This window comes from Dermacentor silvarum, chromosome 9 (genome assembly GCF_013339745.2).
Source record: "Dermacentor silvarum isolate Dsil-2018 chromosome 9, BIME_Dsil_1.4, whole genome shotgun sequence".
NCBI lineage: Eukaryota > Metazoa > Arthropoda > Arachnida > Ixodida > Ixodidae > Dermacentor > Dermacentor silvarum.
The window spans coordinates 121,826,506-121,963,441 of record NC_051162.1 but is presented as its reverse complement, the minus strand read 5'-3'; the positions used below and the strand labels follow the sequence as shown (position 1 = coordinate 121,963,441).

The window sequence follows — 136,936 nt, the reverse complement described above, 5'->3', positions numbered from 1 at the left end:
TGATGATTGTGTTCATATTATTCTCGCGTTGTGAAGTAGGCACCAACTAGGACATCTACACATCCTATGAGCAGAGAGTAACACATTTGTCTAGAGCATGCAAGCTTCATAATCGGGGACTGGGCGGCTACATCAAACAATAACAGCTGATTCGAGGCCGGCTCAATATATGAACTTGCGTGGATACATTTTCGAAATGCCTCGTCTCCCGTCCCGCTGCCGGTCTGCCGCATGCTTCGTCGGATGCTTTCGCAGCCGGAAACGCTGTCAGTGATGCCGCGCCACGAAACAAAAGGGGCGATTACACTATTCGGCACGCGTTATGAATGTTTCATGTACATTAGGTGTGCAATTACGGCTAAGGTATCTTGATCGCTCTGTCAACGACTACATGGCATTTATCCCGTGCCCTTAACCTCGGATTCCTGTGCAACATATGCGGCGCCAACGGAGCCATCAGCAAAACTGCATTTATTGTCAAGAAATTACGAAATAAAATTAGTGAACATGCAGTAAATATGCCTGGGCGGTATAGTGCTGTCTTTATTTTAGTTTTGAAGCATTTAAAATATCACCTTCATTGACACGTTCAGTTAAGAGAGGGAAATAGTGAAGCAAGTGAAACGCATGGAGGCCAGGCAGAGAAAAAAAAATCCATACATCTCCACGAAGTGAATCATGACGAGTGGGCGAAGCACTGGGGATCGTTCTTACCGTAAATCACCCGTGACATTGCCCACTCGCGCATTTAAATGAGTGACAACGCGTGTGTACAGTATATACAATGTTTTATACGTCATAACTCGTATGTCGTGTTGAGTTCTGGATTCCGTTTTCCCCTTCATTATCACTGCTTTGTGGTCCGTGAAATGTAGAGTCAATGGTTCTTCGATGGTATCTAGCCTGAAGTTGGCAAAGACAAGGTCTATGCACATTCTCCTGGTGCATATATATATTGTAAGGAAGATGACGAACGTCGGCGCAGAGTCAGCAGCATCGGCAGCATCAAGCGCGCAGCAGAAAGGACTGTGCTCGGTGCATCCTACGACCGGCTGTCGCTACGAGCCTTAACAAACTTTTTCTGCTGCGCGCTTGATGCTGCCAATGCTGCTGACTCTGCGCCGACGTTCGTCATCTTCCTTACAATTATATATATATATATATATATATATATATATATATATATATATATATATTATACATGAGGCACTTCTTTGGCGCGGCTGTGCACCGCCTCCGGGATCGGCCCACGCAAGGGCACGACAACGTGGACGGACGGACAAGCCTCGACCCTAAGATGCTTCGCCCCTAAAAAGTAAGGTCGCAGTTTTAAGTTGAAGTTTCAAGTTGTAAACATTCGCTTACTGACTAAATTAACAAGCCTGGTGTCACGCGCGCACAGGTAAACATGAACACGTCTCGCTCGATGACCGCGGAAACTCGCTGTCAAAACGCTGCAGTGAGGGAGCGCAGCACCAACAGCGAGTGAATTGAGCTTTGTGCTGTCTCTCGCTTCAACGCGAACTAAACGACGAATGCACAGCGCATACGAAGCGACCGCCACTCGGCGCATGCACTTTGTCTGCATCGCAGATCGCTTTACTTTCAAGATACGGCGCCCGCGTGGCCGCGCCGTAAGCATCAGATGCCAGAGTAGAACGCCAACCCCCACCCCCGTGTCTCACGCGGGAAAGAAGACAGCGCTCTTCCGCCCCCTCCCCCTTTCTCCCTCGCGCGCGAGAGATCGAGCCGCGATCATCGGCTGACCCTCGCAAGTTTGCACTCGCACATACAGTGTACGGCGTGCGGCAGCAATGTTATCGTGCTTGGTCATCACGGCGACGGCGATGGCAGAAATATGCCTGGAGTGTTCATATAATTGCTGGCGCAATAAATTACGGCTTACTGTTCTGCGAGCGGTGAAACGGAAAATGAATTTAAAGATATAAGGAAGCGAGTATGATGTGCGGCGAAAAAGAAATTTGAGGTTTTATGTGACAGAACCACGATGAGATTGAGTCACACCGTATGTAGTGGGGGACTCCGGGTATTATTTTGACCACCTGGGGTTCCTTAGCCCACACCCAATGCGCGGTACACTGGTGTTTTGCATTTCGCCCTTATCGAAATGCGACCGCCACTGCCGGGATTTGATCCCGCGCCCTGGGACTCAGCAGCGCGATGCCAAAGCCACTGCGCCAGCACGGTGGGTGCGGCGAAACACAAATGAGCTGGAAGAAATTCGACTTAGCAGGACTCTGGTGCGAATTGGTTCATGATCATGATCAGCGCTCGTCTGTTTCTTCGTCTTCCTCGTTTTCCCTTTCATTTTCTTCGCGCTGGTCAAAGTTTGCTTCAAGAAATTCGAGCCTGCACATGTCGCTATCACAGCCTATCCAGCTTCCTGGTTGTCTAGATTGTCAAGGATTAGCTTGATTGTCATGCTTACTGCTGCTCCAATGACACACACGCGGTATACGTATTATGCACATGTATTCATTCCTCCTACGCTCAACCGCTAATTGTCAGGCAACTACTTCGGGATCCGAGGAGTCAAGCTTCTCCGTTCTTCTGCGCTGTTGAGCAGCATTTGCGCTCTCCTTCTCCATGGCTATACCACACTGGCAAACGCCAGTCAGAAGCGCAGCGGCTCCAGCGCAGTGTCAGACGGCGACTGCACAGCGAGCGCGCGCCGGCGCCAGTGCGTCTACCACGGCTACGACGTCACTCCTCTGGAATGCGCAGACCGGCGGCGGTGAGTCGCGCGCGACGGCGGCGGAGTGCGCGAGAGGTGCCGGCTCCGGTGGCTCCGGTGCGCAAGCCGTGTGACATCACTGATCCTTGCGCATGCGCAGCACGGCTCTTGATGTGCCGCGCGAAACGGGCTTGGCTAGGCCAGTGTAGCTAACGCTACAAAAATGTGTGCTCTATCTGCCTTCAGCCACATGTCTGCTGTGACCAATGCTCCAACATTTGTTGTTCTGACTGTGACCAAATTTTCAGTGTGTCTAACATGGTGCACAACACCTGCTTCCCCGTACTGTAACCTGAACAAAAACACACAAGATATGATATTGTTTCCTCACGGCCTCAAGTTTCACAGGTATATATGCTTGAGTAGAATTTCGTTCCCAATTGCCTTAATTATGTGCGCGAAATATTTAAGCACGTACCCCCCCCCCCCCGGATCATACAATAACGATTTTGCTTCATATCGCAAATTCAAAGACGTTCCTTACGGAGAAAGCAGCCGACAGAGTACGCAGTAATCTGCAGTGGCGAGAGGAGACCAAGCATTTCGCAGATGTAGCCACGCAGGCTACATCAGGCCTCAACATTGTAGAATTAGTAATCTTGTTAGTTTTGACTGGGTCACAGCACTGCTACGGTTTCTCTGATTGGCTAAGAACGCCATTATGGCAAGATCTGCTAACGTGGCAGACTTTGACATTGTCTGAAAAGGAACCCGCGGTCTCGAACTAGCTGTAATTGTTAGCTGTTACTCGGGCAGTCCCGAAAACGCAGCTTGCGTGTTCCAGGAAGCATCGCGTCCTCTGTAAACAAATTTGAGCTTGATAAACGGCACATACTAGCGTGTGACACGCAGTGTAATACGGTGTCCATAACGACACGCTGTGGTAGATAATGAAAGCAATTGGACACATGCATGCAAAAGCGCGCTATCAACAGCACATAAACCAGGAAATAAGTATAACAAATGTACATTAGCTTAGTCGGTGCTGTCCTGCTTTTTAGTAATGCTGTTAGACAGGTTATATTTTGGTTTCAAGATTCTTGACTCACATAACCGGAGAAATTGAAACAGGATACACAGAGCCGACGCTGACACCAAGAACGCCGGTGGCATCCACGTCTTCCAGCGTGTGGTGTACCTGCGTCTTCTCTCGTCGCTCCGTTTCTGTTAAGCAGGTGACATGAGCCGTGAATGTACGAGCGATCATATTTATGAAAGGGATCACTGAGCGCGTGGCAAACAGCCTCGTCATGAACATGTCGTGCTGCGCGCCGGCTGAAATTTAAAATTAAAAATTAGAATGGGGCCGCTCCTTCTGCTGCTTGCCCTCTTCCTGCACGATTCTTCTCTTTCAGTGCTCATAATGCGTGCGACTGGTGAATAAGGGAAGAATGTGATAGCCCAATCCATGCTAGCTGTCGTGCTAACTTTCCGAAGCTGCGATAGATACAATCAGTCAATATCACATTCCAATAAAATAGTTCGTGGTTCAGGGTGTGCCGCTAGAAGGATTAATACGAAAGAAGCATTCGGTACGGGACGTGCAATACGGCGTAGTACATATTTCTCTGATTTTGTTTTCGCATCTGTTGCCGGGCGACATGTGGCCGACGGGGCTGCTTAGCTATGCGCTCGCGTGTTCCTTTTCATCAAGATGATTGTGCGGTTAGTAGTGCCGTTCTGCAAGTTTACTGTGAATTACCAACTCGCTCAAGTTCGCATCCTGTAAAGGGAGAGAGCGCAGTAGTTCTCTCGTCTGCTGCCAACCTCTTATCGACAGCTCTTTCTTTCGATCAGTTTTTTTTAATGCTACATTCCCTTCGCACAGAGCCGGCTGCACTGATATCTAAATCGCTGCACGTTGTCAAGTGCGAGCCTATGAGAAGACGATAGAACCTTTTACCTTCATCCTACAGCAAACATCGGAATGTAAGCTTTTGATCTGAACGATTGGTTCGCGCCTCTTGGATTTCACGCAAACCATGAACAAGCAGGGATGCCGTGGCATAGCAGTGGCGGGCGCTTCATTTTTGGAGGGCAAGTTAGAACAACTCGCCCACAGTGAATATCGGCAGCCGTCAGGACAGCACCGTTTTCTGTAAACCTTTCGTGCGTCGTCACCGGTATAGAACGAGATTATGCTGTCTGGCGCCCTCTTCACCATAGCCCACGGAAGTTGTTTTCATACTAGCGGAATATGGTCACCATGATTTATCGTGACTGACACCATGACTCGTGGTGACCATAACGTTGTGGTCACCACGACTACAACGTTGTGCACTTGACGACATAACGATACAACCACGGAGCGGCCAGTCAGTGTACGGCAGAATTTGGAAAAGGAAGAGAGTCGCACGTTTGGCACCAGAATGTCAGTTGGCTTTAACCGGCACCAGAATAATGGAAAATGAGAGCAAGCCGTGTGTCACATCATCGCCCATCAAAAAAAAAAAAAAAAAAAAACAAGTCATACCAGCTGTTCGCCGAAGACCTATTATTCTTTTTCTTTTACGATGGCACTGCTGAAAAAGCTAAATTATTGTTTGCTTTAACGTCACGAAACTGCACACCGAATTATGACGGGACGCAGTAGGAGAGGGCTTCGATTTATTTTGGACCACCAGGATTTGTTTCTAAACTTGCAGCCAAAGCACGAAACATGAGCGTGTTCAGATTCTGCCCCCATCGGAATGCTGCCGCCGTGGCTGGGAATCGATCCCGCCACCTGGTGCTCCGCAGTGCAACGCCAAAGCCGATGAGTCACCCCGACGAGTCGCACCCTTGGAATCAAATCTTGTCATATTGCGTCACAAATTCACATGATACAGCATTCCACGCAAAGTCATTTCGCTATTCCCAGCTTCGTATTTCGTTCTTAGTGTGCATCACTAAAAACTAAAAAAAGGAGCTCTAAATTTGGCAGCAATTAAAACAAAGTTTGATACTTGCAGAAACGGTGCACAAGGAGCAATGTAAAGAAGCAACGCCTGTGCACACTTTTTTAAGCATGTTCGTCGACACCGAGACGAAACTCTTTAGAACGTGAACATCGCTTTATAGCAGTATACAGAAAAACTTCTTGGGCGAGTTGGTTGACACGCGTTGACACCACAGTGACGCAAAGTAAAACGTACAAAGAAGAGGACAAGACACCACGAGCGCTTTTAGAAGCAGTTTACAGTTGAGATTAGACGCACTGTTCTAGAAGTGCAAATAGCAGTATCTGGTGTATGCTGCTGTCCGTCAACAAACGGTCGTCATCGCGCGACTCACCCCAAGGAAACGACTTTCTCGGACGGAGACGCTGATGTCTTAGCTTGATTTCGCGGTATGCAAAGCACAAGCATACGTAAGAATAGTCGACAGCTGGGCGAGTTGGTACGAATTCATCTTTTTTAACAAACTGCGCGATGGGACAGGACGCAGGATGGTGGGTCTGTCTCACTTCTTTCCTCGTGTCCTGTCCCACCGCGCACTTTGCTAAAAAAGATAACTTGAACGTGTCTCGATGCTAGCCTAATTGTATGCCCTGTTTCAAATGCTTGTCTATATGTTTGTTTTTCCAAGAAATGCGCCTGCTTTCGATAAGAAATTTAGCCTCCAGTAAGCCCCTGTCGTATGTAGCGTCGAGTCTGGTGGCCGTCGATACTTGGGTTTTCTTTTTGTGTAACCGTCTTTTCGAGCCAAAAAAAACATTTGTGAAGCGTCCGCCGCGCAGTTCCTGAGATATCCTTGTTACATTAGGACTACGACATTCATTTCTGATGCAAACAATGCGTACAATGCAAGACTGCTTCAAGACTGTTGAACGGTCCACACGCTAGTCTAGCAAACGTAACTCACGTTCAGGTTGCCCTTCGTCGAAAGGCTTCATTGCGGCGTCGCAGTGGCGTAACCCCTTGGCACCTCAAAGCTCAGACGCACCGTCCGAACGGCAAAGTTCTCGCAGTCAAAGAAAGCCGCAATAAATTGGCTGCGAATGGGCCAGCTGTGGGTCCTGCTATTGTCACACCTGCGGGAGGGTCACAAGAGCGTGTCGTTATACCGCGGCGTCGGCTTTTGCGCATCGTCGGCGACGTGAAGCCAGTCAGTCTGTCATCGAAGCTGCGCGCTCGTCACAGCGAACTGAGGCCCCGACTGAGCGCACGTGTGGCCAGTGGGCGAGGGTTTGTGGCGGAGCATGCTCTGCTTGATCCGGCATACTAAGCGGGGCTTTGGACAGCTGGTGTAGCGCTAGCCGCGGCCCATGCATCGCTCCCGAAAATAACATGCATGATTGCTTATCGCGGTAGTGTTTTTTTTTTTCTTTCGTGTCTTTCCGTTCTTTGTTTTCGTATGCTGGGCATCGTTTGTCCCTCTAAGCATGCTTTATTGTCGAAAACTGAGGTACGACTGTATTGGAACGGCGGTCTGTAAGTGGGGCGCAGTGAAAAGAATGAATGCTTGTGTAATGGCTGAAGTATACCTCCTCGTCTTGATTTAGTGCTCAATTTTGTCATGACTGACTGACTGACTGATACTTACTTACTGCACGTATCTGGAATGGACTAGACTGACTGGGCTTAATGACCGACCGGGCTTGTTGGCTGACCGACCGACCCACCGACCCGTCGCTCTTGTCGAAACGTTGGCTCCAGTCTGAGGCTTATCTTGTTCGTCTTCTGTTGATTACTCTAAGTCCCCATCTTTCCGTAAGCCGCTTGTCTTGTTTAGATTTTACATCCCTAAGACATATAAAGGAGGCCGGAAATGAGCTCGCCGAGTCTCAGAGCATCTGATTCCTCTTTATTTGACCATATTATAAGATGACCATGGAGGAAAGGAAACGATCCCACGACGTCGTTTCTAGTAAACCAAGGCCGCTCAGCCGTTCAGCCACAGTAAGAAAGAGCTGGATTAGTGTAATTCCTGCCTAACGTACACTGTTAAATGCGCACGCCTAATATCTTAGGCAGTCGTAATTAAATATATTCTTCCTGAATCTTCCTTGGGAAACATGTGTTCTGTGGATACTTCATTAATTAAGAAAGCATCCACTACCAATAAAGCTCATAAAGCTTCAGTTACCACCTAAACTACTTTGCTTGAATATTTCCCACACACGGATGAAGATTTTGCCAGAGGTGGGTCATTTCTGCCAATTTTGGCTTCTCTAAGTTTCCTACACTACTACCATTAGCTGTTAAATAAAGGTTCCTGGACTGGCTTGTACTACTTACGCACATTTCGTCAAACATTTGTCATTCACATAAGTGGCTTCCTCTGCTGCAGGCGCGAACGTCTGTTTTTATAATGAGATTTTCATTCCTATTGCATCAATTCAAGCACAACTTTACATGGGCCAGTGCATTGCTTTCAGTAAATGGCGCTCTTCCCCATTTTAGGTTGATTATCTTTAGAGGGTGAACATCAGCTGCATAGAAAACGAATTAAATACAAATAGTAAGTGTCGTATATCAAATCTAATATGAAATAGTTCAGCGCAGACGCATACGTTTACACAAGGAATATTTATTTTGGTATAATTGCACACCATGCCTGGTGCTGACTAGCGCAAACAATATCAGTTTTAAACACAAGATCGCTATTGTCATTAGAAGAACCATATGAATAGCTTTACATCTTTAGAATCTGGTTGCAAACAAGCTTTCCAAAAATTAATGACTGCTGCACTCATATGCGAAGCTTCCCAACAACGCTGTGTAAATGGTTGCCGAAAAAAGATCGGATGTTCTAGAAGAAGAAGAAAAATGGTAAACTCGGCGGTAATGCAGTTCCACTCAACGTGAAAGCTGGGGAAGCGCGGAACAGTGATTCGCCGGTGTTTCCCTTGTGTTTATCTTGTTTTACCCTGTTTTTATCTTGTGTATAGCTATTCTTTTCACAATGCTGGGATTAGCTTGCCTTCCTGGCGAGCTACTTCAGATTCTCGGGCACGCAACGCTTGTTCAGGCCTGCGTCGGCGCTGTCTTTCACGGGCGAGCGTCCGCTGTCGCTCCAAGCGTGCTTGCTGCTGGGCGTCCATGGCGGGAAAGAGCGTCCCGGAGCGCGAGAACGGCTCTCTTTCAGCGCGCCCTAGCGGAATCTTTCCACTTATGAGGCTGTGGCGCCCTCTCTTGACTAGTTTCGGTATCAGCTTGACATTTTCGATCAAGTTTTTTTAATAATTTGGGCTAATGAATGCGTTAATTCATGATGTTTTCCTCATTTTATATCATTTTATACTTATTTGGTTTATTTTGATTCATTTTGAGGCGTATTTTATGGGAGTTTTATGTCTTACGTAGACCTTGTGTAGTGCGTGACACCCGCCGACGAGGGACGACATCCCGGGCCCCTAAAGTGCTCCGCACTTTATAAATTAGTATCCCTTCCCCTGTCGAGGAAATGGGAGTAAGCGAAGCTTGTATGTTTCCTCGGTGTTCTTCCGAACGAATTGCAATGACGAGTACCACATTCTGCTCGAACCACAACCGGTCACACGCACTGCAGCTGGCTCCGAAGTTCCGGTTGAGAAGCTCGCGTTGAAACCTGCAGCCGTCACACCGGGGAAGTTGGCGCTAGCTTGCCGGTGCGTGCAACACCTTTGTCGGGTTCCTGGAGGACTAGACGACGCTGACGTTCGGCCTCTGCATCGCGTTCCCACAACTCACGGTCGGCGGCTCTTCCCTGACGTTTGGCCTCAACATCGCGCTCCCTCAACTCGGGTCCGCGGGACCTTCGATGACGTTTCGCCTGGGCTTCAAAAGCCCTCACGCTAGAATCGGCAAGTCGATGACGAGGCCTTTCCCGAACGCGTTCATTCTGGATGAATTTCTATGAAATTTCTTCAAATTATATCTGTCCGTTACATAAGGCATTGAATGGCTCATACCCCCGCAATGGCTCATACCTCCGTAAACGCGGTCTCTCCGTTACGACGACAGAAGAGAAGTGAAATTCTACGCTGGAATGATTAGCGGCAACGCAGCCAGCTGTGGAAGACGACGACGAACGCGGGAGCAGTGGCATGAGCGCGTGCCGAGCCCGAGTGCGTGCCGACCACCTGTGCATATAAAACACCGCTTTTAAGGGAGCGTCTGATGAACCGACAGTGGCTGAATCGGTTAGCGTAGTGGTGGTCTCACAACCCGACGAGCAATATTCATTTTCGGGTGGCTTGACAGTGAGAGTTCTTGGCGGTCACACCTTCTGGTGTGCGTGACACCCACCGACGAGGGACGACATCCCGCGCCCCTAAAGTGATCCGCACTTAAAAGCCGGCAGATCCCACGTTCTGTGGGAATCGATGTTATGCGAAGCAGTGAGCGGGGAGCCTACCAATTTAACGAAACGTTCATGAGAGCACAAAGACCTACATGTCCTCATATCCTACATGAAGTCCATGGCATGCCATGAATCCTCAGGAGTCCCTTTAGTTATACGCCTAAGCTACCTTAAGGCGAAAGCCTTGGTCATGCTCATGACTATGATTTCGACCATCAACCTTTAGCCCTTCCTTCTCTTAGTACTACATCCGAACCCATTGCGTTGGTTTTTGAGGGTTAATATTTTTTCGCTGGGTCATTGTCATTTTATGCGGCTGTTTCATTACCTATATGACACGCATGTCACGACATTCATGTCATGACCTATCATTTATGTCCAAACCCTTTCTAGTGGTTTTTGAGTGTTAATCTGTTTTTGCTGAGTCATTGTCGCTGAGTCATGCTCATGACTATGACTTCCACCATCATCCTTTAAACTTTCCTTCACTTAGTGCCCACGTCTGAACACATTCCAGGGGTTTTTGCGTGTTAATCATTTTATTGCGATAGCAATTATATGGACACTCCAAAGCAGATTTCTGCCGTCGGCGTCGCCGTCGCCGTGAGGTTCCGTATGACGTCAATGGAGATGAAATCGTCGCCGCGCGCCGCCGAACGCTGTATGTGCGAGTGAAAGGGCGCGAGGGACGCGCGCTTTCACGGGGAGTGAACGCACGGCGGAGAACAAACGCGCATTCTGTGCCGTGCTCCCTTAAGGGCTGCAGAAGTAGGCGTCTCTTTCCTCCTTTACAATCACCATATATGTAGAGCAAACGCGCCTTCTTCTGACGCACGAAAGGCCGCGGGGGGGGGGGGGGGGGGGGGGCAGGGAAGGGAGGCGACGTTTAGCTGCGGCACCAAGTGCCTATTATTGCGATAGCAATTATATGGACACTCCAAAGCAGATTTCTGCCGTCGGCGTCGCCGTCGCCGTCGCCGTTGCCGTCGCCGTCGCCGTCGCCGTCGCCGTGAGGTTCCCTATGACGTCACTGGAGATGAAATCGTCGCCGCGCGCCGCCGAACGCTGTATGTGCGAGTGAAAGGGCGCGAGGGACGCGCGCTTTCACGGGGAGTGAACGCACGGCGGAGAACAAACGCGCGTTCTGTGCCGTGCTGCAGAAGTAGGCGTCTCTTTCCTCCTTTACAATCACCATATATGTAGAGCAAACGCGCCTTCTTCTGACGCACGAAAGGCCGTGGGGGGGGGGGGGGGGGGAGGGAAGGGAGGGGACGTCTAGCTGCGGCACCAAGTACCTATTTATATCAGAGGCTCTGGCAACTGTCACCAACGCCGCACGCATTTTGTGCGAACGTGGGCAAAACGCCGACGGCGTCGACAACAGTTCTGCGTGTTGCCGGTGCTGCTGCATGTCCAAGTTTATACAGCTGATAAAGCTACTATCATTACTCCGTATAGCTCTCTACAAATTTGCTATCGCAATTGATGCTTCGCCTTTCAGGTGAAACTGCGACAACTTTTTTATATCAGAGGCTCCGGCAACAGTCACCAACGCCGCACGCATTTTGTGCGAAGGCGGGCAAAACGCCGACGGCGTCGACAACAGTGCTTTGTGTTGCCGGTGCTGCTGCATGTCCAAGTTTGTACAGCGGATAAAACTACTATCCTTACTCCGTATAGCTCTCTACTAAGTTGCTATCGCAATTGATGCTTCGCCTTTCGGGTGAAACTGCGACAACTTTTTCGCTGAGTCATTGTAATTTTTGCTCAGTCATGCTCATGACATGATTCCTACCATCTTCGTTGAGTGTTTCCTTCACTTAGTGCCCACGTCCGAACCCATTTCGGTGGTTTTTGAGCGTGAATCTTTTTTCGCTGAGGCATTGTCATTTTTGCTGAGTCATGCTAATGACTATGAATTCTACTATTATCCTTTAGTGTTTCCTTCACTTAGTACCCATGTCCGAACCCATTCTAGTTACATATCAAGTTAACGAAACGATCATGAGAGCACCAAGACGAAGGCAGATTTTTCATGTCCTACATGACATACTATGACATTAATGTCATGGCCTATCATTTATGTTCGTCATACACTCGTCATACTATGCCAATTTTGGTACATACCAAGTTAACGAAACGACCTTGAGAGCACCAAGACGAAGGCGGCTAGATAGATAGATAGATAGATAGATAGATAGATAGATAGATAGATAGATAGATAGATAGATAGATAGATAGATAGATAGATAGATAGATAGATAGATAGATAGATAGATAGATAGATAGATAGATAGATAGATAGATAGATAGATAGATAGATAGATAGATAGATAGATAGATAGATACTTACTGTCAAAGTGGCAAATGTTCGCCAAGAAATGCTTCGCATTTAAAACGTCACTGGTTGCAGCCTGAAAGATGAAACGGTTACTTGACTAGAGTACCAAAAACACTAAACGGCAGACTACAAGCAAATAAATGGCTGCGGCTTAGCTCAGCTAACCCTGGATATGCAAAGCGAAAGCTTGGGTTAGCCTGGTTAAGTCTTCTTTTCACTTGGTTAGCCTTTGATTTAGCTGTAATTATTGTACTTAGGTATACACTCATCGTTAAGCCAGGTATAAATTATAAGCCGACGTCTAAGTCCAACCGTCTCGCGAGCCGAACGGCTCGCTCTTCCTCAGTCTCCGACTTTACCAGACTTTACCAGTCGCTTTTGGCGAATTGTTAGGTTATAGTTTCGAGATTCGAAGACACCGAATAGTTCCTTTGTGGATGCAAATACGAAAACTGAATGTTTATCTTCCTAATAACCGCCCCGCATTTTCCTAATAACCGCCCCGCATAACCGCCCCGCAGGCGGCAGCCACGGTCCCCAACAGAGGCACAGGGGGGTTCGCAAACAAAGTTTCGCTTGAGTATTTATGCACTTATATGAATCTATACGCTGACAACGGATTAGGCATTAACTAGCGTTACGCCGGTCATATTTGTGCACAGCTGTTCGTAATGCTATTCGCCGTTACTTAAGTAAGAAGCGGTGACCGTTATGATGTTTTTATTGTGTTTGTTGCTGTCTAAAGCTAACATCGGCCTCAGTGAAAGTTCCAAGAATTAGCATTAAATAGAAGCTGCAACAGACCTTACATTATTATTTGCTATTACACGAGGTCTAACGCAGCAATTACATCGAAATTGCTCCGGAAATTTTCGGTTCACCGATTTTAGCTTTATGCCTAACAAAATGTGATTATAATCACAAGATCAAAACCTGCGCATCGATTGACTTTATTTACGGTAACAGCACGGCTATAGCTGTTATTTCTACATATAAAAAGGCTGCCATTTATGGATGTAAAGGCGATAAGAGCGCAGCATGGTTACAGCGTAAAAGGCCGAAACATCCGAGCAATATGTCCGCACTGTCAGTGGTGTGCTATTTCTCTGTGACTGTTTGTTTATCACATTACGTGAGCAAATTTCTCTCTCTCCGGATGTTTTTCATCCGTGTTTTTGTTGGCACAAAGTGTTTAACCCGCATTCAACGTATTTCTCTACTAACGGAACCTCGTCCTTCATAAGGCCCATAAAAACAGCGTTAAGCATAACATATTTCATTCTACAATTGTTATTTTTCAGAATGAATCTCCCCGTTATTCCATTGCATACCCCCGCAACACCTTGACACCATTATATCTCAAGGAAACATAAAGCAACTTCGGAAACTTTAATATTGAATATGAAGAGTACCCTCGCACAAAAAACACTGAAATGTTTCGACTTTCGCTATTCGACTTTCTGGGGTTAAACAACCTAATTTCCTTGACTTTTTTTACAACACATACTTGAAAAACAGCATGGTGTTCGAAGTGTTATACGTGTGCTGTAAAGCCTTGGCTGTGTATGAGTCCAGGAAGGGAGTTTGTGGTATCTGTTGTCATGTGCCCATCGATAACAACTATATAGACATGGAACTGTAAGGAGGCCGGTTTGCAGAAGCCGGTGCGACTGAGTGGGCGGCAAGCGAGGGAACAATGCTCAGCGTTCGCAGGCACCGAAGCACCACGCCTCTCGTCTCAGAGGCCACGCTCTGACTTCTCAGTAGTGCCACCAGATGGAGCAGCGTCTCCAAAAAGGTGGGCGAGAGAGGAGTCCGGTTGCCGCATTGCGAGTTTTTCAGCGTTCGCACGCACCGGCGGGCTATGGATTTCGGAGGCCACACGCAGGCTTCACTGCGGTTGCGCCAGATGGCGTCGAGTGTTCTTAGGGAAACACGAAAGAGGAATCCCACTGCAGTACACGCCTCGCACATAACTCGTTTCAACGGTGGCAATACATTGTGTCACTATATTGGTTTAATCATAAACGCTGTACCGACGATAGTCATCGTGAGACGGGTTCCGCCGAATCTTCTTTTTAGCCAAGCAATGTAAAGGGCTAGGATATTAAGGTATTATTATTGTTAAGGTCTATTCGATTCAATCATATTTCTTTGCACTTTCTGCGCCTATTTACGGTGCGCTGCACTTAGGCCCTCGATTGTCTGAGGCACAGCGCATTACCCTGCCCCTTTGCAGCTTTTGGGTGCTGCCCGGCACACTACTATACTGGCACCGCCTGTACCTTTTCGTTTGCGGTACGGTCCATCTCTTCTTAATCGAACAAACTTATTACAATGCTCGTAACGAACTATGGCACGGCTATTCAAGGGCATTTTGCATCTCACAGGGAGACCACAGCATTCGAGGTGCTGCACTCGGGGTGCATCACTCGCGCGCGTATACAGAAGTACTTATGTGCAGCGCCATGCAATGGCGGACGTCATGGCCCTGCCACTCCATTCGTTGCCGCGTAGGCAGTGCTGCTCGCTAGCGTGAATATGTTTGACTTCCCAACACGCCTATAATAAAGCGCTACCAATATAACAATATAAATATTGCTATTTAAAACAATCAGTATGCGGCACTCGAAAGCGGAGGTTGTAGAAAACGATTGATGTCTCTAATTTATAAGCACTCCGGGCGTACTCCCTAAAACATTCTTGTGCTGTATCAAAATCTCATTTCTAGGTAGGATCTTTGTTACCCATTTGAAGCAGGATTCCAGAGCATCAGGGAGTAGCCTAGCTCCTTGTACACTAGCAGAGACCATCGGCAGCAGCAGGAGCCTTTTTTCTATGTCATATTGCAGGATGGTCTCTCCCAGCTATCTCGAATTACCCCCGCCTCGGTCTAGCTGACGCCAAGTCATGCCTGCAAATTTCCTAACCTCATCACGCGGGCAGGCGGGCGGGGGGGCAGGCGGGAAGGCAGGTCGGAAGGCAGGCAGGCGGGCGGGCAGGCGGGAAGGCAGGCCGGAAGGCAGGCAGGCAGGCAGCCCGCAAACTGATTGCAGTTCCCATGGAATGTCAATCGCGTGAAAAAAATGTTAGCGTAACTTGCACTAGTGGCGCAAGGCTAAAGAAACCGCGGAGCTGATCCGCATCTATAGCTGGTCCTGACCTTACGGGTTATGCTTTTCCAGAATGTATTAATTATTGATCGATTATCGATTACTTATTGATTGGCTATTGCAAGATATTGACCACCTATTTGGGCTAGACACTACCAAGTCATCCCCAGAATTTCTTCCGGAATTTATTGATTATTGATGGATTATCGATTAACTATTGATTGGCTGTCGATTGTTTATCACAAGATATTGGCCACGTATTTGTCCTAAGCTAAGCACTACATGTAACGAAAAATGTTAAGCCTAACGTTAACAGACAGGAAGAGTGCGGTTTGGATCAGAGAGCTAACGGGGATAGCCGATATTCCAGTTGACATTAAGAGGGGAAAATGAAGCTGGGCAGGCCATGTAATGCGTTGGACGGATAGCCGGTGGACCATTACAGTTACAGAATGGATACCAAGAGAAGGGAAGCTCAGTCGAAGACGGAAGAAAACTAGGTGGGGTGATGAAGTTAGGAAATTTGCAGGCGGAAGTTGGAATCAGATAGCGCAAGACAGGAGTAATTGGAGATCACAGTGTTCATCCTGCAGTGGACCTAAATATAGGCTGATGATGATGATGATTATGATTATAATTATGATGATGATGAAACACTACCAAGTCATCCCCAGCATTTTCCCGAATTTATTTATTATTGAATCGATTATTGATTAGCGATTGATTGGCTATTCATTGGCTATCGCAAGGTGAAGCGAGCCGCAGCTGTGCGCAGTGACGTCATCGCTAGGCGAGTTTTTGCGAACGCGACGCGGGGAAACGAAAAAGCTTAAACAGCTCCGCTGTTAAAAAAATGCAGCACATCCAACGAGTTGGAATCTACTCATATATACAGCGAAGTTGTGTGTGAGCACATAAAGAGCCGAAACACGAGTACACGCGCACGCGCACACATGTAGACACGCGCACAAGCACACACACACAATCGCGGGCGCACGCAAACTACACCGAGCCTTTTGTTAAGCGGAGTTGCTGACTACTAGCAAGTACGACGGAAGCCTTGAATGCATCATAGTTTCAGAGGCAGCATCCGCGTACGTACGTAGCGAAATGCAAATTCATTCTATCCGCAAGAAGCATCTACTTCCTCATTACTGTGCAGCCACCGGCGCGCGAAGGCGAGCTTTCTGGTTCTTCATTTTTCTTTCCCTTGCACGTCCTGCGCCGCGGCTGCCGCGGAGGCGCGGAGGCGAGCGCCATCTGGTGGTGGTGCAAGGAAAGCAGCGTCGCGCACGGCGCACGTACTCCGCTGTGGTTGGTTGCCCCACGGTCACGGAACCAGGCGATGTTGGCAAAGAAAATTTAAAACGAGACGCCGTCGCCGACATTACTGGCCCTAAATCGGTAACTACACAGTGGAGGCTGGTTGCAAAAGTATCGGAAACGACGCACACATATTTATAATTATTTCTCAGCGACATTCATATCCTGTTCGTTTTGTCGTACCTGGTACGGAACAGGGCATCCACAGAGATGGTTCAGCGAATACATCATCCTGCTGCCCAGCACAAATGCATCGGTTTGATTTCTTGCGGCGGCTGCCCTACTTTGATGGAGGTGGAATTCAAGAACGCTTATGTACTTAGGTTTAGGTGCACGTTAACGTGGTCTCCGAAGTAATCTTCAATTATCATTGTCCTCTTTAAGCGGACTCCATCTTTTTCCGGCAAACTTTCTAATAGTATCCCACCAACCAATCCTCAGCCGTCATCGACAGCGTTTACTATCCCTCGACATCCAGCGCATTGATTAGCGATGTTTGACTCTCTGAATGGACACTAAAGAGAAACACTAGAACAGCTTATTTACTTAAAAATTATTTGAAAACGCTAACGTCGCTATGTCGCGATGAGAGGTTGAATATTAGAACAGAACTTGAAGGTGAAATTTTCGATTGTTTGTTTGTTTGTTTGTTTGTTTGTTTGTTTGTTTGTTTGTTTGTTTGTTTGTTTGTTTGTTTGTTTGTTTGTTTGTTTGTTTGTTTGTTTGTTTGTTTGTTTCATCGTGCTGAAACTCAGGTACCGGTACGGCTGTCTGTGGGACATCCCGGAGTTCAAAGTATTTTCACGTATCTGGGCCTCGCTGGCTCAGTAAAGTGCACGAAACTTGCCAAGTTCGACTTTTGTCTGCTTTAGAATGCATTGTAATCTATTTTTATCGATAAACAATTAGCTAGGCCCTAACATACGCCATCAAAATTTATGACCTCACGGCGGGCTCGTGCGGGAACTTCAAGGCAACATCGCCACTCACCTTTCGTATTTGCGGCTTTCCTTGCCTTACCAATTCTGCTCTCACGGTGAGAGTGGCTTTTTTTTCGGCATTGTAGAAGGGTAATCTACTAATACAGGTGAAAGAAATCATTTCGTTGTTTATTGTCCTTTTAATGAGCCTGAGCCGATATGTGTACGGCGGGGTTGAAAACCGCCGCTACTGTCGGCCGGAAACGCTGGCGGGCACCGGAAAATACAGCATAATACAACAAACCACGTATCCACAGTGTGTTGCTTTGTCTGCTTTGCGTCAAAGCACAGGTGCGCACATTTCCTCTCGTTCACCGCCCTATATATTGCTCTGTTCTGAGTCACCCAGGCATCGCGTGTTTGTTTTGCTTTCCACAATTAGAAGGAGCGCGTCTGGCAAATGTATGTCATGAACACGCCCGAGAAGGTAGCGAGCCGCGAAAACTTTCGCCTTGAAAGTATTTCACCTTTGCTTTTCAGCACTGCCTGAGATGACGAGCGGTATTTCTGTAATTTCACTTCATGTCATTGCCTCCGAGATCAGGCGGCGCACTCCCGATCTTGGAGGCCCTCTCCGTGCCTTAGAGGTTCCTACAATTATATCTAGAGGGAGCCCTGGCGCTGCGATGGCTCAGATACAATTCATTGAAATAGAAAAATTCTTTTTGATGCACGCACCCGGTTAGTGCGTGGATTGGTCTGACCTTTTTGCTAGTGGCTGCTGACGTTCTTATGGCTTCGTTTACTTCGCCTCACCTGCCTTTGTTCACTTTAATTTCGAAGAACTTCTGTTTTACTAAACGTACAAGGCAGCAACACTCTGCATACATGCATACTTATTGCAAATTGTTCGATTTACAAAAGAGTATTTCGATGAAAGCGATCGTTTTTAAATGTCACAACGACGTTTGAAGCGTGAAAGCACGAAATTTTTTAGGCGAATCCATCTACTAATCGTCATTCTGATTGCTGGCTGAACCGCCACTCTTGCAGTTCCCAGTGGCACTAGCGCCACCTATCGCAATTTTTTAGGAATGTCCACGCTCCGCGCCACCTCTACTTGATCGGCTTTCTTTTCGTTCGAACACCCTCGTTGAGTTCTTCAGTTTCCCTTTCCTAAGCCTCGTCTGTCACCGGTGGGGCCGGTGGGGCGTTGCGTTTTTGCCGGGCGCAGTTGGCAGCCCGTCTCTGAACCTTTTGTTATGTTTGCAGTTGATGATGATGACCCTGTTTATTACAGTGCCGCGGAAAAACTTTGACGTTCTCGATGTTGCCATACTCGGCACACCTCACGAAACAAACTACAGCAATGATAACATCATGAAACACGCGTATGCGCACACATACGAGCACATACGCGCGCATAAAAGACACAAATGTATAAGACCTCATCGCAATACATAGCTCATATACAGAATATGAAATCATGAATACTACAACATGACCAGGAAGAGGAAAGACGAGACATATCACAGGGGGGTGTTTCTTAATAAAGAAGTTATGGGCGTAGCGCACATCATGTTTTTGCGGAGAAGTTGTAAGGCGAGGAGAACGTACGTATTTACCGCTTTTGACAAGAATAATTAACAAAAGTTTGTTTCTTCAATTTCAGTTGCCTTTTGGGCAGCTGTCTATGTGGAAAATTTTGTGGCAGTAACACTTTAAGACAACCCCATTTCTTGTATCGTGAAAATTGATCCTAATTAGAAAAACTCATAATCAAATTCCAACGCGTAAGACAGGCCGCACTGAAAGCAAATGCGTCAGGATCGCCAACCCCCGCTATTGCGCCAGTCTCAAGCTCCCCGTGATGAAGCCGGTGACGAAGATTGAGCGACGGCACGCCACGGCATATACCGAGAGTCTGAGAGGCGTTGCTCCACCGGCCAGGCGAGATGGCAGCTCATCTCACGGACACGATGAAACCACTTAGCCTTGTGGCACACGCCATGTCTGGGACTTTATCCCTCCGACTCTTAGCTAAAACGAGTTTCGAAAGACACAGGACACTCTTCTGCACTTTACTGCTCTGCCTATGCAGGACAGACCAGGACGTTGGGCCAATATACGATTCAGGGAGAACGAGTCTTCTACACGTGGCGATGGTCAGTCGCATATTGCCCCGCACTGTGACAATGGCGACTGCGCGCCTGAGTTCAGTCAGGCTCATGTTGTCGCCAGGCATCGTAATCAGACAACTCGGGAGATTATCGAGGCATGGCCACACACATGATAAAAAAATAATTGTGGAACAGTTTTCTGTCTGTTGCGCTGCATCAAAAAGAAGTTTTGTATTTCAATGAATAACTTTTCCTTGTTTGTTTAGCCATGTGTGTATGTACTGCCATATATTTTGCGAATAAACTTGAGAGTCGGCGCTTTTGTTCGTAGTGCAATTCCGTGTTCGCGGCTTCCTGGGGCGCCGTTTCGAAGAAATGAAAATCTGTACTGTGGGCCAGACAAAGTGCAGTGATGGCTGCCCCAATGATTTCATGGTACACATTGATGAAAGAAGTGGAAATGGTTGCAGCGTCCATGCAAATGAACGGCAGCTCCAGGCTTGGCCGCCTGGCTTTCCGTGTCCCTTCACCCGGGCCTACCCATCCTCGCCGATGGCACGTTCTTAGCTGTCTACGAACATTTCTACAAATCTGGGTCTATTAGGGCAGATGTCAAAGAACGTTGTAACGAGTGTGAATTTTGAGTTTTGGTTCTGGCATACATGAGAGCCAGCCCTCAAGCCAGAACCCGGCAGATTGCCAGATGCAGAGGCATATAGCGTCAGGGTATGCAGCCACTGTGTTGAGGATTTAAAAAAATACACGACGTTCATTTGTAGCAAATGCGCCTGCAACAAGAACTCGAGGATTTGAACTGCAAAAGACTGAGTGGGATTTTGCATAGACTCGGACCGATAGAAGCAGCTGGCCAGGCGAGACCGCAGTGACGCATCCGCGTATACAGCAGAAACTCATGCTAATTAACGTCGTATCGACGCCACGTTACACACAGCGTCTGTTTCTTCGCTAACCGCTCGGAACATTTCACCATTTGTGAATACGGGTACAGAGCGCGAACTAAACAGCTCCTAGTCGACTTGCGTCAGCGGCTTAGCAACTGACGCGCAGTTTTTGGCACGAGTTACGGAAGAACAAACGCCGCCACCGTCACGCACCAACGCCATTTCTTATCAACAAAGCATATTTTGGCCAAAGGGCTATCTTAAGCGCGCCTCGAAAGAAATCGCGTGCTCAGACTACACTATGCTCGAACCGATCTCGGCCGCTGAAGGAAGTGGAAAGCGTCACCTTTAGCGTCTCATGGAAGGAAACCAGGAAAAAACAAATGCGTACGGGCAATATCAAAAGCTTGAGCAGATTGAACGTCTAAATATGCATAGAAGACGCGCAGCAACTGCATGCGGACATTAATTCTAGTAAGCCAGTCCTGAAACCGCATACGTGTGGCCTTGGCATATAATTTCAACGTATCACTACTTCGTGTTTCCTGGACACAGCAGGGAAACAAGCTCACGCGTGCACCCTTCGAATAAGGAGGGCATTGAATGGAAATGAGAAGCTTGTCGGAATCGTATATCCTCGTGGCGCTCGGGTACACGCTGCGTGTTCGAAGCCATGGACCGACACGCCAACCATTGTTCCCGTTGAATGCCGTGGGCTTGTTGTCATGGTATGTTCTAACTCGCGTGTACAAACGAGAAACACAACACATGCGGTGGTCTGTGCCATTCAGTCTTATGATTTTTTTTTGTGTGTTCTAGCTTCTTTCTGAAATTTAAGGAGTCAATTGATTGAACGAACGAACGAACACGCTAGTATGGTTTTTCGTCCGAAACCCACAATGTGGTTGTAAAAAAATTTGCAGATACAACGCACTTATTGGAACTTATTTGAAGTGATGGACGTTTAGTTAATGCGGTCAATTAAATGATTTGCAACTAACGGCGACGCGTACAATTTTGCTTATGTTCATCCTATGCAATGAGTAATCTCTTGAAATGATTTTTGTTTAGCCGCCACAAAGGACACAGCTTCACCGCCGTGCAATTTTTATGTTTATGCACTGCATCGTTTACAGGCTATGCTTAACGGCAAACAGCAAATCAGGTGAATGCACAGTGTGAGACGCATGCGCAGTGATGTCACAAGAACGAAGGCGATGTGCGATGCGTGTCGAGGGAGGAATAGTGACGACAGGTCTGTGCACAAGAAAAGCACGACACGTATGAAGCAACATTTAGGTATTCTGTACCTCTTGTGTCGCCGTGGGGTATGCCCATCCTGGAGGAATTGCCAAAAACAGGCATACCCCCACCGACACATACCGAATGTGTAAACCAAAAGAAAGTAAACTAAATCAAAGGACCTGTGAAATACAATTCACTATTATATATTAACAGAACTGTGTGCTTTAGATGTGTCTGTGAGCCGACCTTGTACGTACAAGATTTATCCAGGAAGTTCTTTTTTTTTTTCGTTACGTAGAACAGAGGAGCGCATTCTTGGTCTGCATACAAGGGTTGTATAAGCAACTTCGAGGCTACTTTCATACAACCTTTTTATATATACCCACAATTATATCCACCGAGATAGCGACTGACCCAACAGCCAGCAGCCACGCTGCCACACCAAACACGGGACGGTAGGCAAAGGAAGCTTCGCTTTAATACTTGGCAAGGAAAGTGTTCGAGATGGGGGAGGGGGCTTCGAGCAAATTTTTACATCCCGGGGCGCCTTAACGAATACTCGTCTCACTATACGAGCCAGCATCGGGACACTGTCGTGGCGGCCTTTACTCGAACCCGCGACCTCACGCCTAGCCATACGACATGGACATTCAGCCACCCTGAATGGACCATCCACCGTGGGCTCCACCCCTCTTCTCTCAATCAACCCTTCCATCCTCCGCACTTGCCATCGTGTGATTATAGGTTACAGCAGTCGCGGCTTCCATCATTCCGCACAGTATTCGCAGGCGCGAACGCGGAGCTCAGTTGCCCAGTCGACACGTGTACCCGCCTTTAGCCGCAACTCGGCACGTTTCCTACTTACGAACGTGACGATTTTCATATTGTTTTTCTTTTTTTCCTGCGTCCTTAAAAGCGACGCTTCAAGGCGCGTAAACAACGTCGGCAACTCGTTCCGGGCTATCGCAGCCTCGCTCACGCCAGCAGCTGTGATGTCATCATTTTCGAGGTCGGTGAGACAGCTCTGTAAAACAGCTGTGCGCACAGTCTGCGGGTTTGAAATTGGCGCGGCCAACTTTCCGAACGCAGATTTTTTTGGGGACAACATGCAAAATGTGACGTCAGCGCCAGGCCTTCGTAGACCTTGCTTCGATCGTCCGCGAGTTGTTCGCTTTACGCTCCTTGGCCTCAACTTGGTCATGGTCAGCACGCTTGCGTCTGGGCAAACCCCCGATAAAAAGTCACGGGTATTGCCCCAGTGAGAAATGCATGCATTCGCCGATAAAACCAGCACCAATTGAACTCTCATAATGAACGTTTTTCCCTTTCCTTTGTTTCCTTTTTTCCCATGTCTTATATTTTTTGAAGTTAAGGGTGACTGAATAGGGCACGATATATTTAGGATTCGCAGTGGGAGGTAAATTTTGTTTATATGTGGAGAACGTGACGCAATTATGTTTTCGGGTAATGATAAGTTGGAATCAGCTAGCGCAAGACAGGGGTAATTGGAGATCACAGGGAGAGGCCTTCGTCCTGCAGTGGACATAAATATCGGCTGATTATGATGATGATTTCTCACCCAGAACAAGAAAACTAAACTTTGGCAAATGTATCGATTAGGAAACAACTTGCTTGCCCAGCCTTGATGCAAGAGCCATTGATGCACGAGTAGAATTGATGAATGCCCCCTTTTATGCGGGAACCTGGTGCCTTCTCAAAGTATAATACAGTGCAAATTCAGGTAATGTGCTTCAGATAGTTCATTCTTTGACGAGCCTGTTGCCTAAGCCCCGTTTCTGCATGATTCTGTGTGATGCTCTGACTAGAACATTTTGTTGACTGCATGGTACTACGGAAAGATAGAGAACAAGTTGCTATGCGTTTAGTGGCTATAAACGTATACGAGAGTTGCCTCTAAACATTACGAGAGTTTACTAATGCTCTAACGGGATTCCCGTCGCTCTTATTTGTGGATGAACAATAGGCCTCATAGTTAAGTCTTCTAAACTTCTGCATATTGGTATCACAAGGTACTGAAAATATTTCCATAAGCTTCGAAGCACTGGCTCCATAGTCACGTTACCGTAACCCGTCAAACGAGTTCACATTGACAAATTGTGGGGTCAGACGTCATTGAACAGGCACAAACACTTTCTAGAGCATATATTTGATTGTAACTTTACTGAGCTTGAATTTCTACTACCGCTGTTTCAGAAACTTACACGCCTCCCACGAGAAGCAAGGCCAACCGACAATGGTTGTTATTAACATAAAATACAGTCCCTCGGTTCCCCTTCTAAGCCTCGCACATCGTAATTTAGCTTTATTTAAGATATTATCGAGGAATACGAGACGATCTCGAGCGCTGAAACATATTTATTGTGTTATCTCATTCTCGCAATCGATGCCGTTTTCTTTAATCATGTCCCAACATACCATCTCCCAAACCTTCAACTTTGAACCTCACAAGCTTTGCTACCCCGAAATTGCGTGCAGTCAGGTGAACCCATACGTTACGCACCTGTGGCGCTGAGATTTCAGATTCCAAGAATTTCCTCTATTAAGTGCTTCTAATGACGTCCATGCATGGCGTTTCCGCGATCTCGACTGTGACACACCTTCAGGTTGCACCCCAACCTCGCCACTTTTACATATAATAAAGCAACAGACGCCATAACACTTAGCGTCAGTACACTCTGTCATTTGCCTCAACAATAGTGCCCAACACGTTCACAGCAATGGCAGACCTCTTCGTCGCTTCCATTTTTTTGTGCACTCCGCTCTCTTTTCCCGTCACTTACATAGGCACCGATCATCTCCTGTTTCTCGTACCTTGAGAGGATGAGACGAGACACCATGCATGGATGACTGCACACCTCCTCTTCGAAACGTCGCTTGCTCGGTCCGTAAAATAACAACGCTTGCCCGAAGCTGTTCCGCTGCTCTTTTCGAATGCGCCTAATCAAGAAAAGGTGTCATTCACGCTAACTAATACTCATACTTCCTCCCCATTACGTTTCGCGCCGTGTGGATCATGCTAATAAAGTTGGTATTCCGTTGTGCAAAACAGAATCATTGCTACATCATTCCGCACATCAAATGATTGGAATTGCCTTCCAAACTGGTAGTAACAATACCAGATCATGAAAATGTTGTGACTTCATTAACCAGTGCTTTGTAACATATTGTTGTATTGTGCCTCTTTATAGCTATTATTATATAATTTGAAACATTGCACTGCTTCTTTGTATTTATAGTATTTTTGTAACATGTATTCTGCCTCTTCATAACTATTATCTCATGATTAGAAACATTGTACTGCTTCTTGTATTCAAAATTTAGTTTTTCTGTATTTTATACCACTCCTCTCTGTAATGTCTGTTGACCCTGAGGGTACCATAAATAAATAAATAAATACACTGCGCTCGACTGAGATAGTTCTCACTCATGGAGTGATGAAATTTAGGCAAGATCGCTACTGATGCGTCTTCACTCCCGAAACCTTATTATCGAACCTCCGCTCCGAAAGAAATGGAAACGAGAAACAAAGAAGCAAGAAAAATAAGATGGTAATCACTGCCCGAATTCACAAAGGTGTATGTTCGTGTAAGTGTTCTTTTATATTAGCCGGCCACCTTCAGTAATGATATGCCCAGCATCATGACTGGCCTAAACTTTCTTTCTTGCGCAAGAGCTTTTTGTGAATCGGAGTGCAGAAACAAACAGATAAAATAAGCTGCAAATCTGACAATAATAGGGACGCAGGGGGCATGACGAACGTGACCTGCACTATGTGGACTATCTTATTGAAGCGTTGACGTGCCTCCATCACGCTATGTTGACGCGAGCATTTTTTATGCGAAGCTTTATAGGCTCACAAGTTTCGGTGGTGGTGGTGAAAATGGGGTAAGCGAAGGTCCTGTGTGTAGTTGATTTACTACTTCACCTTCCCTTTCCTACTACTTTTCGTTCCCTGTCGTGGTACTTTTTGTTCCCTTTCCCTCTACTTTTGCTTCCCTTTCGTGCAACTTTTCCTTCTGTTGCGTTGTACGTTTCCTTAACTCGATGCATACATTTATTTACGTTTATGTTTTATTACCGTGACATGTCGTGAACTTTACGTTACCCTGACGAAGGTCAGATACACACACGAAAAGCTTCGGTTACCCCCATTTTCTCGACAGCGGAAGGGCTGGTGATTTTTTTTTATAACAACCAATGGGTCATACTACGGCGAATTTGTTTGCACAAAAATGCTTATACCTTCTCAATGTTCAATGCTTCACGACGATGTCAAATGCATGGAGTCTCCTAAATTGTTCTAAGAACTGCAGTGATTAGGGCCACATCACTTACCATAAAACTTAGCCGTGGTTCATGCAACATTCCAAGATGGCGGCGCAGTGAACTAGCTGTTAATACATTTCCCTTCAAAATGAAGAACAAAAAATTATGCCCCGCGTAATAGCGATTGCGCCTCATAGCCGCAACCCGCGTCGCAACATTCTGTGCGCCAAGTGTCGGCACCCCCAAACGCGTCACCGAGCGTGACATCGTCGGGAGTGTTGCAAAGCGCGTACACCTATTCAAAGCACTGTAATTTCACCAGAGCTAATGCTTCCTGTAGGCGGGAAGAGCATTAGCAAGCATCGGCAGATGCTCGCTAACGCTTGCATTAGATGCTTGCACTACAGGGTGATCAAGTGCGCGAGGCGCGCATAAGAAAACTTCAAAAACGTAAAGCGTAGGTTCCCTCGGCAAGCCGGCGACGGGAAATCAAGTCGCTCGAGTGCCACGGCCACTCCAGCGACCACGTCCGAGAAGTGGTTTTTTGCCGGCGTGCGCCGCTATGAGTCAGCGGACCTCCATACGTCACGCCGCTTAGTGTGACTGCCTTGCGTTACGCCATCGGTAAATACGGGAGAAGAAAAGCCGGTGTCTTGTATAACGATTCGCGTTCGGTTTATCCGGGTTCGTTCGCTTTATCCGGGTTCTTGTCGTGTCCGTGACCTTGGCGAGTCGTCGTCTGCGCGCCTATTAGAATGACTGAGGAGGAAGAAAGAAAGAAAAGAGGGAGCTGGGAGAACGCACACCTATAGCGTGCGTATTTATATCTTAATTTTCTCGCCGTCTTTATGGCTGGGACTTCTTGGGAGTGTAAGCGCGTGCATGTGTTTGTGTGTGTGTGCGTGCGTTGGTGAGTGGACCTAGGGGCATGGCGACAGGGGGAAAGTTTTTTCGCGCTAATCCTCTCACCGTCGGCGAATAGCGACGCGCTACCGGCGCTCGCGTCGCTGGCATTGTTGACGTCACCTGGCAGTGTGCTGCTTCTCTTAACCGGCGTGCCGATGTCTCAGACTTACTTCGGGGAGTAAACAGTTCGCAACATTGATCTTCACAAAAGTACTTGGATACTTACATCGTTCTGAATAATCAGGTCTGTACACTTCTTGTGGTTTCGTCTACAGGTTGCGGAGGAAACCTTGAAGTTGAATGGCGATAGCGCTCTGTCTTTAATTGAGCCTGTAGTATATAGCGGGAAAGTTGGTTGCATTAAACTAAATTTTGATAACGAAAACGTCGCTCTTTTTCAAGCGCTGAGTGACCAGGTAGAGAAATGCTGAAGTCGCGATATATATGCATGCTGCTCGCTATGCTGATTCATGAACGCCGGATTTAACCTTCTCAGAGTTCAACACATAGCATTTACGAGAAAAGTCAGCTCAAAGAACGCTTAGCTTTACCAGTGTATGCATATTCTTGGCGCTTGCTGGGGCCACTTGCGAACATAATTTTTCTTACGTGCGTCCTTTGCACGTAGTCGACGTCCCAGAATATTTTGCATGAAGCAACATAAGTTATTTTTACAGAAAACATGTATTAAAAACTGTGAAATGTGTTATCATCAAGTGGTGATCTGCTAAACGATCCACATTGAAAAGTGTGAAAAAAATTGATCCTATAATTATTGAATGACGAAGAGTGTAAATCCTGGGCCACGTATGACGCCGCATCATTTTAGGTGCCTTGCTACTACAAAATATGCTCCTGTAGTACTTCAGTTTAACTTGAGCAAACATGTGTGCCACATGTGGTAAATTGAGACGTAGAAAAACAGCAGAGTAAAAATCTGTTACAAGGAGAGGATGAGGCAATAAGAAAAACAAGTTCGCAACTATGGAGCTTCGTGTCTGACTCCGTACTCGAGGAACTTCCAGGTCGGCTGTTCTCGTCGTCGTCGTATTTTTGCGCTTCAACTTTCCTGGAGTGATTACACCTACCTGCGACTTGTGCACTTGCCAGGTAAACGGCGCGTTCTGTTCTGAAACGCATTTAACAGAAGTCCTTTCAGGAAAACCACTTTAATTAACCACCCTGGAACCAACACGCCGTGAGTCATTAGCGTAATTCACTGAAGAACAATGGTACACCGGGGCATAATTTCTCTAAACAAAATAAGGTCATGCAAAAACGTTGAACATTTTTTCGGAAAGATCTAGTTACAATTTAATGGTCGCTCAAGTGCCTTAGAAGATACCGAGATAGCAGTATGAAACGCTGCGCTTTACGATGTTTTGTAATCGTCTGAACAACGCCGCCATCCTTTCCAGTGAAAGATTTTTTTTTTGTATAGGCTTAGCATTGCAACTACAAAAACAAACGGCCTCTTTGAAAAGTGTCGCACAGTTTGCGCTTCCTCATCTAGCAGGGCCCACACGTGCAACTGCTGAAGGTAATGTGTTTCGTTTTGTTGCAGGTTTATAAACATCGATCATGGCAAACAGAGCGATGAAAATGCTTCTGCTTATAGCAGTTGCTGCAATGGCCGTGCCATTCCTACAAGGTGAGCAACGGCGTTAGCAATAAATGACGTAAATCAGAGAGATAGCAGTGTTGCATGCAAGTCCATGGAAGAGGGTAACAATCATGGAGAGATGTAATAAACTGAGCCCCTTTGAAGCAGTTTTTGACAGGTGTGATAGAAACCGTGAGCGTGAATTGGGCGGAATGAACGAGCGACACACTAGAGATCAGCCGTACACTGCACAATTTATCGTATTCAATTTTTCTAGATAACTGGCCACGCCTTCTAGTTTTGTGGCTTGAAATGCTCAGGTAGCTTTTAAGGAACTCGTGGCGTTAGAAAGATGTCATTGTTAAACTGTACCAGGGTTCTGGTAATACTACAAGTTGCCTTCTGACACCGTTATCAGCTTTGTGTGTGTGGCGTAAATAATGTTTTACATCCTTATCGAGCAATATATGGCAGGCAAGTATCTCTATTCGGGGAAATGCAAGAACGGATTATCTACATATGTACAAACCTGGCTCTACTGCAAGACTGCAGAAAATGCTGTTGTTCTTGTCGAAATAAGGCAGTAATTTTCTTCGTTATGCAACGCAGCTTTTAGGCTAATCTTTTTCTTTACGTAATTTAAGGGGACGAGAGGAGGAGGAGAAGGTGGGGCTTATATTCCGGTTAAATTAAACGACCTGGAGGTACATGAACTGAGAGCGTTATTTTGATATCTAAGGAGGATCCAAGGGTGATATTTGCAATACCTGTTTTTTTAACGTTTAGGCTTGCATCCCCTTAATCACATGCTATTAGGAATGAACTTGCAAGTATTAAGGCGGAAAGTAATTTTCGTCTGCTTTTTTTCGTCAGGAGCACCCGCTGCCGTCAAATTTGTTGACAACATACCCATCAGCATCAAGCTTCCAGACAGCGACGAGCTTGTAAAAACGGACGTCCCCAGCCAGTCCGCCATACCCGAAGTGAGTCCTGCTACAATCTATTAGAATCTTCCACCAGCATGTTTGTTCATTAAGATATTTATTTATTATTCTTATAATAGTTATTTCTCACTTTCATGCTTGTATTGTCATGGTTCTACAAACTTGCAACTTGCAATCATAGTTCATTACAGAACGAGATTTCATAACGCGATATCGAAACGTGGTTTGCCAGCATTTTGCACAAATCAGAAGTACAGAAACAATATACAGACAAACGTTTGCTTTTTAATCACCATTTTCTTTCTGTTTATCTGAACAAGCCATATAAAAAAAAGTAAGGAAAAAGTCGATCCCCCTTTTCGCCTGTTACTTTTTTTTTCGCGACATACTGGAGCTTTCTGCAACGACTGCGGGAAGCCTATTGCACTTTGAACATTTAGATAGGCAATCTAAAGTGAGCGAAGAAGGACTACGAATTTCACAAATGTCATTCACGTACCACCTGGGCCGTTTAGTGTACTTGAAGCAGCAGACATAAAGCATGTGGTACACAGGCTTAATATGAACGTGCTTCAACGTGCGAACATTTGACAAAGTCAGAAAATCACGTTAATTTGTCTCGTCTTTTTTTTCCGTCAATTATTCCTCCTAGTGCAGAAGGTGCCTTCAGAAATCCTCAAACAACTCTTATCAAAATAAAGCTACACTGTCTATAGAGGTTTTGCTGCGAGCTGTTCGTGCAAGTGAAAGCGGATGACGTTATTAATCATATTGGCGTTTGCGTCCATTGCTGGCCTCGTGTGAGGCTGAAATGTGGGCTGAGTGGAGTCCATGCCCTCGGCATTTATACTGACAGATCACAGCAAAGAAACGTACGTTTATTAAAACATGGCCAATTGAAGAAAATGAACTTGTACCGTCCCGAGTTCGAGAAGCATTCAAAAGCGTTTGGGGGAGCGGAGCTTGTGTTCGAAGTACAAAAGCGTGGACTACATCAAGACTGGTAATTCGCTGTCTGGTCCAGCTAATCCCGCAGTGCGGCTTGGCCAGCAATCAGGAAAAGGAATTTAATCACGGCCTACGGGTCGCGTCGTACCGTGAGACGTTATTTCTAGGTTACTACACGTATATGGAGGCGAAGCATAGAACCCTTATGGCGTTACTTCTCGCCACTTTTGTTTGAACCCTCAATACACCCTAATGATGCCGATGAATGAAATGGAAAATGCATGTTACTGCGTATACGTCCTTGGCTGCAGATATTAGTTAATATATAGTACCGAGCTCGCCTTTAGACTTCTGCGCAAGTACATTTTGTAAGTTGGCATATGTCCTAGCTGCCTGTTATCAGTCGCTGAGGGCAGTTAACTGCAAAGTACAATGTTTTTCCCGTTACAAGAGAAAAAGCGCCTGGAGATAAAGACAGTACACTGGAACTCATCACCATAGGTTTACCATTGAAGCCTTGTTGGATAATCCAAACTTCACAAATCCTCCATGTAGTATACTCATATTGTAGCCTATGAAAATTCCTAAGTATTCGAGATTAAAACGAATATTCCTTATTGGAGCAAAAGGGCACAGGTATGCTAGGCCAACTCAAGCAGAGAGAAAGAAAGAGAAGCAAAGGGAAAGGCCGGGAGGTTTACCAGAAAAAGTCCGGTTTGCTACCCGGCACGGGGGGAAAAGGAAAGCGGATTTAAAGAGATAGAAAGGGAGAAAGGTGAGTATACAGAAACGGGAATCGTCGCAAAACATTGAAGCGGCACAAGGCACTATCACAGCTCTATCTTGCCACCCCGTAGACCGCAGGAAGCGAACTAACGCTCTGGCTGCCTCTAGAGCGCACGTCAGTGCCGACCACTGTCCTAGTATCTTTTGCTCTGACAGTGGTCAGCTGTGCAGTGTCCCTAACGTGGTGCACAGAACCTGCCTCTCCGTGCTACAGCACGCGCAGATGCACCGACGGTGTGAGGTACTTTCCCCATAGTCACAAGTGTCACGGGTAGGGCTGTTGGCCCATCCAAACACGAACGAATACGACTTGGCAAACGCGACATCAAGCCACAGCCGGTACAACAAAGTTTCTTCACAGCTGGGTAGCCCAAGCGCTACGTAGATCTACACGTCAGAAGCCAGATAATGGAGGCGATTGTTCGTGGAACTCGTTGATTTTCACAAGGCCAGTGTACTATCGCGTGGCATGAAGTGAAGTGTAGCTGCTGCTCCGTATCCGTCGTGTAGCTGCGCGAGCAGCCCTAGAAAGAGCTGATGTTAAAGAACACACAGAACAACAGAAAACTGTATTGACCAAATGTGAAGACGTCCACACAATACGCTTGCTAAATAACAGAGAGAGGAAGAGAGAGAAATAACTTTTATTTTAACGCCTATGTCCAGTGCTTATAGAAGGAAAAACTAACGTCCCGGATGCAGCAGTTGCCGCGCCCTCTACTCAACCAGCTCGACGGTAAGCTGGGAAGCGTATACTAACGACGACATAGCGCTAGCGCAATGAGAGAGCATTTTATCCTTAAAATTACGAATGTCGGAATAAGCGCATATGCCATCTACGCAGCCGTCTACGCAGCAGACGTTCATTCCTCGCCCCATCTAAAACTTGCTGCTGAGCTTGCAGCCGCCAGCATTAGCGGTCCTTCCTTGCACAAGGCTGCTCATGCCGGCACGGCTATGTGATCCAGTACGGACGCTCACATGCCGCAGCGCCAGCGTCTATAGACAGCCTGCTAGTCCTAGTAGACAGTTCTGCCTCCTTTAATATTTGTGCTTTCGTCTACACAATGGGAAAAACACTGCTTTAAAAATTGTAAATTTTTTAACAATATCGCTTCTTCTAGTTGTGACCTATAGACTTTTAGGGCGTTGTTTATAGTCTGTAAAAAGTCAAAACAAAGCGCGAGGTCCAGAATTTCCAGGTTGCTCTATCGATAATCTACAGACTTAGTGGAAAGGGAACTCTATACTTTCTGTAGGTCTAAGTCATTCTCTTTATATTCCCCACCCCAAGAGTAGGGTCCTTGGTTTGTAGGGTCCTTGGTTAAGCGGTCCTTGGTTAACCTTCCTACCTTTCCTTCTTCGTTTCTCTTACTCTCTCTGTAAGTCGTTCATATAGTGAAGGCTAAATGGGCAAAGCACTTGTGCTCGAGCCGACTTAATGTATGCTCAAGGAAGCCTCAAATATTTACAAGCACATTACGCGAGATTTTAAAGGCAACTAACATCCAATACAAATCCAGTAAACTGTCCTCGGCTGCGCGAATTCTGCTTGAGATAAGTTTAGTATTGTCATACCTTATTATCATTTTCTCTCTTTTGTACAGTGCCTAAAGTCAATGGAGGGAGTTACCGAGAACGTAAGTATTACCAAATAAACTCGGGCCAAGCTGTAGTTGGCTGCCCGTGTATTGCACCTAACGCTAGTGCATTCCAACAGCGGCGCATAGAAACAGCTCGGGAGCTTAGAGTTCTATCGTAAGAATCGTAAAAGTCTTGCAATCAACAAGTTTGAAAAGTTGGTAATCGTACGAAATCTTTATGCAATGTTCCACGGAAGTTCACTTAACCTGGTTTTATTCCGGTGATGCCCATTATATAGATTTTGATACGCCATTAATTCAGTCTGAAATCTGTAGACTTGTGCGTGACAAATGACTATTTACGCAAACAGTGCTGGTGCGTCTCAATATTATGCAGAAAATAACTCATTTAGGCTTTGGGAGAAGCACTCCTCAAAAAAAAACGAAACCCTGCAGAGTAAAACAATGACTGAACCGAAAATAAATAACGCGTTTTGTAGATTTTTCAGCCCCTATACACCTGAGAAATAAATTTTCGTTCAGAAGCAGTTGTATTTTGAGGTGTACAACAAATAAAGCTGCAGTATTTAAAGCAGAAATATGTATTTGGTTGTTAACGTAAGGAAGAAAGAAATAAATAAATTATCTTCTTACTTACTGATTGAACAAAGGTGTACGTTGGTAACTAAATAATATCCACTTAAATGTTTAATTAACAAATTAAATATTTTTAAAGACAACTGGCACACACATTGTGCGTATTGTGCGTAATCGTAACCCATCGTAATCGTGTCTATTCCGAATATTCAGGAACATGGCCTGGTTGCCCCAGCCGAAGCCTTTACGCAGGTAAGCCATTCGTGACGAGCAGTTGTCTTAATACTTCTTTTGGCAATGACTCCTACGTAATATTTGGAATCAAACTCAGATCAAACACCTTTCTCTGATCTAACTGTAGCAATGCGTTGCCTAGTGCAAATTAGTAGATTAATGAGACAAGCTTGTATACAATGCAGCTTCTTATCAATTATATGTAGCTCTTCCAAGACCATGAGGACTTGGCAGAAATGCCACATCTCATGGTGCACAGAACGCTTGTGCCTCGATTTGTTCGTTGCCACTCTACTGGTTACGTACTCTGCGTCACCATGCCGTCCGCATAATCCAATACTAAGAATCCTGTCCACAAACACAATTTGCTTACGTTCACATAATACATGAGTTCGTAAGAGCAGGCTTCGACCAAGAATGCAACAAAAACACATTAGTGAAAGTGGTTCCTCAGTGAAAAGCAGTGCCAACACGTGAGAACCTCGGTAAGTTGTCTTCCAGAAAGTCAGCAAATGGCACAGCGAGAGTTATTAGCTAATTACAATGTTGGGCTAGTTGATGCATGGCTGCCGAAGTTAATGGCACAAAAGGTTAGAATTTGCGTTTCCTGCCTGTTTCATCTTTCCTTCCCTAAAATTTTGCGCTACTAACTTCGACAGCTATAAGCTGAATGTTCAATCTTAAAACCTGAGGTTGGATGGGAACTTTTTCTATCAATGATTGTTGTTGTGCCAACTGGATCTTTCTTTCGCTTTCAGTGTGCCAGAATGGAGCTGGGAAGGCTTGAGTCTGAACTGAAGCCCAGCGCTCCAGAACCGGAGGACTCTTCCGAAGAAGAACCTGTAGAAGACGACGTGCCGCCTCCCCCTAAACCAGCGGCCGCAGAACCTGCACAACCTGCAGAACCTGAGACCAAGAAGGAAACGCCGCCTCCGGCCGAATCCAAGCCTCACGTCCCTGAGGCCCCGCAGATTCCGGACCTGACGAGTATCACCGACGCTTTTACCAAGGTCAAGCCCATTGACAAACACCCCACTATCCTTGCTGAAGTGGTGAAGATCTTTCAGGTGAGAAGACGGTTCATCACGGTTATTTAATGAAAGTCGAGATGTTTTTCACTCATGCAAATGAAATCCTAGCAGCGTAAGTTTTCTGTTTAGTACTTTGAAGCCACATGAGTCCTTGCATGCTTATGGTACATCCAAAAGGTCGCTTTCGGGCGTTCTACAGAACTCTCGTGTAGAACCGGATAGGTTACATTCGCCTAGTTCATTCAGTGCACCGCACTCCATCTCAGAGCGATCGGAGGCGATTTCAGCTTTGAGTTAAGCGGACAACTGAGATTGATCACGTGTCTCCGCCGATTGCTCTGGGAGCAGCTGAACGTTCGGCTTGCGCATGCGTTCTCTAATTACAATGCTGAGAGGCCTCTGCATTGCTGCAAACAGTCAGACCGCGGTGGGAATAAGTCTAATGTACTATAAAGCTTATGAAGACACGAGCAATTATAATGGCAATCAGTGTCTCCGGGGCAGTACCTGTCACGGGTGACCGCGCCTTGCCCCGTCAGCTAAGCCGTCTGGCCACGCAGCGTACCGAAGCGCACCGCCAGTAGTGGACAGTGGTATGTTGACTAGTCTTTTTGGAGTCTGTCTAGAGTCCGTCTCTGAGAGCCGCAGCTGCCTACCTAACTTGACAGCCACGGCACTGAACCCACAAGTTTCAAGAAGAACCTGCGTTGTGCACAGCCTGTATTCGCAGGGACCCGTTCGGAGTAATACCCCGACTATTTCCAATGTGTGAATATTTATCCACTACATGCGTGCACAGATCTTGATTATTTAGATCAAGCTGGTCTTCATAATGCAGTTTCTTGTTGCTGTATCTTTTGACCGCACGGTAGCCTTGAACACGCTTTACACTTGTTTTCTCATTGGCTGCCGCAGGTGATATTTGACTTCAGGCGCGTGATGAGCGACATGCAGCGAATCCTGCACGGCGACCTGCACGGCGTCCTGCGGGAGTACCCGGATAGAGCCCGGGGCCTCTTCCACATGGTCAGCACCCTGCCTAGAAGGTTCGCGCATGCACGCGGCAAGGTCGAAGAGGTCAAGGAGGAGAGGTCAGTGGCAACTATCGGCCCCCACCGTACTTCTCAAGACAGTGTTCACGGTGGTCGCTCTCGATTGCGCTAGATCCCGTGCACCACAGAGCATCGCCTAAACCAGCCCTTTTAGAATGCCAACCAAAATGCTATCGCAGCTGAGGACGATCAAGGCACTACGGCAATTCGTTAAGGACAAGAAACCTCCACAAAAGCACTAGTTGTGTCATTGTGATCCTGCGCTGTCATGCTGTGTACGTGCTCTTTATCTTTCACTGCTTTCACTCGCTGTTTCCTTATCTCTGACCTCCCCTTCCTGCAGGCTAAAAAATCGAATCTATTGTTCTAGCTATCCTTCCTGTCTCTCTCATTTTCTTTCGTCTCTCTCTCCATCGGGGCAGTCTTGTTTGATAAATCGTTATTTGTACTGATATCGTTATTGATTGACTATCGATGATCTTATTGACTCTAACGTTTCAAGACAACTGAAGTCACTTACATGAAGCATTGTATCCCTCCATGAAGTTGCTTATTGTAAAAAGTGCTCCCACGAGTGAGAGGGAGTTGTGCCACATGTTTTCAAGTTCCAAAGCACCAATATACGTGAAAAGCTTTTCCTTTTTCATTTGGCCTACACTGACGTTACGCGAAGCCTTTGTCTCCTTCACCCCCCCCCCCCCACCTCTCCGCTATTGAATTCTCACGGCTAAGTTGTACGCGTGTGACGTGTCTTTCCTGTCGTTTACGCCGCTACTCCCCCGTCGCGTCTGACGTCTGCGCAGCCAGGAGCCTGAGTACATGCAGACACTGAACGAGCTGCACAACTACCTGACATCTGCGGGCGCCTCGTCGGAAGAGCTGCCCAATGCCCTATCCCTTGTGAGCACACTGGATGCACTCAAAAGCATCGCGGGACGCCTGCAGAACCACCTGGAGGAGGGATTCATAGGCCGCAAGAGAGCCGCCGCATCTCTCTCGGGTGAGATAGATAGATAGATAGATAGATAGATAGATAGATAGATAGATAGATAGATAGATAGATAGATAGATAGATAGATAGATAGATAGATAGATAGATAGATAGATAGATAGATAGATAGATAGATAGATAGATAGATAGATAGATAGATAGATAGATAGATAGATAGATAGATAGATAGATAGATAGATAGATAGATAGATAGATAGATAGATAGATAGATATGAATTTTACTTAACTTTTTGGCAACTATGCTTTCAGTCTTTCCACAGCGTTGAATTGTTGCGCAATTGCGAAAAAATGGCCTCTCATCGGAGGGAACTACCAAACGGAACATGTTACACTGTAAATGACGTCTTGTTCTTTCACTTTTGTCTTCATGTTTTGGCGTTTGGCCAAACCGTTCGATTACTAAAATAGATCCACCTAGGTACAGCTGCATGCAGAAATGTGGTTAGTGAATTTATTTTTTATGCTTATCTTTTTGATAAGATCAGGGCGGTGGGGCCAATAAAAAGGATACCCTATGAAGTGAAGGTCAAACGCCTTTCTCCTCAGCAGACTCACATGCAGCATCGCCATGACATCCGGCGAGCATGGGCCGTTGCACCACCTACGCCTGCCAACGTCCCTACTGACAGCTTTACAAATATATATATATATATATATATATATATATATATTCTCTATCCTCTTACTGGCATTTTTCAACGTTGCTAAAGATTCCGGCAGAAAATTAGGTCGGGTGATGAAGTTAGGAAATTTGCAGGCGCACGTTCAAATCAGCTGGCGCAAGACAGGGCTAATTGGAGATCGCGGGGAGAGGCCCTCGTCCTGCAGTGGACATAAAAATAGGGCTGATGATGATGATAATGATGATGAAAGAGTCCGTATCGATTCCTTGTAACACCTCTAAGAGAACGGAAAGCGTGCGAGTGCAATGACTGCATGTGATACGTTCGAGTAAGGTGTACGGGACAGACGACGTGCAGATGTTGAGGCTGACCACTCAACCTAGTCTCAAGGTCACGCTGGGGCTTTATGGCAATACGTGGTCTTTCTACATTAAGACGCAACACCAAATCTGAGCTTTGTGCCGACTCTTCTTCTCCGTGCAGAACCCCCCAAGTCATCGTCCAAGGTCCTCGATGAAATCAAGGACATCTTCACGATTATCCCTGACACGTTCCGCGCCTACGGCCGACGGAGTAAGCTCAACGGTGGCCCGGGCATCTTCAGTCCGTCGCCCGTGAGTCCCCTGAGCCCGTGGAATCCACTGAACCCGTTGTCACCCATCAGCCCCGTGTCGGCCGTGGCCCGCCTGTCCCCAGTGAACCCGTGGGCTCCCATATCCAGGGCCCAAGTGAAGGCTGTGGACGCCGTGTCCAAGCGACTTGTCGACCTCTTCAACGCCCGGACCGGCAGCAACAAATCTTCCTGCCTCTCGGGTATTTGCAACCTGAAGCCGTGAACACAAAGACGTCATGTTTTATTCCTGTGGTCATGGCGTTATACTGCTGAACAAGAGGTTGCGACCATAACTCCCCGCCGCGGTTGTGGCGCACTGCTGTTAGTGGCAGAATGCAAAAAATAAGCAAGAAAAAAAAGAGATTTCGGTGCCCTTTTATTAGCGCCAGTTGGCCAAGTGTTTCCAGAGCACGCTGTTTCGGCGACCCTTATCAGCCTTGACATTTTCAACGTCATAACACGGTAGTACAAGTTTAAACCTAAAACATTAGTTGCAAAAATGTGCAATGAAACGATGAAAAGTTTATACAGGACTGCTTCCTTTTTGCCACTAAGAAAGCAAGTATTCAGTAGCTACATGGAGCGTCAGTAAAAGACTTGTTCAGCAAAGAGCAAACGTCATGTCCATTCGTTCACTATTGTATGTACAAGCAATTTCGCCGTGCATCCTGTCATGTCATTATAACATTGGTCTGTGATTGCCAGAGTGGCTAATAAACGTTGCCGTGTTGATTTGTGTAAATAAATGCCATCGTCCACCACAGATTCCAGGAAAGTGCTTGCGAGAATCTATTACCGGCGTATATCATCGGTGGCGACGACATGCTGAGTCTATGAACAATGTCGTCGACACGAAACCACCAACTTGTTGACTGTGGTCCTAATTACACACTGACGGTTACAGTCGATATCACGGCGTAACGCTGCATGAAATAGCACCGAAGGGCCCAAAAGTGTGCTTGCTGCACGCAACAAGTATACAGGAAAGTTACACAACCCCTATCGAAATGGCTCCCCACGCATCGCCACACACCTGTTTTTCGTGTCATCAACTGCACATTTGTACCGCATGTCTCATGAGAATAACTCGGAAATGTAAGGGGAATGTAATATATATATATATATATATATATATATATATATATATATATATGCTTGTCTTTCATTTGGTTATTACAAATATTTCACTAATTTCTCTGTATTACTTAATAAATTATTTTTCGTTTATTATTTTATTCAAGAATGACCCCGCATATGCCTTCGGCGTTAAAGCAGGGGGAGTTGCAGCACAGATATAAGTCACGCTTCATTTTGGCAACGTACTTGCTCTTCAGGCAGCTTGTTCTATTCCGCTATGCACTTTGGAAAAAAGGAATAATTGAGCAGGCACGTCCTGGGCAGGTATTCACGTATATTTAGGGTATGATCGTTACGCTTCGAAATATAAAACGGTTTGTTTAGGTAAGTTTCCTTGTCAATTCGAACCTTAGTGGAATATTTGAAAAAAAATTGCTTTAACCTTAGTTTTCTTCTGCATAAAGACAGCGATTCCCAACTCAGTTCTTGCTTCGTCATGGTAACACTCTTCGTTCTTCTATACATGTCCAGGACAACCCTGACCGCTCTGCTAGGAATAAATTCTATTTGAGAATTCAAAGTGGTTTCGGATGGATGCCATACAGGGCAGGGATACTATAATATTGGTCTTGTGCATGTTATAAGCGCATTTCGTTTTAGCTCAGGTTCGCGACACTTCAAGTTTCGCTGAACAAAGTTGAACGCCCTGCCAGCTTTGGCTAATATTTCACTGACATGTGCAATCCATGAACAATCAGCAGAAAACATAACCTCTCAATATTTGTAAACATAGACTGTGGTAACCGCGTCCTTGTTAATCCTGTAGTCATTTATGAGTGGTTTTCTTTTCTTAGTGAAGACCATATGAACGCACTTTTCCCAACGCAACCAACGGAACACACATGTTTCGTTGGTTTCAGCAGTCATATACTCTCTCCAAGTTGCTCTGAAGCTCTGTCGCGTCTTCTTAACAGGATATTTTTCGGTATACCACGCAGTCATCCGCCAATGACCATAAGGAAGAGGTAATACCTAGACTTATGCCATTAATATAAATCGAAAATAAGGTAGGTCCCACAACAGAGCCCTGTGGGACACCGCAGGTAAAATTCACATAAGAAGAATTTTTACCATGCAGTACGACACATTGGCTGCGCTGGGACAGGCAATTCTCAATCTACTTGATAACATCATGACGTATGCTTATCTGATTGAGTTCGTAAGTGAGGAGAGAGTGGGTTACTCTATCGAAAATGTTTCGAAAGTCTACAAATAAGCAATCGATCTGGCTTTCAGCATCAATTTCCGACGCCAAATCATGATGAAATTTCAGAAGTTACGTTGCGCACGACAGGCCCTTACGGAAACCATGTTGTTCTTTGAGCACGATATTGTTCTCTGCGATGTGGTTCATGATAGCCCCGTAAATAATGTGCGCCGTTACCTTACACATGACACATGTCAGTGAGATGGGCCTATAATTTTGGACCTGCTTTCTTGAATCACCGTTGTGAATTGGCACAACGTGTGCAATTTTCCAATCGTTTGCCAATTCACCAGCACCGAGTGGCTGCGTAATGATCACGAAAAGGTCAAGTGAGAATAGCGCTGCACAGTGCCTCAGCATGCAAGGGGAGACACCGTACGGGCGAACTGCTTTGGTTTCATCAAATTTTTCCACTATTTTCTTGATAGCGAGTACGCCGAGTTCCACTGGTGTCGTTAGTGGTTCATTTCGAACATTGGTCGTAACGTGTTTAATCGTGCTGGGAGAAATACAGTGTGAAAGAATTTGTTTAGGCAAGTCGCCTTTTCTTCGTCATCTGTAACAACTTGGTCATTACTTACGATTTCTTTATTACACAGACCACTTGATCCACACCAATTTAGGTACTTCCGAAAAAGCTTAGGGTTTGTTTTCAGCCTATCATTTGGAAGTAGTTTTCTCTTGCGATATTAATTTTCAGCTTGTAATCATGCGTGAATTGTGCTAATTTCTTATAGTGAGTCTTCTCTTTGTTCTCTTATACTTCGCAAAAATTCGTTTTCTTTTATTAATTTACCGTAAGGTGGCTGTCGTCACTCAAGGCTTTTTATAATATTTAAGTTTGCAAGAATGTACATTAGGTATATATTCTTTTGTAAGCTCATCCAATTTGCATTTGAATGTATTTCATAATGCATGTACATCATGTTCTTCCTCCAGGCACTAAAATCAGGTGACTATTTAAAAAGTTTGTCGTTTGTACTTTCATAATCTCCTTTATCATATAAAAATCACCAGCCATTCCCCTGTCGAGAAAATCGGGGTAAGCGAAGCTTGTCATGTGTGCATCTTACCTTCGTGAATTTCTTTCTTTGTTTCTCTCTCTCTCTCTTTCTTTATCTCTCTCTGTTTCTCTCTCTCTATCTTTCTTTCTCTCACTTTATTTTTTCTTTCTCTCTGTCTCTTTCTTTCTCTCTTTTTTTTTTTGTCCCTGGTATGTGCCATTGAGCTTGGACCCTTTCTGCACTATCACCAGGATCGGCCCACTTTTCAGCGTGACACCACCACCACCGCCGACACTTGTGAGCGGCGAAGAGTCGAGACCTCGACGTCCCATCGTGGGAGGCTTAGGCACAGCAGACTAAACTGCTGGTTCTCAATAAGTTTCTCTTCTCTCTCTCTCTCTCTCTCTGCAGAGATCCATCGCTGATATTTGGATTTACCTGTGGCAACTACAGCTGAATGATCGCTAATTTCCGGTATAATAAATAGAAAGTAGAAGTTATTAGGCTAGGTGAGCTGGAAATCAGCAAATCCAGGATATTGTCTCCGCGTGTTGGTTTGTTTACGTACTGTAATATGCCAAACGTATCTACGACCTTTTTCCTTTCAGTGTTCGCAATTCAGCGAGTACCAATGTCGCAATTCTTATCACGCCAGCACAGGTTTGGCAGATTGAAATCACCACCGATCAACATGACTTCGCCAGTCACCTCAGAGACAACTTCATATAAAGCCCGCCACGCACCCGAATCAGAGTTCGGCGCTCGATAAACCGCCCCACCAACAAAACCAGAATGTTCAGATAGCACAGTTTTACACCAGACTGCTTCAATAGCGTCATGCCAGATATCCAGAGCGCAAAAGTCTAGTGTTGAGTGAACAAGCAGAAAAACACCGCCTAGGCGGGCCTATCTGCGGTAGACCGCGTAGTCTCCCCGAAATACCTTGCTATCACTAATAGTTGGTTTGATTCAAGATTCAGTTCCCATTACCATATCTGCCTTTACTGACTCTATCAAACCGATAAGCTCGTCTACTTTGTTCGCTATGCTCCTGCAGTTAAATAATAACACAACTAGATCTTTTTGTTCTTGTTTTTTACTTTTATTTGCAGGTCACGGTTCCGAAAGTGGGACAACCTCCTCTTCTTCCTTATTCCACTGAAAAGCCCTACCATTTACGATAAACTTATCAAAACTTAGTTTACCTGTGGGCATTATAACTTTATTTTCTTTGTCGACCTTTTTAACTTTATCATATTCCCATATTTCCTTCCTGATAGCGCGCGTTTGTATTTATAATCAGGCAAGTATGAATGTATAATCAGGTAAGATATCTCTGAATATAAAAGGCGCGGGCTTGATTTCGCCCAGAAACTAAGAAATTTTAAGGAATTTTCTTGTTTATGTTTTTGTCATTCAAGAACGGCACATTCTCAGTGGCACAGTGAGGCAAGTTGGCCTCAAAGACGCTCATTGAATAGCAGCACATATGCAGTGGCACAAACCCAGCGACGCAAGTTAGCGTCAAAGAGGTTTGTAATGGTGAATGCTAGGCGGTTGCCCACAATAAGCGAGCGCGTGAAGAAGTGACAAAAGAAGAAATGTTTGCATCGAATTCAATTTGATGACAGTTTTCCTAATAATGCAGAATTACTTCCGGGTCACATTTTACATGGTTTACTACAAAGTCACTTGCAGAGTCCCCCCGACAAACATCATCATTGTAACAATTGCTTCACAGCATGAAGAAAAGTGTGCTGTTTGTATTTTTCGCCCAACGCTAGACTGGACTTCTTTTCTGCTGCCGCCGGATTTCATAACCGTTTTCTTGGGTGAATTAATGGCAGTGTTTCTGGCCCTAGGAATACTAAAACCACCAATTACATCATCTGTGATAATACCTGACTTGTTATTTTTCTATCCATCACTATTTGCTTCTGCTGATCCTCACGTTATGAGGTTATTTCATTCACTGGTACCTAGGTACTTGAGAAGAGCGCGTTGAATTTGGGTACCTGGCGAAGGATTATTCTTAAATGAAATTGCAGGTTCCTTTCTATATGCGGACCGTTTCTGTCATAATGCAGTTTCTGTCCTTATGTCATAGCTGCATGTTTTCGTATGCAAGCAGAGTCAGACACCCCACTAACTCCACGCATTAGCAACATAATTTATATTCCTGGCGCAGAATATTGTTGCCAAAACGAAAAATGGAAGCGTCCATCATGAGTTTACGCTGTCGCATACCAACACTAAATTGCTATCAACACAGGTCCGGACTCACTCCCTCACCACTGCGTTCTTACTGTGGTGCTTTAGAGACAATAGATCATTGCTTTTTGCCCTGTAGACGTTTCGCTCACAAGCTTCCCTAAGCAATGTTTGTATAATTTGTCCGTACCTGTGATACTGTCTTTTGGGGCCTCTATTCTTGCTTTCAGCGACAGAAATATTTGCTCGACATTTCGAAATTTTCATACTGAATCCTATCCAAAACCATGCGAAGTTCATTCCTAATTTCTAAATTCTGCATTTGGTGTTATTTTTTTTTACTTCCTCCTACACAAAATACACTTTTTATCTATATTTGGCAATTTTCATTTCTTTGTTAGTTTTTTTTCCCCTCTTCTTGTGCGTTTTTCGTAACCACCTGATTTATCGCCAATCCTCCAATGTGGTTATGCGCCAGAATTGTTCAGGACAACAACAACAACAACAACGTCCATTCTTGAGCAATCTCCCATAGTGGGTATGAGCCACTCATCAAGGGTACCAACAAAAAAGCCAGCCAACCAACGTCGGCACGGATCGTGTCTGCCTCATCCCATGATTATGCTACAGTGATGACATCATCGAACACGCCTACCTTAGCCTAGGACGATGAGCCACGACAAGGTTCCCACCGGTATAGTGCGGATTCCCCAGCTGCTGCCTCTTCTTATTACGCACTCCGGGTCGAGCTCCCACCCTTCTGGCCCGCTGACCCTGGATACAGTGCACTAGAGGGGGTTAGTTTGTTCACGAGCGGCGTGGGTACCATGCATTGGCATGAGGGGGCAAGGGCAGAAAGGTCCGCACTGGGACGTTGTTGTTGTTGTAAAACTTTATTTGGCTCTATTTACAGAGGTGTTGCGCAGCTGCCCGCCGGGATCTTCAGTCTTCATGCGACGCCAGCCCACGTGACAGCAACGCCGCCGCCGATGGATGGATGGAAAAACTTTATTAGGCGAGCGAGTTTGGACCCTTCAAGGGCCCAGGGCCACCGCACAGCCCAGATATGCGTCGCGGATTCGTGCAGTCAGTTGTGCTGGTTGCGCACAGCTCACGTGTGCGTTTAAGTTTGCGTTGTTTGTGATATTTGTAACGCGAAAGCGTTAAGGGCCCCGTGTCGCAGAAAATCCGGCGTCAGCGTCGGCGTGGGCGCGTGCTCGCCGGCGTCGTCGGCGGAAATATTCATCCCGAACCACCCTGACTGTGCGGGCCTCCGTGTGGCGCAAGGCGTTAGTGAACGAAATGGAATTTCTCAAAGTAAAATCTGTCAGCAAAATTGTAAAGTACGACTTAACCACAACCTACAGGCGCGGATATATTTTTTTAGTTTATGTATAGTTTAAATGAGGCGTTCGTTTAAAGTAAAGCATTGCTTCAGCTTGAGTAATTCTGGTTTTAAATATACACAGCGGACCGCAATATCGGCACCTGCGCTATACTTAATTATTACATTAATTTCTATCATCTAACTGCCTGAATAATTACTAAATTATTTAGACAATATGGTTACTAGAACCGCTAAATAATAAGGAAATAAATATTTGTATTTCTTAAGTAGGTATTTCGTTATGTAACGAATTGTTCGTTCGTATCATTCAATTACCTTACTAAATGAGCAAGTAGGTAACCATCGTTCATGCATTAATTATGCTATATCAAATGCATTGTTGATCTTGTGACTTTAAGAAATGAAGTAAGCAGTCTACATAATGTTCATGGATTGTTTGAGTTGTACCTGCATAGGAAGGAATGTTTATATATATATATATATATATATATATATATATATATATATATATGGTTTCTCATAGGTGATACCTAATTGTATGAATTGCAAATGCATGTCCAGATTTGTTGATTTGCGGCAGCTTAACGATGTATAAGCAACAATTGTGACTTTTACCGCAAGCTGTTCTAAAACATGGCATTTAATACTGCTATATTTTACGTGACGAGTTTACTTCTGCTCCTTTTCTATATATATCGTTATCCTTTCCTAACTCCCCCCCCCCCCCCCCGCAATACTCCACCTCGGAGCCTGTAAGGCCCTTGAACAAAATAGATGAATAAAAGTACCAAAAATACAAGCGCAACCGGCTCAACAAGCGGTCATTGCAGAGCGTATCGGGGTAAAACAACGTAAAGTTCCCAAAGAGCACTAATCGCATTAAAATGTATCTCAGTTCGCGCATGACAGCATTGTTTCTACAGGGAGGTTGAGATGTTCAACACGCCCGTTCTACGCCTTATAAATACACATTTGGTTCTATTTTTTTCTTTTTCTGTTGCGAATATATAAAAAATCTGCCTATATTCGTTTATCAAATATTCACGTTGTGTTTTTTCTAAATAATGGTAGCGATTAACATTGAGTTAGAGAAAAGAAAGTCATTGCATGTTGTTTCCTTTGCGAATCGTGGCTGATCCGCCATAATTGCCACGTCTTAAAAGACAGAAACAACAACTACTGCTACATAAGAGGAGAACACAAAACTGACAAAGAGAAGCAGAAATCGACGCTGCTTATAAACTGCTATTTTATTCACAGTTTTACCTTTTAGAAGTTCGTTTTCCTGAAGTCATTATTTGTGCGTAGAGCCACCTGATTCTTGGAACATCCCCCATTGTGGGTGCATGCCATGTTTTGAAGGCTTATCATCATCATCATCAACCTCCTCACGTGAGCACGAGCGCATTTCGTTCCTCGGCCTACCAACGCCCATCAGGGTTGGCCTCGAAAGCACAATCTCCTTTCAAGTGCATCAGCAGTGCAGAATGCACGTCATCAAGTTGTACTTCATCGTGGCGCCGTGCCTTTTCGTGGCTTTCCAGGCAACGACGTTGTTGTCGCCATTGCTGGAGCAGGTCGGCATTGTCACAGCCACGCTGGTCCTGGGATGGTGGCTCAGCCTATCCATCAAGAGCCTGCGGAGGTCCAAGCGCAAGCCGCAGCAATCGTAGACTCGCCGTCATTGTCGCAAGTACTAAACGCTGCTTGTGGTTTCACTCCTTGTGCCCTGACGCGTCAAAGTTGTGCAGAGTCCTCCGTTACCGCCGCTGCAGTCGTTCAGTCACCTACCGCGCGAACCGCACGCCGAGAGTTAGGCCTGTATAGAGGCGCGAATGACGCGCAATCGGTTTTGCCTGCCAAAAACTACGAAGCCATGTGGACGGACCATCACGCTCCGGTAAATTGACTCCGCAGTTAGAGCAGCATTCCGCCTTCCGCTGCTGTTTTATTCGCCTGCCGGCGCGAGCGTTGGGCCCACATATACTACCGTTCCTGCTGAATAGTGTGCCCGCTCTTAAATGAGTAGAACAGACAGTAAGCGCCAAGGTAAAGCAAGCGGGTGCATTCGTTGGGAGCTGATAAACGCAGACGGTTTCCCGTCGGACTCACTTCATGCACGATGGGCTCTGAGATCACAAGCGCATATTCTTAGGTGTGCGCGGCGATCTCGGAGGGCATGCGTGCACCGCCGATTCGCGACGCCTGGCCGCTGGAGGGGCTCCTTGTCTCGCCAGTGTAGGGAGCCTCCATGCAAGCGCGCTTGCATGTAGGCTCCCTACGCCAGTGTAAGATCCCTAGATAAAGCAAGTTCTAAACTTGTTTTAACTAAAGACCTTACCCCAGTGTAGGGAGCCTTCATGCAAAAACCCTCAAGCGCTTCAGTGTATGTGTATGAAGGCTCCTTGCCCTACGCCAGCGCGCTGAGACGCCTGGTAGGTGCCAGGGTGCAGTTCCTGCTTCGCTGAAGCAGTCGTTTCGCGTGCTGCGCCGCGCCATGTTTTGCCCGCATATTGTTAGAACACGTGTACGGCGAGCTTGAGCGTCACGATACGGTGCCGGTAAACAGCTACACCGTTCTGTCACTGTCAATTCTTGGCATTCCCGGTGAAACTGCCACTTCTATTGAAAAGGCCCAAAGCGAGGCGCGACAGGAAGCTACCTAGCTACTAAGAACGCTTGGCGTTAAGAAGGAGCTTTAGCTCGGGACCAACTCCGATATCCATTGGCCTGCTACAGACGCAGAGGAACTTGTAGAAAGGCTTGCTTGTCCGATGTTTCATGGCACCAGTATTGCAGCTATTCTGGAAGTACCCTGCAACCGATGACACCAGAAGATATTTTCCTCCACCGTGCTTCTCGCCTAGTCATCCGGATTGCCTCCGAGCACCGGTGCACCATTGCTCTCGCATCCGCAATGTCGTCATCGAAAGCGTATCGAAAGATATTGCCCGACCAGTGCTATTGGCTGCTTTCGTGATCCCGAGAACATTCTCAGTAACACATAATTGCTAATCGTGAGTTAAATAAATGAAAAATAAGTATGCCTGCGATCTTAAAAGGCAGAAAAAATAATTTCGACTTTGCACAGCGCGTAACTACGTCTGCTGCGCGTCGCCTCTGAGATAGCCGCTGTGTGCTGCGTAGCGTAGTCTTCTGCGGCCTCCGCGGGGGGCCGCGACGAGCCCTTCCGCCACCGCGACTCTCAACTGTCGGCCGGGGCTTCGACCTGTTGGCTTCTCCGCTGTGCAGCTTCAGGCGCGCTAGCGGAGACGAAAAGAGAAAGAAAGTCATGTATCGGTGCGATAACTCCATTTGTAGTTAAAGATTAAGAAAACATTTTGTGGCACGAGATTCATGAGCCGTACTTTAATAGCGAGGCCATTCTATGATTAGTTAGAAAAGTGTTCCAGGTCATCATCGTCTATCCAAATACGTCTTAAATTAACGCAGCAATGCTTCTATGAGCTATGAGACGACGGCTGGACCAATTTGAGTGAAATGTGTTGCATTTGAGAAAGAAAGACAAATTCTAGAAATTGCAGCAAGCACAATTTGAATTTTACACCTCAAATTTCCACATCGATTGCCGAAAGTTAGAACTATCTAAAAAATGTAGAAGCACAAAATTTACAAATCGTCTAACTCTGCAACAGAAACATATATGGTATTTCTCGGAGCTGCGCCTGTTGAAGCATCTCAAGAGACATTTTATATGACGTAGATTACGCGAATTCGCTGCGATATTTATGTGCGTTTTGCAAGACTTTCGCCCACAAATTGGTGTTATGTTTCAGAGCAATGTGTTATGCATCTATTTTCAGTGCTTTCAATTTATTAATAAGGGCAGTTTAGAGAACCGTAATGTCGTTATTTGTTACTTAGTTACAGAGTTATAGGATGTAAAATTTCTAAACACATTTATGGCATAAATTAAAAGTGAACTTCCAGCAGTTATAGTATTACATTTTTCTTTCTTTTTGAATTCCAAAATCTTCATCAACATCGGTGCGATGGTTGGCGAGAAAGGGGGATTCTCCGTTCCCATGTAATTTTAATTTACATCCTGACCTAAAGCTTCTGTCTAAAGACACGCAGCGAGCGACTCTGCCAGAACGGTTGCTTTTCGACCAAAGCAATCATGTTACGACCAATTTCGCCATACGACCTTCTTTACACACTGTGGCTCTCTTAAGATAACTTTGCCACCAACCAAGGAAGTTTTTTAGTAGAAATCATGTCCCGAAAAACTAGCCGGACCGTCGCCACCATAAGAGAGGCATGATAAAACATTAACTGGGAAAAGAAGCTCTTTCCTCACACTTCACACGAGTATAGTATGTCTCACTTTGCCATACCGATGCTCATCGACGTGTATTTTTGCGTTACTGAACGTCCTGGAAGATTGTATTGGCCATAACGTCATCACTACTCACAATACTCATCCGGAGATAATGCTTTTGTGGGGGACAACTAGATGTCATTTTGTAGTTTGCCTAGCATTCTATAGAGCCAAAGCACTTCAGCTGTAAGCAAACATCACCCGACAGTGCTGTATGGCAGAGATGATGTATAGGGGCGAGCGCTGGCTTCAGCTCTGCTGTGGTCAAACGGTGCGGCCGCTTCTACTCCAGCAAATTTTACAACGATAGCTCTACTACTCCAGGTACAAACACAGAAAATGCCTGGTTCAGTAAATCTGACCTTCAAGCTCAGCCAAGGTCAAACTGGAACTACTCCTACCGGCGGCTTCTGCGTACACCGCGTGGTCGCCCATATCTTGAAAGCGATCTGCGATGTGGAAAAAGTGCGCTGAGTGCTGCAGCTTCGTATGCGCTGTGCTTTCGACGCTTAGTTCGCGTTGTAGCGAGGCGCAGCATGGAGGTCAATTCACTCGCTGCTCCTGCCGCGTCGAGCAGCGTCTGTGTGTTGTCTTGCGGTGCTATTGTAGATGCGGTAGTTGCTGACGGCGCCGAGCAGCGTCCGTGTCCTTTCCCAAAGCAAACAAAGCCATGCTATCACTCGGCACGCTCAACCAATGCGTCCTAAGCTCGACAAAGTTGGTTTAACCGCGTTCAACCGCCGCAAATTTATTTCTTAACTATCCTTGCCACCAGCGCTATAGAAGTGGGCCTTCAGAGCTCCAGTGAGGGAGCTCAAAAAGTAGAGGGAAGTCCGCAGAAGTGAACAGAGATCAAATTAGACGTAGATACATGTAATTGGACATTACAGAATTTTCTATTACGGGACGCGAGCGGCTTGCGTCCCCTAAGCTAAATTAATGCTCTCTATTGATACACGTAACATGCGTTCGGTGGAGAGATACGTTCTGAGCAGTGAACATTTTGCTTGTGCCCTTCGCGTCCTCTGAGCAGGCTGCGACAGTGAGCATGGATTTCTGACGGCGTCCAAGCTGTCTAGCGACGGCTACTACGTGCTGTGCGGCTCCCAGGACATGGGTGGCGAGATGGCCAAAGGCATAAGGCGCTTCAATGTCGATATCATCGAGTTGCAACCGTCCAGCGAGAGCTCGATGAACGACGCCTACCAGGAGATCTGCGAGCAACTCTTCAAGAAAAGTGAGCTCGTAGCCACCAACCAGTCATTGCATGGACTTTCGCGTGACGACACCGCTACGCGTCCTTACTGACTCAATCACAGTATGCGTATATAGCTATCACGGAGAAGTGTCTCGCCATCCCGCTGATCAGGCTTGGACTCCCTATGCTGCAAAACGCAATGCGAAACACTATAACTGTTCTGTGCGCGTTGCCTCGAAACCAAATACACTAAGGACTCTGAGATGGGAGAGTAACGTGAACAAGGGTGGTTGCTTGGGCTAGTTGGTAATTCATGGTAAAAACGACGCACGGCGCCCGTGTTTGTCGTCTCTGTCTGTCCTTATCATTCGCGCTGTACGTCGTTTTTAACGTGAACAGTTCCTTGGGTGCGCGCACGTGGAAAGGTAATAATGAATGAACGTATGTTGTTTAGTTCCGCAAGGGCCAGGTATGGCCAAAGAGCGCGATGCCAGCTTTAGCAAGTTTGCAATGGAGCAATGAGTTTGACGACGTAGATGTGATAAAATAAATGTAATAAAATAGCATACGTAATGTGTGCCTTTGCATATATAATCGTTTAACTGATACGTTTCATACAACTTCTCAACATTCGTCTAACGTTGATTCCAACTAGTGCATTGGATATGCCAAATTGTGTAACGCGAACAGCTTTTTTGGCTCTTTCACCCGTTTTTAGTGGTCGGGAGCCGAACTTTCTCTCTTTTCGAAGAGGCACCGATGCGATGGCGCCGCTGCAAAGGGCACGCACTCTCGCTCAACGAAGTTGCCTGGGGTTCACGCCAATTATAGCTCTTTGAGACGCGAGTGCTTTGGTTACACACAGCTTCGGTTAGACCAACTCTTGCAGTGCGTGGTATCTGCATGATGATAAAGTCTAGTCGGAGGAGTGTCATGGCCTCCGTGGAGTAAACGAGCGGGGAAGAAAGCGCAGGTGCGCAGCTGTCCTAATGCGGCCATCGTGGTGACGCTCTGTCGTCGTTTCTTTGTCGTCGTCACACTTTCACGCCGTCTACCAAAAGATGTCGGCGATGATCTGGGCTGCCATTATCGAAACATTATCATCGACGTCAGCAGTATAGTGCGGAAGTCTTGCTATACTGCGGTCGTTAGACTCATGATGTCCGCATAAGCTTTTCGCCGTATACTTTGACAACCGTCTCGGATGGTTTCTGCCACATTTTTGTTTCTCTCTCTCTCTCTCATTCGCAGACACGCCACTTCACGCGCTCGTCTGCAACGTTGGCACCACCGATCTCGGAGAACTCGAATGGATCAGCGAGCGAAACCTTCTGCGCGCCTTCGAACAGACGGTGGTGTCCACAGCGAGGCTGGTCAACCGCTTCTTGCCTATGCTTCGCGAGACTCGCGGAAGGATTGTCGTCTGTGCTGGAACTTCCGGTACGTGCAACTGAACATAACCTGTGTACCGGTAGCTAATATCAGGCACGATATTATATAATGTATGCATGCAGTTCGGGCATAATTAACGCACCTTCTCTGGCACCCGCCTCTGCATATCGACTATTATTATTGGATTGAATAAAGTGAAGTGACATCGCCGCAATCACCTGTCCATCCACATTTTTGAACTGTATAATTACCATATTTAACCACGCGCAAACATGTACTTAAACGTCCTTTCCTTGTGCATTTATTTACTTTACCAACCCCTTATGCAATACCACCAATCCTGGGGGCATTTATTGTAATAAAGTGAAGTGAAGATTGCCTGGACACTCCGTGGAGGCGAATTTTCGCGTAGCCATGATCTTCCGCGTATATTCATGTAGATGAATGCTGTGTGTGATATATGAATATGCGTGGTGATAAACTATTCAAGCCCCAACTTGCGCAAGGCAGATCTTATGCTCATGACATAATTTTGCCTTAGAAAGTTTTAGAATTGCAGCGATTAAACAAAATTTAATAAACATCTCATTACCAGCACACGCTTTATATATTAAATCGTTCTCTCATAGAAATAATTTTATGAAACAAATATGCCATTTGGAGTGAGGAGCCGCCTATTTAATGAAGGACATGGTACAGAATTAGCGAGAGGAATAGGAGAATCCGACGTGCACGATTTTTTTTTTTCTAGTAGCAACCATGCGAAGAAACTAAACCACCTGGGAAGAAACAGACTATCGCGCTTGAGAAATCATATGGGAAAGTTATTTGTCACGTTTTGTTCAAACGTAGAAATGAAAGTGGAGACGTTTTGTTCAAACGGGAAATGAAAGTGGACAAAAAGATAGCTCGCCCTATAGATGAGAATCGAACGCACATCTTCAGCATTACGCTTGAGGTACTTTACCAATTCAGATAACGAGGAGGCCATACCCTCTCGTCAACTTTCTCGGGCATCTATGTAGGCGTACTAGATCTAGCACTGGGAGTGTTAGCCAGCGCCACTCACGGCCGAACCGGCCGATATGAGACACCACAGACGTCACGTATATTTTAACCAAGGCATATCACATAGTACGTTTCTTTTTCTGCGTGTGAAAGCTATAGGGAATGATTCATGGTCACGCAGACGAAAAGACACTAAAGCTAGCGTTTCGTCGCGTCTGTTTTCTTCTGCCATCGAAGCGCTTAGTTAGTGTTACTTATAATCTCGGTCACTTTCGAATGCACGAAATCTTAATTTGTTCCCTGTCGGGTTCAAACACATCCTCGCCATCCCCCCTCGTCCCACCGTTGCAGGACGAGTCGCAGTCCCTGGAGCGGGAGTCCACAGCGTCATCAATGCCGCGCTCATATCTTTCGCCGACTGCCTCCGTCGCGAAATGGCAAAGTTCAGGGTTCAAGTCGTACTGGTCGAACCCGTATGGCTCAACTACAGGTACGCCTCAGTCGACGTTGCCATGACACGTGGCAAATCTCTGAACACGTTAAGCTTCCCGTTGTCACTACAGCCTCACAATACGAAGAAACGTGCGCGTGCCGGTAACCCGCTCAGTGGCAGGGAGCACTGGTTTTAATGCGATGAGCTTTCTTTGGAAACGTCACCCTGTTTGCGGTATGCATGGTTCTCCGTGTTCAACCTCTTTCACGCCAACTTGGGTCGCTGGCTCACTAGGTATGGGCTACTCTCCACTGAAAAAAATAAAAAGTCCTTTAAAATTTACTCTCTAGTGTGCGGAACCTAACTCGCGCCACATGTTCTCCTCAAGCGAGAATGCGCAGAATGTCGAGAGTGAAGGTGAAAGGATTAATTGGCCAACAGTCGATATGAGCAAGAGACGAATGGAGTATTGGTGGATATCTATTCACTAAATCAATGTTTAGTTATTATGTAATTATGAGTACTCAATGGTAAATTCACCAGACATCATACCACCACCTTCGATGACTTTCAGTTAGGCCTACATTGCATAGGAATAAAATTGTGCAAATTTGAAATTTTTATCGGCCGTGCGTCCGAATTAATGACAGGTATGGGTGATAAACATAATAGTACATGTAAATATGGCGATAGTGCCTGGTTTTGCCGAAGCTTTCTCAGTACTTGGATTTTTCTAACCTTCATCTTCCTTATCCAGTTACCATTGAGGACGCTCAGAGAAACATTCTTACATTGCATTTTCATCCCAGATTTCTTGTTTGGCAATAAGTATTCTACTGCATCCTCTATTTACAGCATTCGGCGATTCTGAGAAAATTATACAAAAATTAACATACAGTAAATAAAAAAAGACAACTACACCTGGTGAGAGTAGCTTGCCGAACATACTCTACATTTGGTAACATCGCTACTGAAACGTTCTGTACGCAACCAAACAATGCCACAAGTATTCCGTGCGCGTTTTGTGGAAATTACACAAAATTTGTGCGGAATCAATATAGATTCCGTAAGATGTATACGGAAAACATACGCAATTACTGGAATTGCATACGGAACGTTCTCAGTGGGGATGCAAACTTGATAAAGTCGTGATTACTTTATGCGTTTTAAGTTACATGGCAGAATGGTGAATTTGTGGGTGTAAAACACTTAACCAATTTATAGAACATTTATTCAGTTGTAACGCCACGCGGCTGCACCATAGAGAACAGTATAAGCAAAGCCGCAAAAGTATTTTTTGAAGAAGCGCTGCCCACTGCAGTAAGTGTCATCAACTGCCCGTAGTTGCGAGATGGCTGAACGCTATATAGCAGGTCCAAATTTCGCTCTACTCTTAGTATATTAACGCTATAGCGTTAAGAGCCCCGTGTCGCAGAAATTCCGGCGTCGGCGTGCGATGTCGGCTCGGTGGCGAAGAAAATTATCCCCAACCACCTCAACCACTCCAACCGCGCAGGCCCTCCACGTGGTGCAAGGTTGTGGTGAACAAAAACTGGATTTCTCACAGTGAAATTCGTCAGAAAAAATGGTAAAGTACGACTTTACCATTCGGCGTCGAATTTTTTACCAATCGGCGTCGGATTGCAATTTGAATGTACGAGAAAACCTAATTCTGCTACGAGGAAACTCAAATACAAACCCCTTTTCCTGCATTTCTACCAGATCTACAGCCGCGCGTTCGGGTACTTGCGAAAATGATATCCAGATGGCGTTCACATCCTAGGCAGGTCAAATTGGGACTTCGCCTGCTAATTCGTTTTGGACACGCGCGCGCGTCGGGGCAATATCAAACCATTAATAAAATAATAAAAAAGGTGCTGGGGCATTCACATTTTAATATAAGACCACTTATATTGCCCCTGGAAAAACGTCTTTCCCACAATGTACTTCTGTTTAAAAGTGAAGCCGACTTTAAGGGGATCGGTGTAAGCTTGGTCTTTGTAAGCTGGCTTTCCCACGTTCAGTGTTGCAGTGAATAAAGTCTACTTGCCGTATGCGCACGATGCGATGTGAACAGGTTCCGATAACGCTATCGCGTTCTACTCTTAAAGGCGAAGCTTAAGCGTCCTCCAATTTTTGGGTTCTTCATCGAAGCGGAAGGGCTATTCTGAGCATTGTCATATCAAACGCGATATTATCAAATCCGCCATCAGTTCTCATTGGCCCACGGTGTTATTACGGCTTTCCTGGTTGCTTGAAAACGCCTTTTCTTTTTGCCTCCCTTTGCTCCTGATTGGTGTAAAGCATTTATTCTTGCTTGATTTGCGCCTTTTCCATAGTCACCAACAACACGTTGTGAAATGGTTTTCGTCATTTTCTCAAACATCACTTCTGGTGGTGTCACCATTTTCCAGTGATATCTATGGTTTAATTTATCCTATTGCAATAATTATTTTGTCAGACAGGTAGGCAAATCGAGATTGCAGTAAACATATAATATAAACGAACATTGTGCCAGAAATTTTCCCCCAAAAAAAAACATTTTTCCTGGGTGTTCGTACTTTGGGTTCATACTTTAAAAAGTTTAACACGTTGTAACTTTGGTTCAAATGAGTCTAAAGCATCCATTTTTGTAGCAATGCATATTCTGATCACTCAAGATCGTCTTATAATGTGATTTATTTCGCCGTATATAGTTTAGTAAGAACCCACCTCCAGATAAGTTATCATTAGTTTTCATTTCCTAAAAAATATTTGCTATGCCAGAAAATTGACTTTATATATAAACTTAGCACATATAAAATACATAAACTCAGTAAGCTTCAGCAAAACCTACCAAGAAATAAAGCGAAAGTTCTTATATGCAGGCTCCCATCTAAGCGCGCGAAATGTAATCTGGTGCTTTTTGTCTAACCTGTTTAAACCAGGACTATTATTTTCCTCCATCCTGCCGTTTCTATGTCGACTTCTCTCGTAAGGGCTATGGGCGGAACTAACTCTGAAAGTGATGTCGCGCGAGAGATTTAGCGCGTCTGATATGTTAGGTAATTGGAGCGCTCGGCAAGGACGGGCCTCCTCCTTCCCCGTCAATCCTCTCCCCCTGTGACGGCTGCAGGGGAGGGCTCCAACACCGCTACTAATGTGCAGGTTAACGGCTCTCTTTCACAGAATTACGAAAGCAAACGACAAAGGATACCTAAACATCATAATGGCAACAAATATACGCCTTCAAGAGGATCATTCCTTTAACGCGGCGAATAGTTTTCTAGAAGCGTTTGGCTCTGCGCCTGCATTGCCAAGTGCTAAATGGTGTGAAAGCCCTTGTCAAGCCTTGGTGGCTTTTTGCTTTCACCCCACAGTATCACTGTTGTGACTGTTGTACTGTCTCATCTGATGCTGAAATAAACTGATTTGATTTGATTTGATGGTCGACGATTTCTGCATTTTATTTTAGGAAACTCTCTCGTTTAGGAGTTCCCAGAATATAACCCAATGACCACAGGTGCATTCGGTCGGTTTCGTTTGGCTAATTTGTCAACTGCGGTTCAAAACTCGTTGCAAACCATCCTTTGTTAATGCTAAATTAGCCGATTATAATTTGCGCTTTTCTTACATTTCACGGTTGTCGACTGCGCCACCTTGAATTGCTGTTTTCACGTGCTACGTTTGATCATACATCCATAACTAGCCTTTGGCTAATAATATTGCTTTTCTTCTTGTGTTAACTGAAGCACTAATATGCTCAATTCAATTCAATGAAACTGGTTTTCACAAATGACGTGATGCACGTTGGCTGCAGGACTCCCCTAAGCCAGCTCCACTCTGCGGGCATCGCCGTCAAGGAGACGCTGAGCTGCGTGAGCCGGGACGTGTTCGACGACTACTCGCTGGGTTACGTGAACGCTTTCCGCACACTGTGGAACTGCCACACCACCCGCTGGTACGTGGGACCGCCCGACGTGTTGGCGAGCTGCACCTGCCTCGCCGTCACCGATGTCACGCCTGAGTGCGTCTATTCGTGCGGCTACCCCGCGGAGCGCACCGTCAACGCCGTGCTCACCTACATGCCCGCGCAATTTGTCGACCTGGTGCAGTGCTTCCTTTACCAGGCAAGTATACGGAGCCGGCCGTGGCAGTTGGGTGACTGGCTGGTTGGACAGGTCGATGAACGGACGGATGGATTGTGTGGGCGATGGGATGAATCGGATGAGATGGATGGAATGAGATGGATGGTAACCCTTTGAAACGGCGTAGGTGGTGGATTTCGCCAAGCACGTCACTTTTACCTTTGTTCTGTGCCTTTTATAAACCTTTGTCACTGTTCTTCCATAGTGTTTCCTATTCGCCAGAAGCGCCGCAAATGGCTCAGCTGTCTCCAAGTTCCAGCTATAAAGTCTAATTGTCATTGTCCAAAATGATAACCCCAGAGAACACCCAGAGACCGAAATCATGTTTCGGAGCATGTGGCATGACTGAAGAAATCTGTGTGCAGCTTCCGGTAACCAAGTGCGCCACACTTCTTTTTTTTTTTTCAGCCATTCGTCAAGCTCCGGCTGTGGTCCGAATCGGACGTGTCCCGCGGTTCACCCGGGGCCCGGCATCGGATCGCTAGTCCCGGAGCCCTGCAGAAGTTCCTGCACTCTTCTCTGTCCCCGATGCCTATGCCATGCGAAGAGTCGCAGATGTCGACGCCGGCGCGTCAGCTGGAGGACGTGAGGGCGGACTACTTCCCGTCGATGGATCGCACTGTGGATGCTACTCCGCCACCCCTGACCCCGCCGCCCGTCGTGCGGATCAGCGGGGAGCGCTTCAAGCCGCACCGGTCGGACGGCGACGATCAACAGCTTCACGGTAATGCCACAAAAGCGTTGCGCGTTTCTTCATCTAGTAGGGAGCTTTGACTTGCCTGTAAACGTATTGCACTTTTCGGAATACCGGTTTGCAGGAGACGCCAACGTTAGATGATAAAAATGATTGGGCTCATCCCTGACATCTACTTCGAAACGGGGCGGCGACAGTGACAGCCTGCTTTAGGTAACCAGTAATTGTGGGCGAATATCTACGATTCTGCCTTCGAATCGAATAGTCACTATTCGTACATGCGAATATTTTTCAAATACTTTTCGAATAATTCAAAACGTCAGCTGCGCCCAATCAAACATAAAATTGAAGCAAAATCACAGTAAGTTTTCACCCCCGTGGGCATGGTGTAAACATAAAAATGAGAGCTTGCGTAGTGCGGCACGCCACGTCGCTTAACTAGCCATACTTTGGGCACATTACAGCCTTCATTCGCACTCTGTGAATAGCCCTGTGCATGCGAAGAAACTATACGTGTTTGTTCCTAATGCTCCATTTATGCTTTTAATAAACAACGCTTCATAACGTACTGTGTATTGACAGAAACTTGCTAGATTTAAATATACTAGGTTGTGAACGGCTGTTCCTTATTCGAAAACTACTCTATATTCAATTCGATCCGTTTCTGGCACTATTGATTCCTATTCGATTCGGTCTCAAAAATCACTATTTGCACACCCCTGGGAATAAGTATTGTATGCATACATAGCAGTCTAGCATTTTGCCCATCTCCTTTCTATCTTTTTCTCTCCGTTAATACCTGTATATTGTCTTGCGAGTGGTCTCTTGACGAGCCGTATTGTACGCGAAGGTGACATAGGGCAAAACCTCGTCCCAGTTCTTGTGCTCTACATCGACGCACATGCTTATCATGTCAGCCAGTGTCCTGTTGAGTCGTTCCGTCAGCCCGTTTGTTTGAGGGCGATAGGCCGTGGTCTTCCGGTGGGCGGTTCCACTTAAACGTAGAACGATGTCCAAAAACTTGGCCATGAACGCAGTACCTCTGTCCGTGATGACTGCTGCCGGGGCGCCATGTCTTAAAACGATGGATTCAAGAAAAAATTGCGCCGCTTTATCTGCTGTTCCCCGTCGCAGAGCACTTGTCTCGGCATATCTAGTGAGATAATCCGCGGCGACGATTATCCACCTGTTGCCGGTAGTAGACGTTGGGAAGGGGCCCAGAAAATCCATGCCTACTTGCGCAAATGGTGTGGCAGGTACTTGAACAGGGTGCAGAAGGCCGGCTGGCTTGACGGAAGTCGGTTTGCGGCCCTGGCAATTCAGACACGTCTGAACATAATGTTTAACGACCGCAGCAAGTCTCGGCCAGTAGTAAATCTATCTATACAATACAATATCTATATATTGTACGGTAATCGCAGCCCACAACGACACCGGTTCTATCAATATTTTCCTGCTCTTTTCACCCATACTCTAAACGTTTCTTGCTTATCTCGACTGCTGACCAGCTATTGCTTCCATCAGCTTTGAATCCCAGTGCTTAATTCTGGAAGGTGGACTTTTCCTATGGGCCTTACTGGGTGAATATTTTATCACTCCAATACGATATATTGAGGTGTTTCCGAACTAATTGCTGCAGTGGACACATGCCCCGTCTTGTTGTGAATAATTGCTCCGGTATGTATTTCTCCTCAGGCTCCCAAGGTCGGGCCTCAAATAGCCAGGCACCCCCTTTGTGCTATAGCCAGGCACTCCCCTTTAATTATACCTGATTTATTTCTTGTCGTATTTATAACATCCATCGAGGTTTTTTAAGCATTAAATGCTTTTAGCTCCCGCTGTCGGCGACCTTCAAGCGACCTTGCTCCAAAAGCCAGAGCCGTTATCCGGGTACTCAAACAAGAACATCTGGACATCGTTGCGAGAACAAAACGAGATCATCCGGGCAACCTGTCAAAAGTTAAGAAAATGCGGCCTCTGGCCCCCAACCCTTTGTGCAGGACCACATTACATGCGCTATAGTTACTGCCCAAACAAGTTACAAAAATATTGCTTCCGAGTTCTTCCTAAAGTTCGTTCACGATAGCGACGTTCAAAAGGCAAGTGCAGGTCACCATGCACTCCATTGTCATCTTTGGGTGCTGAGACAGGGTTTCCTGTGCTCTTTTGAACGTCAGCGGTCCGTGAGTTCCGTGGCGCGGGTCTTGCGTGGCCTCGAGAGATGCTTCAGGCGCATTTCTTTTTCTAGCTGAGCAGTGCGCTCTGTCTCTCTGGCGTCTTTCGCTGCCTGTCGTGTCGCCTTCAGCCGCTTTTCTTCTAGCTGGGCAGCGTCCATATGGACCAGTGCACAGTATGGCGTGCTGCGGTGTGGTACGCCGTTGCGAACGTGCGCTACACATATTCTAAGATATTACTTTTATTCATGTTCCTGAGTCTTTCTTAAAACTAAATTTTGCTCTGCGCTTCTCTGACTTCATCAGAAGCCCACGCCATGTCACCCTAGACTGCTTCACTTGTGGTTTTGCCATGGGCGCCGATATCAATTGGCCCTTAGACATTTGGCTAACTTCTAATCCCGACAAGACATCTGCTTTTAAGCACAAAATGGCATTTGCGAACGTTATCACTGACACCATTACTCCTTTGAAAAATTTTCGCACCACACCACATATATTATAAACGGGTGAAATTGCATCATTTATTGTAGCCCCAAACTGCTGTTTGTTCCATTATTGCTGCATTCCGCTTCCGCTTTTCTCTTAGAATATCTTGACGGATGTTGGAGTTGGTATTACCTTCGTTTATGTGTACACCCAGGTATTAATGCGTTAGCCTTCTTAGGATTCTTCACGCACTTTCAGGATCCGTCCGTCCGTCCGTCGACAGACAGACAGACAGTCTGTCTGTCTGTGTCTTTGTCTGGACGGTGTAGACGGACGGGTGGGCAGGCAGGCACGGACGGCCGCCGAAATACAGAGGAGTCCCGACAGCTGTCTCACCCCCTATACTATAAGTGGAAGCGGCTCTCTGCGTGAGCCCGTACCCCGTTCGTCTCTCTGCAGAATTTTCGTCCGGTGTTCCTTTTCAAGCTGGAGCTAAAACACCGGTCGCCGGCATCGCACCACCCGAGCAGCCACTCGGCCTCGGAAGCGACACTGCTGCTGCTGCGGTAACACAACAGCAACAGCCGGAGCCGCCGCTGCCATCGCCGGCGGACAACGCGAGCCGTGAGGCCTCGTCCACTTCCGATCCGACCCCCTCACCCGAGGTGTCGTCCAGCGCTTCGCAGGAGCCGTCTTTGCAACCCACGTCCCCACAGCTCCCGTTCACTGCGAACCGCGACGGCGGGGGCACCGGCTGCACTGGCGAGGCGTCAATGCAGGTCGATGACGGCGGCTCCCTTGTGCTGTCCTTAATCGACGACGCCCAGTGCGACGTCGTCGCCGCGATGTTCGCTTCGGTGCAGCGCTCGGCGCGGGATCGTATCAAGACGCCGTACCCCGGCAGCAGGTATGTGGGTGCAGTCAGCGTCGTGCACGGCGTCCAAAAAGTAACTGTGCAGTCAGGAAATGAACAATATTGTGAGGATAACTTTGAATGACATTGCAGTTCCACGTGCGATATGATAACGCAAGACCTGTGGTTCGTCTGATAACGTCCGTGGCGTGCACTCAAAGGACGGCTGTATGAGAACAACACACTGCGGAAGTCGCAGAGGGGCCATTATACTGCACACTGCACGGATAACTCCAGCAACCCTCCGCCGAGTGTTTAACAAGATGCAGCGTCGTGTGTAGACATGTCTTCAAGAGATTTTCAGCATCTCCTGTAATGACCACTGCACACAGCCTTAAGTAAAACTTCAAATTTTGAAGACCATACTTTCCGCTGCACATTTACTTTTCGGGCACCCTGTATTTTTCCTGAGTGCGCCTTAACTTCCTCAGACCCGATAGCAGCACAAGGGTGTAATTTCTCTTCAAGTCTGTACTTATTACCGATTGTGGCTTTTCGGACCTGAAAAGCCAACGGCGGTTGGTGTCTGAACGCCGCATCTCCACGTACGCGGACGAAGTAACAGTCTCCTCGTGTTTGTTCTGGTAAAACACCGGTGAAGAGCGTTTCGAATACCGCGAGTAAACGTAAAAATCTAGCACGAGCCATCAACGTGCCGGCCTTCCACGCGATGATACATTTTCTTGGTTTGTTTCAAGAAACATGAAGTGATCTCGACGGTTAATTTTCTTTGCACGGAGTTCTTAGCCTAAACACGCAGCGTGGCCGCCTATATCTCGGAAACCACACACACGGGTAAATACGTAACAATATGTGCATTGTTACGTAACAATGTGTGCATAACAACGCTGCATTCTGGACTTTCAAGTGAACTCGTGGTATCCGGAACGGATTTCAAGGGCGCGTTTCGTTGCCTGTCATTCGTTGTTTCGTTGCCGTTGCCTGACACCTTGGTTTAGATAAAATTATTGATAATTTTCTGGAACGTTGACGGCTAGAATCTGACAAAAACACTTTTATACAATTGTTCCGGCATTTGATTTCATATTCGGGATGAATATCTCGCATAATTGTTTCCGAGTTAACTTAGAAATAAATTTAATTTGATGTGTAATGTATCTACGAAGGGTCTCAGGAGGTTAAAAGAGATGCTAAAGGATGTTATGAGGGCCACTGGATAGCCCATTTTCCTTGTTTTCTTCCTTATATACGCCAGTTAGATAGTCCAGCCAGCAACTCCGTGCAAAGAAAATTAACCGATCGAGATCACTTCATGTTTCTTGAAACAAACCAGGAAAATGTATCATCGCGTGCAAGGCCGGCACGTTGATGGTTCGTGCTAGATTTTTACGTCTACTCGCGGTATTCGAAACGCTCTTCGCCGGTGTTTTTTGGTCGTCCGAAACGACACAACTATCAAGTCGGTGTAAATTTTCATGAAATCTGACGGCAAGAATATGCTCAAAGAACATCCGTATAGTTGAACAAGTATCCAACTTTATATTCGATAATAATATATTACGTAATCGTTTCCGAGTTAATTTCGGGGAGGATTCACGTAGATATAATGTAGACATAAGTAATACAGTGTACAAGGAATCGCATGAATGTATACTGGGCAAAGTTCTCCAATGCCGGGCTTCAATACAGGGGCTATAGTTAGTTTCGCATGAAAATCACAAAAGGGAACTTTGGTGCTAAGTGTCTACGGGTGCTGCAAGCGTAGATGTTGATCTTAAGTGAGAATGACGGGTAATGCATGGATTCGCCTAAACGTTGTCCTTCTGGCTTCGATTGGCTTTGGGACTTCGTAAATTCTTTCAAGCAATGTCATCTCCATCGTCAGCCTATTTATGTCTACTGCAGGACGAAGGCCTCTTACAGTGCCCTTAAGATTGCACCTGTCTTGTGCCAGTTGACACTAAATGCAACGATGCGCTATTAATTGCCGATGCGTGCAGAGATAAATTTCATGACTGCGTGTAGAACACTAAGTGCGTGGAAATTGAAAAAGACAAAACGTAATGCAACATGTCATAAGAGCGTTTGAAGCCAGAAGCGCAATGATTAAAGAAATTCATGTACTAATCATCATTTCCATGGTAGAACAACGATCGCTGGGCCAGAGTTCCTTCTACACATGTTTCCATGAAACTCTAAGGCTAATTGCGTAGACTTCTCTAGCTTTACGATACCGGACCTCTCGCTTCGCGATACATAGAAGCTAGTGGTCCCAGTCACTTTTATACCTGTTGTTTCTAGAGCATAGACAACTTTCGCTGCGTGCAGCTGCCACCCTGTGCCTGCTCCAAGCCTGCTCCTGTGCGATTCAGATTTGACATGACGTATGATGAGATACAGTTAGCGTGCTCCTAAACATGCCCTCTAAACTGCGACCAACTACTAGGAAAGTAGCGCCCTCTACGTGACTTCTGGTTTTGGCGTCACTGGGCTGGCACTGAAAAATCGCGGGAGGCTATGGCTATTCCACTGGTTCATGCGCGTGCGCAGTGTGGTCCGGGTCATGCAACCGCGAGCGGAGATCTTGGCGATCGAGTACAAACCTCCGCCGCCAGTGACGCAGCAGCTGCAGTTCCAGCCACGGGGTCCTGAACCGTGGTCTCCACGGTCACCTTATCACACGGGAATCAGGGCGTTGCCGCCGAACGCCATGGACCTGATCTCCCCGCCGGACGAGGAGGACACATTCGCCGCCATGACACCCCCCGGGGAGCACAGCCGCAGCCCCATCGACTCGGCGTTGCAAGTGGAGGTGGAGACCCTTTCTTTTCGTTTCGCTTTCTAGCCGGGCACAGATGTTGGTACAGTTTTAGCTTGTCCGTAAATGTGCTACCGTTTTCGGAAAACCGGGCTACCGTAGAGGTGTACCGCAGCAACAACGCTAATAGCGACATCTCCTGACACAAAGTTTAACCACAGAGCGCGAAAAGCCAATACTGCAGTGACCTCTCATATCTTAATTGCTGGTGTAAAGCGTTGGTAAGAACACTGCAGTCGCTTATCCATGAAAGCTCTTCTTAGTCGGGCATCGATAGCCAATCGATAGCAAACCAATAGCTAATCTATAATTGATCAATAATCAATAAATTTCGAAAAATTCTGGGAATAACTTGGTAGTGCTTAGCTTAGCCGAAATACGTGTCCAATACCTTGCGATAGCCAATCAATAGCTAATCGATAATCAATCAATAATCGATATATTCCGGAAAATGCTGGGAATGACTTGGTAGTGCTTAGCCTATAGCCCAAAAGCCAGGACTAGCTAGGTGCCCCTCCGCTCCGCTGTCTCTTTAGCATTGCGCCTCCAGTGCAAGCTACGCTTAGTTTTTTTTCAAGCGTGAATGTATCGTATTAAGCGTACATCACACGCGTAATACGATAGATGGGAGTTGCGCTACCAGCTGAGATAAGTTCATTTTCCTTGTTGTTTACACATTTCGAGTAAAAACAACAGAAATTTCTCATTTCGCCCTCCTTAGATTCACTGCTGGCTTCACGTGGTTGTAACTCACATAAAAAATGTATGCCCTCGGTTCCTCTTATTCGTCTAGCTTATTGCACAGCGACGGTCACGTACTGCGTTAGGCCTGCCGTTGAAAGGATGTTAACATACACCGCCATGGCCGTCAGCGGCGCTGGCTAACACTCCCAGGAGGGCTAGATATAGTTAAAGCCTCTCCATCCACACGTCACCGCCACATTGGGAAACGTGTATGGAGGAGCTTTAGATCTAGTAGGCGTCCACAAAATGTCTAAAAAACGTGTACGGAAGAATGACGGCCGCGGTAGCTCCATGGTACAGCATCGCACGCGTAATTTGCGGGAGCTCTGGGTAGGACTCCGGCAAGTTGTATTTTCGTACACTTTCATTTCCCTTCTCCTTATTACTTCTACATTCCAATTAGGAGTGGAGCCGTCGAGTTCCACTATGCTTTTCTTGACTTCGATTTTTCATTGGCTTTGTGCGGTTGTAACTAAGAAAAAAATCGAGCCCTTCGGTGTCGCGTTTCTGTCGGATTGCTTGTAATACCCCTTTTGAAACACCGCCACTGATTTATTTATCGTGCTCGTATCACTCGAGCCCACCAGTTGTGCCACTATATACTGAGTGCGCGATATTAAATTTCAAATTAAAGAAAACTTAGAGTATTTGACAGCGATTTCTTGTTTAGAAAAGACAAGAAAAAAAGGATTATGAGTCAAGGAGAGGCGAAACATGAATGCTATAACCAATCGCGCGTTTAAACTCTGGAATGCAACGCTTCTGCTATACGTTTCCATGTCTTCTCAATCATCATGAATCTCTTATTTTCCTTTGTTGTGTTTCAAGCAAGTTACGCTCGAAAGTTGTAAGCGTGAGAGCATTATTTATTAGTATAGATACTTTCTGCATTGTGTGATTATGTTTGCCACCTTCTCACTTTAACGATGCGATCTCTAATGACGTGTTTATTTTGAAGTGGCCTTTATTTCCGCGTTTATTTTGATATAATTATGTCTGTGCGCATGCTGCTATGAACCCTCGTAATGGGGGCTACCGGCTCGCCAAGCTGCCGAAGGGCAGCTTTTATTCGCCACTCCTCTGTCTGTGAAATAGACGAAATTGATTGATTGATTGATTGATCGATCGATCGATCGACCGACCGATCGATTGATTGAGTGATTGATTGATTGATTGATTGATTAAGTGATTGATTGATTGATTGATTAAGTGATTGATTGATTGATTGATTGATTGATTGATTGATTGATTGATTGATTCATTATTCAGGTGGTGTCGGAAGGAGGCGCACCGGGAGACAGCGCACTTCACGATTCGCCCATGCTTCCCGAGGCATCGGCGCCTCCCCCCATGCACATGTCGGAACCGTACGCCGAGCACCTGGAGATGCTCCGTAGCCGCGGCCAGCTAGAACCGGAAGCGGAAGACGACACTCCTCGTCGGAAGGACTCCTTCGACGAGCTGTCGCTGACCTCCGTGGACCCGACGCAGGAGGAGGGAGTCAGGCGTCGAGCGCCTGGTGCCAAACGCGATCAAGAGGATCGCCATGATTAAATAGAGATCCTATAAGGCGCGAACGCGGAATATATATGTACATAAATATAGGTAGTAGGGGCTTGTTTTACTTCCTTTGGGGGATAAAATGGGGGAGGGTGCCCTCATATTTCTACTTTGTTTATTTCATGTTATTTATAGATACTACCGACCCGAGTATCGTTTGTGAGCGTTGGGATGCCTGCACTGCGGTTGTCACCCTGTGGGAAGTCCCGAACCCCTTTCAAACTAATTGATCAGTTTTTAGGGCCGGCTCCTAGTTTCCAGAAAAGGAAATAAATTGATTTAAATTGAATACAAGCTCTTTGCAGGTGATAAGCGTACAAAACTGTTCCAGCTGTTCAAACACAACGCGAGCAAGTAAATACGTTTGCGTACAAACACACATGTAAAAACATGTGACGGCGCTGGAGTTCAAAATCAGACATACTGAGTTACTCTTGTTTAAGAAAGATTGTTCTATTCAATTGTTGTTCTTAAGAAATAGGAATACTTAAAGCAGTTGTTGAGCGCTGTTAGCGGGGTAATGGCCATAGGGAGAGCCTGTGTCTGTTAGTATAACCTGTAGTCAAAGTGAATAGGGTCGAAGTGATAGGGGTACAGTTACCATTTACTAGCTGACGGAAGAATTTCAATAGAGGGAAACACCAATCCGCTCCATATATTATCCACTAATCTGAATCTGTAATGATATTTGGTTGCATGACGTTGTCGCGAACCATCTCGTACTTGGAAAGCCAGTCATCGACATCTTCGTTCACCACTGCCGCTGAATATGGCGGCGTTTGTTAGGCGCGGCCCAACAAACGCTGCCATATTCAGCGGCACTGGCGAAACCTGAAAGGCAAATAGGACAAATATTTTGCAGTGTATTCAGAAAGTAATGATGTGTATTGCAGCGTGCAAATCTTAAAAAAATTGAATTCTGGGGTTTTACGTGCCAAAACTACGATCTGATCATGAGGCACGCCGTAGCGGGGACTCCGGATTAATTTAGACCATCTGGGGTTCTTTAACCCGCACCCAATGCACAGTACACGGGCGTTTCTGCATTTCGCCCTCATCGAAACGCGGCCGCCGCGGCCGGGATTCGATCCCGCGACATTGTGCTTAGCAGCGCAACGCCATAGCTGCTAATTAGCCACCACGGCGGGTGCGCAAATGTCGCAGGTTTGGCTAAAAAAACTAGTGTCCAAGATGCAGTCGCGAAAATTGTTAATTTGGGTTCATTTGTCTTATTAGACTTCATATGCATCACTATAAGGAATACAAGATACAGAAGGCCAGCGGAAAAAAATATGTCCTAAGGACAGCTTGGCAAGCCTGCAGGCACCTCCACTGGCCACCTTTGCAGAAACTCGCAAACAATCATTTACATTCGCTGAATAACGTTCGGCCCTTACAGCACGTACATCTCCGAGTAAATGTATCTAGATGCCACCGGAAACGCGTTTTTTTTTTTAATCTTTTTGCACATTACAGATGTTTGATAGCTCATGTGCAGCGTTTGCGATCCGTGCATTTTACATGAGCCGATCTGTAAGGCCTCTTCTAAAGTGTTTGGCATCTCAGTTCAATTGTTTTGTGGTAGCCAGTGTAAACAGATCAGTTTATTCCGCTGTGGCAGCTCAGTGGCTACGGCAGTTACGCTGCTGCGCTCAACGTCACGGTTCGATCACGGACATAGCGGCTTCATTCCGACAAGGGTGGAGTGCAAAAACGCTTGTGTGCCTTGAATCGACAGACAGGTGGACGTGAGAGAACCCCACGTGCTCAAAATTATTCCGGAGCACCCTGGTACGGCGTGCCTCATAATCGGATCGTGGTTTTTGCACGTAAAACCCCAGAAGTTTGCTAAATCATTACAGTTATTCCGGTTCATAAGCAACTTGACGCATTGGTGGCGAGGCTCACGTTAAACGAGCGCTCGTTAAAATGACTGGCTGACACCACGCTCTGTTGGTTATCCGTAAAGTAGCGCCGAAGTGAAAGGATATAAATTATGCCAGTGGCAACAAATGACTGGCAGGATAGGGAAAATAGGAAGAAGAACGAGTCGTGTTCCTCCACTTCACCACCAGGGAGTGCCACCTACTAAACAAAGATGACTGAAACAGACATAATCAACTAAAATTTTCTTCTTCCTCTCGAAAGTAGATTGCTCGCGCCCATCTGCGACCGTTTACTCCACACACAAAAAAAATTTCCGGATCTGGATTGATGTCCCAAGTGTGAAGCCGGGCCACCGCCATATTAGGAGGGGCACGACAAAACATCAGCTTGGAGTTATGAAAAAAAGAAGCGCTTTTCTCACACTCCCCACGAGTTCAAGATGGCTATAGCTTTTCCGTACAAATACTGGTCGACACGTATCTTTGCGTTTCTGGTTTCATGACAAAGCCCGAGCGTCGTGGCAAATTTTATTGGACATCACGTCATCAACACCCAGTCGAAGGTAGTAGTTCTTTTTTTTTCGGGGACATCCACCAACCTTTATTTTCTGATTAGCATATAGTGTTGACATTACCGGAGCAATATCACTCGATGTGTGAGCAGACTTCAGCATAAAAAGCTCTATTTCAGAGATGAAGCAGGGGCAAGCGCACTGCAACCGATGCCGCAGGGAACAGTGCAAGACTAATTACGGCGCATATTACAGGCGGAAGCGGTCACGTCACGCCTTTCGAGTTAAGGGACCAAAGTGCTACTTCCTGTGTGGGCACTACAAAAGAACAAATTAGACTTGCACTTTTTTAACGAATTCCGGAGGGAGGTCGCAGAATATTGCATGCTCGGGGAGGCCTACTGGGCAGCTGCATGTGTCAGTAGTGTAAACCAGTGTCGTAAATGGCTTCACTGGTTAAGACACCACTATGGCCTTAAGCGATGGTTAGTGTCTTGAGGTCCAATTACACAATCGTGTCTTAAGAAGCATATCTCCACATCAGTAAAGAATAGGTTATCGCGCATACACCAGGCACGCTCAAGTCCAGAACGCCAACTGGATGACATTACCGGAAAACCCGCATTATCATTGCATTGTACCAAAAATAATTATAGAAAAACTTGGAGGATGAAAGTTTGAAGCTATAGCGGCCACGCAACGAGCGATAAGAGGGATACGGTAAATAGATTCTACAGGAATCTACAAGGTGGTGGAAAATTAATGAAAGGGGATAATTGTCCACCATCCGGCTGTAGCATAAGTGTTGCCTCAGAGATAGCAAATGTCACGTGTTCAGGTTAGACTAAGTGCCGCAAGACGGTGCCACCAGAGTGGCTGCTAGTGTTTTCGTCGTCGGTGTTGAGGTATTCCGTGCATTACAATACTTCTATGGGGACTATATTTTTGCTGGGTTAACCCAAGGCATGAATTAACTAAATATGGTCCTACCAGAATTCCCCGCTGAAAGTGATGCAGGTCCCTGATATCCAACGTTCTCAAGTGTAGATGTTTTTGGCAGAGCATTGCGTTCCTCAGCGTTAACTGTTCCTCAAAGTTAACTGCCGCATGGATTTCCTTTGTAGCACTGTATCTATTACTGCAAAGACCAGCGACATTCGACTTTGCAGCAGATAGCCATGCTGTAGTCTATATGAAGTAATTCTATTCGCTTTTAGTTCGGCGACGCTAGCATCTGCTGTCAGCCAGGCTATGTCCTGTTTCTCTCTTAATCATCACTTTTCTCATCGACGTCACAATACGTCGTTAGCGACACATGCCAGCCAGGACACGTCGTGACAGCGCTTGCCGGCAACGCGTCCACTTCTGTTTCATGAGTGGCGTTTACAAGAATGCGACAACTGGCGTATCATATCGCATTTCTAGCGCATCGCACTCGTGTAAACGATGGTGATGCGCCAGAAAGGCGTATCGCATTGATGCGACAGTTTAAGAAGGGGTAAGTCGTTTCGCGCGGCGCATATAAGACGCTGACGTGTCGCATTGAGGGCCATGTATTCCCCGGCGGAGCGCAAATCACTAAGAAGCGGTTCCAGCTTGTTTCGCGCTAAGCAGAATGGGTCACATGTAAACGCTGTCGCGTAGCGATTCTGCCACACGCTACTCTCGCCTTCGTGTAAACGTGGCCACGGTGTAGACAAACAGCCTAATGTGTCAAAGGCACATATCCACTACGGGGGAATGGCCAAGAATTGGGTATTCCAAAATTGGAACACACATTACAGAATGTCACGAGAAAACTTGATTAGTAGAGGTAGTTTATAAATGGAAGAACGAGACATTGGTGAGTATATAAATAATGAAAATTAATCAATAAATTAATATACAACACAAGTTAAAACTAAATTGGGGGAAACAATAAACATATCAAGGTTGGTATTTCGGAGATAAATCACGTAGTACCTAAATCGCGTAGTAAAATAAAGTCCTGAATCGCAGTGCAAACCGCCCCATCAATGTGCCCAAGAGTCTAGACACGAAAATGTAGCAAATTTCCTCAAATAAGAACCGTTGTCAAGAAACGAAAGAGACGAGTTATCTATATGGTGTCGTCTTCATCACACGTGAAACAGCTGTAGGTGCAGGTGCAGTGCCTTTGAGTTAGTGGTCCCGTATAAATCCTTCCGTATTAATCGCATCGATCATTTGATTCTTTGCTCATCACCTCCTATATATATATTCTACTCTCTATTCGCTTATTTAGTGTAATTAAATATTTCTCAATTTATACCCCTAACACATATCAAATATACGCCCGATCATTGGCCAATGACATTAACGGGGCCCTCAAACACTTTTTGAACATAATAAAAAAAAACGGTGCCGATCTGTCGTAGTGGCTGCTGTGAACATCTGAGCCAAATATTACTACACTGCATGCAGCAGGGCATTTGCAAACTCGTGTCAAAAAGAGGAAAAGACTGCTTGCTCTCGCTTCCGCAATGGCGTCATGTAGCGACATCGAATGCAGCTGGACCCACCAACGCTATCGGCTGATTCGGTGATCGCGAGAGCAGTCTCAGTAATACATTATTACTAATTTTGAGAAAAAATCAATGCAAAATATACGGGGGCGATTTGAAAACGACAGAAAAATCATTTTATCTTTCCACTGCGCCTAGCTGCGTCAGCTGCGCGTGGTCTCCGAAATGGCAGTGGCGTGACGCGCAGCGTTGTTGACCGCGGCTGCCACAAGGTGGCGCGACGAGCCCTTTCACCATAAAGCGACTTTATTTCTCCACCGCCAAACTCATCGATTAGCCGGGGCTTTGCCCTCTTGGCTTCTCCACTCTAAAGCTTCGAGCACGCTATAGCGGAGGCGAGAAGAGAGCTGGGTATCAGTGCCATAACTACACTTATAGTTGAAGCATTCGAAAATTTTTGCGGCATGAGATTAGTAAGACGACGTGTTTTATTAGCGCGGCCATTTTATGAATAATTACAAAAGTGCTTCAGGGCCCGTTTAACGGCATCATCATCATCCTCTCGTTTTTGCAAATTGGATTGCATTGCTTAGGAAGACACGCATGTTGGACCGAAATGCTGAACCCGTTTCTTTTTTTTTTCTGTCGAAATTTCAGTATGTTTAAATGATTATTCATTTGATAAGTTGCCTGTCGTTGCCACTTTTGTAAGTTCAAAACTACTTGTAGTTTTTGTGTGGTGCAGTGTTCACATCGGGATTTTTAGGTCCTTTCTTGGCCATGAATATGAGATGTGTTGATTACTACTGGCATATCCGTCTTGCGTATAATGCGTTTCTCGCATATACATGATACAATAAATATCATGTAAGAAAAGTGAGAGACAGAAAATAAGAGACAGGGAGAGAGCGGTGTGGATCAGAGAGCAAACGGGGATAGCCGATATTCTAGCTGACATTGAGAGAAAGAAATGGAGCTGGGCAGTCCATGTAATTTATAGGATAGATAACTGGTGGACCATTAGAGTTACAGTACGGGTGCCAAGAGAAGGGAAGCGCAGTCGAGGACGGCAGAAAACTAGGTGGGGTGATGAAGTTAGGAATTGCGCAGGTGCAAGTTGGAATCAGCTAGCGCAAGACAGTAGTAACTGGAGATCTCAGGGAGAGGCCTTACTCCGGCAGTGCACACAAGTATAGACTGATGATGATGATGAAGCAAAATAAATCATCGTCATCTCTCCTCAGGTGTTGCGTGAAATAGCAGTAGTGTGTTGTTGTCCTCTCAACTTGTGACTCATACCCACTACGGGGCGTTGGCCAAAGACTCAGGTAATTTTCACAAACAGAGCGCGTCTGTGAAGGAAGAAGAAGAGGCCGGATGCGGCGCAGTGTCGCCTTCGTCCACCTTAGAGCCACTCGTGGCGACTTTGGGGTGGACCACGCTGGCGAGCCATGGAGCCACCCGGCGGTGCTCGAGACCGCCTGCTAGGCATGGTCGTGCTCTCCAGCATCACTTTCATTGTGCTCAGCGTCACGCCTCCGCTCAGCTTCCTCGTCGGATTCGTCTCGAATGCCATCTTCGCCGGCATCGTGGGCTTCCAACTGGCCGAGCTCATGGACCGCCGGTACCGCCAAGAGGTCCGGCTCAAGCACCCGACCGTCTTCGTCAGTGGTGAGAACCTGACCTGAGTTCGAATCGGTTCCCCTTCCGCCTTTAACGACCGCTCGTCCGCCGAGTAGTATTAGTTGTGTGTCTGTGGTGAAAAAGAATACATATACGAACGTGAAGACGCCGACGTAATCACGTGCGACGTGTTTACGTGGGTGAAATGTTCTTATTCGTTGGTTCGCTGTGGTTGTGGTTTTTGCATCTTTTCACCATTGCTTCTGGTCCCTTAAAGTTTCATGCACAGTGGCGAGCAAAAAACCTGGAGACCACCTCGTCAGTAAAAAAATAACAAATGCTTCTAGCACAGCTCCGCAACGTGGAATCTCTTCAATCTTGGTTTGAGCTTTAGTTGGTGAGCCTTTCAGGGAACCAGTGGCTCAGAAAGACGCGGACAAAGACGAAACTGAAAAATCTCACAAGTAAGCACCCGTTCTGCGGTATCTGTATTTTTTTTTTTTTTTTGTCCGCGTCATCTTGTGCCCTTTATTTCCTCAAGTTTTCTTCAATACGTTGAATTGGTCGAAACGAGCACGTAGGCTGTACCCCTTGACTTCAGCTGGCACACTGAGGCTACATAGGACAGAAAGTATTTTGCGGCACTATTGGTGTTTAACCCTTTGCTCAAGAGTGTGTATAGCATTAGTCAAAATGCACACCGACTGTTTGTCCTTGACGAGTAGCCCTGCGGGGAGGGGAGTTGCCCCAGTTGCTCAGCAACTATACGAGCACGCTCTCCCACTATGCGGATTCGTCGCACTGACGAAAAGATGCAGCACGAAAGGCAGGACGATCCAGTTCACATAGCGTGGCTGTCGTTCATGCCTCGGAAACCGAGGTTTTGCCAGTGCCACGGTCTACACCGTGTCCAGCAGGACGAGGAGTTTCACGGCAAGGAATCGTTTAAAAAAAGCAATAGTTGGGGATATGGATACAAAGGATAAGGTGAGGTGGACTACAATTAACCAGTGGATTAGCTGGGGCGTGTATACATGGTCACTTTCATGCGCGCTTGCATTCGTAACGTGTCGCTGACAGAACACTTAACAGAAAATTAATTTGAGGTGTAATTATAAGCTACCCTCGTAGAATACAAAAAGATAAAAACACTCTCATCGTGAGACGAGGCTGGATGAGCCAGAAGAAAAAAAAAGAGGCATGGTGAGGTGTTCTTGGAAGTTCGTGCGTCAGCTCTCCGAGAAGTCATGGATGCTGACGGCGTCTCTGCGGGCATATATTCATTTTTTATTACGATAGCAATTATATGGACATTTCAACCAGATATCTGCCGTCGCCGTGAGGTTCCCTATAGATAAAATCTTCGCCGCGTGCCGTATGCCCGAGCGGAAGCGTGCGGGGACGCGCGCTATTACGGAGAGCGAACGCACTCAATCTCTCACGCGCAAGCAAGGAAGCGGGAAGCCAGCGCCGGAAGGAGCGGGGGGGGGGGGGGGGGGGCGCACTTCTACTTTGCCATCAACCGCGCTCGTCGCTCGCCCGCACCGTCGCTTATCTCCACACGGCTCTGACCTTTATGCGCCGTGCATTCACCGCTCAGTTTCCGTTGAAGCGATAGACCGCACGTACCTTCGCCGCTGCGGCGTATGCGCTTGCTGCCAGCGTTTTGACAGTCGTTGTCTGCAGTCATTCAGTGTAATCTATTCATGTTTGTTTGTGCGTGCTCACACCACGCTTGTTCATTCAGTTAGTAATAGTCGGGCCACATTTTCCAACGCACGCTACACATGCAATGCTGCCCGGATCGGCAGTGCAGCGCTACAGGTGTGTCCCTTCGCACGCGCTGCCCACGGGAAGCGCCTCTCATCAACACCACCGTTTCGCACGCGCCTTCTCGTGGTCATCGAGTCTCTCTTCATGTCGGTCTACTTACGCCGCAGCACACCTGCTTACTTAATCAGCTCATGTTTACTACAATTCATATTGCTACCAAAGCCGCTCACCTTACTTCGTATGACATTGCTGTGTTGCTATCGCATTCATTGCTTCGCCCTTAGGGCGAAACTGTGACATTTTTTTTATCGGTATGGGTGGGCTACGTTGTATTCTAAGTGAGTTAAATGTTGAACTTTGTAAGTTTGGTTCACTTTTATTGAGTCCACAATAGCCAAAATGTTGAAAACCACCTCTACAGCCATGACGTCACATTTACGTATGGCACTAGCGTTTCGGCGTGAACATAAAAGAAATGAACTTTGACCTTCATTTTCTCTTACTTATCGACCTATTACCGCGATTATAACAAAAATTAGGTTTTCAAACAACACGTTATCAGTCTAAACTGATTCGCGTGTTTATCTTTAGTGCACCTTCGAAGCTAAAGCATTTAAATGTACGTTGCCGACACGTGATTCCTCAAGCATACTTCCGCGAAATTTCACCCCGAACCTGCCAGGTTGCGACAGTGGGCTGGGTCTGCACACTGCCCGGCGTCTCCATGAGCACGGCTTCGAGGTGTACGCCGGCTGTCTCGACCCCGGCTCGGACGGGGCGACTGTCCTTAAGGAGATGCGGGTCAACGTGGTGGCCCTCGACTACATGGAGGAGGACAGCATCGTGCAGGCCTACAAGACGGTGACCGCGCAGCTTGGTGATAAAGGTGCGTCGCAGCTGGCCATAAAAGAGGGCAGAAGGCAGAAAAGCTCATGGCCTCCAAGATGTCCAGCCAGCACAGCCCGGTTTCGGAGGACATAGCGCTTTCAGAGCCGCCGCTGGCCGAAAAAGAGCAGCGAAATGCAAAAACGCCCCTGTGCATGCGTTGTAGTGCACGTTAAAGAACCCCGAATGGTCAAAATTCGGAGCCCTCCACTACGGCGTGCCTCATAATCAGAACTGGTTTTGGCACGTAAAACCCCAGAAAGAAGAGAAAGAGCACTTAACATGTGCAAAATATTTGTCATTCAACATAAACAGTCACGAACTTTTTTGCCCGAACTAAAGAACTACGGATTCGAATACCTGGCAACATCCGATCACTGCCCATGCAGTAATCTTTTAATGCCTTAAAATGTTCTCCTTTATTTGTTCTTGAACTCTGTTATATTCTTACGTGTTTATTTCATATGACATTTTTTTATATTTCTTTATTACAATTTGTTTATTTCTACCTTGAGCTGCATCGCTTTCTTAAGTGTTTACTTTCTTTGCCATCGCTTATTTCTGCTGTCTGCCCACTTGTGACGAACCTGCTAAAGAGCTGCAGTAGGAAAAAATTAAATACGTAAATAAATAAGACGTATTGGCCTCAGCGATCTCCATCACGTGCTACCAGGTCTCGGAGGTCATAAGAACGCTCAGCGGGTTTCGTTGAGTTCCCACTCACTAAAGACATAGTGGCATAGTTTCGTTCTCTCCGCGCACGACTGCTCGACGTGGTAACAAGCTGACGAAACGGAAGTACACATCTCTTGCTACGGTACAAAGTAAAACAAAAACGTGCAGACGTTCGGTTAGTACTTTTTTCTTATTTATTTAAACTTTAATTTATCTACTGAAGCAACAGATTAAACAAATAAGTGATGTTGCCTTGACTAATTCTCGAAGTCGCATGTCACTGTGAGTGACGTCTAAACACTACCATGTACTTAGGCGCACTTGTGCGATTGACGTCGACTCACCGGCTGGGAGCGCGGCGCCCGTGAGAAGAAGGACAAATGGCGTGTGGCTTGAAATTGAAGCTCTTTCCGCGGCGCGTAGGAATCTAATACTTTGCAGACACGATCGTTAGCGCGCATTGTATGCACTGCGCTTGTCAGCTCAAAATGACCAGAACTGGTGAGGGGCCCTTCGAGGAAAACAGCGTTACCGTTCCGCGAACGAACTTTGCATAAATCAAGTTTTAGCAAAACGTGATGGCGTAGTTTACGTGCGGGACGCAATTCGATTGCGCTTTAAATGATTCTATCTATTTGCCAAGCTTTGCGTGTGCTCCCCAATATTGCGAGAGGCAGCACATTGAAAGTTGGGAGCGCGTTGTATTTGTACTTTCCATGTCTGCCGATCCGCGGCGAAATCCGTACAACCAGTACAAGCTGTCGACCATGGCCTGCGTAATGTACTCATCTCAGAGGCTATATGCCGTCGCGCCTATCTCCCGAATGCGCCGACAGGTGACGCTGCCATCCCGGAAGTTTTTTTTCTCGTTAGGCTTCGACGCGTTTCAAACGACAAGCGATCTCGAAAACTCCGCAATGCTATCCAAATAATCCGTCGTGGCAGAGGCCTTAGACTTAGCGACGTCCGTTACACAACCGTTCGCTACGAACGAAGTGGATTCTACAAAAACAATGCCAAATTCGGTTCGAAGTGGGTGTACCACCGCAATGTTTTGCGTGTTACGGTACGGTAACTGTGGTATACGCTACGGTATTGCCGTTCCGTTCTAACCTACAGCGATGACCGAACAAGCTTTAGCTGCCTGTGTGGCTCAATGCGTACAGTAACGTTATAAGGACGATAGTGGGTAATATTCAGACCTTGCAAAATACAATAACTACGTGCTGAGCGCGAAATATTCATTTTCTTGAATACTGGAAAGCTTTCGCTTGTGCCGGGTTACGGTGTATAGTTACGGCAAACGTGGATGCCAGTCACAAATCCCGTAAGACATCTTGCTATGTGCTTTTTCCAACAACACATAAAAGTTTTTTTGTTACGTAGGAGTGTTTGGCGAAGCAATATATGAAAAAATCACCGCCCCTTCCACTAAGTGAAGATGGTCGAACAGTTAGTTACACCGAAGTGTTACGAGTGTTACATGTGCTTGTGTTGCACGTGATGTAGTTGCGTAAACTAAAGTAAACACAGATCTACAACAGGAAGCTATATTTTAACATTGCGAGGCGAGAAGAAGCAGCGACTTCCGACGCTACTCGAAGAGTGTCTATAGTTCTCTGGTGGAAACCTCCGAGCCGCCCTCAGAGGCATCGGGTGCAGTGACGGACTAGGGTGCCTCGATGCCCAGCGCCGCTGCTGCTAAAGCTCTTGTCACTGCTAAAGCTCTCTAAAGACGGTAATATTAAATCTGTGAAATAGCGTGCGTATGCTAAACGCTAAGGGTCGTTTAGCGGTATGCGCATGCGCAATTCGATCCCGCTGTTCCACTAAGCCAGCCATTACATTAATCACACTCAGGCATAACTGTCTACTGCGTCCGGAAAAACGTTAACGGTATAGCCAAAGAAAGGTGTTCGCTTTAAAGCTACCAGTTTGCCAGTTAAGAGCAGCAGATTCGAACTTTCTGACCCACCGACGCGCGTGTGCTGGACGTCTCGTCGCAGCGCGCGTAACAAAGGGATCGCTTGGACCGCAGAGCTGTGGGGCATTGTGGCCAACGCGGGCGTGACCAATTACGGCGAGCTGGAGTGGATGTCGTACGAGGAGCTGCGCTGGCTCGTCGCCGTCAACGTCACCGGCACCATGCGCTTCGTCAAGGAAGGCATCGCGCTGCTCAGGAAGAGCAAAGGTCGCATCGTCATCATGTCCAGCGTGCACGGTAGGACTCTAATTCCTGGGCAAACACTTAGTCCTGTAAGTAGTGATGCGGACATTTAGGAAATATTTATTTGAAACGTCATTTAATAGGTCTACAAATGCGTAATCTCATAACGTTAACTAAACGTCTAAAATTCTTTATCATATATTGGCCATGTTTGCTGCCTGCCTTGTAAAACCTGGTCCGAACGCACGTCGAGTGATGCAAACCGTCCCATCCGTCACCAGAAACATAATGGAGGTGTTTGTTATGTCAGCTTCCTTTTCTCTCTTGGTATCCTTAGTAGAGTATTTTAACGTAGCGTTTCCCGTTCAATGTTGGTCATGCCTGCAGTCGACTGCGCATGCGTCGTATGGGGTGAGGTGGGGGGGGGGGGGGTGATCGGATTCGGAAATGCAGCAGTATAACGATCACGGTATGCTAAGCTACTCTACTGTTTCGCTCTTAGTTCTACCACGACCTTGCAACAGTCACGGCCGCTGGATAAAATAGTTGTCGCAGTTTCACCTGAAAGGCGAAGCATCAATTGCGATAGCCAATTTGTAGAGAGCTGTACGGAGTAATGATAGTAGCTTTATCAGCTGTACAAACTTGGACATGCAGCAGCACCGGCAACACGCAGAACTGTTGTCGACGCCGTCAGCGTTTTGCCCGCGTTCGCACAAAATGCGTGCGGCGTTGGTGACTGTTGCCGGAGCCTCTGACATAAATAGGTACTTGGTGCCGCAGCTAAACGTCCCCTCTTCCCCCCCCCCCCCCCACGGCCTTTCGTGCGTCAGATGTAGGCGCGTTTGCTCTACATATATGGTGATTGTAAAGGAGGAAAGAGACGCCTACTTCTGCAGCCCATAAAGGAGCACGGCACAGAACGCGCGTTTGTTCTCCGCCGTGCGTTCACTCCCCGTGAAAGCGCGCGTCCCTCGCGCCCTTTCACTCGCACATACAGCGTTCGGCGGCGCGCGGCGACGATTTCATCTCCATTGACGTCATACGGAACCTCACGGCGACGGCGACGGCGACGGCGACGGCGACGCCGACGGCAGAAATCTGCTTTGGAGTGTCCATATAATTGCTATCGCAATAAAAAAAAAGTTTTTTATTGCGATAGCAAGTACATGGACACTTCGACCGGATTTCTGCCGTCGGCGTCGCCGTCGCCGTGAGGTTCCCTATAGATAAAATCTTCGCCGCGCGCCGAATGCCCGAGCGGAAGCGTGCGGGGACGCGCGCTATCACGGAGAGCGAACGCACTCGATCTCCCACGCGCAAGCAAGTAAGCAGGAAGCCAGCGCAGGAGGGAGCGGGAGGGGGGGGGGGGCGCACTTCTGCTCTGCCAACAACCGCACTCGTCGCTCGCTCGCACCGTCTCTTATCTCCACACGGCTCCGACCTTTATGCGCCGTGCATTCGCCGCTCAGTTTCCGTTGACGCGATAGACCGCACGTAGTACCTTCGCCCGCTGCGGCGTATGCTTGCTGCCAGCGTTTTGACAGTCGTTGTCTGCAGTCATTCAGTGTGATCTATTCGTGTTTGTTTGCGCGCGCTCACACCACGCTTGTTCATTCAGTTAGTAATAGTCGGGCCACATTTTCCAACGCACGCTACACATGCAATGCTGCCCGGGTCGGCAGTGCAGCGCTACAGGTGCGTCCCTTCGCACGCGCTGCCCACGGGAAGCGCTTCTCATCAACACCACCGTTTCACACGAGCCTTCTCGTGGTCATCGAGTCTCTCTTCATGTCGGTCTACTTACACTGCAGTACACCTGCTTACTTAATCAGCTCATGTTTACTACAATTCATATTGCTACCAAAGCCGCTCACCTTACTTCGTATGACGTTGCCGTGTTGCTATCGCATTCATTGCTTCGCCCTTAGGGCGAAACTGTGACATTTTTTATCGAGCGGCCGTGCTTACCTGCATTTCAGAGGCGTTGAAAGTGTCTGTGGTGTCTGTGGATGTGCGGATTTGGGAGACGTGGGGTCCTATCTTGCCTTGCAGAGTTATGTCCGTGAACCTATTGGGCTGCCTGTGATGTGGACCCACTTGCAAAGCTCTCTGGTTTGAACAATTCGTTTTCTTTTTTTTTTTACTTTTTGGCTTTTTTCATGACATGTGGGTGAGTAGGTACAGATCAATGGTGAATTGAGGGGGGGGGGGGGGGGGTGCGATAAACGACGAAGCTCTTCATTTCACACATTTCCAGTTCTTGTAGTTTCTATTCTTCATATTTGTTTATCGAGTCACCCTCATTTCACCATAGATCCGTACCATCTCAGCAACATGTCAACCTTGCTGCAGTGTACTTCTTACGCAGTGAACTAATTTCACGGATATGTTCCCTCCTTGACTCAGGCAGCAGTGCTAACGCTGCTCAACTGCATAATAGTTTGCAAACGCTACACTTGATCACCTTAGCCGAGTGTGCTCACTGCCTCCCCGGAGCTCCAGCAAATCTACGGGCCTTCGCAGCCGTCTTTAGGACAATGCTGCAGGTTTTGTCGGATCCTTTCTCCTGGATGGTGGCGCAGAGTGCGGTCTACGAAGGTCGCCTTCGCACCATGTGTTGCTCAAAAGGCGACGAGCACCAAAGTGCTTGTGCTATCTATTCTTCTTCGTCCTTGTTTATCGCCTCACCCTCATTCCACTGCAGGCCGCATGTCCATACCCGGATCTGTGGGGACTTCGGCCGCGGCCGCAGCGCTCTGCTCACTCGCCGACGGTCTGCGCCGTGAGCTGTACAAGTGGCAAGTGAACGTGAGCACCGTGGAGCCCATGCTGTATAAGTGAGAGCCTTTATTTCTGGCTCACGCTTCCCAAGGAACGCTGTGGAACAGTACTCCGGAATTGCAATTAGACATAGAAGTTTCAGAGCGGTGATGAAAAGCCAGGTTATATTTTGCTTCCCTTGTAGTTTTAAGGCGCAGAATTCTCAAATTTGGTCTAAATTTCAAATACGAAGCCTGCAACAGGAATGAGCAAGAATTACATGTAGGACAGTCTTTTAACGGCCGTTGCATTGAACCTTCCCGGCACAACACAAAACTCTATCCGCCATTCGGTCCCTATTTCTGTGGTTTACATGTTCAACGTTACTAAAGGGCAACTCCGGCTTTTTATCTAAAGCACCATTTTCTTTCAGCACCCTCCAGAACTTTGCTTGCTTGCAGAACAGCCCACACACAGGACAGCACACAAATACCGAATCAGATTATTCATGCCGTGGCCGGCTCTGTTCTCTACGAAATAAGGTAGCGCAACAAGAAACAGTACCTAAATATACTCACTACAACAAAAAAGTTGTCGCAGTTTCACCTGAAAGGCGAAGCATCAATTGCGATAGCAAACTTGTAGAGAGCAAAATTACCAGCCCTTCTCCTGTCGAGAAAATGGGGGTAAACGAAGCTCTGTCGTGTGTGTATCTGACCTTCGTGGCAATTTTCTTTCTTTCTTTCTCTCTCTCTTTCTTTCCCTCTTTATTTTTCTCTTTCTCTCTTTCTTTGTCTCTCTCTCTCTCTTTCTCACTTTCTTTTACAGCGAATCTGTTAAGGGCTCACCTTTCGATCGTCGCCTCCGGCAATATATAAAAAAACTCTCATTGGCCGTATGCTGTATGTGCGAGTGAATTAAAGCGCGCGAGGGCGAGGGACGCACACTTTCACGGGGAGCAAACGCACGACGGAGAGCAAACGCGACTTCCCAGTGCAAGTGGAGGGGTGGGCTACGAGGGCATCGAGGCACCCTAGACCAACGTTCTCAGAAGTAGTCTGAGAACGTTGCCCTAGACTGTGCGTGCCCGCTCTCCCACTGTGGCGCATACGCGCCGGCCTGCCGGCCTCTACCGCCGACTCTCTCTGGGCTCTCGCCCGCCTCTACCCTAACAGCGTCGACAACGGCGTTTGGCCGTTCGTCACGTAGCCAGCGTTTTGACAGCGGTTTTGTGCGGTCACACAAACAGCGCGCACGACTGTTGTCGACGGCGGCGGCGTTTTGCCCGCGTTCGCACCGAACGCGCGCGGCGTTGCTGACGTGCTTATGAAGAACGTGCCAACCTTTGCCGTACACCCTATGGCGGTGTACCGTAGCGACCATAAGGCCATGGTCCCTGTGGTCACTAAATAAGTGAGAACCACCGGATCATATATATTTCTCATTCTTTAATAGTTCAAATAACCAATTACAACATCACATCTTAATAGTCATGATTGGAAATACATAATTCCCACAATAGTACAGCTTCGCTGGTCTTCCATCTTCACCCCAGTGAAAGGGCTGACAGTTTTTTTATTGCGATAGCAATTATATGGACACTCCAAAGCAGATTTCTGCCGTCGGCGTTACCGTCGTCGTCGCCGTCGCCGTGAGGTTCCGTATGACGTCAGTGGAGATGTATGTGCGAACGCTGTATGTGCGAGTGAAAGGGCGTGAGGGACGCGCGCTTTCACGGGGAGTGAACGCACGGCGGAGAACAAACGCGCGTTCTGCGCCGTGCTCCCTTAAGGGCTGCAGAAGTAGGCGTCTATTTCCTCCTTTACATTCACCATATATGTAGAGCAAACGCGCAAACGCACGAAAGGCCTTGGGGGTGGGGGGGGGGGAGGGAAGGGAGGCGACGTTTAGCTGCGGCACCAAGTGCCTATATTAAAGACGATAGTCTTTCTTGGGGAACTTAAACGCTGAAAATTTGGTCTGTCTGTCTGTCTGTCTGTTTGTCTGTCTGTCACCCGATTCAGCCACCCGGCCAAAGTTGGACCACTTGCTTACCGCCCACACTACTTAAACTGGTACGGCTGTTCATACTTGTGAAAGTTATCGATCACAAAGTAAATATTACGCATATCTGAGGCGCAATATCACTAGATAAGCATTAGGGTGTGTTCCTTTAATAGAAAATACATAGATACGTAACTCTAAAGACCCTAGTTTCTTAAGCTGCGCTGAAAATGCCATGCTATGCGCCCCCACGAACGACGTTCCCCGACTGCGCGCCGACGAGCGCCCTCTGCCATGGAGGAAGGAAACCCTCTGCACAAGCTCATGTTTCCCGATGTATTGCCAGATGGCGTCCATGTCTCACGCAGCGCCTCCTCAATTTTATCAATGCCAGCCAGATGCGGCCGATTCAACATAAAGGAAGCGCTGTCTGAGGCAGGGCAAAACATAAATGGCCGCTTGATGAAATAATGCGGTAAAATGAAATCTGTTCAAACAAACCTCCATTGCATTTATCATGCCAGGACGGAAATGGTACGAGAACAGCATCACGGGTGGCCGTGGATCAGACCAGCACTCATGTAGTACGGCCGGCAGAAGACTATCGTATTTCGACGATATTTGCAGCGAAGCACGCAGATACGCGGCAAATTTTTTATATCAGAGGCTCCGGCAACAGTCACCAACGCCGCACGCATTTTGTGCGAACGCGGGCAAAACGGCGACGACAACAGTTCTGCTTGTTGCCGGTGCTGCATGTCGAAGTTTATACACCTCATAAAGCTACTATCATTACTCCGTATAGCTCTCTACAAATTTGCTATAGCAATTGATGCTTCGCCTTTCAGGTGAAACTGCGACAACTTTTTTTGTCCCTGGTATGTGCCATTGAGCTTAGACCCTTTCTGCACTATCGCCAGGTTCGGCCCACATCAATATCGCAGTATGGAGGCAATGTTTCGACAAGGAGCACTTGTCTCACGTTGGCTCCATTGTGCGGCCTCCCTTCTTCCACCACTGGTAATCACTAGAGGCCTACATCGTCTCGTGACCCTCTGCGTCATTTTGTTCTGCAGAACAAGGATCACGGACCCTGAAAACGTCAAGATCGGCATCAACGAGGTCATCAACAGAATGAACCCCACCATGAAGGAAGCGTATGGCCAAGTGTACCTGGACGCCTTTAAGAACTTGATCCCTAAACGTATGCAGAAGTACATGCACGTCAACCTCAACGACGTGTCCAAGGCAGTTCACTGGTGAGACCTTGATGAAACGTATAATTTTTTTAATTTAGATGTAGATACATAGGAAGGTAGGCTACATCGGACCTGGCTATACCAAATTTGTTAATGTATCTACGGGCACCAGCACTGAAAGCACAGCCCAGTACCTAAAGGGCAGTCACCCGTTACACACGAGTGAGAGAGTTCACACAAGTCTCATCACAGATTCTTAAGTGCAACACGACCGCAAGAGCAGCTCGTTAAACAGAGAACACAGTGTATAAAGACAAAACAGCAAGGTCCCTTATATACAATGCGTAACATTAGCCTCCACTAAAATATCGCGCAGGACATTGATGGCATACCTCTGCTTATCAGGGCACGAGCAAGGCCCATGCACTTTTCTCGCTAAGAGAAGACGTCTGTCAAGTATGTTCAAGGGCTCACGCAAGCGCTCACGAAATGTGCAGTTGTTGCTGTTTCGGAACATGGCTGAGGCACACGAGGGGGATTGGCCCCACTGGAGGTTATTAAAAATGCACACAATAAAGAACAAACAGGGGAATAAACAGTCAAAAGGAGCCATTGCAACTTTAGCATAACAACATTTGGTATCTTAATACCTTCAACACGTTTTCAACATGTTTCGATAGCCTTCGACGTCTATCGCGAACTGTAGTTGGAGGTATAAAAGGCATCGGTCACGTCACATTTTGGTACCGGCACGGCAATACGTAACGCAAGAAGAAAGAAAAGGACGTACGAATCAAATCCGCAGTCGAGAGTGGCAGCATAACAATGGCAGATTTTACCCCAGAGCCGTGAGTAGCTGCTTCGTATGGCGGTTATCATCACGTGATACGGACCGTACTGTGTAGCTGCTAGCTCCCGCGTATCAGGGTTACTTTCATAGACCGCCGCTCTTTGCTTCTCCGTATTACTAGAAAAAGCAAAGGGTGACGGCCTAAGTTGCACCCAAATAGGTTCCGCGCATATGTCCCACTTTTCAGTTCGTACTAAACGAAGTCAGATGCCATTACACATCGAATAATCCAGTACAAAATGCGGTACTGTCCTGGGAAGCACTCAGGACTTGAAATGACGCGGTAGTTTGAATAAAGCTGTACAATGGCTAAAGCGGTATTTTGTATCATGTGATTTGGTTTCGATGGAGAATCAGTATAGTGAAATGGTTGTTGAGCAGGGGGATGCCATTGAACTAAAGAGAAAACAGACAAGAAAAATCGACAGTAAGGCGTAGAGAAGTTAAAGGTACCTTTAACTTTGCCGGTCCTTTTTTTTTTACTTTTTTTTCTTCTGCTCGCTGGCATTACCCCTGCTCTGAAACATGTCCCAAATCACCCAAAAAGCAACTTCATTGGTCGGGAGAGCAAGCATTCTTAAGGAACCATTGGCAAGATGACAGAACTCATATCTCGCTACAAATGAGTTAGCTCTCGATGACTGTGTGTCCACCGAAGCGTGTAACTTCTTTCAGCGCCCTGACAGATCCGATACCCAAGGCGCGGTACCGGTGCGGCAGCACTGACGTTGCGCTGTGCAGCCTCTTCGAAATGCTGCCCATCGAGATGCTCGACAGCGTGCTCATCAATGGGTTCCAGCCGAGGACCAAGGAACGTGCGCAGTTGACCGTGCCTCCTAAGCCAACCGGGGACTTGTCCAAGACACAGTGAGCCCCCGGGGCACCACGGACGCACTACGACGCATTTGAAGCGGCGAGAATAAATTGTCCGCTCGTGGCGCTCGCGACCGTGGGACTTCAGCACGGGATGTGGGGCAGATCCAAATAAAAGAGGCCAGCATCGCGACTGGTGGGCCCGCTTTGGGACTTGCAGACGTGCAAAAGCGAAAGGGTGCCTTTGGAACATAATTTCACCTTCCCTAGCACTCAAGTTTCGTCACTGAGATAGGGGATCAATTTCCGGCACGGTAAAGACAATAAGAGGCCTCAACCTGTGGCTACCCGTGTGGTGCAGGCTTAGACAAGGTAAAAGATGGACTCCACAGTCTTCGATCTCAATTCTGAAAACGCAGCGACAACCACACGTGTAATCATCATTATCATCATAGTCGTCGTCGTACAACTGCGCGATTGTAATGCGATAACGCAATTGGGATAGGCCACACGCGCCATCGGCTACACCCGCCGGGGTGGTTTAGCGGCTACGATATTGCGCTGTTAAGCACGAGGTCGCTGGATACATCCCGGCCGCCGCGGCCGCGTTTAGATGGGGGCGAAATCCAAAAACGCCCGTTTCCTGTGCAGTGGGAGCACGTTAAAGATCCCTAGGTGGTCAAAATCCGCAATGCCCCCCTACGGCGTGCCTAAGTCCTGATTTGGCAATTCTGTACCCAAAATTCAATTCCATCGGGTACGTTCTTCCGGGATCGGTCCTTGCTACAAATACCAATTAGGCCTTGCGAGGACACATCGTGCTGTGGTATCAGGATCGACGCGCTCAGGCTTAGGACTACGCAGCCTCCGAGATCAGCCCGAACTCAGCAGACAAAGCCTGCTGAGTTCTTCTTTTGACTTTGTGCTCCGGAAAGGCGTACCAAAGGAATCTTAAGTGTGACGGTGCAAAAAGGAAGTGCTTTCCTCACTTTCTCATAAACGAAAGAACACGTTAGGAATATGTGTTCGCTGCTAGGGTATCGAAAGTGCCGCGAATATTTCACGCTGACGTCAGCCTGTAAAAATCAAACCGCAAGTACAAGCTTTCCTAACGTACCACATATGATGATGTGCTGGGAAAGCAGCAACTATGTTCACAGTTTGATCATAGTTCATACTTGTATGTTCGTATCCCGTAAGTCTCGATTGTCTTAAATTTCATTTTATATTTCTCGAAATTATCGCTGCGCCCGCATCCCCTTCTCACTATTACCCGCAGTGAGTGAGTGAGTACGAACTTTATTTAGGTCCTGAGGAAAAAGAATTAAAGCGGGGCCGGGGCCCCGCCAATCAATTCTGCGACTCCACCCAGGTCGGGGCCGGTAAACAGAGTCCTTCGGCGACGGCCCGGGCCCTATGGACAGTCTTGAGCTGAGCGATGAGCTCTGTGCTTCTGAGCGCTAAGTCCCAGGAGGACTGGTCAGGAAATTCAGTGCCCATGTTGGCAGGGCACAGCCTGAGTATGTGTTGGAAGTTGTTGTATTCGTGGCCGCAGTGTGGGCATTCAGTAGGAAGATTGCAGAACCGTGCACGTTACCGCGTTGCTAGGAGAACGACAAAAGAAAGTAGTCTGCCTTGCTGAATTCCTCTGAGCTAGATTGGTGATATTGATAATTAAAATAGCGATGGTGATTATTACTATAATGATGATGTTCGTATACCATGGAGCACACCCACTAAGGAGGAGTGCCCAAGACGTTACTGGTGTAAGCAAATAGCCATTAACTGAATATACTTTTATTTATTTATTTATTTATTTATTTATTTATTTATTTATTTATTTATTTATTTATTTATTTATTTATTTATTTATTTATATTTAAATAAGAATAAAAAATAAGAAATTAAAAAGAATCTCGAGAACAAGTTAGGGACCGCACAAAGAGTGATGGAACGAAAAATACTAGGCCTAACGTTAAGAGACAGGAAGAGAGTGGTGTGGATCAGAGAGCAAACGGGGATAGCCGATATTCTAGTTGACATTAAGAGGGAAAAATGGAGCTGGACAAGCCATGTAATGCGTAGGATGGATAACCGGTGGGCCATTAGAGTTGCAGAATGGATATCAAGAGAAGGGAAGTGCAGTCGAGGGCGGCAGAAAACAAGGACGGGTGATGAAGTTAGGAAATTTGCAGGTGCAAGTTGGAATCAGCTAGCGCACGACAGGGGTAAGTGGAGATCACAGGGAGAGGCCTTCGTCCTGCAATCGACATGAATAGGTCGATGATGATTATGATGATGATGACGATGATTTAAAATAAGATAATAAACAAATAAATGCATGTCTATACAGTTATTCACAATTACTTTTAAAGCCCAATAAATTCAACCTACAGCATACAATAAATAGTGTGTCCGAACAGTCAGACACTGATCTTATAACGTCTGTGTTCCGGCTCACCCTAAAACATTCCTGTTATGTGATCTTTCGCATCCTCCATGGACGCGCCCCCCCCCCCCCCCACACACACAGGAATATATACACTGCTATATAGAAAACCTCCTTTTTGTCTCCCACGACTAAAACTATTTATTTATTTATTTATTTATTTGTTTGTTTGTTTGTTTGTTTGTTTGTTTGTTTGTTTGTTTGTTTGTTTGTTTGTTTGTTTGTTTGTTTGTTTGTTTATTTATTTATTCGATATAACCCCAAACGCAAAAAAAACATTGTAGAAAGGAATGGGTTCCAGATTATTGAACAACAATAGCAAAAATATGCCAAGTTATAGAGTAGTGAGACCAAGGTGATCTACCGAAAAATTTATGAAAAGGTGAAATTGAAGAAAAAAATCGAACAGTATAAAACACCAAGCAAACCGAAGAGAACACAAAGCACATAAAGGCACACACACACAAAAAGAGAAGAAATGGTCATGTGGTACATTAATTACAATGTAAGAACGCGAACAAAGATTGTCTGACATTATAAGCGATAATCTTACAGAAGCAATGTTTGCCGGTAGGTGGTTCCAGTCTCGAGACGTGTGCGGAATGAAAGAATGCAAAAATGTGTTTCTATACGACAGGACCCACACCCCAATTTGTCAACGTGGTCAGCTCGTAATGAATGTCGTGTAGACGCAGGGATGAGTTCCGCGTGCAGGAAATGATGATACCAGACTTTATCAAACACGCATCAACAAATTTTTTCTACATTGTAAAACACGGAACAATGATGACTATTGAATCGTTCCTTTTTCTATCTCCACTCGATAGGGTCTTTTAATCCTGATAATTTAAACGAAAGATTTTTAATCCCATTCTGACTGCTCAATCACTTTCTTTTCTATCAATTTTCTTTTCTATTTGATTTAAGTTATTCAGTTTTGAAAGGCTGTTCCAATTATGCACCATGCCTGCGGCTCCATGTTCTTGGTGAATCCCTCTTAGAGGGTACGAGTCACAATATTTGACGTCATTATGATCACCATCAGTATGCGATATGTGGGCAGCGGTCGAGCACTGACCGATCCCGGCCGGCCGCCGGGACTCTAGGCCTGCAAGAAGACCACGGCGAGCGCGACCCAGGTCGCGGCCTTCGCAAGCACTCGGTGTGACCACTATGACGTCATGAGCAGGACTGACTCAATGGGTAAGTATCCTTTGCATGCGAGGAGGCGCAAAGGTCATCAGAGTATCAAGAACGCTGGGCATCTTCTCGGGCATTGATCAAATCACTCGTGTCTGACGAAGAGATACAAGTTTCACGCTTTCGCCTAACGCCTTATTCGCACTTATCACAACTTTATCTTTGCAGGGAAAGCTCGGGTGAGTTTATTGCTTAAAAAACAAAAGAGAGCGAGATGACTTCAATCGTAGCCTGTCCAGTGGCAGTTTTATTCCCGACGGTCATTCAGTAATGTTCGTGGCTTGTTATCGCTATTTCTTGCTTGATCGATCAATTACTGTTAACGACATTTATCTTCAATGGCACCATGGACAGTCAGGCATATCTTAGCATAAAAGCTACCAACTGTTTATTTCTTCTTCTTTTGTCGTCATCATTATTTACCAATGTTTGGATATTTTGTAAAGAGCAATAGCGTCGGTAAACCAGATTTGTGCCTGCAGCAGTCGCTAGAAATTAGCTTCGTCCCTTAAATACCACAAATTTAATTCAAACCAATTTAGTGGTTCTTGTGTGTTTAATATAGCTAAATAGAGATGGTGAAGTTGGCCCCAAGCTCTTAAAATGAGCTAGTAAGAAATTAGTAACTACATAAGTTAATACGTACTTAATATACACCGCGTTACTTTTTGCTGCCTATATCCTAACGCGGCGTCTCCAAGAAGCATGGACGTCACGTTAATAAAGGTGAATTGCCTCATCAGACCCATCGTCTATATAATGGCGATCTTAATGCAGCATTTAGATGGACTATATTGGATTGCACAGTTATGTCTTGCCCCGGGGCGCCATATGGGCAGACAAAGTGTCATAAAAATTGGATTCATCACTTTGTTTTAGATTTAGCTTGTAAACCTCAAGCTTTGTTCAAGGGAATGTTTCAGCTCGGGGCCGACACAAACTTTCTATTCAAATACATGTGAAACGCAGAAATGCTTTTAATAGACCAGCGTTGTACCGAATTCGATAAGAGTTATTGTGTTTAAAAGAAAAAGCTGTAATCTACGAAAGTATTAAGCATAGCTTTCAGTTATTGTCTTATAGTTTCTACAATACTCGATGCCTTAATTCGATGTTACAACAAAAAATTTAAGCACAAAGTTAGCAGATCCATAATTCTGTTCTATTGTGCAAAGTCCTACTCACAAATTAGTGGTATCTCTTAAGGTGGCGTGTAATGTATCATTTTTGTCTGCTTTAGATGTCTCGATGGCTCTAGTTTGCATAATTCTGATGTTGTGGTTTATTTCTGAGTTACAAAGTTGCAAGTTAAATGCTCTGGCTTTCTTTTTATTATTGACAATATTTCAGCAATTTTTGTATAACAGCTCATTGGCTAATTAAAAATGAATACTGCGCTCTTGAGAGCTGAAAGATATGAACTATCTTTTATATGTAACAAACAAAGATCGTTAAATTTGGTACAGTGGACGCTGAAAAAAAGACTATTTTTCTGTTCTCTTGAATTCAGAAAGGAGTTGCTGAAGCAAAGTTTCCAAAGGTAAAGTCTGGGAGCTGCTATCTAAATTCAAGGGAACGGAGATATTGTTTTTTTCGGTAACCATGCACTCCACAGATTTTGATGAGGTTTATTGCATTTACACGAAAACGTTAATATTTAGTAACAGCAGCCAGGGGCTCTTCAATTTAGGCCATAGATGATTTTTAAGAAAATATTGAAAATTATAAGAAAGTGGTTTATCAAGCTTACAGCACTGTAACTGCGCAATCAAAAGCGATGTCAGAATTCCTTATGGCGCACCTAGTAATGCATCTACACCTTCCAAAATCGATGCTTATAGGCTTCTCTGAAATGTACCACTAATTTGTAGTTAGTATTTTGCAAAAACACTCGTAAACATTTCAAAATTTTCACATAAGGAGTAACCTTGTATATCACATTTGACCGCTGGGGAAGATGTAAGAGATGCATTTTTTTAGAATTGATACCTTCTTTTGGTGCAGAGTTACATATTTGTCAACTTCATGTTTTCAGTTTTCCTTGAACTTGCCGATTTCCGACAATTTTGGTGAAGCTAACAAAATTCGAGGCCCTGAATGGAAATTGCGCTTCCAACAGTTGCTATAATTTTACTTCCTCTCTCAAATGCGACACATTTCATTCAAATAGGTCGAGCCGTTTTCTCAGAAAATGATTTCCACGTTTTGCATGTTATTTATTTGAAGAGAAAAACCGTTGTTGGCGGTGAGCTAAAGTTTTCTTGTAAGCTTAACTCCGCGATTCGCATGCGCAGCGTTCTCCGGGCGTTCGGCGACTGCCGATGTCGCCGTGGAGACGACGCGTAGGCGCCAGGCCAGCGCTCCCATGTTGGTATTCGCGGGACTGTCCCTGTGCACTTTCGTGGTGACGGCCGTCACGCCGCCCCTGGCCTACGCCGTCTCCCTGATCGGCCACGTAACCTTCGCCATCGTGATCGGCTTCTGCCTCAAGCGCCACCTGACGGCCAACTTCGGCCGCAGGCTACCGGTGACCGGCAAGGCCGTCTTTGTCACAGGTGTGGGGCGTGCATGAATTCAGTGAAACTTTTTCGTGGCCCAGTGTCTTACGCTTGTGACACACTAGCACTCCAAAGGCTGTCGCACTAGGGGACAGCTGCCGGAGAGGCGTTCACGCTGAGTGACACAAGTGTCTGCTTTTTGGTTAAAGTTCCTTGTGCAAGGGGAGATATCTGAAGTTCCTCATGGAACTAAAGGGGCAATCTCATGTACAGGTCCTCACAACGCAAAACTTGACGAGGCCACAAAGGTGCCTTATTAATAATTTTAGTGCTTACACAAACGATTTTATACTTCCGCAATGATGCCATTTGACCAGATACATTTTTTTTTCATTTTGTCAGTTTTAGTTTAAAGAAGCTGCGCCATGCGCTTTGCTGCATTGCTTGTACTGAAAACATATAACAGTTTGTACTAGTACCGTGTGTTAGCGAAGAAACGCCTTTTGGTAAGGGGTCTTTCAGCGTGAAAGCAAGGGGTTTCTCAAAAGATTTTAGTTCGGGCGTGTGTTAGGTGTATCCGACATATTTGAAACGAAAAGTAGCGGAAGTTATGCAGAACAGGCGCTTATCTATCACTTTTATTGAACGGCCCAAGCCAGTGAGTACGTAGAATATTTATGAATCAAAAAGGACATGCGCGAAACAGGGCTATAACAACGAATGCGTGTGCACGTGCGCATCAAGAAACGCTTTCTGTCTATTAGAAAGCTTGGCAGACGGATCGCTGATACAATCACTCCCACTCTTTGATATTCAATGTTCGTCTAATATCAGTCGTACGTTTGGATTCCTACCTGTACTGAGAATCGTTATCTCGCCTATTTTTATGTCTCGTGTGAGTTTAGCGCTCGTTTTTCATGCCCTAGGTCTTCTGCGACTGTGCTTATGTTGTGATGCTTTTCGTTACAATTACGAATTCGGTACTTGCAGCCGCAGAGTTTCTTGCAATACCATGAGGCAATATATATATATATATATATATATATATATATATATATGTGGCACCGTCTATGTGAGCTTCTTCGAAAGGCACTAAAGCGGAGCATAAGGCTCAGCTGTACCGGTGAACTACACATCTGAAATACTGAAACAAAATAGGCCAGTGTAGTCGTGAGCAGTCTCTTAGTGAACTATAGAAAAGAAGCAAAAATGATAGACACGGGACGCCACCAGCTTGAAGGTCCCGCACGTCTACCTCAGGGAGATTACCAGCGCTTTCTGGGAAGTCATTGCTTGTCGATAAGCAAGGACCTGGCTGTATTTTAACCGAACCAATAGATCGGCCTAGTGTATTTTGAGAGCACTTTCTGCACAACACACGCATACCCTGGCCAATACTGCGGTCACTGCATGTATGCTTGCTTTGCTGCGGTATTACAATACTAGTTGCGAGATACCGCTTCCGTTTTCTTTTAAAGTGAATCCAGGTGTACAAATGTCTGCATTTCCATACTACGCAACGTGTGATCTCATGCAATGCTTATGTTCATGCACCACACACGTCACAACTTCTTCGCCATGCAATATGTAGGCTTGTAGCACTACAGCGCTCAAAAGCTATGCTGCGATGGAAACACCAGTCCAGACGGACCAAGTCGAATCCAGGCGGATTCGCACTGCGATATGTCAGCGCAGTGATGCCACGAGAACGAACGTCATGTTGGATGCTTCTCGAAGTAAGAATAATGATGAGATGTTCACGCACAGTTAAGTGCGACACAAATGTCATACTTATCTATCACATATGACACACGTATCGTAGAAGTGTATGAAACATCTCATACTGTCATATTATACCCCTTGTGTCACAGTGGCAGAAACCCATTCTGGTGGACTGACCGAAAAATTCGACAGACACACCTAAGACTGCTTACATGTGGGAATGCGAAAGCATAATAGTCCCTTTGGTGAAACCTTTAGTCAGCCAGATGGCTGCGACGTGACGTGTGCAATCAGGCACGCACTAGGCACACCTTTAGTCAACCAGACACGTGGAGCCGCCGTGACGTCAGGGAAGCGTGTCGCACCCCGGAGGCCCGGATTCGATTCCCACCCAGACCGAAATGTACCAAATTTTCTTTTCAAAGCTATTAATTACTTCGTTTACAGGCACCTCCTTCAGAAACTTGACGTCAATCCGAACATTTTTGACGTGTTTTACTCTTTGCGGCGTCGGCCACTTTTGGTGCCATCCCTCGGTCACGCTGCTGACGACGACGCCAGATTTTCCCGTAATGGGGCATGTAATGCTTTCGCATTCAGACGGGTACATACACAGTTGCGAATACCCAGTGGCCCAAGAACTGGGGTATCCCAAATGTAAGAAATTTAAGGAAGTGGACTGTCTGGATGGCAAAAATAACCAGAAGGCTTTGTCCACACATTTCTCAACTGAAGATGCCATAAAACTCAGTAGATCAGCAAGATGATCCTACTTAAATCTGCGAAATATGACAGAGAAGAATTCCTGCATGCATTTTGGACTCCACAACATGCTTTATAATAAGGCGCGCATAAACATGGTTGCGTGCATCGCAAAGAAGAAGAAAAAGTAACGGCTTCACTTACGTAAACAGCAGTTTCTTTTCAAAGCAAATAGATTTCCTTGCCTCGTTCGCCCATTTTCGTAGTGATCGAACTTGCACCGTCAATACAAAGGCGCCGATGCAAATGGCACGACCGAGTTCCTGGGAGCGTTCGTCGCCGAATATCTCGAAGACGCACGTGCTGTCGTGCTAGAGCTTCTGGCCGTCTGAAGGCTGATGGAACGCTCAGAAAGGACAGCCCTCCTCTTCACCCGTAGCCCTCTCCCCCTGAGGTGGCGGCACGGCAGTCGCCTTTGACGCTGGCAATCGCACCGCGCGAGGCAACACACACATGACAAATTGGCCCGTATTACCACTAAATATGGACTGGTTAACGGCTCTGTTCTCTACGGAAACTACGCAATGAAAAAACAAACGCTACGTAAATGGCCTCACTAAAACAAATATAACGCCTTCAAGCGCGTCATTCCTTTCAAAACGCGAACAGCTTTCCAGAAGCGTCCGGCGATTCGCTTACGTAGGCAATCATCAGCTATGTTTATGCACGTTTTGTTTCTTTTTTGTCACAGGATGCGACACGGGTCTCGGGCAGATGATCGCACTGGGACTACAGCAGAAAGGCTTCGTTGTGTTCGCCGGGTGTCTGGACCTCAACTCGGAAGGGTCGCGCACCCTCATGTCCCACTCGATCACCGTACTCCACGTGGACTACCTCAAGCCCGACACTATCGTCAGAGCGTACGAAGACGTCAAGGAACGCCTCAACGGCAAATGTGCGTTTTTGACATGGAATCGGCCTATAGTTATGGTCCATCGTTCTCGGGTTTTATACTGTTTTCGCATTCGGCGCGTAAAAATTTGGGGGCACCTTTAACTGTAGCTTGCCAACATGTCGCCGTCCAGACGCCCCTTGAAGCAGTCTCAGTTCGGGCAATTCTTTCAACATTAACGAAAGGCCGCGTTTCTAGCGCGTTTCTAACGCGTTTGTGCTAGCGCGTTACGGCCCGTGTAAGAAGCTGGTGTAAGACGCTGTGGCCTCTCCGCCTTACCTCCAACGCGTTTCGAACGCGCTGCCCAAAGCGGTGGCAAGTCAAGTTCAAGTCGAGGAGCGTTTATGAATACGGGGGGTATACTCTCTCAGCAGTCATGTGATGGCGTCGGCAAACGCGGTGCACGTTCCGGCATGTGTAAATGGCTGCGTAAGACGCTGTGGCCGCTCCCCCTTACTAGAGAGTACTGCACGTTCCTAACGCGTTTGTGCTAGCGTCCCCTTAAGCGGGAGATCCGATGATTCCCTCCGGAGCTTCGCCCACTCATCATCATTCACCCCGTGGATATGCTGTGATTTTTTCAGCAAGTTGATAACTGTATGTTCCATTTACATACCCCCCCCCCCCCCCCCCATCATCACCTCTAGAAAAAAGAAGAAAACCGGCTAGAAATCGCGCGTCTCTTTTTTTTTTTTTTTGGCACGCACGAAAACTGGAGAGAAATCGGCGTTCTTGTATTCTCGCAGCCCAAATACCGAGTTTTTTCCTGGTAACATTTACAAACTCTCTACACAATCAATGGTCTTCCTTTGGACACAAACGCTCTGTCCAACCGAACGTAATCTCTCAAAGGATACAAACATGCCACGCAAACCATGCGACGAACTCATCACTTCAAATCCTCGTTGTCAGGCGTTATTATTGCATTTAAGAGAACCCACATTAACAAAAACAACAAGTACAGACAAACTGAGGTTACTTATTTGTACTTGTACTTTTTGGGAAAACAAAAAATTACTAAAGGTTATGCACACGGGTATGTTTCGCAGGAGGTACGAAACCCGTGACGTACAGCTGTAGCGGGAAAAGATTAGCACAAGTGGCCGATCACTGGAGCAGGGAAATTGCTGTACGCGGCGCTCTTGTGTCCGTGCACACATTGGTATCTTAAGCGCCACATGATTCATGTTTCAAAGAGGGGCTGCCTGACACTACTCGTTTTCGTTGTGCTGGGGAACAAAAGCGTCGCGTGCCGCAATTTATCTGATCGGTTGGTCGGTCACTAGCGCTAATACTTTTCCCCTACAGCTGTACATTATCATATCCGTTGGGAAAATTTAGATGCCTATCCCACGACCTGTCAGGCTTTCAACACCTCGGCTGTCGTCCTTCTTTTCTACGAGTTCCTTAAGTACGCTCTTCCGACTCGTAAAAATATGGGCCGCATTCATTAGTTTTGTGAAACCTGCACTTATTATTATTCTTTACAAGCGAGCAAACTTCGGTGAGATATCGGATTTAACCTGATTTGTATGACTTTTTTCCGAGGTGCAAAAACCGGATAGTATCGGACGTTAACCGACTAGAGAGGACCATAAACGCAGAGGACCCTACGCTGCCAAGCTGTACAGAGCGGTCCAATGTTAACCCTGCAACTTAACATATATGTTCGTGAAAGGGGTAATTGTCAAAAGAAATCCACAAGGGATTTCTTGTAGATCGTATTGTTTTTTTTTTTCCTCATAGCTCCGCGCTAAAGTCCAGTGGATGAGAACTTGCTCTTTCATAAACCTTCCTCCACCTTGTGGCCTTGTGCAGAACTAATTTGCGGCACGGTATATGTTACGTTATTCTGATACGTCCAATTTCTGGTTCAAGTACGAAACATTTCACGCATAGTATATGGCAGCACCTTTCCATGCTTTAACGCGACAGCGTTAAGGGTCCCGTGCCGAAGAAAATCGGGCGTCGGCGTCTGTGTCGGCGTCGGCGGCCGAGAAAATTATCTCCAACCACGGAGGCCCTCCAAATATATGCAGGTATATGTATATGCCTGATCATGAGAAGGAAATTTACGGAAGAATACAACTGGGTTGGAGTGTATACGGCAGGCATTGCCAAACCCTGACTGGGAGCTTACCACTGTCGTTGAAAAAGTGTAGAATCATTGCATTCTGCCGGTGCTAACATATGGGGCAAAAACTTGGACGTTAACAAAGAATCTGAAGAACAAGTTAAGGACCGCACAAAGAGTGATGGACCGAAAAATGTTAGGCCTAACTTTAAGAGGCAGGAAGAGAGCGGTGTGGATCAGAGAGCAAACGGGGATAGCCGATATTCTAGTTGACATTAAGAGGGAAAATGGAGCTGGGCAGGCCATGTAATGCGGTGGACCATTGGAGTTACCGAATGGATACCAAGAGAAGGGAAGCGCAGTTGAGGACGGCAGAAAAATAGGTGGGGTGATGAAGTTAGGAAATTTGCAGGCGCAAGTTGGAATCAGCTATCTCAAGACAGGGGTAATTAGAGATCGCAGGGAGATATATAGGGCGATGACGATGTTTATATGTCACGCCTTCTTCTATGACGTGTGGTATATGAGGGTTATTATACTACCACACCATTCTATCACTAATGTTGCTCATACCTTGTCTTGCATTCTTGACAAAGCTATTCCTCGGAATTTTGAGAATTACAATCCACAAACAAATAACATGAAACAAACACCCACAGCGCACGCCTTTTATGTTAAGTCATCTCAGACTGAAATATTAAAAGTGCGAAACAATAAAGGAAGCCTGACAATGATGTATTTTTTTTTTTTGGCGCGGTTGGGCACTATCTCCAGGATTGGCCCATGCAAGAGGCCGTGTTTGCACCAGAGAGCTCGCCTTGGTGCATAGCGTTCGCCGCCAGCGTTTCCCGGTAACCATTACGGTTGCATTAGCTGCAGTTGTCGGGAAACGTGAGAAGCAGTCAGGGGATTTTTGAATGCTATCGCGTGCCACTCTAAAAGGTAAGCTAGTCTTCCTCCATTTTTTTTTTTTGATACGGCGGAGAGAGTTTTCTGCGGTGCATATTTCAGCAAGCCGATTACTCAATAATCAAATAATAATGTACTACCCCAGTTATAAATCTAATAACACGTCATGGCTTGTTTGCAGTTATTCTATTTCATTCTTGACGTGTAACTGTGTCTGGGCAAAACAGTGCTAAACGGACACCAAAGAGAAGCACTGAATACTAGGGATGGTCGAATATTTGAACTTCCGAATACGAATCGAATACTCTTTCTTATGAACTGTGGTACATTCTCGGCCCATGGAAAAGCACCACCTGTGCGTTACGCGCCACGAAAGCGCTGCTGATGTACTTGCGGGCCACAAGCGTTATCACTACTTTGTAAATATCTCTGTGGTGTTTATGCGTGTGTACTGTTCGAGCGTTTGCCACTGCACGCATCATGATCATCACTCAGCAACTGCAGTAGCATGTCAGGTGAACAGCCAGGATAGCATATCCAGCGTATCATCAAAGATTGTATCTGTCCTCTCCGTCTCTATTCGAAATTGTCGAATATTATATTTCTTTCCTCTAATGTATAAAAAATAGGACCAGGCAATAGAGTATCGAGTGGAAATAAACATGGTTCTGAATACTGTTCCGAATGAATCTTCTGCAGGATATGTCCGGTTGTTGCGCAGAGAGGGACAAGTTCCTGAGATAACGCACGGGGTAGATAATTTCTGCCTCAATAATTCCCATTCATTCAATAAGAATGGCTTGCCTTTGGCTAACCCGTGTACGAATTTGCTTCGATTCATTGCTCGAATTCCTCTAAAGTAATGTGCAGTGCACACTTCAATCCTTTGGTCAACGCAACAATTTATGTGCATCTGGTAACATGCCGTTTCCCTTGTTTCAGTACTGTCATTGCCCTGATGCCCCACGTAATTCAAATCAGTTCTTTTTTTTAATTTATTATTAGGTTCTAAGCTCGCACATATTGAAGAATACTAGAAAAGGTTCGGGCATAGCGAAGAAATCGCACCGGATATAATGAAGCGCCTGCAAAGACTTGGGTAGATTTCCGGCAAGGGTAATCGACACCCTTAGGACTTTCAAAGGGTTTGAGAACCGCCTGTCATAGATTTGCTGCCTTTGATGTGTAAGCTGCACATATTGGCCTACTTTAGCAAAATATTGTTTTACTATCCCTTGAAGACCAACCTTGGTAACAGACGGGTCTTCTTATCGTTTTATCATGCCGGCGAATTTTATCTCTGTCGCTCATAATTTTAACAGTCATCAGTCCAGACTTCAAGTCTCTTTTTTTTTCGTGATAGCTCTTTGGGGTGTCGTGGCCAATGCCGGCGTGGCATGCTACGGCGAACTGGAGTGGGTACCTCTCAAGGAAATGCAGCGGGTCATCGACATCAACATCCTCGGCACGCTGAAGTTCGTCATGTCCGGTCTGCCGCAAATCAAGAGCAGCAACGGCCGCGTTGTTTTTATTACTGGGTTGCAAGGTAAGCAGTTCTTCTTTTAATTTTATCTGATTTTCCTGTACTATCTGTGCTTAGTGAACACATTAATCTGCATGCTGCGTAGCTAGTTGGTTTGGTTTGATGATATTGCCCAATACGTAAGCGGGATAACCTAATAAACAAGACGAAACCGAGCACTTAACCAAATAGACAAGACGAGACAGAGCGCTATGTCTTGTCTTACTGGTTTGTGGTAACGTTCAATTCTGGCCAGCATTGAAGGGAACGTTGCTTTGACTGTTAAGAAGGCAGCTTTGAGTTCAAGGTACAGAACGCACTTGGAAGACGTCGCTGGGGATTTGACGCCATCTCGCCTCAGGGATGGCGTCAGGGGGGTGAAGGCGGGGGGAGACATCGCCTCTCTTTATTCATTTATTCAGAAGCCCCCCCCCCCCCCGTCGTTGCTCAAAGGCAGCCTGCTCCTCGGCGGAACGCACCACGCGCGGCCTTCCCATTCGAACGCCGAGACTGATCTGAGACGAGGGAAACCCGGCGGAGCCCGCGCCAACGCCCTTACCTTTCCTTTCCCTCCCCGCGACACACCAAACGACCCTGATTGGTCGCACGCATCACGTGATCTGGCGCCGGTGCAGCTGAAACAGCTGCTTTACTCTGGAAGCAGCCGGGTTTTTAACAGCGAAGCTGTTTAAGCTGGAGGTAGTCCGGTGGAGTACGCAGAAAACTCCTCCGCCTGGCGATGACGTCACGGGCGTCCCCTAGCAATGGAGCGCCACCTCCTCGCATACTACTACTTCGCCGAGCTGGAGGAGAGAGAGCTGAGAGAGTGAAAACAGTGTATAAAAATAGCATCGCGCAGCATAGCGAATGCGAGGTTAAATTAAATTAATTAAATTAAATTATGGGGTTTTACGTGCCAAAACCAGTTCTCATATGAGGCACGCTGTAGTGGGGGACTCCGGAAATTTAGACCACCTGGGGTTCTTTAACGTGCACCGAAATCTAAGTACACGGGTGTTTTCGCCTTTCGCCCCCATCGACATGCGGCCGCCGTGGCCGGGATTCGATCCCGCGACCTCGTGCTCAGCAGCCCAACACCATAGCCACTGAGCAACCACGGCGGGTGAATGCGAGGTGGTGATGAAGAGTGAGGCAGGTGGTAGTAGGAAGCGTAGAACTGCTGCCGACGCCGACTGCGTTTGCCCGCGTTCGCGCCGCCCGCGCCCGATGTCCGTAACTGCAGCCGATGCCTTTGGCAGCGGCTCGGCAGGTTTCGGCCAGAGAACCCCGTCACTTCGGAAACACTCAAGTGATAGCTAGGGAAGCTGAAACCAATAGTCTTGCCTAACCTCCGCAGCAGCGCCGCTTGCTTCTCCGCCGTAGCTCTGCCAAGCTTCTCCCCACAGCCGCGCGGAGGCGAAGCTAGGCAATGACGTCACTATAGAGTATATAGCTCCGCGTCGCCGAGGCGCGGAGACACACCTTGCCTCGTGCGTTTGCGTGCAGCACCTGGGTCGTCCGAAGAAGATCGTCACGTCCGAAGAAGAGGAGGAGTGGTGCGAAAAGTGCCGCGCTGCCACTTGAGAGCGACTCCGAAGACTTCGCACCGATCCAGAGTTTCCCCAGCACCGCCACCTAAAGCCTAGAAAAGCCAAGCTAATAGAAAGGCCAAGTTACAGCTAGGAGAGAACCAAGTTGAAGCTAATGAAAAGGCTAAGGTAAAGCTAACAAAGAACCAAGTTGAAGCTAATGAAAAGCCAAGGAAAAGCTAGGAAAGGGCAACCAGCTTCGCTGTTTGCTCAGACTTCAAACCACTGGTGTGAAGCTGACCCCATTTTTTTTTTTTTTTAGCGTGACACCACCACCGCCGCCGATGACACTTCGCTTCAACAGATGGAAGAAAGCCGTAGAGAAGTTCAGGCTTCATGAAAAGTCCGACAGTCACTTAAATAGCATCCTGTGCTGGAACTCTTACAAAAAAAGTTGTCGCAGTTTCACCTGAAAGGCGAAGCATCAATTGCGAAAGCAAATTTGTAGAGAGCTATACGGAGTAATGATAGTAGCTTTATCAGCTGTATAAACTTGGCCATGCAGCAGCACCGGCCACACGCAGAACTTGTTGACGCCGTCGGCGTTTTGCCCGCGTTCGCACAAAATGCGTGCGGCGTTGGTGACTGTTGCCGGAGTCTCTGATATAAATAGGCACTTGGTGCCGCAGCTAAACGTCGCCCCCCCCCCCCCCCCCCCCCCCCGTACGGCCTTTCGCGCGTCGGAAGAAGGCGCGTTTGCTCTACATATATGGTGATTGTAAAGGAGGAAAGAGACGCCTACTTCTGCAGCCCTTAAGGGAGCACGGCGCAGAACGCGCATTTGTTCTCCGCCGTGGGTTCCCTCCCCGTGAAAGCGCGCGTTCCTCGCGCCCTTTCACTCGCACATACAGCGTTCGGCGGCGCACGGCGACGATTTCATCTCCATTGACGTCATACGGAACCTCACGGCGACGGCGACGCCGACGGCAGAAATCTGCTTTGGAGTGTCCATATAATTGATATCGCAATAAAAAAAGTTGTCGCAGCTTCACCCGAAAGGCGAAGCATCAATTGCGATAGCAAATTAGTAAAGAGCCATACGGAGTAAGGATAGTAGTTTTATCAGCTGCATAAACTTGGACATGCAGCAGCACCAGCAACGCGCAGAGCTATTGTCGACGCCGTCGGCGTTTTATCCGCGTTTTATCCGCGCTTTTATCGGCGTTTTATCCGCGCTTATCCACGTTTTATCCAAGTTCAAGTCGAGGAGCGTTTTGAATACGGGGTTATACTCTCTCAGCAGTCATGTGATGGCGTCGGCAAATGCGGTGCACGTTCCGGCATGTGTAAACGGCTGCGTAAGACGCTGTGGCTCTCCCCCTTACTAGAGAGTACTGCACGTTTATAACGCGTTTGTGCTAGCGTCCCCTTAAGCGGGAGATGGGGCAATTATAATGAAGGGCGCTGTTATAAAATAGGAATGACGTCACATATGGCGCGTGTCATTGGTCGTTCGATTTAGTGCGGCGAGACTGGGCGAATTACACGGATGATTCCCTCTGGAGCTTCCGCCCACTCATCATCATTCACCCCGTGGATATGCGGCGTTTTTTTTTTTTTTTATGTAGCGGCCGTGTTAGAACGTTGCCTCAAAATGCGACTAGGTGCTGCGGATATATTCTTGCACTACTCGTCTACCAATGGAGCCGAGTCTACGAAGACGCTGCTAACATATGCTATCTTGAAAAGCCGGCATGATTGCTCTGGTTAATCTGTAGGCCTTGTCTGCATGTCTAATTATTATTTCGCGAAACCACGACATAAATATCTAATTACCAATCTTTTTAGTATGTCTACACGACCTTTAAGCTAATATCGCCGAATGCAAATATACCTGTAACTGTGCCACTGAAACTAAATTGGAGGGGCCGCAACATTCGTATGGAAACGGATTAGCAGCAAAGCTGTTTAGGCTGCATACGTGGGCTGCATAAATAGCCTGAATACATTATGAAATCATACATAATTTGAACGAAGCTTTATAGGCTCACAAGTTTCGGCAATGGTAGTGGTGGTGGTGGTGGTGGTGTCACGCTGAAAAGTGGGCTGATCCTGGCGATAGTGCTGACAGGGTCCAAGCTCATTGGCACATACCAGCGCCAAAAAAGAAAGAGAGAAAGAGAGAGAACGAAAGGAATGAAGAGAGAAAGAAAGAAAGGAATGGAAAGAGAGAGAAAAATAAAATAAAGAGAGACAAAGATAAAGAAAGAAAATTATCAAGAAGGTCAGAGAAAGAGAAAGCGAGAGAAAGGAAGAAAGAAAGAAAGCGAGAGAGAGAAAAAGAAAAAGAGAAAAGGAAAAGAGAGAGAAAGAAAGAAAACCACCACGAAGGTCAGATACACACACGACAAGCTTCGCTTACCCCCATTTTCTCGACAGAGGAAGGGCTGGTGATTTTTTTCATGGAGACCGCTAGGGGTCACACACTAGGCCGATACAAACGCCGCCAGGGTTACCGCACTTCCCATGCATCTTACGCAATCGCCGCTGCAGCCACGCCGGCACCGTGACGTTATAACCATAGAAACGTAAGCCACGTGCACAGGCGTGGTCGCCACACTCATCAACCTCCTCCTCCCACCATTCAGTGCCAAGCGTGCTCCTCAGGAGCATCCCCAAAGAATATGGATAATCATGCTGTGCCTCCCCCCCCCCCCCCCTCCCACTAACAGAAAAATTTTCTGGCGCCCCCACCCCTTTCTGCTTCAGCCAACAAGAAAAAGCTAAGAAAAGCACGTCTGGTCGCTGCACGCGTATTTTAAAGCTTGCGTGTACGAACCTATGAAAAACACCAAGTAGCATACATTAAGCGCAGAGGAAAGCGTTACCACGTTTTCTTGAGCGCAGGCGGGCTTCCCGTCGAGTTTCAAACTATTCTGCTCGACCACAATCTTGATTGGACAGGAAACTAGCGAGCATCATCTTTTTTACTTCGATGCCGTCTTCTCTAAGCCGTCTTCTTCGGGAGATACGAAGAACGTTATCCTCTTAGCCGTCTATTTAGCCATCTATGGCAAGTATTGGAACACAAGGCATTCGCTGATAGCGCTATATCTTGTCTATTCGATTGTCAGTGCGCAGTCTTGTCTTCTCTATTTAGTTTTCTCGTTTTTTAGCGTTGGAAAATATTGTATGCATACATACCGCATTTATTCGAATATAACCACTTCACTTTTCAATTATCATGAACTGTGGACGAATACGTCAAAGGTTACATAGTTTGATTCCAAGGTGCTGCGAGCTCAATTGATAGAAAGTCCAGGTAGCAGGATGATGCGTTTTGCATTTTCTATTGAATCCTCCCAACCAAACAATAATTAAATATCAATATATTCGGTCGGCAGAAAACCAGATGGGATGATGAAGTTAGGAAATTTGCAGGCGCAAGTTGGAATACGCTAGCGCTAGACAGGGGTAAATGGAGATCGCAGGGAGAGGCCTTCGTCCTGCAGTGGACATAAAACACAGGCCGATAATGACGATGATGATGATGATGATATTCCACAGCAAGAATCGCAGCTTTTTTTTTTTTTCATAAATATGAATGAATTCGTGTTCGGTGAAGAGAAGCCACTGTGAGTACTCAGCGGGTTCAGTTTACCATAGCTTATCAATTGTACGTTTGCTTTCTGATCCACACCGCTCTCTTCCTGCCTCTTAACGTTAGGCAGAAAACTAGGTGGAGTGATGAAGCTGGGAATTTTCAGGCGCAAGTTGGAGCCAGCTAGCGCAAGACAGGGGTAAATGGAGGTCATAGGGAGAGGCCTTCGTCCTCCAGTGGGCTTAAAATATACGCTGATGATGATGTTCAATGTGTGTCATTGGCTTTTACAGCGTAAGCTGTTATGGGCTCATTCCAATAGCCGCTTCAGGTCGCGATGACGCCGCCGCCACCGCCCCGTAGCCGCTATCGCATGCGAAAAAAGTACCAGCTGTCCGCCGGGATCGAACCTCCAGGCCCGCTGCGTGGGAGGCGGATATTTTACCACTGAGACACGCAAGCGGTTGCTATCCGAGAGCAGGAAACGCGCCTATAAATACGCACTATGCAGGCGCGCAGGCGCAGACGACGAGATGCGATTCAGACGCGGGACGCAAATAACGTGGTCCCAAGCCTCCGCCGATATGGTGGCGCCATCTAGTTTAGGCGCCGGCAAACGCAACCTTTCAGTCACTGTAAATTTTGCCTCCGCCTTAACTAGATGGCGATAACATACCGACGGATGCTCGGGATCACGTTGATTGTGCTAGATTGGGCGCGTTGCAATGGGAGCGAATGCGACAGCCGTAGTTGCATTGTCGGCTCCTTGGCTGGGCCGAACGGCGCTAGCCATCGATGATGGAACGCGTCGGCTTGCACGCGGGACGGCGTCCCAAGCAGGGCGCGTTGCAAAGGGAGCGAATGTGACAGTTGTAGTTGCATTGTCGGCCGCTTGGCTGGGCCGAACGGCGCCAGCCATCAGCGATGGAACGCGTCGTCTTGCACGCGCGACGGCGTCCCAAGCGCGTTCCTGACGCATTCACTCAAATTACTAGGTAGTACTGTCGAAACGCTCGTCTAGCTTACGCTGTGACTGTGCTGCGTGTGCCGCGCAGGCCTGGCATTTTTTTAGATGCGAAGCAGCTTATGGCGGGGCTTTGTCCATCCCTCCTGCGTCCCGCGGCGTCCCACACCCCCACAGCGCATGCGCGTCCCTTCCCCCTCTCTCTCCTCTCCTACGCTCCCCCCTTTCTGTCCTCTAGGAATCCTCTACTGTACGGAGCGGCGCCCGCGTCCCACACCCCAACAGCGCATGCGCGTCCCCTCCCCCTCTCTCTCCTCTCCTACGCTCCCGCCTTTTCTCTCCTCTAGGAATCCGGAGCGGCGCGCTCGACAGGTGGTGCGACAGCTGCATACTCCGCTGGGGGCGCCACGGTAGTTCCGCGGCATGAAAATGACGGAGCGCGCGCGCCTCATTCTCTCTCCTGTGCAGCGCTACGATGAACGCTCGGGCCGCTGCCGCGAAACCATCTTCCGCTCAAGCTGCATACTCCGCTGGGGGCGCCACGGTAGTTCCGCGGTATGAAAATGACAGAGCGCGCGCGCCTCATTCTCTCTCCTGTGCAGCGCCGCGATGAGCGCTCGGGACGCTGCCGCGAAACCATCTCCCGCTTAAGCTAACCATCTCCCCGCTGCTTCGCATCCACACATGGTTCCCTTTAGCGGGAGATGGAGTAATTTTTTCTCACCATCACTAACTGGCAAAAGCAAGTCGCCTAAACAAATGTATGTGTCGTAACTGATTTAAAAAATGCGCTATGAGGTTTTACGTACCGATACCACGATATGAATATCGTGGTGCCAATACCACTAGGGTGTGCGTCTCACGACGCACGCCGTAGTTGTAGACTGCCATATAATTTTAACCATCTGCGGTTTTCAACCTGCACCTAAATCTAACTACACGTGCGTTCTTGCAATTCGACCCCATTGAAATGTGGCCGCCGCGGCCGGGCTCGAACCAGCGACCTCGCGACCTCAGCAGCGCTGTGCCATAACCACTGAGCTACCGCTGCTGCACGGTACGGTGAAATTGAACGGCATAAATCGGTCAATGGCATGTTTTAGTCCACTCCTTAAGGGAGCACTAAAAGTATAAGGTATTTCATTTGTATTAGTAAAGCGCCCGGCTACAATACCAAAAGAAAGGCTCTCTCACTGTGATAAGAGCCTTGGCTAAACCAGAAAAGACGTAAGAACTAAAAACGGTGTAGACACCACCTTTCAGTTCCCGCACGTGTCCACCGTAACGTCACAGATTTTGACGGTGTCTGTTTGAGTTTAGTTACTTTTTCATCCGTAAAGTGAACTATATATTTTATTCCAAAAAAGAGGTAAAGACTGAACCTGCCAAGTTTAAGCAGCTTTTATTGAGCCACGACGGCGCGAATACGAAAAAAAATGTCACAGTTTCGCCCTAAGGGCGAAGCAATGAATGCGATAGCAACACAGCAATGTCATACGAAGTAAGGTGAGCGGCTTTGGTAGCAATATGAATTGTAGTAAACATGAGCTGATTAAGTAAGCAGGTGTGCTGCGGCGTAAGTAGACCGACATGAAGAGAGACTCGATGACCACGAGAAGGCGCGTGTGAAACGGTGGTGTTGATGAGAAGCGCTTCCCGTGGGCAGCGCGTGCGAAGGGACACACCTGTAGCGCTGCACTGCCGATCCGGGCAGCATTACATGTGTAGCGTGCGTTGGAAACTGTGGCCCGACTATTACTAACTGAATGAATAAGCGTAGTGTGAGTGCGCACAAACAAACATGAATAGATCGCACTGAATGACTGCAGACAACGACTGTCAAAACGCTGGCAGCAAGCGCATACGCCGCAGCAGCGAAGGTACGTGCGGTCTATCGCTTCAACCGAAACTGAGCGGCGAATGCACGGCGCATAAAGGTCAGAGCCGTGGGGAGATAAGAGACGGTGCGGGCGAGCGACGAGCGCGGTTGTTGGCAGAGTAGAAGTGCGCACCCCCCCCCCCCCCCGCTCCCTCCGGCGCTGGCTTCCCGCTTCCTTGCTTGCGCGTGGGAGGAGTGCGTTCGCTCTCCGTGATAGCGCGCGTCCCCGCACGCTTCCGCTCGGGCATACGGCGCGCGGCGAAGATTTTATCTATAGGGAACCTCACGGCGACGGCGACGCCGACGGCAGGAATCCGGTTGAAGTGTCCATATAATTGCTATCGCAATAAAATACTTTGAAATTTCTGTCCTTGCACTGACGTCACTCACTTGGCTCCCTGAAAAGACATGCCTTCGTAATATCATTGTGCGTCCAAGCAAATAGGTGGGCCTCTCGTCACAAACTATTGCACGAGAGCTTTGGAGGCATCTGAAGATTTAGATGCTGCGGTGAGTCGCTCGAGAAGGATCGCACTCCTCTTCGCCCGCCACTCTTCGCCCGCCACTGAAGCGGCTGCAAGAGAGAGCTGCGCTACCGCTACATACCTGCTGTTTAACGTCTCTGCTCACTACCCAAATGTGCCATGAAACAACAAATTCTAGCTCAATGTCATCATGCACTACACCAAATATACGCCTTCAAGTTATTCATGACTTTCATAAAATGAAGTAAAAGTGTTCGGCAATTTGCCTATACGTAGACAATCATAGCCGATGGTTTCTGCACACTTTGTCTGGTATTCTAGGAGGATATTCTATTATTAGAGCTTAACCTGTATTTTTCTTTAGTGTCCATTTGAGGCACTAAAGAGGCCAGTCAGAAGGAGTCTCAGAAATGTAGAAACTTCAATCGAGGAACATATGGTGAACAAGCCAAGCCTACGCCTCGAGGCTACGCTTCAACATGTATACCCGTCCACGTCAAGACTCTGCCGAAGGCGACCCTCCTCGTGGAAGCTTTGGCTCCTGACTGAGGCTTCTCTTGTTCGCCCACTGTTCATGAAGTGTACAGAGAGGCTACTTTAACAAGCGCTGTCGCAGGAAACACCAATGCGCGTTATTGGAGCGCTGCGCTTTGTGTGCCCATGTATTGCTTGTATCTGTCTAGCGCTTGGCACAACCACGAAATATATATAATGTTCCAGCACTGACCTGAACAGAACGCAAGCACGATATTTTTATTCTTCTTCCGCTCATCCACACATTCCCACGAGACCAGTTTTTTGTCTTATTTGGCTGACTACGCTAAGCAGCAACTAAACAGCCACTATCAACACCCTCTGGAACTCGTCACAGGATGTGGTCCTGGCGGTGGTCGATTTGTGATCATACACGCTCAAGGTATACAGTGCACGAGTTGCAGCTGAACATCCGGCTTCGAACAATTATTAATTTATTTGCTATCATCATCATTCAATTACTTCAAGCCCACGATGCGACACAAAATAAAATGCATAATTAGAAAATAACAATATTTCTTCTCCGACGTAGGCAGGGTCTCAATTCCTGGAATGGTGATCGGGTCAGCAACAACAGCTGCCCTGTGCCACTACGCAGACGGCCTTCGCCGAGAAATGGCCAAGTTCAACGTCCAAGTGTGCACTGTTGAACCGGCGTTTTACAAGTACGTGTCCGCCAGCAGATATTTTCAATCAGATAAATTTCAGATTCAGTCAGTCTAGAGAAAGTTCGCCGTGTTTATCAAATGTCGTACCAAAACACCAAAGTGGCGCAGACCTTAATGCCATTGCATGAATTTCCGAAAGCGGCCGACGCGTGTTTGTCAATACAGTGCGGTTCTTTGAAAGCTATAACCATGTTGCGGGTATTGAGAGACATCTGCTGTTTAATATGGAACCTTCCAGGCGAAGGAAGGTAACGCGCCCTGCGGGGATGATGCCTATGCATGAAGAAGACGAACACTTTGAAGTAGATTCGCTTTATTTTGATCCGACAGGCAGGCACTATTTCACTGAATAGCCAGCCATCAAACTGTAAGTTAGCCAAGAAGAGCGACAGTATAACACTCATGCGATCACCTTTTTTTGCATTTTAAACGTGAAGCTTTTCTTTGCGAAAGTCGCTGGGCCTTTGTGACCGTGGGTGCTGCGGCGTGGCTGTTCTCTAGCGGAATAGGGCAACCAATCACAGCGGAGGACGCGCGCGCCCGACGCCACCGCCGCTGGGTTCCTTGCACCTCCACCAGATGGCACTCGTCTCCACGCATCCGCAGCAGTATAGCGACGACGGCCGTGCGGAAAAAAAAACAGAAGAACGCCAGGACCTCCTGCGATCGGTATAAAGCTCGCGTCTCGCGTTTGACGGCCTGCTCAATGACCTGCTTGCCGGCGCCATCTGCTTTACGGTGGGGGGCGCTGATTTCCAAGAGAGATGTGAACATGCTTGCCACTCTAAACAATGAGACACACAAACTCCTGTCTCGACTCTTTATGCACTCACAAAAAGCTACGTTGTATGAAGATTCCAGTTTGTTGGATCTGCTGCATTTGTTTTATTGGAAACGTTTTGCTCACTGCAATCTTCCCTCTGTGCCGATAACCACCACAATACACAGTGCGCGTCAGCTGGTAGAGCTGTGAACAGAACTAGCCATAAGTGAACTCAGACTGTACCATATAACCGGCACGATAGCGACGATACACTTGACTACCCAGCTCGACTACATTCGCGAGAACAAATGGAGAGCTGGCCACTATTGCTGAGCAAGTACTACTCTCATGTTTAACTTCTCCTACTTTCTTAAGGCGAGTACCCCAGTAAAGTTCATTTGAGTAAGACCTTAAACATGGTGTACTTACCAGCCCAAGGTTACTGTAATCTTTCGCTTCTATAGATAAGTTAATCGGGTGATGTTCCATCAATCGGTATTCCACTGCATATAAGCCCGCGCGTCGCGGCGATCTGATATCACAAGTACCTCCGCCGCTCATCGACGGTGTTCTGCGTGGTTCTGTGGGCGCTTCCAATGTTCGAAGCCACAGGTTGAGTCAAACAATTTTTTTTTCACAGCCCGTGAGTCGCTCTCTCGCAGGACCCAGATGACGGACCCGACGGAAGTCACGCAGGCTCTCAACGAAGTGATTCGTCGGCTGCCCAACCTGGTCCAGGAAGAGTATGGATCCGCCTACCTGGAAAGCTTCAAGTTCACCTTCGCCAAGAGGCTGAGACGGTTCTCGCGCCAGAACTTCCAGGAGGTGTCCACTGCCGTCGTCCGTGCGCTGCTGAGCAGTGAGACCAACGTGCGCTACTGCTGCTGTGGGATGCGCCAGTCGCTCACCTGGGCCGTCCTCGAGTTCCTGCCGCTCAAAATTTGCGACTTCTTCCTCATCCTGCAGTTCACGCCCAGGGCCGCTCTCGCGGGCAACATCCGGGTGAGAAACGTCATCGTCCAGCCGCTGCCCACCGACGACATTGCCCTGATGAGCAGCTGTAACAAACCGCAGGACCACATGGAGACCGTGCAGCCCGCTTACCAGACGCCGCCCATCCTCAAGCCGGGCACCCATTTGTAGAAGGACGCGCGGAGAAGCGCGCACTTCTTCGGGCGAGCCTTCACATCTGTGGCGTGGGAGCACTTTCTGGATGACACTGAATTCCTGGATTCGAATTCCTGGATGACAATGAAGGCCCCAATCAAGCGCACGGCGCACGAAAGTTAGTGTCCACCGCATGTCTGAACGTCCAGAAGCATGGTTCGTGATGAAAATCTGACACGCTAGGGCTAACAAAAAGTGTTGTTCTTGCTGAAAATGTGGCTTCACCATTCGATGCGTTGCGTGCGGGTGGAGCCTGGAAATCGTAAAGAAAGTTAGCAAAAAAATAAGCCTCAGCAAGTCTCACTAATAAATTTTCGTTCATTCTTAATTTTTTTTCTCATGGAATAAGCTATCGGACGAGGGCTTTTCTGGTCTTTTTTTTTTTACTTCGTGTTCATGTGCTCACTGGGATCTAGAGTCATCATGGGCACATATTGCGTGCATTAACAGGAAGCAAGATCACAGAACTCGAGTCAAAGTACTCTAGCGGCACTGCGACTCAACATATGTAGATCGTCCGTATAAACGACGCCACTTTCCAGTCATGCCGTTGCTCTAGGTAGGCGTTACGTACGCACGTACCCGAATTGTAGCGGCATTGGCTTCGCGAGGGGCTTGCTATATATATCATCGAGGAACAGTCCTTGAGCAACAAGGTAAGTGTCCTCTGAAGTATTTAGGCAGAGACCCGCAAAAACAAAGACTTTCAAAGACCTCCGTTTCCATTACGTTCACCTTCTGTTCACCGAAGTAGCCACAGCACGAAGGCCACTGTGTCGCCATTGTGTTTCAATGTTTGGTCCATGTGACCTCGAGCTGTGTCTTCAGTGGCCCAGCATACGGTGCTTCTAGAGTCAGTTTCTATAACGTGCAACAAATTTTCGGTAATGTCTATTAAGCGTCAATGAACCCTTTGTTTAGAGGGCATTAATACAATTTGCCAAGGCACATGACTTCCGACCAGAACTAACTAGCCTCGGCTGACCTGAACTGTAGCCAGTGTATATCGCGACAATGAAATATCAGCGCCAAGAGAACTTCGCTTGATTCACATTATAACAGAAGGTAAGATAGACTGTTCACCGTGAATAATGGGCGTTTTCACGGATATCAAAGCTCCACTTCGTCGTCGTCGTCTCCACATTGCTCCTGAGGTTCGAGAACCATCTCCCCGGGGACAAGCGGTATTCCTTTGACTCCGCTCCTGCAGAACCTCCACGTCTCAGTGCGCCTGGTCCTGCAGATTGAGAACGTTTCTTCGGTTACGTTTAAAACTGGCATTTCGTTCAAACTGGCGTACCCCAAGCGCGCCTCTCCTCCGAGCACTTCATTTATAAAGCCGCACCATTAAAATATTAAGCCAAGCTAAATCGATAGATGCGTCATCTGGAAGTCTATAATCGTTTTAAGTGTGACAGTAAACCACTTTGCTACGTATAAAATTGCCGCAGATGGCACCGCTGCAACTGCTCTGTTTGAACCACCCGCTCCAACACTGACGAGTTGACGTAACTGCCACGTGACCTCCCTCTTTGCCGCTTTCGGTAAATCAGCCAGTGCTGAGGTCACAGTTGAGGTACCAAAGCCCACAACAAGTGGCGCCGCTCCGATTTCCTACTTTCGCCATATTCTCGTCTATAAACAGCTGTGTTCTCCCTACGAATGAAGAATTCGTTATTAGAGACGCCTAATCTTTCAATCTAGCTCGACTTATTATTTTCCTTTTGTGTCCCTGCAACTCGAGTAGAGCCTGGGATATTACTGAGGCTCCCGATGAATGGATAATATAAGTATTACATTTAAAGCAGTATAGTAGAGAGTTCAATAGGTGCTGTCCAAAGCCTTACGTTCATGACGTGTCCCGGCTACAGCAATCGCTTCCGCCACATGCCGCCAGCAAAAGCAGGTCATTCGACATCTCTATTTGGTATCCAGAGGCCGTCGCTGGGGCATCGAACACCACGCTTCCATCTTAGGTAAAGTTACTGCGCTTCAGCAATGGTGACCTCCGAGATTCAAGCTTGCTATTTTTGCCTATCGAGAAAAAAATTTTGCTGCCCTTTGTCTTAGGTAAGTACTGTGCTTCAGTAATCATGGCCTCTGAGATTTGAAACTAGCCGCCTTCTTTAATCTCAGAGGCCACAGAATTGCGCTTTTCGGTCACTTTTGAGCCTCCTTGCCCCCTCACGACCGCCTTTTCTTTTTTTCTTTTTATGCTTACTAGACTTTTTGTCATATGGTATGCTAACGCACTGATGTCCAAGACAATGTGGCTATGATCGGCTTCCGGATCTTCAATAGCTTTTGGTGCCTCCAATCTGCTAAAGCATCACCTTCGAGATTCGTGTCCGTTAATCCAAGAAAGAGGTCACTTGGTGCTAGATTTCTACACCAGCTAGCCCACGTATGTAAATCTCCCAGTTTCCGTCTTGCGCACACACGTCATACTCTGCCCACACAACGAGGAATGCATCCTATGTAATTTCACTGTGAGCCGAAGTGTGTCGCTATCTTCCGAAAGGAGGCAAACACGTCTCGCCTTTTTGAAAGAACGTGCATATCTAGCGGCCGAATCTTGAAGTACAGGATTCGTGGCACGGGTCCCAAGCTTTCACTGTCCGCCCGTCGGCCCACGAGCGATTTCCAGTGGAACGTCACGTTGTGCACGTCGAACAGCCTCCTCTTTGTGGTGAGAAGCGAAGTGTACTTCACGCCTGGCTTCATGCTATGTGGACTGCAAGAAATAAAAAGAAGTTTCAGAGAACTCAACTCGTTCTATAAATGCAAACACCGCAGTTGGTGGTAGTAGTCCCTCGTATCAGTGGCATGTACCTAATGTGGGGTGTGGGCCCAGAATCGGCTTGCACTAATATAAGCAACTACAGATTATTTAAGTGCAAAAGAATTCAAACAAGGATTGAATAACTGCTGGTTAGAATAAAGCCATAAATTTTTTGGAGAGTATAAAATACTCAACCAGAAAACTTATCCACAGCCTAAAGATAAATGGAAGAAACTTATTAGGACCGAATAGCTTAGCAGTTGCCAAACGCAGACATTAAGGAAAATGCGCTCAATATATAGGAACAAAACTCAGAAAAGACAAAAGAAATGATTTTCCTTCATGATAAGAAAACTAAAAAAATTATACACGAGGAGGCCCATCCCTTTTCATGATTTGAAAGAAAGGCAACTATAGCAAATAAAAGATTCCCATTTTATCTACTGACTAAGTTACTAAGTTTACGTGTCAATGTAAAACGGAATGTTGGACCACTTGGTGCGTCTGTATGGACAAACCTGGCTATTTCGGTTCTTGTAAATACAGAATTTGTCATAGCGCAGAAATTATATCACCTCATTGCTCATTAAATAAATCTTCAAACAGACGACAACGCTCTTACAAGAACTTGATTCCTTTTTTCCAGTAGGTAACCTATAAAGAAAGCGTCATACTTTGAGTATGCAGATACATTTGTATATGCAAGAATGGCATAGCCTTTTTTATTTCTTTGTCATTATTTTGCCATCAGTGAGCATAACCTCATCGAGAATAACATTTGCAATGTGTTACTGCGCATGGCTACACTACAAAAAATGGTAAAAGCATTTTGAGCGAAAAGCAAGGCAAAAGTATCAACATTGGACTCAATTTGTTGTACCTTTTGTGCATCCGGATGGAAATTTTTTGGTCCACTCCTGGGAGGGTCAACTGGACGTCGCCAAAGAGATCCCATAGTGGCACAGACTTTGTAGTCTTCACGATTATTTGGTACTGAAAAACTTCCAACAAGATAAAACAACCCTGTTCAGAAGAAAAAAAAACCTGCAGCCACAAATGGGCTTGCTTAATCCGCTCTTTCTTTTTTCGCTTAGTTGGAAATAAAACTGCATCATTGTGATAAATCGAATATCATGCATTATAGCGTCTTTTGTACTGTGGCCTCCCATGGAAAGCTTCCATTTTGAGCTACCACATAGTTATAAATCTCTCCGCCTTACCCAGCTACGACTACAATCATCCATTTCAATGAATTATTTTGATCTAAGCCGACAACTTTTCAAATGTGGTTCAGTATCTTTGCTTAGATTACGACAATGCATACTATTGAGGTGGTTGAGTGTACCCTTATGAGATAAAATCAATCTTCTTGTTTGCTGTTACCAAGTTGTAGGCTCTATGCAACTTCTCTTTTTCCGCAGGTACATATTAGGCACTGTTACGCACTTGCAAGTATTTGTCCTGAGGTTGCGCTCACTTTTTTTAGAAGCAAGTTTATACACCACGAGTTCCTGATCAAGACAAAAGTCGGCCTCATAAAAGATAAGAAATAATGGCACTATTACACTTGAATCCAATGACCCCATATGACATATGGGAACATACGGGTTCTCAAATACGATCACATACGTTTCACATGGGATCATTGGATATGGTGGTGATGGCCTATATGAGTTTATACATATATATTTTGACGCGTATCACTCACGGCAGTACGGTGGCTCCGGGTCCGTCTTTAGGTAAAGCTTGGCGGGATTTCCCCGACTACGGTCGCCGCTCCTTCGAGGCAGCCTCCGCACCTTGTCGGCAAGAAAGCCCATGACGGCGCATCGACCCCGACCAGAGGCACAGCCACCGCAGCGGCCAGCCGTGAATTCTTCCCAAGACCTGCATCGAGCCAGAGGACTTACCTCGTGCAGGATTGAAAACCTTTTGTGGTCGTTCACAGTTCCGTTTTCAAAGCGACCATCCTGTGACACTAAGTACTTCGTAAGAAACGTCATTTTTGCCTACTTTCTATTTCCTCGCGGTGGCAATCCTGGATTATTAATTATAATGTCAGATAGTGGATGTAAATGTAACAGTATGAACACCGAGCATAAGCAGTGTGTGGAGTTCGCTCAACTTTGTTGCTAAAAGAAAGCAATAAACAGAAACTAAGTGGTTTAACTTCCAAGATTTGCCACCATCCATATTTGCTAAGCAACGGGCACTCGATAAGTCAGCCCATGTTTATTTGACAAGGGGTGTATTCATATGAGTGAAATGTAAGAGAAGCACCCATGAAACGACGCTACATGTTCATTACGCCTAAGTACTGTGAGTGTGAGTCTTAAGGAGGGAGTACGTATGCTTGATCCTCTGTTTAAGAAATTACTCTTTCCTGCACTCGCGTTATCCGTGCGCTTCTTCGAACGTCGTGGTGAAAGTGCTCGGCATTTGCTAAACAGCTCTCTGCTTAAAACAAAATGCGCCGGCCAACTTTGCACAAATGGGTGCATCTGAGGTGAAAACTTTCGCACCTCAAATCACTGTCAAGGGCTCGCTTTTCTTCAAGTTTCTCCCAAAGATCGATTGGGTAGTGCAGTTTTCCCTTTCATTCACTTCCATGAGGGAAATACTGGTACTGGTTCAAAGAAAGCTAATTTTGACTTGCCTATCCTGTCATCACGTCGTAAATGTTTCCACTTATGTCTTTTCCATAAGTTTTAGCATGCAAATTCAACTTTGAATTATCAACTGCTGCTTGAACCAAACCAGATTTCATCTCGCAGTTATAATTACTTCAAATTGAATGCTTTCACATGTAGCGCTAACACATTTTGATTCATTCATCTCTGGACCAGCTGTGAATGGAAGAGCCTTCCTTCTTCCACTGCTACCATAATTCATGCCGCCACCTTAAAGAATGCCATTCATCATCATCATCATCATCATCATCATCATCAGTCTATATTTCATATCCACTGCAGGACGAAGGCATTTCCCTGCGATCTCCAATTACCCCTGTCTTGCGCTAGCGTATTCCAACTTGCGCCTGCAAATTTCCTAACTTCATCATCCCATCTGGTTTTCTGCCGACCTCGACTGCGCTTCCCTTCTCTTGGTATCCATTCTGTAACCCTCATGGTCCACCGGTTATCCATCCTACGCATTACATGGCCTGCCCAGCTCCATTTCTTCTGCTTAATGTCAACTAGAATATCGGCTATCCCCGTTTGTTCTCTGATTCACACCACTCTCTTCCTGTTTCTTGCCATTAGTGGTATATATATTCTAACTCCACTCCTCTCTGTAATGCCTTCACGCCCTGAGAGTATGAAAATAAATAAATAAATAATTCCAACAACTTCCACAGCAGACTAAAAGAATCGAGAGGAATGCGAGTAATCTGCCACTCAAATAAAATTTACCACCACCCCATTCAATAAAAGTGGACATTCTTCCCAAGAGAAACTGCTTGTGCAATGCACAGAAGTCTGGGGTTCCTGTCAACCAATCAGCAACGAGAACCGGCTGCGTGTTCCAGGAATGCAAGGAGGGCTTGCCCATTGTGAGCTACTAATCCTTCCGTGATCCTTCCATTCAGTCAGCGCCTCGCGGTGGGCGATTGGAGAAGCCCTTATTCTTGTTCTCCTTTCTAATTGGCTGAAGCGACCCATAGCCTTCGCTGCACTGTACAGACTTTGTGAGCTTTCACCTGCAGGCCACCCCGACGGGCAGACATAGCCTCCGGTTGATAGTGGCGATGAAATAGTCCACCGATCTCTGGTGGTCGCAGGCTGCGAGGCGTCGAACGCTCTCCAGCATGCCTTCCAGGAGAAGACTGTTGATGTGCTGCATGCGGCAGCCTGGCTGCCGGTTCCCGTTGTTAGGGTAGAAGTCCACGTGACCGACCAATTGGTCGATCCCGAACCCTGTGCAGCAAGTGCAACCATGCGCGCGCACCACGTCATTGCCGTGACGACCAGATTGACGATTCTCTACTATGTGCAACTGACTATTTCTCCCCTGATTTTTTCATGCCTACAAGAACTTCAACATTGCACAAAACAAGGATCAGAAGAGAATAATGTACAAAGTTCTTTATCTGGGCAGAGGAACACTCTATCTGGGTGATTATAGGCTGGAATAAAGAACACGTGCCTATATAATTAATTTATGCATGCATTACATGCATAAAGGTCACTGCCTAATCTATCTGAGTGTACCAGCGCTGAGGGGCGCCATGAATATAGTGATCGAGGCATTTTATCCTTCGTCCCATCACGAGCAGGACACTCGCCTTTATCGTTGAAGAATCCGAGGTTCGAGACGATACTGAAAGGCAGGCTTGCGTCGGAGTGGATCACGTCGACAAAGGCTGCGTCGGTGGGATCTAGCCGCACAGCCGGCGGCATGTGGAAGAAGTACGGACCGGCGGGGTCCAATCCTGGGAACGTTTCAGAGGGGCACGCTCGGCAGAGAACACACATGTGGTTCTGCACTCTGCAAAACCAATAAGAGTGCTGGATTCTTTTTTGTGAGCACGCAAATATTTGCACGTATTTGTCTTTTTTTTTCAAGAGTTATCTTACCCACCCCTAAAAAGTGTGTTTACACTGCTAGTTCTCAATCACCACGAATGTATTTGATTGGTGGGTACAAGAAACTTAAAAATTGTTTTATGGTACATTCGGCTGATCAAAATCGGGCGTTGGGAGCACATTCGACTGGTTCTTTCAGAGCGTTGTGTTTCAGCCCGGAGCACTCGAAGGCCCTCTCACCTTCGACCTGAGAGGGAGACCGAGCCCTGTCGGAGTTCCGGTCACGTGGCGGCCGCAACTTCCACTGTCGGCGCGGCGCCTGCAGCACGGTTTGCCACGGCGGGCGCTTGCCTTGTTCGTCTCCCATGTTTGTTTACAACAGAATAAGCACTGACGTGTTTCCACATCCGGCCGCCCACTGCATTGACGATCAGCTGCACGTTCAGCTGGGGCGCTCTTTCTGCGGTTCTGGCCTAGAGTGGGCTTCACATCGTAGTGACACGAGTCAGAGCATGTCGGAACCAGCCAAATGTAACATTAGATATGAAACAAGTAGTTACTGCCGCGCGAGTAACTTGCCAGAACTTCTTTAGTTTTTAGAGAGTGCTATAGAGTACTAAAACAGGCAGTGTAAACCAGACGGCGTAAGATTTCAAAGGATACGTCGTGCGCATCGCCATTTCTCCATTGCAAAGTGTACAGTGCGACCTACTCCTAAAAGCAACACCAAACTGCTAATAAACGCATATTACCACCAATATTAGCACCAATGATGTCATAGGTGTGACTGCCCTTGTGCGTAAGGAATACATCTATGCTTAAAAAACAAGCTACTCGCTTTTATCGCATATCTGAAGCTTCATTTCATAGCACTATAGCAATTATTATCAGTGAATCATACTGTACATCTTCTACACACCGGTCTGTTTAAAATCACTTTGCAGTATGCTCATGGTTAATTGCAGTGATTTATGGCGTAAAAGATCAAGGAGCCGAAAAGTGTCAATGCTATGTTGTTCTGTTAATGACAAGAAAGCTAGATGGGCGTTACATATTTTCTACGTATGAATTCATACTGTTTATTTCTTTTGGCGCCGCCTTTGTTAATTTTGTCACAGCAAAAATGTGCTTCACCAGTAATCCTTCCGATCTTGTCGATGCGCTCGCCGGTGTAGCCAGCTATCTGCGCACCGAGGCTGTGGCCGATGATGTGGAAGTCCGCTGGAGACGCATCGGTCGCATTCTGAAATCAAATTTTGAAGCTAAGCACTGTCTTCAATTCATAATCAAACCGGGGAAGCTCTACTCATTACGTGCTACAGAAACACAGCAAGGTAAGACACTCGCAACAGCCGCTGCTAATAGAGTCGAAACGTTGCTTCCGTAAACGCTATTCTGCGTTTCTGAAAACCGAGGCACCAGGTTTCATGGAAGATTGTGCATGAGGCAAGCAACCCCCGCTTAGGTTACGTGCAGAATGGTGGCAGGCTTCCGCTGTCAGAATGTGTGCATTTATTGTGAGCTATGGCTAGACGCTTCATCATCATCATCAGCCTCTATTTATGTCCACTGCAGGACGAAGGCCTCTACTCTCTCTGTGATCTCCAATTACCCCTGTCTTGCGCTCGCTTACTCACCCCTCGTTACACGCAACGAACTTGAAAGGTCGTGGGAGGCGCGACTCGCCCGGCAGGACCTGGGAAGCCAGCAGGCAACCTTGGACCAAGCCGAACGAGCCGCTAGAGCCAGTGGGGTCCTGGAGTAGGGGCTTCACCCGCAAGAACCTCAGTGTGCTATTTTAATAAAATGTTTATTCCTCCTCCTCCTTATTCCAACTTGCACCTGCAAATTTCTTAACTTCATCACCCCACCTAGTTTTCTGCCGTCCTCGACTAAGCTTCCCTTCTCTTCGTATCCATTCTGTAACTCTAATGGTCCACCGGTTATCCATCCTACGCATTACATGGCCTGCCCAGCTCCATTTTTTCCGCTTATTGTCAACTAGAATATCGGCTATCCCCGTTTGTTTTCTGATCTACGCCGCTCTCTTCCTGTCTCTTAACGTTGGGCATAACATTTATCGTTCCATCACTCTTTGAGCGGTCCTTAGCTTGAGCTTCGTTATTAACCTCCAAGTTTCTGCCCCATATGTTAGCACCGGTAGAATGCAATGATTGTACACCCTTCTTTTCAACGATAGTGGCAAGCGGCCCGTCAGGATTTGGCAATGCCTGCCGTATGCACTCCAACTAAATTTTATTCTTCTGTAAATTTTTCTCGTGATCAGGGTCTCCTGTGAGCAAATTGACTTAGATAAACGTGCTTTACAGACTCTAGAGGCTGACTGGAGATCCTGAATTCTTGTTCCCTTGCCAAGCTATTGAACATTATCTTTGTCTTCTGCATATTAATCTTCAACCCCACTCTTACACTTTCTCGGTTAAAGTCCTCAACCATTTGTTGTAAATCGTCTCCATTGTTGCTGAATAGGACAATGTCATCTGCAAACAGAAGGTTGCTGAGATATTCGCCATTGGTCCTCACTCCTAAGCCTTCCCAGTCTAAGAGCTTGAATACTTCTTCTAAGCAAGCAGTGAATAGCATTGGAGAGATTGTGGCGCTTGATTAGTCCATCTTAATTTATCAACCACTGTTTCCATACTGAATAACTTTCCTATATGGTTAATTACCAAGCACACGTAAGTCATATGAAATTTGCACTTCATTCTTGACATTCTGCATTCACTAGCCTATAAAGGTCCTAAGATCGAAATTATTTAAATTCTGGAATTTTGCGTGCCAAGACCACAATGATACATCACACATGACGATTATGAAACATGCCGCAGTGGGAGGCTTCGGGTTAACATCGACCACCTGGGGTTCTTCAACATGCATCTAAATTATGTACACGAGCATTCTTGTATTTCGCTCTCATCGAAATGCGGCCGACTCGCCAGGCAGACCAACTCGCCAGGCAGAACTGGCATGCTTTCTGTGACAAGCTACAAGGGACTCTGAGCACCAAAAGGACATGGCACCTCCTACGCGCACTCCTAGCCACGGAACCTACCAAAGCGGAACAGAAGCAACATCTCCACAGACTTATCCACAACCACGACGGATCAAAAGAACATCTCCTCCGAGAAATACAAAAGAAGCTCTGCGGAGATGCACCTTCTCGCGCGTCAACTAGCAGCAAAGTATACGCTGGAAAACCGAATCCAGAACTCGACCGACCCTTCACGCAGGCCGAACTCCACGTAGCACTATCCAAGTTGACTAGAAATACCAGCCCCGGCAAAGACCGGATTGCAAACAAGCATTTACGCAACCTACCGCAGCAGGCCACTGCGGCTCTCCTCCGGTACTACAACGAGTGCTGGGAGAAAGGAGAACTGCCTGATGTATGGAAGCACTCGGAGATCACTATGATACCCAAGTTCAACAAACATCTCAGCTTGGAGAACCTACGCCCGATCTCCCTCACCTCGTGTGTGGGAAAGCTCTTCGAACATATGGTGCACGACCGCATTACCCAGTACCTCGAAGATAACGGCCACCTACCGGACACCATGTTCGGCTTCAGGCAGCACCTTTCAACGCAGGACGTACTCTTACAACTGAAAGAAGACCTCCTGGATCACCTTAACAATCGAAGCAAGTACTGCATACTGGCAGTAGACGTCAAGGGAGCCTTTGATAACGTCAGTCACGACGCGATCCTCAACAACCTCGAAGGCACCGGCTGCGGCACTAGGACCTACGCGTACGTCAGAAACTTTCTGACAGACCACACGGCAACCGTCGGGATCTGTAACATCCGCAGCGAAAGCTTCCAACTTCCAAACAGAGGCACCCCGCAAGGGTCGGTCATCTCACCGCTACTCTTCAACGTGGCTATGATCAAGTTACCCAAACTTCTCGAGACCATACCAGATTTGCATCACGCGATGTACGCTGATGACATCACTCTCTGGACCAGAGCTGAGAACATTGGAAGGCAAGAAAGCGCCCTACAAGAAGCCGTAAACACCATCGAAAGCTATCTCCAAAACTGTGGCCTCCGCTGCGCCCCCGAGAAATCTGAACATCTCGTCCTGAAAGCAAGAACGAGAGGCAGGCCACCCAGCTACGAAGAGCCCGACCCCTGCGTCACCCTCAATGGGACGCCAATCCCGAAAGTCGACACGTTACGAATACTGGGACTCCTTATTCACAAGGACGGATCCGGAGCGGCCAGCCTACCAAGACTACAACGCACCCTTTCGCCACTCACGCACCTCGTCAAGAGGATCTCAAGCCAAAGAAGCGGCCTCAAGGAGCAAGACACGCTCAGAATAACACAAGCGCTGCTCACCAGCCGCATCACATACGGCATGCCGTGCCTGGCTTTAAAGAACGCAGAGATCGAAAAGATCAACATCATGATAAGGAAGGCAATCAAAGTCGCCCTGGGACTCCCCCCCATGGCGTCTACTACACGTCTCCTTAAGATGGGTGTCCACAACACGTGGCAAGAGCTCGCTGAAGCGCACAAGAACAGCCAACTGGAACGACTCAAGCTTACACCCACCGGGAGATCAGTACTCCGACACCTGAACTACAGTGAGACGTACGTCGCAGACACGGACAAGAAAGAACGAATCCCATCGGACGTTCGAGAGTCCCTCTGTATTGCACCCATCCCACGCAGCATGCATCCCATATACCACAAGAGTAGAAGGCAAGCTAGAGCCAACGCGATCAAACGAAGATTCAAGCAAGACCCGGACGCCCACTACACCGACGCGGCCAAGTATCTGCATCGAAACGCGTACGCTCTCAGCGTCGTAGACTCCTGAGGCCGCGAGTTAGCATCGGCAACCGTCAAGGCACGCAACCCGGAAACGGCGGAAGAAGCGGCAATCGCTCTCGCCACCACCACATGCACAGACGCAGCAGTCATTTTCACCGACTCTCAGGCCGCCTGTAGAAATTTCTCGAGGGGCCGCATCTCGGCTGATGCACTCAAGTTACTACAACGACGTAGCACTCCGCTACCGTACACCTGTGTAACGTGGGTACCCGGACACGAGGGACTAGAGGGGAACGAAGCGGCCCATGCACCTGCCCGCGAGCACGTCAGCCGGGCTCCCCTCGCCCCACACGCCCTCCAACCCGCGGCAGAAGAGGTGGAAGCCGTACCCAACAACTATTCGGCGATATTGCAACACTGCAGGCTCGAGCGCCGCGTGTACCCTCCACCACACCCAAACCTCGGCAAAGAAGAAAGCGTGGTCCTCAGACGCCTACAAAGTAATACACTCACGGAACTATAATGCACCGCCTCTACACGACGCTCCACAGTTACCTCTGCCCACTCTACAACGTTCCCGACACCCTGGCACACTTGCTCTTGGAATGCCCGTGGCATGAAGATAGCGAAATGCAGCCGGAGATGGACGCTAACCGAGCACCACAAGCAAACGAAGACCACCTATTCGAAACGTGGGAGGCCAAGCTCGCCCTCGGGGACCTGGAAGACCAACGACAACTCGTCGCTAGGGCCAAGAGGGCAGCCGAAGCCAGAGGGTTCCCGGACTAAGGAATCTTCCCACCTCAGGGTGATACCGGGCCTCGCTCGGGACACTGTTTCACTTATAAACGTTTCTCTCTCTCTCTCTCTCTCGAAATGCGGCCGCAGCCGCTGGGATTGAACCCGAGACATCGAGCTCAACAGCACAACCTTATGGCCACGAGATTATAAAATCCAACGTTAAATTCAAACCAACCTATCTAGTAAAGTTTTAATATTCTTTCACACCTTGAACATTACTCGCCGTGGTCGCTCAGTGGCTATGGCACTGCGCTCCCAAGTACAAGGGCACGTGTTCCATCCCGGCCGCGGCGGCCACACTCCAATGGAGGAGGAATGCAAAAACGCTCGTGTACTATGCACTGGGAGTTCTTTAAGAAATCCTAAACATTCAAAATAATTCTGGAGTCCCCCATTACAACATGCATCATAATCTGATCTAGTGTTCGCATGTGATATCAAATAATTTAAAACACTGAACACTCTCAAATACAACTAGTTGTATTTCGTGCATCAAAAATTACATCCTTGAAGTTTCACCTCGCCATGGCCTCGCTGCGTTTTCCCAGCCCTGTTCTTTCTGAAGCAGTCTAAAAGTCCTCCTTCCCATGTCTTTCCGTTGGGTGCCGTTAATTCTTTGTCTGCTTCATATTATTTCGCGTCTCATTTTTCACTTTTTGAATTTAAAACATTCTGTCTCTTACCTGCAGAGTTGATATGAGCAGCGCGAGCTCGGCCCCCACCACTCTTGTGTTGGCCGTCGCCTTTGTGTACGGGGGCCCATTGCCTCGGCTCCAGTCGACCACGATCACGTTGTAGTCATCATGCTTCAGAAACTCGTCTTTCATTATCTGGGGTTAATGACCAAGCGCTTTCAGACACTGTTCTTTTCAACGCGTCAGAATAAGCAAAGAGCAACACCTGACCAAAAAGAACAGAACGGTGTTTTGTAGAAACGTGTTCTTGGGTGAGTTTGTGTAAAGGTTTGTTGTCAAGATATCCTGCAAATTTTTGGAAGGTCATTTAGGCACAATTTGAACAACGACAGAAAACAGACTGGTCTGCTTCTTTTTCTATCAGTTTCTTTCCCGTTTCTCAAGCCACATCTAATGAAATAAGTCACAGGAAAGGAAATGTGGCTCGGGAATGCTCGCACAATTTCATCAGTGGCTTACCCTTATGGTTTCTGTATTACTGAACCAATTAGACATTCTTAACCCGAGGCCAGCCACATGTGTGTCTGAATGAATGAATGAATATCACTAATGATCGTTATGCTCAAATCATCAGCTCGCCGTAAGCCCCACGATTCCACAATTTCATATTTTCTTTTCTGTATCTACGACATGCTTGCTGAACCTGATGAACATGCAGGTAAGAGTATAATAATCGGTCCATTTGATTCAACCTACATTTCCTAACTGGTTCCGGTCACTTAAGTGCCAGTTCGTTGCGGGTGCAGACGACCCGTCACCTGCTACATGAAGCCTTCCCTACACCGCCTGCAAGTGCAGGGAATACCATACACTCGTCCTACACGGAATCTGCATCAGAGCACGGGCCTGCACGTGTGTAATAAGTGGCCCGCATACTTTGAAACGAGTAGTTACTTGCAATCTAAGTCACGTACTGAATGCACGCAGCACGTCGGCATTGGAGGAGTCAGTGGTGAACTGTACACAAACATCATGAAGGCCTTGCTGGGACACTTTGGACATCTATAGGCCTGGCTTGCGACAAGGCCTCCCTTTTCTCCACGCATCCGAACGGCTGTTTCGCGTTCGATAAAGCTGCTTTCTCTTTTTCTCTCTTTAGCTGTGCTATGAAGTGCAGAGACAGGATGGACCTTATGTGGCATTAGATTGCACAAGCAAGTGAACGTCACGTGAGCGAAAGATGAGACGTCCCGTTGTTTTAGTACGTCGATATGACACTCACGATCATCCACTTGCCAACCTCCTGCGAGTCCATGAAACCATGCACGATCACCTTCGTCTTGAGCGAGCCGTTGAAAAAAGAGTCCTCGACTGGCCCCACCATGCCGTCGGCGCTCAGCAGCTCCGGTTCATTCGGGTTGCGCTTGGTGAACAGCAGGAACCGGGTGCTGATGCGCTCGCGGTCGTCGGGCAGCACGTTGATGGGCCGGTGGATAACGTGGTAGAAAATGTCGTCGTTCTCGAAGCACCCAAGGCCACGCATGCACTTGCTCGTCACCGAGGGCGCACCGCCCACTGCCGAGCCGGAGACAGGGAAACAACCAAATCGTGAGCATAATAGGAAGCCAGAAAAGTGGCCAACAAAACGTAGAACTTAGACGAGTAAGAACACAGCACAAGCGCCAACACCTGTTTTCGCTCACTGCGTCGCTCAGTGAGTAAGTTTACGAACCGCAAGCGATCTGCCACACAACCTATGGTGACCGTAAAGTGACAAAAGATGAGAAACGAGGAAGGAAGCGAAAGAAATAAAAGAGGACATTGACTAATTGATTGATCGGAAATCTTCAGAAGTACTGTATTAAAAATTATTAGATATGAAGACGGCATAAAGACTAGATAAAAATTTTATTAGGATATTAGGATTAGATAAGGAAAACATCAAAACATGTATAGTCTAAACACGAAGACCGTTCCATGTTCTAAGCTTGGCAGAGGTACGTGACTTTTTTTTGGTAGGCTAGCCAAATATTGTGTTCGGTGAAAACAGTGAACGTGCACGTGGTGTTTGAGATGACCAGTAGTGGCCAAGAGACTTTTGACTTGAATTCAAATGGGGTGTGCATACAGTGAACCCCAATTCACGAAACGATAACAAGTTATGAGGAAGACAGCGATAGGCTTAGTGGTAAAGAAGGAGGAATCAGAAACCACGTTCTATTCTCGGTGACCAGCTAAGAAGTTAGTAAATATTCCGCCTCAAAAGTCGCTATACAAGAGTGCTCTGTGTCTCCACATTTTCAAGCGTAGTTCCCGAGAGGCACCGATATTTTCGTCTCCACCTAACGGTGGAAATCAAGGAAATGAGCAAAAGTAATTGGCTGGGACATTTATACAAATTACCATTGAGTTGGGCAGCGTTCTATTTGCCACTGCGTGCTCAGGTAGTCACCGATTGTAGCAGAGGTTGACCCTTTCTGGTCCAAATTTTTCAATTGAAGTGAAAATGCATCTGAACGACCATAAAACAACAAAGAACAGAGCAATAAATTGGGGGAGTTTTTGACAATAATCGAAGGTTTCACTCACAAAATGCCAAAAACTCAATCTGCTGTCAGCTGCACGTGGTTCCTCAGGCTTCTTAATTCGCAATCGTAATGTTGTTAAATAGGGCCAGAGATTAAATGAAGACCAGCTTTGTTCCACCCAAGGCAGGTCATAGCATAGGCAGCAGGCTTCAAATATTAAGAAGGGAAGCCTAACCTCAACGTGGTGTTACGCATAGACATTTGTGAAATATCAAGGAGAGTCATATTTATAGGCGGCGGATAGTCGACAAATTAGGCACTTACCATTGCAGAGAAACATTTCTAAAGATAGTCTTCTTGCAGTTATTTTTCTTGATGTCGGATATTACCTGAAATACATTGACTCCCACAGGAATCATTGGATGATAAAAGGCGATCTGATCTCAAACTGATCTGACAACGTATCCCTATGAGAACTTTATTATGACGGTTTTCAATGCTCATGTTCGCGCAGTAAAGAGCATCCCAAGAGAGGGAATTGAGGTTGGGTGGACGATGTAATCCATAGAACCGATAACTGGTGGGCAGCACTGCTCTCACGCGGGCACTTTCAAAGACCATTGAAACCGAATATCATTAAAACCCGTGAGCCACCGATGGCTGCTCTCGGAGAGCTCACACAAAGGGTCAATGACGCTGGAGGGATTAATAGTCGTTGCTTTCAATGGCCATTGAAAGTGAGTGTATAAAAGACGTGGGAAAGAATAGGTGACAAAGGAAGTGATACAAGTACTCGGGGGTTGCAGGGAGTTAGATGCAGCACTGAAACTTGAAAATTTGCCGTCACACGATCGTTTTTTTTTTTTCGCCACCAAACAGTAGTAATTGAAGGCCTCTTGCCCGGACATGTGTACAGCAGCTGAAATTGTTAGGAGAGTGGTTGGCAATGGGGGATGAACCATTCAGTGCACTTAATGTCAAGGGTTCAGTCATGAATATTCAAAAAAGCATCAGCTATATCCCCCATCAAAAGTAAAATATAAAACTTCAGAATGGATTATAGTTGTGTTTTATTTATAGTGGGCAAGCTCCTTTTTTTCTGAGCTGCCACTTACCCTGTTGTTAAGTCACAACTAAGTTCAATTACTCTTTGTAGCATAGTACGTGGACCTACAATTTTGAACCAACTAACCTGACAACTCGAGCAGTCGGTGAATGAATTTTCACCCTGTAGTTACAGCTTATTGATAATGTTTACTCCGTTATAGTCCAACAGTGCTTTAATAACCTGTCTGGTAATGAAGGCAGCACCAAATAAAAAGGACAACACTGGCGTATTCAGGAATTCTAAATTCGTCTACGCAGCAGCTTGCTGCATGGAAATGGATCACATTTTATTTTCGCTCATCACGATACGACACGAACCATGGGAAAACAAAAGACTTTTATTAAAAGCAAGGCTCAAGTCCACGGGGCCAGCGTTTTGACAAGATGTCTCGTCTCTCTTGCCAAAGCAGAGCTCGCGTCAAAACGCTGACATCGTGAAATCCTGCTCAGTTGTCTCAGTCCCTCGTCCTCCTCTCAAATCGTATCAAGTCATCGCTTTCCTAACCCCGCTTCGTCTATACCTTGGACATCGCGTCGTTCGTCAACTCACGCGTTCGACGCAGCAGCTTGGTGGCGTGCTCCGTAATTCCTGCTCCGACCAGGTTGCAGAGCAAGACGACCGCAGTGACACGCATCGCTAAGGCCACCATTGTTTCTCGGTCGCCGACTTTGGCGTTGAGGAGGTGCCTGGTGCTGAACGGCGACGACGACGTTGATGCCGCACTGGTTCTCTGGCTGCGCGGGTTCCACTTTCTGCGAACGTTGGAGAGCATACAGGGTTGAGCCGAAACGTCCTTACACTTCACCCACCCTCTCTCTCCGCCTACTACTGCTGGCAATTCTATTATTTTCCTCTCTTTTGACTTCAAAAAAAAAAGAAAGAGAGTGAAAGCTCGGTTATACCGAATCACCCGAGCCCGACGGAAACTGTCGCCGGTCGTGTGCGCTTGGCAGCGGCGTTTTTCCCAGGTGGTCGTTTTGAAGTGCCGAGTACAATGACTGCTGCCGCATACTTCCGGGCGTAGCTGTGCTGTTTTGCTCATTTGTTTATTTCCCTCTGAAGAATAATTTTTCCCTTGCAGTTTCGCTTGCACACTTTACAACCAGGACAAGCATATTGTTACTATGCGATAAACATTCGTTCAAGCGTGACTGCGAGCGACAAAATCGCAGTAGGAGGAGGGGTTGGGGAGGTCCAGAAGAGTATCTGCATGCGTTTTTATCAATTTATCGCTAGGGATGTCACATAGGGGGGGAGAAATACACAAATGAAGCTATCACCGTTAGAGAAAATGCGAAATCAAACACCGGAGGCACTGTTCAAGATAAATAATGCAATAAATGTAGGCTGTGTTCTTGCGAACTTAATATGTGATGCCCAATAGCAGCTTAACCAAAATACCTCTGCCGAAGAATAATGTCAATACAATACAAATCAGTCAGCCCAATGCGTGTAAGGGTGCAAAGCTGCATAAACTAATCGTCGAACTTTTTCGAAAGAATGCGAGCACAGCCTGCCCGATTGCCCATAGGTGTCATGAGTAAACCTCAAAATTTCTCGAAATTTTCTCCAGATTCCTGTCTAGGAAGGGTGTTCAAACACAGGCAACGTTTTATTGTTCTGGCTGTTTTTTTTTTTTTTTCACTTTCACTTCGGTAAGCGTTGTGGAAGGTCCTACAGTTTGCACTAGTCTGTGCTCTACACTCTGGAGTGCCAGTTTGTGTGACTCGAAGCACAAAAGCCAGCCAAAGACCACGAGCGCGTGTTGCTAATGACCGCGACCTATCTGCTAATATTCTCACCTCAAATATCACCCTTCACGGTTGCTTACAAGCCATGGCACTCTGCTGCATAGCACGAAGTCACACGTTTGATTCCTTGCCGCGACGGTCGCATTTCGGTAAGGCCTGAATGCATTTTAAAAAACGCTTTTTCGCCCAGGTTTGGCTGCACGTCAAACATTTTAAGTGGCCAAAATTATTCCGATGTCCTTTACGACGACGTCAACTCTTTAAAACATTGAAATCGCGTCAATTAAACAATAATTTTTTCAAACGTACCGCAAGCTTCCTTATCCTGTCCTCACGCCTGCCCTGTCCTTGTCAACTTGTCTCATCTTTTGATTGCACTTAAATTCTCTTCAGGTGACAAACGATCCTGTTCAACAAAAATTTAGTTTCCCACAATTCTTTGATCTTGAAAATCATAAAAAGCTTACATGGTAGCACAACAGATAAAGAATTTTGAATTCGTTAGTGCTATTTTTGCTCTTTTTTTCTCTCTTTTTTTTTTTTGACGTTTACAAAATGTGGACTCCAGTCGTGAGTTCTCGACGGGAACATCAGACATAAAAAATAAACTATATCACCTCCAGAATATTTAAAAGCACTCATCCAGTCACTTAGAAATTGCGCATGATGTAAAACGTTCTCGGCAAAAAAATACAGAAGGCAACACGCTATACGTGACGACATACCAGCACCGAGAGGAAACACCTATACGTCTACCTTACAACTCATTTAACTAAAACACTTTGCACATACTATTCACAATATCAGCAAAAAGAGCAATCAGAAATGTTCCAAACTGCATGCGATACGTTTTAAACATTGTAATTTTCTTTTGTGATCTTGCTTTCGGTGCTCTATCTTGGTGTGCACAATTGTGCACATGGGGCCTCAAGCAGATAAGCATTACGTAAACAGTAACCACTCGCACATCAAGTTCAAGTGAGCCCCCTTGTATAGAAAGCTCGCGCCAACCCCGCACTAAACATACACATGTCTTGGCTATCTTTCATTTACTAACACGGCGCAGTAACAAACGGTCTCGTTCGGTGGTGATCACGCGACCTTTCTGTTTTCAGTTCCTAATAATTACAATACACTTACAACTACCGCTTGGATGAAATAAGCTGATGTTTTCAATCGATGCCATGATTTATTAAACCACATGTGCACTTATATTCGACTGCATCTGTAAAGGATTTACGGTGACCTTTCTGCAAGCGAAGCGTATGGTCGGTATTATTGGGTACGCCAGGGGGGCACTTCTTTTGTCACGTTAGGCTAGGTTAGGTTGGGTGTGGTTAGGTTTGGTTATGTTTTAGAGGCGCCCGAAATACACACAAGCCTTTGAGAACACTAAGCTCCAACAGTGAATTGCACGGTCAGCCGAGAATACAATATCCAACTCTCTCTTGTGATGTGAAAATAAAATTAGGCATGGCTGTCTGCAGTAGAAATTACTTGCATACAGCGAATTCGAGTTACTCCGAGCTTTTCAAAGAAAAAAAAACGTGGATGCATTGAAAGATTGATGTATTAAAGCAGCTGCTTTGTAGGCTGCCGCTACACTATAGGGAACGAAAACACGTCGCCACTGCTAAATATCATTGCACCGTACATGGTCAAAGTTAATCGTAGCCTCCCGACTACGACGACACTAGTGTCGCTTGCATCGCTTTAGAACGTTAAATGTCCTATATTTTACAGAATCGTACCAAACTCAATTTTCACAATACCTTCAGGTTCACAACATGGGGAGGCGGGGACTGATGTAAGCAGAGCGGCCAAAAGCCAGAACTGACAACAAACGGTTATGAACGGCAACGTACCGATGTCCTAATTTTTGATGGCTCGCCGCTTGGACCACGTCAGGACACAACGAGGCACCGACGACGCCGTTTACCTCTGCACACCGCAGAGTCGACGGCCGATGCAGCGTTCCTCGTCAATTCAGCGGCACTACTCCACACCGTCCCTGGCAGCAGTAGGACACGCCTCCCACCGCTGAGGCTCATGGCTCCTCAGAAGACGAACGCGGTCGTCCGCTGCCGAGTCCGCCGACACGCTCCAGCATCATCCGTGCGATACACGATGAGCGCACGCGCCAGGCATGGAAGGAAGAAGGGAGGAAGAAACAGGTTGTCGCGTGACGGACCGCTTCTTTTTCGACCAAGGAGCAACCAGCGCGCCCTCCCATACAGCCAGGCCGGAATAAGAAGAGCAAGAGGCCGGAGTATTAGCAATAGTACTTCACGACCACGGCGCTCGCCGACCCGAAAAAGGGGGCTGGGCTGATTCCGGCGGTCGACCGGCAAGAGTAACAGCATGACCTGCCCCCCTCACCCCTCGTTCCCATCCCCCTTCTCGCAAACTCAAAATACCGCCCCCCCCCCCCCTTTCCAACCTTGCATTGGAGTACAAGCGGCCTCATTTTGCCTCTTTGTCTTGCTTTAATAATATTTTCCCTCTCAAAGTGCCTCAGCCGTTGGGTCCTAATCTGAACCGGCTGGTGGCATAGACGATGGCCCGACAACATCTTGCATGAATTGTTCGTTAGTACACTATAACGTGAGTAGGAAGAGAGTTCTCTCTTCGCAAGCAGATGCAAATAGGCCAGCCCTGTAGAGCGCGCCGCGTAATAGATGTCATGGGGTATAGAGGGCGCCATAAAATAAGAAGCTCGTGTTCCTGGGCCACTCGGCAGGCGTGGCACGTAGCATCCGCTTATACTCTTCACTTATGCGTGATTGCACGTGGAATCTTTGTTCTTTTGCATGCCGACGTAGTTTTTCTTTTGTTTCATTTTGGTTGATTTGCATCTTAACATTTCTTGTTTGCTCGTTTAGTCTGTCTGTCTGTCAAATGGAGAAGGCAGGCCTCTTCAGAGGCCGGCTATGCCAAATGCACTACTCAGGCAAGAATACAGACGGCAATGAAAACAGGAAGATAATGTCACCCAGCACTACACAAGCGAGCACAAGCAGTGCTGTGATGATTCCTATACTAACAAGTGCACTGCTGCATGTGGAAGAGGCTTAGTAGCCGTACGACGCATAGGAAGAGATATTTGCAAACAACGTGCTATTACATAATAGCCCGCCCCTTCCGTGTCACGCCATTTGTGACTCCTGATGCAGCCCGCAGGAAGTCCTGGGGGCTTCCTCCTGCAGTTCCCTAAATTAAGTCAAAAATAGCACCGATGAAGAATAGGAATGGGCACTTACACAACAGCCCATTGTTCTAGATAGATGTATCGGCAGAGCGCTGGAGGAGCCATTTGGGAGCTAAGCGTCGGCTTTGGTCCTACCGGGATGTGTGAAGGCAGCCTTCTTTTCCCGCATCAAAATGCACTTGTTTTCAGCTTTGCGCGGTTTTAAGCGTCTTGCTGCCCTCTACCGTGGGCAGGAGATTGTCTTCACGGCTGAAGGCCCCACCCTTCTCTACAGCCACCACTGTTGTTGTTGTTTTATGTTTCTGTCTTCTTGTTTGCGCCAAATATAGCAGGAATTTGGCGCTAGATTTGACTCTGGGCAAGGATGCATTAAATCGGCTTTTCAAGCTGATCGAAACTTTCGACAAATGGACACCAAATAAATATAAGATACAGTATGGGCAGAAATCCGGGTCAATAGTTTTGGAAAGGCATAGCAAGGCAATAACTGGCCGCGCACACATTTCGCAGGAACAGCTAGGATTAGCCATAGCACGTGCAAAGCTACGAGGCGTTTGTGGCAATAACGATGAACTGTAAGGCTGCACTGAAACATCCTGTTTTAATTAAGGAAAGTTCGTGAGCCATTGAATGCAGGCAAGCCAATAACACAACATTAACTAACTAATTAATTAATTAATTAATTAATTAATTGCGTGATTGCTTGATTGATTGATTGATTGATTGATTGATTGATTGATTGATTGATTGATTGATTGATTGATTGATTGATTGATATACTTAGGTTATGACGGACACCACTGTAAGGAGCTGCAATTTAATTTGGCCACTCGCAGGAAGTTATTGCAATAGCATCAAAAAACTTGGAGTCGCCTTTAAGAGTGCAACGCGATAGTTTTGTGCTAGCTGATTCCAATTTGGGCTTGCAAATTACCTCATATCATCCCCCCCCCCCTCCTAACTTTCTGCCGTCCTCGACAGTGCTTCCCTTCCCTTGGCATCCACTCTGTAACTGTAATGGTCCCCGCGTATCTGCCCTATATACGCATTACATGGACTGTGCAGCTCCATTTATTTTTACAGCGCAGCTGTCTATGGCTAGGATCCCGGGATTTCTTCGTGGCGTAACGTCGACAGAAAACAGTGGTGGGCCGATCCCGGCGGCAGTGCAGGATAGAGCAATGGCTCATACGCCCGAAAGGCAGAGGCTACAAGCAGTGACTCATCGCAAGCAAAAAGGGGTTTGTGTGCGAGTTTCCGCACAACAGAATTCTGTTTTCTCGTGTACTGAAATGACAATCCAACGCTGCCATGTCTGAAGTCTTGATTTACGATTTTCTGACGCATTTTACTTTGAGAAATTCAATTCGTTCAGCAACGCCTATGCGCCACGAGGAGGACCTGCGTGGTTGTGGTTCGGGATGATTTCTGGCTGACGAACAACACCGCCGACGCCGATACCGAATTGTCTGCGACACGGAGCCCTTAACGCTCTCGCGTTAAAATACATGAAAGTGGATGTTTTATGCATTCAGCCACCGTTAAAGAGCTGCCACAGCGTCTAGGAGTCTAACCTGCAATCTGGAGTTCAAGAAGCGGAATTTCATAACCGCTAAGCCACTGTGGCTGCTGAGTCAGCTTCTAATTCGTTATGGCGGAGATGCAATGACACGGACATAGAAGGCCCGTTATGCAGCACAAATTGCTGTGTATTGGTTCATGTGCCTTCTATGCCCGGGTCGATGTGCCTGCGCTATACTCGTATATCATACAAGAAATTAGAAGACGACCTATCAACACGCCCATCTAACCACTCGGTTTGACTGAACCAGTAATATGTTTGTTCTTAGGAAGCCAGTAGAATACTTCAGAAAAGTCTGGCACGACTAATCAGCGTATACGTGAGACGTCAGCATAGAGGCTAAACCTGCGTAGCAACGATGTGCACCACAGGGATTTGTCTAATATTGGACTCGGAACGTGTCTGCATGTGTTTGTTTGCTTGTTTATTTTATGCATACAGAAAGTTGTCCATCTGTACTTCTTAAACTCTTGTAATTTTTTTCAGTTTCTGGCGTTAAAATTTTTTTAGGGTTCCAAGTGTCAAATCATGATCTCATTATGAGGTAGGCTGTAGTGGGGGACTCCGGATTAATTTTGACCACCTGGAGATCTTTAATGTGCCCCCAATGCACGGGACACGGACGTTTTTGCACTTCGCTCCCATCGAAATGCGGCCTCCGCTGCCGGGATTCGATCCCGCGACCTCGTGGTTAGCCGCGCAACACCAAGCCACCACGACGCGTATTCTGGCCACTGTCTTCCGAATTTTCTTCGGAGTATTACAAACAAAAAGCATTGCTTCAAACATTATTCATTATTCTCGAAATAAGCAACAAAAAGATTACAATTTTCTGCATATCTACATTGTGACAGTTTAATTGGAAATAATTTTCAAAATTTTAATATACATGTGTTTCATTTTCTGCACAATATTTATTTCTATGCATTAGTATTTCTGCTATTATTGTTATTATTTTTATTGCCAGTACTGAGACAGGCAGGTTATTTCTAAGTAGTTGAATAAAATTGATTGATTGATTTATTTATTTATTTATAATATTATTCTTAGTATTATTATATT

General features: G+C 46.8%; 7 protein-coding genes and 1 pseudogene across 8 annotated transcripts; 5 read left to right on the top strand and 3 right to left on the bottom strand.

Moving 5' to 3' along the window:
• LOC119464220 (solute carrier family 26 member 6-like) overlaps positions 1–6,936 on the bottom strand; it is a 64,525-nt pseudogene extending 57,589 nt beyond the window's left edge.
• A 20,333-nt stretch (positions 6,937–27,269) lies between these two features.
• Positions 27,270–38,936, top strand: LOC119464218 (uncharacterized). The gene is made up of 9 exons (XM_037725106.2): positions 27,270–27,422; positions 28,743–28,829; positions 29,655–29,764; positions 33,067–33,099; positions 33,853–33,891; positions 34,632–34,940; positions 35,820–35,995; positions 36,760–36,956; positions 38,075–38,936. Exons 2-9 carry the CDS (start codon positions 28,760–28,762, stop codon positions 38,425–38,427), a joined length of 1,287 nt encoding a protein of 428 aa, XP_037581034.1. The 5' UTR covers positions 27,270–27,422; positions 28,743–28,759; the 3' UTR covers positions 38,428–38,936.
• A 6,958-nt stretch (positions 38,937–45,894) lies between these two features.
• On the top strand, positions 45,895–57,585 carry LOC125940082 (3beta-hydroxysteroid dehydrogenase dhs-16-like). The gene is made up of 4 exons (XM_049655749.1): positions 45,895–46,804; positions 50,487–50,690; positions 51,903–52,091; positions 57,284–57,585. The coding sequence occupies exons 2-4, from the start codon at positions 50,567–50,569 to the stop codon at positions 57,292–57,294; spliced, it is 324 nt and encodes a 107-aa protein (XP_049511706.1). The 5' UTR covers positions 45,895–46,804; positions 50,487–50,566; the 3' UTR covers positions 57,295–57,585.
• Positions 57,586–57,983: 398 nt separating this feature from the next.
• Positions 57,984–67,214, top strand: LOC119463876 (uncharacterized). Its single transcript, XM_037724697.2, has 4 exons — positions 57,984–58,335; positions 61,368–61,815; positions 64,333–64,594; positions 66,614–67,214. Exons 1-4 carry the CDS (start codon positions 58,140–58,142, stop codon positions 66,896–66,898), a joined length of 1,191 nt encoding a protein of 396 aa, XP_037580625.2. The 5' UTR covers positions 57,984–58,139; the 3' UTR covers positions 66,899–67,214.
• Positions 67,215–73,163: 5,949 nt separating this feature from the next.
• LOC119463874 (dehydrogenase/reductase SDR family member 9-like) lies at positions 73,164–86,797 on the top strand. 2 transcript variants are annotated; one of them, XM_049655813.1, is made up of 6 exons: positions 73,164–73,456; positions 75,864–76,067; positions 78,780–78,962; positions 81,616–81,748; positions 84,752–84,934; positions 86,466–86,797. In XM_049655813.1, the coding sequence occupies exons 1-6, from the start codon at positions 73,237–73,239 to the stop codon at positions 86,593–86,595; spliced, it is 1,053 nt and encodes a 350-aa protein (XP_049511770.1). In that variant the 5' UTR covers positions 73,164–73,236; the 3' UTR covers positions 86,596–86,797. The 2 variants fall into 2 exon arrangements, with proteins under 2 accessions (XP_049511770.1, XP_037580624.1); XM_037724696.2 differs by having other exon boundaries at positions 86,400–86,797.
• A 3,260-nt stretch (positions 86,798–90,057) lies between these two features.
• Positions 90,058–112,784, top strand: LOC119464965 (retinol dehydrogenase 5-like). The gene is made up of 6 exons (XM_037725823.2): positions 90,058–90,189; positions 92,481–92,741; positions 95,860–96,063; positions 100,407–100,589; positions 110,090–110,222; positions 111,651–112,784. The coding sequence occupies exons 1-6, from the start codon at positions 90,168–90,170 to the stop codon at positions 112,129–112,131; spliced, it is 1,284 nt and encodes a 427-aa protein (XP_037581751.2). The 5' UTR covers positions 90,058–90,167; the 3' UTR covers positions 112,132–112,784.
• A 3,812-nt stretch (positions 112,785–116,596) lies between these two features.
• Positions 116,597–125,889, bottom strand: LOC119463872 (pancreatic triacylglycerol lipase-like). The gene is made up of 5 exons (XM_037724694.2): positions 125,746–125,889; positions 120,598–120,706; positions 119,223–119,369; positions 118,638–118,854; positions 116,597–116,824 (listed from the first exon to the last, which is right to left on the bottom strand). Exons 1-5 carry the CDS (start codon positions 125,887–125,889, stop codon positions 116,638–116,640), a joined length of 804 nt encoding a protein of 267 aa, XP_037580622.2. The 3' UTR covers positions 116,597–116,637.
• A 993-nt stretch (positions 125,890–126,882) lies between these two features.
• On the bottom strand, positions 126,883–133,380 carry LOC125940097 (pancreatic triacylglycerol lipase-like). Its single transcript, XM_049655771.1, has 3 exons — positions 132,950–133,380; positions 129,883–130,085; positions 126,883–127,272 (listed from the first exon to the last, which is right to left on the bottom strand). The coding sequence occupies exons 2-3, from the start codon at positions 129,980–129,982 to the stop codon at positions 126,956–126,958; spliced, it is 417 nt and encodes a 138-aa protein (XP_049511728.1). The 5' UTR covers positions 129,983–130,085; positions 132,950–133,380; the 3' UTR covers positions 126,883–126,955.
• Between the last annotated feature and the right edge of the window lie 3,556 nt (positions 133,381–136,936).

Coding starts and splice junctions, on each gene's coding strand:
- LOC119464218 (XM_037725106.2), top strand. CDS start 28,760: ATGGCAAACAGAGCGATGAAAATGCTTCTGCTTATAGCAGTTGCTGCA. Junction 28,830..29,654: donor GGCCGTGCCATTCCTACAAG/GTGAGCAACGGC, acceptor TTTTTTCGTCAG/GAGCACCCGCTGCCGTCAAA. Junction 34,941..35,819: donor AAGTGGTGAAGATCTTTCAG/GTGAGAAGACGG, acceptor TGGCTGCCGCAG/GTGATATTTGACTTCAGGCG.
- LOC119463872 (XM_037724694.2), bottom strand. CDS start 125,889: ATGAAAGACGAGTTTCTGAAGCATGATGACTACAACGTGATCGTGGTC. Junction 120,707..125,745: donor TGCTCATATCAACTCTGCAG/GTAAGAGACAGA, acceptor ATTTGATTTCAG/AATGCGACCGATGCGTCTCC. Junction 119,370..120,597: donor CAAGATCGGAAGGATTACTG/GTGAAGCACATT, acceptor AAACGTTCCCAG/GATTGGACCCCGCCGGTCCG.
- LOC125940097 (XM_049655771.1), bottom strand. CDS start 129,982: ATGGTGGCCTTAGCGATGCGTGTCACTGCGGTCGTCTTGCTCTGCAAC. Junction 127,273..129,882: donor CAAGCTGCTGCGTCGAACGC/GTGAGTTGACGA, acceptor CCGGCTCGGCAG/TGGGCGGTGCGCCCTCGGTG.
- LOC119463876 (XM_037724697.2), top strand. CDS start 58,140: ATGCCTATGCCATGCGAAGAGTCGCAGATGTCGACGCCGGCGCGTCAG. Junction 61,816..64,332: donor ACGCCGTACCCCGGCAGCAG/GTATGTGGGTGC, acceptor GCGCGTGCGCAG/TGTGGTCCGGGTCATGCAAC. Junction 64,595..66,613: donor ACTCGGCGTTGCAAGTGGAG/GTGGAGACCCTT, acceptor TTCATTATTCAG/GTGGTGTCGGAAGGAGGCGC.
- LOC125940082 (XM_049655749.1), top strand. CDS start 50,567: ATGGGTGGCGAGATGGCCAAAGGCATAAGGCGCTTCAATGTCGATATC. Junction 50,691..51,902: donor CGAGCAACTCTTCAAGAAAA/GTGAGCTCGTAG, acceptor TCTCATTCGCAG/ACACGCCACTTCACGCGCTC.
- LOC119463874 (XM_037724696.2), top strand. CDS start 73,237: ATGGAGCCACCCGGCGGTGCTCGAGACCGCCTGCTAGGCATGGTCGTG. Junction 73,457..75,863: donor CCCGACCGTCTTCGTCAGTG/GTGAGAACCTGA, acceptor CGAACCTGCCAG/GTTGCGACAGTGGGCTGGGT. Junction 78,963..81,615: donor CATCATGTCCAGCGTGCACG/GTAGGACTCTAA, acceptor ATTCCACTGCAG/GCCGCATGTCCATACCCGGA.
- LOC119464965 (XM_037725823.2), top strand. CDS start 90,168: ATGAGCAGGACTGACTCAATGG. Junction 96,064..100,406: donor GGAACGCCTCAACGGCAAAT/GTGCGTTTTTGA, acceptor TTTTCGTGATAG/CTCTTTGGGGTGTCGTGGCC. Junction 100,590..110,089: donor TTTTATTACTGGGTTGCAAG/GTAAGCAGTTCT, acceptor TCTCCGACGTAG/GCAGGGTCTCAATTCCTGGA.